The sequence below is a fragment of the Pempheris klunzingeri genome, chromosome 16 (assembly GCF_042242105.1).
Source record: "Pempheris klunzingeri isolate RE-2024b chromosome 16, fPemKlu1.hap1, whole genome shotgun sequence".
Lineage (NCBI taxonomy): Eukaryota > Metazoa > Chordata > Actinopteri > Acropomatiformes > Pempheridae > Pempheris > Pempheris klunzingeri.
This window is the reverse complement of record NC_092027.1, coordinates 1,942,397-2,077,005: the sequence shown is the minus strand read 5'-3', so window position 1 is coordinate 2,077,005 and position 134,609 is coordinate 1,942,397. Positions and strand designations below refer to the sequence as shown.

The 134,609-nt window shown below is 42.8% G+C and overlaps 1 protein-coding gene across 3 annotated transcripts; it reads right to left on the bottom strand.

Annotated features, from left to right (window-relative positions):
- Window positions 1-13,156: 13,156 nt before the first annotated feature.
- On the bottom strand, window positions 13,157-84,661 carry LOC139216040 (glutamate receptor ionotropic, kainate 5-like). 3 transcript variants are annotated; one of them, XM_070847091.1, is made up of 19 exons: window positions 84,553-84,661; window positions 71,502-71,666; window positions 68,440-68,537; window positions 65,471-65,636; window positions 63,236-63,414; window positions 60,721-60,774; window positions 53,994-54,155; window positions 49,957-50,109; window positions 46,404-46,508; window positions 44,371-44,478; window positions 44,079-44,282; window positions 34,315-34,428; window positions 27,489-27,598; window positions 26,640-26,813; window positions 22,398-22,563; window positions 21,703-21,928; window positions 17,401-17,529; window positions 16,054-16,286; window positions 13,157-13,930 (listed from the first exon to the last, which is right to left on the bottom strand). In XM_070847091.1, exons 1-19 carry the CDS (start codon window positions 84,659-84,661, stop codon window positions 13,157-13,159), a joined length of 3,429 nt encoding a protein of 1,142 aa, XP_070703192.1. The 3 variants fall into 3 exon arrangements, with proteins under 3 accessions (XP_070703192.1, XP_070703193.1, XP_070703194.1); XM_070847092.1 differs by having other exon boundaries at window positions 13,157-13,931; window positions 16,136-16,286; XM_070847093.1 differs by having other exon boundaries at window positions 16,165-16,286.
- Window positions 84,662-134,609: the final 49,948 nt, after the last annotated feature.

Sequence of the window (134,609 nt, the reverse complement as noted above, 5' to 3'; positions counted from 1 at the left end):
GTGATTTTTGGAGAAAAAAAAGAGCACAACATGTAATAATACATTTAATTCATGGAATTATTTTGTATTATGTGAGATTATTTTATATATGCAGCACATTAAACAGCAGGTTAACATATATACACACACACACACACACACATATATATATATATATGTGTGTGTGTGTGTGTGTGTGTGTGTGTGTGTTTGTCCAGGAGAAAGAACATTTTCAGTTCATCAATGTCACTGTTCTTTTAAAAACACATTTAAAGGGTCCTTACGATGTGTTTTACATGAAATGTTTTGATATCAGCTTCAGAGATCCAGGCTGTGATATCTGCACACTAGAAAACAAAATCACAATAGAAGAGATCTGAGCTGTGATGTTCCTCCAACATCCTCCCCAGTGTTTGTTTAGATCGTCCTCTCTGCCTGAGACTGGAAACAGGAGGGAGGTAAGTGAGCGTCAGCGTGCAGGGACAAGTCAGCGAGAGGAAGGCGAAGAAGAATGGAAACGATAGAAAGAGAGAAAAGAAAGAAAAAAAAAAAGAGGCGGGAAGTTCCTTGAGTTTTGGAGGGAAAGTCTGGAAGATGTGATGAGTTTTAACCATTTTTACCACAATGGTTCCAGACTAAATGATAGTCTTCACAGGTTGGCGCTGATCTGAAAAGGTAAAAGAAAACAGACCACGTTTTGTATCACACGTCTCTTCATCATCATCATCATCATCATCATCAAACCTCAGATGATTCATCCAACTTTTAGTTTAGTGTTTTCGTTTGAGTGGTTTGTGGTTGTGTGTGATCTCCGACTTCAACATGCACTGATCTCCAGTGAGAAAAGTATTTATTGTGTTTAGAGAATTAAAAAAAAAAGCCTTAATAACTGGAGCTGAAGATCATAGCTGGTCTGCAGATCACACACTCTAAATCTCATTAGCTGTTTGTGTGTGTGTGTGTTTTTGAGTTTGTACGACATCACTTAAACACAGCGTGTCATTTTCAGCATATTTATGTCTCCACTGTGGGATAACACACACGGCAGGATGTATTATTAACAACCCAGCGTGTACAGAAGACTTTTTGTGTTTGTGTTTTTATGCTGGAAAATGACACGAGCAGCCTGAAACTGCCCTCATTGTAAATAACAGAGATAGAAACACTGTAAACAAGTCGCTTTGTGTCATTTTATGGAAATCTGTGTGGGGCTTTTTGTTTCTTCTCATGATTTATTTGTTCAGAAATGTTTTGATATTGTTTTGTTCATGTTTACAGAAACTCAGTCTCACCTCCGCTAAATTTCTGTAAAGACCTAAAAGAGATAAAACACAGCCGTGTAAAGCCATAAACCTTGTGGGAATAGTTTTCTAATTTCGTCGTGTTGGTTTCTATTTGTGTGCCGCCGAGGCTTGTTGTTGTTTTAAAATGGTTTGAAGAAGAAGAAGAAGAAGAAGAAGAAGAAGAGCCAATCAGAGCCTGCGTGTGTCTTCAAACCATCCAATCACAGAAAGAGAGAGAGAAATGTGTGTGTGTGTGTGTGTGTGTGTGTGTGTGTGTGCATACCTGCATGTGTGTTTTCTCTGCAAGCTCAAGGAGACAAGGGCGTGGCAGCCAACACAGGACAGAAAACCCCTTCGGCTGTACATCACACACACACACACACACTCTCTCACACACACACACACACACACACTCTGAACTATACGCCTCAACAAGTCATTTCACTTAACTTTGAGCCTTTAGGACTTCGAAACACAAGCTGAGCGATGGATCAAATCACCACTAAATCTAGGACACTGTTGCTGTTTAGAAATGAGTTTCTTCACCATCATTTCAGAATCAGAATCACTTTAATGATCCTCAGGGGGAAAACTGCTTTTGTTACACACACACACAGCTCCAAAAGAATAAGAATAAACTTCAAACACAAAGTAAAATATAAATATATAAAAGTATGAATAAAAAAAAGATGTATTACAAATTATTACACAAAGATAAATTACTGCACCAGGTGAGTCCAGAGTCTTAGAATAATAATAATAATAATAATAATAATACCACTACTAATAATACTAATAAAACTATAAAACAACATGCACAATCATCGTACTATATAATACCAATAATACTACTACCACTACTACTACTACCAATATATATATATATATGGTATATATATATACCATGAGCATCTATAAACATCACAAGCCTCATAAGAGAGTTTTAAGACATAATTCCTCAGTGAAATGATGAGATGTGGTGTGTGTTGGACTTTAGGACACTGTCAGCAGCCCTGATCTTTAAATATTAACCTTCAAACATCTTAAACCTGCATCAACACATCATCCCCTCTCATGCTGATTGGATGTCTGTTTAATGATGTGTTTCTATACTACAGCTCTGAAGAAGTGATGTCAGGACAACATGTCCTCTCTCTGATGATACCACCTCAAGGTCCAACACTTCATTTGGTCCGAGACACAAAATAAGCTGCGTCTCTGTTCCTGTGGGTCAAGTTAACCTCCTGGTTATCCTCTTCCTTCACAACACACACACACACACATCCAGGAAAACATGACTTCATCTTTTCAAATGACTAAATACTAAATAACTCTCCCCTGGAAAAATAAAAAACATTGTGGTTTCTTTGACTTAACGCACGCAGGTCCAGCAGCTTCTTGTTTAAAGATGAAACCTTTAGAAAATAAGTGAGTCACAGACACCAGTGTGTGTCGTGTTGGTTCACACGACTAAAATATGTCAGAAATGTTACACTGAATAATTCACATTCAAACATTTTCTTCTTCTGGAACTAAATGTTCTAGAAAACCAGCCGTGTAGCTCAGTGCCCCACAGTGTCTGAACCCACTTTAATAACACACACTGTCGCCCATTAAGGTGGAATAATTGTTCAATACCTCCAATTTAGTTAAAGCCTGAATCCACAGTCTGCAAAGGTTAATTGTGGTTTAAGTTCCACTGTGATCTGAGTTTGATCAATAAAATTGAGATGATCTAAACTTTATTTATCAAGAATAAATCACATTGTCACAATTATTTTATGAGAAGAGGTAAAAAAAACATTTTAGTCCATTTTTAAGGGCAACAGTGTGTTAAAGGATTAAAAATCTGTCCAGCAGATTCAGTGGTTATAAACCAGTTTTTAACTGGTTATAAACTGGTGAAATAAAGGTTATAATCTCCAAAACGTAAGCGCAACAAAAAGACGTAGACTTTTTTGGGGACTTATCTGCTTCACAAGAAGCCAGAAATTAATGCATGAAATTAATTTCACATCCGTATAAATCTCCAATAAATAAATAAGCAGCTTCATGCTGCGTTTTCTGCCTGAAATTCCAGTTTTACAACAAAAATCTAATTATTGAACTCATATCTTCTGATTACGAGGCAATAAATCATAGAGTTTGATGAGTTGGATCATAAACCAACAGGTAACTCCTGCTGCTCCTCCGTGTGGCTCTTTGGCGTCGGCCAGAGGTGCTGAGTGTCACCGTGGATCCCTCTCATGTCCCTGCAGCGACCATGACAGTGAAACGTCCACTGCTTGTTCGCCCGAGAGGGAAAAAGGGAAAAGTAAAACGTACTTGTGCACGTGAGTGAGTGACTTCTGTGGTTTCTGTAAACACAGTGAAGCAGCTGCACTCGACACCAACACACAATCCAACACACACACAAAGGCGGCGGCTGTTTACACCAGCGGGGGGGTAAATACTGGTTAATAACTCACACACACGCACACAACACACACTTATATAACATTCAAATCATTCCATTATCAACCCTCTTTGAAATTCACCCGAACCAAATTCACTTTTCAAACATTTTATTCTATTAATTTGTGTGTTAAACATTTAATGTTTGTTCTCTAAAGGCCCAAGTTTAGTAGAAGTATAGTAGATGTACACACACACACACACACACACACACGTTACCTGTGGAAACATCCCACTGACCTTTGACCTGCTGCCAGGTGTCAATAAATTCAGTGTGATTCTTTCCACTTGATAACAGTAAATCCATGGATTAACTGAGTCTGTCTCCTCCGTTCTGCCGACACCTGTCACTCCTGTGAACACCTCGGAGCTGCAGACCTAATAACATACAGCACACACACACACACACCTGCACACACACACCTGCACACACAAGCCCTCATGTGTGATTCAACATTGGATCAATATCAGGTTGAATTCTGGCTTGTTAAGGCAGCTTTAGTTGCCGTAAGGAAAGAAGCTGTCACTGGCTCCAACATCAATAGAAATAAAACTCAGTGCAGAAGAAGAACATGTTTCAGTTTCTCTGCACCACAACAGCAGCTTTATGCTAAGCTAAGCTAAGCTAAGCTAAGCTAAGCTAGCCTTACGTAGAGCTAAGGTTTATTACTCGATAATTCTAATAATTATACTGATACTACTGATTCTAACACTAAGACTGAGCAGCCCTCTCTCTGTCCTTATTTATTTCACCTCCAGTTGTTCTTGTTCTTAGTTTATTCATCTGCTTTATTTATTCCTAAAATTCCCAAAGATTAAGTTTTTTTAAAAATCATATTTACTTTTAATTTTTGAAAGCTTCCTTGTGTGTTCCTTGGCGTCCAGGAGCTTCTGTCCATGTTTGATACTCGGATCTGTCGTAAGAGTCGAATATTAACGTTGAACATTTAGTGCACAAAGATGAAGGTGTCGAGTTTTTTCGTTAAACTTGTCCGAACAGCAACGGGGCGACGAGGCCTTAAGAGGAAAGTTCAATAAAGCCCTGAAGGCTTCACGCTCGACTGCAACAACTGTACACGGCCTCTACTACGTTCTTCAAGTTCAAAACTGTAAACGCGGGAACCAACGGGAGCACAGCGAGGCGTAATCATCCAATCAGATGGAGGAGGAGGGTTTCCTGCTGATGGAGGAGGAGCTGCTGCAACCTGCAGGAGTTTAAATGAGGTGAGTTTCTCAGACGGGCTTAATAAGTAAGTAAGTCTTAAGATTCAGATTCTGATGATTCAAAGAGATGAAGATACCTAAAATAAACCTTCAGTATAAGAAGGAGAAGCCTCCCTCCTCTGCTCTGTGTGTGTGTGTGTGTGTGCTCAGGTGTAGCTGACAGGCCTGAACACGCCTGCAGCTCTTATTCAGGAATGTGTGCTGCTTCTCTTCAGTCAACACTGGGAGGGAGGGAGGGAGGGAGGAGGCGGGGCTTACTGGGAAAAGGTAACCAGGAAACCCTCCCTCCTCCTCGACGCCACTCCTCCTTTTACTCCTGCTAGCTCCTCACCTGTGGGAAATATCTCAGCAGCTCCCAAATGTGGTTCAGACGTCCCCTCAGGAGGAACTGTGAGAACTGTGCCCATCCTCTGATCAGTTTTCATCCCACAACAGACTCCGATCAACATTCAAATCTGTCTAATTAATATTAATAAGCATGTTAGCACGTCAGTGTTAGCGTTTAGCTCAAAGCACCGCAGACAGAAAACATAAAACATCTTTGCATTAATGTGATAAACTTTGACTTCTTTAAGGAAAAATACTAAAAAAAAACAATAAACTGTGATACATACATTTAAAATACAATATAATGATCTAGAGAAACAACATTTAGATCTTAATGTAGGAAAATAACTTCTAAAAAAGGGAAGTTATGTTATTAAAACCTTTCTACACTGCCTCATTATTTCTAAAATATTACACCCATTCATTTAATTTAAGCAGCAGTGGGTTCATTGGTTCTTCTTTTAAATGTATTTCCACATACTTCTGAGTTTCAGAAGTATCTGATAAGAAATCCTGCCAGACTGATATTGATTATATCATCTGAGTACTCCTTTCTCCTCACCTTTCCTCCCTTTTTTCATTTTGAGCTGCACGTCTCAGCGTCTTTAGCGCCTCCTGGTGGCGACACAGGTGATAAAGTCAGGATGAAGCAGGTTGAGGTGTGTTTGCTCCTGTTGGCTGCACACTGTAAGTTACCAACGAGCTACATCATCTCAACATCATGTAAATTAACGAGTGAGATTGTTTGACTGTGCAGGAAGAGATGAGCGGACGACCTGCAGGCCTGTACCTGCAGGTTACACTCTACCTGTGTGTGTGTGTGTGTGTGTGTGTGTGTGTGTGATTACAGGGTAGGGTAATAACGGCCTTGTTGGGTGGGATGGCAGGATGATAAAACAGAGCGTCTTTTCTTTCTGTTTCTGGAAGTTTAGGACAAAAACCACAGAGTTGATCTCTTGAATCTATAAATACAAATCTGACAGCAAGATGAAACCAGAGTTTGGAGGGAACCTGAACCTCTCACATTCAGAAAACTGTTCAGAGGTGATTTATGTGACATTTTGAGAGTTGTAGAATATTTCACTCATGTCTGTATAGTAAATATGAAGCTACACTGGTTAGCTTAGCTTAGCATAATGAAACAGCTGCACCGGCACCTTTAAAGAAAAGGAAAAACAAACATATTAAACAAATAAAAAGCCAAAAATATTCCAGGAATGTTTTTAATCTCCGGGGTGTGAAAATCTCACCTGGCACAGTGAGACTGCACGGTGTGTCCTGACATGACATCCTGTAATTGACGGGAGTGAGACACCAGCAGGATCATTAGCGGAGGATCATCTGCATGTAGAAATGTATTCAGTCAGTGAAATGTTCAGAGGCAGGAGTCAAAGAGGAAGCAGCAGACCAGCGGGACGCCTCCTCCGTGGAGCTGACAGTGGACGCAAAGGCCTGCTGCTGCCAGAAATATTTGTGTGAGGGTTCATCCTCTGAGTCAGCCGTCAAAGGCATGCTGAAGGGATTACATGGTTTGATTCTTTTGTTTTTATAGCAGCACTGAAACCACATTCATTTAAATGTCATTTCTTTAATCTAGCAGCAGCGTTGCTTCAAGAAGTAAACTTGAGCCTGTCGATAAATCAGCACACTGCAGATAAACATGTCCTTATTAATAGTGTGTGTGTGTGTGTGTGTGTGTGTGTGTGTGTGTGTGTGTGCATAGAGATCCACATACTAGAGATACAAGTGCTGACATGTCCCCGGCGGGAAACAAAGTCAATCACAAACTAAGAGTCTTAAATTTTACAATCACACCTGTGATAAAATCTGAGAGAATGATTTGATCAAACGTCTCCATGTGCACAAGATTAAACCAACACTCACCTCAACTCAAGACGAGAGGGCTGTCCGTTATGGGTGTCGCTCCTGAAGGTGTTGGGCGAAGACTTGAAGCCATGAGCGGGATCATAAATGTCAGCGTGGCCCGGAGGCTCGTGGGCCGAGTGGAAACAGTTCAGATTAATAACACGGTGTCGGGATGCTAATCGTTTGAACACAACATGGTCGGAGCACGCAGGTGTCTTCGCTCACTTTCACTCCAGATATTTGGCAGCTGTTTGGCGGCGGCACGACACACACCTCCACCTTGTTCATAGGTGCGTGAGAGGTCCGGTTGTGGAGTGTAACCAAGAACATTTACTCAAGCACTATATTTAGGTGTAAATTCACTGCTTGTCATCAAACAACTTCACAGCTTAACAGCTTCAGTTAGTTTACAGATTACAGTTACAGGAATGAAGCTGAGTAAACTATTAAAAAACTACTAAAAAGCATCATCACAAAGAGTTTCTGGGTTTATAAAAGCTGACGTATGACGATCTTATAGAACATGAGGCTGTAGACTGAACTACCCAAACCTAAACATCTACAAAAGTAAAAGCCTTTGCTATCTTTTACTTTTCTGTAAGTAAGGTTTTGGATGCAGGACTTATTTTTGTGTTGTGGTATGACTACTTCTCTGTAAGTAAATGATCTGGGAACTTCCTCCACCACAGCAGGAATCTACCTACCTAAATAACCCAACCCTAACCCTAATCTAACCCTAACCTAACCCTAATCTAACCCTAATCCAATCCTAACCTATCCCTAATCTAACCCTAATCTAACCCTCTGCATGTATGCCAAGAATTCTCATTATTGTGTGTGATGAAATATTGTTATTCTACATTTCTCTTTTATTTTGGTGGTATTTTCTTTCTGACCAGTCTTTACCTGCAGGATCCCTCCCCAGGTGGGCGGGATCAAGCATAAACTCACATAAACTCCCCCACAAAGTATAAAGCTGCCAAACCCCCCCCCCCCAAAAAAAAAATAGAGAAAGTGTGTTTATTTGTGTGTTTTTCATTGTAAATCACTGGAGTATCAATGTTAAAGTCCTAAACTCCAGTAATAAGTTGTGTTACTCAACATGAAACTGTCATTTCACTCCTTTTCTCTCTAATCATGACATCATTGTGTGGCTCCTCTGGTCAGCATTTCCCAGCAACCCTTGAATCACCGCATGTTACCCAAGGAGGAAGCTGACACACACACACACACACACACACACACACACACACACACACACACAAGGAGGACATCACAAGTGTGTGTAAAGATACATGCACACACACGTTTACACAAACACTTTGTTATAAAACACACAGTGATCATTGTTTTTTCTTTCTCTCATCAATCTTATCAGCCAGTTTTATAATATTATCTAAACAAGTAAGAACTCTTCTTTGCGGTCTGATACTTTCAGCTTTCTCAAATCAGATGTTTAATGTGTTTAATATCCTAATCTTCCTGATGCAGTGGAGTCTTGAGACAGACTGTCCATAAACTTGTTATATACAGTTATATACCTTAATATTGCCCTAAAACTCACAGCAGCTTGCTAGTTATTGTTAACAACATTTGCACCGATTGAGTCCAAGAAAAATCTGATGGATCGAGGCTAACAGTTTCCCCCTGCTTCCAGTCTTTGTGCTAAGCTAGGCTAACTATGGCCTGTTCCAACTGTTCCATCTAAATATATAAATGTGACCCAGTTTTGTTCATATCTCTTGTCGCCTGTCTTTGTCAGGTCATGGGACATGGTTCGGCCTTCAGGCGCTGCTTTCTGCTCCAGTCAGGATGAGATAAATTAACCTGTGACTGCTTATGTCAAATTTATCACTGACACTTTTGAACAGTTTGTTCCCATGAAACACGCTACGTCACATGTAGATGAGCTCATCTGAGAAACTGACTCATATTGAAAGAGAAAAAAGATTAACTGTGTATATACCATTGCTCGGAAATGAATTCTGTCTTTAGTGGAAACGCTACTCTCTCATTTGTGTCTTACTGACGCTTAGAGACTGTTCCTGTTCTCTTTATTTCACATCCCATCTGCTTCTGTTTTATTCACTGTCACAAGTTTCCCGCTATAATGTAGAGTTGCCCTCGATGGGATGAATCTAAAATCTGTGGTTTTAATACACAACTTTTACAGTCACAGGTGTGAGCCTGAATACAACTCATGCAGGTGAAATGTTAACTTCTAATAAAGATTAAACAAGATGTAATAAAAATCATTTAAGGTAAACTGTGATGTACCGTCAAGGATCTCTGCCTGTTGGCAAACTGAACAACTTGTATATTTCATTTTTATTAGTTAGATAAACCTTTAAAAGGAAGATGCAGAGCTTCTGATGTGTGTGTGTGAGAGAACAACACTCTTTTTGTTCTTGTCCTGTTGTACTTTCCTGTCCTGCTGCCCTGCGGCGCCCTCTGCTGGCTGGACATTAGTGTTACACCGTACAAATATCTAACCACCTCATTTTATCTTGAATTATGCAAAAAAAACAACTTCAAGTTCACCTGATCGACACAACAAACTCGACTAAAAAGTGTGTGTGTATGAAACTGGGAGGTTTATCAACACATAATGGAACTGCAGCTATATAATGTATTTTAAACGATGTATTAGATCGTGAGATTCACTGAACAATCCATAACAGACAGTGGTTTCATTCATTAATTGCATAATATCTAAGCTTCAGTCAGACCACCTGCTGCTGTCTGATGTGCTCGTGGAGATTCACCTTACCTCTGCGTACCTGTTGCCTCCATGCCAGCCCCCACCTCCTCCGCCACGCTTCTCCTCAGCAAGTCGAACGGAGATGCTTCGCCGTGGATGAAGGTTTAGGTGAACCCCCATCATGCTGGAGCTGTTGATATGGAAAGCCAGTTGGGTCATTATTCATCTTTCCTGCTGTTTGATGTTTACAAGTGGGTTAATACTTTTTTATATCCCCTGCTGGCATTCATGAACGCTGCTTGTAGTCCGTCATGTGGGAAAAAAAACTTGATTTCCTTACATTTAAAAACAGACAAAGTGGTGTTGTAGTTGCAGTACAGAGCAGCAGATAAGCATCAAACAACGTGGAAAAGGAGACGAATAATGAACCTCGTCAGCTTTCCATACCTCCCCACCTCACTGTCTGCACACCTGCGCACCTTCAAAGGACTTCTTATCATACAAACCACCTGAATCCATCGTGGGGCTGAAAGAAAGTCAAAGGTCAGATAAATAAAAACGTCTCCAACAGCAGCGGTTTTGATACATTGACTTTTTTTTTTTGGTTTTTTTCTTCTTGTTTTTTTTTTATTCCAAACGTGTGTCTGTATATTGAACATCAGAGGGCTGGTCCCCTCCTACAGTCACCCCACACGTCAATATCAATAATAATGATAACAATAGAATCATCAGAATAATATCTGTCCATCGTCTCTGTCCTACTGATGAGCTGAGCACTGCTGGTACAAATCTGAGGGAGGAGCAGAACAAAAATAAACAGCAGACAATTTAATGAAACGCACGACAGGATTTACTCTTTATCATCATCATCTCTCTCTCACACACACACACACACACACACACACACATTTTAAGTCACATTTTACATCAACATTTCTGTGCGTTTTTCTCTTTCATAAACAAAGTCTTCGTCTCAGATGCTGCTGGCTCATTTTCTACACAGTTTCTTTGCAAAAAAAAAAAAAAAAAGAACCAACAAAACAAACTACAGGCACTGCTCTTCAACAAAAACTATGTTTCCAAAGTGGTTCAATTAAAAAAAAAATAAAAATGTGCAGGAGTTGATTTACATTTGGCTCCTTTTCGCTCGCACCCTGCAGAACGTAAAGCAATTACATGTGGAATTGAAAATCAATATCAGCACTTATGTCGAGTGATCGGTCGATGTGATTTGTCGGTGTATGGATCTGAGAGGTGACTTTTGAGCTCCGGCATCCTGGCGTGGTGTGATCGAGTCGCCGTGACATCAATTTTAAAAAGGACTCGAGGTTACCACGAAAAAGAGAAAAGCAATTACAAAAATAAAAGAAAGCAAACAATACTCAGATTGGACACGCTGACAAGAAAGAAATTACAATCACAAATTCTTTTTTTTTCTTTTGCAGTTTACCTGTGAAAGTGTGTGTATATGTGTGTGTGTGTGTGTGTGTGTGTGTTTACAGTATAAGTCTGAGCTCCTCTGAACTCCTGTTTGGAAAAAAAAAATAAAAAATGACAGCCTGCTCTTCGATCACAGGCAAAGAGCGGCTTTATTACACAACTGTTCTGAGGTGGCTCCTCCATTTATTTGTAAATGCTGTGAGAACATTTAATTGAATTGGGCTCAAATAATAAAGCTGTAAAGACCTGCTACAACTAGTTTGGCCACTAAAAACAAACAAAAGAATCCAAGAAAATTTCAAATCAGCCACCAATTTACACATTAAAAGAGAAATCAAAAGGCTTGACACAATAAAACATCTCACAAAGAAAGGCTGGATAAAATATAAATCTGCTCCGGCCCCTGATAATTAAATCAGTCTGCAGCCGATTCATCAAACTATTCTCAAGAGAAATTCCTACGGTGTCAGGACACTCTGCCTTTAACGCTACAAAGTCAAATCAAAACTTTTACACAGCCAAACTAAACTAGGCTGCAGAACCCGTAGAGAACCTCTAAAGAACCACCATTTCTTTGTGTGTGTGTCGGTGAGTAAGCTCACGACAGTCAGCCTAGCTCTGGGGCAGTGCAGACACCCACAGTGGGACAAAAATGTATCTGATTCAGCTGAATCATTCAACACAAGCCTGGCATGAGTGTGGAAACTCTTGATGCCAGATTTAACTCGCTCTCAGGCAAAGCTGCTCTGGCTACATGGGATCATCAGGACTCGGAGAAAGCAGCAGATGCTTCCGACTTCCTCTGTTGCAGTTCGACTAGTTCAAATGAATAGCTGAACATTTTGAGAAGAATGTGCTCATTTTCTTTCTTCCTGGGAGTGAGTTTTTTCAGATGGATATAAACCTCATGTCAGGACATTATCAGCTTGGCTGGATCAGGCCAGAGCTCGCTAACTGCTTTTAACTCTCACTCTGTGCTAAACACACAGACCTGAGATTGATCTGGACAGCTAATTATTTGAAAATAAAGCAAAATACTGAACAATTAATCTAAAAAAATAAATAAAACACAAGCTAAAATGGTTGAAAATGGCCGTAGTCACTGAAAGTGCTGGTTTCTGATTGGCTGACTGTTAAAACAAAGACCCTGCTGCGTGGAGAAGAAGAAGAAGAAGAAGAAGAGCCACCTCAGCACAGTTTTGCACCCGTCAGGTGAGCGTCGCTGCTTCGTGGATCACAGCACCGCTTGGTCAGTTTCCCAGACGTCAGGTCGGCAGGCATCTGCACAAAACGGCAACGGGGTTGTTAAGAGCTACATCCTCCAGAGACGTCCTGATGATTGACAGATGATCATGATAACTGTACAGCTGCTCTGCTACAGTGTGTGTGTGTGAGTGTGTGTGTGTGTGTGTGTGTATGAGTGGGCCTCCTTCTATACAAACACCTGGTTCAGTATTCAAACGGTAAAATGTCTGATAAACACAGCCTGTCTCTCTGAGTCCTCCTCACTTGGCACAGAGCGTGATGATTGGCTGAGGCAAGAGGTGGAGGGCTGAATGTGGGTGCAACAGACGAGCCCCCCAGGACGGTGTCCATTTGGCAGCCACTTCTTGTGTATCCCTCCTCTGCAGCCTTAAGATCCAAAGACTGTGAACACCTCAGCTGGTTTAATCCAAAATGTAACGTGTGGTTTAATCCATCCACCCCTGTGGAAGGGTTACTGGTATGATCCAAGGAGCCAAAGTGGCTTCGTCCCCCCCCCCATGCTGATAGAACAGTTTGGACTCCGGCTGTGTTGTTGGGGTCAAAAAGTAAAGTTGTCTGAGGGTCTAATCCATCACCTTTGACCCCTCTGGTGGCGGCCATCACAGCATCACTACAGTCAGTCGTGCCCCCCCAGTAAATCTGTCGGCGGCCTTGTTGGCGTCTTGGGTGGGGGCAGCGGCCGGGGCGGCGGCGGCGGCTTGGTATTGGCCTGTCGCGGGCTCCCCATCCCACCGCCCCCGTCGCTGTCGGCTCTGTCTGCTGGGATGGGAGGAGGCGGCGGCGGGAGGCGGGGCAGCGACATGGAGCCGTGGTGGTAGTGGAGATGGTGGTGGGGGTTGTGGCGGTGGTGGTGACCCGGCGTCATGGAGGGAGGGATCCGGGAGCAAGAGGAGGCGGAGGAGGATGAAGAGGGGGGAGGAGGCGGGGGAGGCGTGAGCGTGGCCGGCCTCAGGCTCTGGATCCGCCGGCACTCCTGGCAGATTCGCACGTGGCTGCAGCTCTGCAGGAAGCTGCGCGGCGGGGCGGGAGGAGCCACCTGAGCCAACGCTGGAGGAGGGGGAGGTAGCGTGCTGGTGGTGGCGTTGGCGCCCAGCGGGTCCTCCAGGAGCCTCTGCGGCCCGGGGCCCAAATCAGGGCAACCTCCCATACCTCCCCCCATCCCTGCCAGCCCGCCCGTCAGCGGGCCGCCGCCACTGTACAGTTTGCCGTTACTGAGGCGCATCTCGCGGACCAGGCGGATGGGGCGTGGGGCAGCCAGAGCCAGGCGGGACGGGTGGCGCAGGACTCCGCCCCCAGCGCTGCTCAGAGGGCGTCGGCGTCGAGAGCGAGAACTCTTCTTACAGGAGACGGCGTTTCGAAACTCTGTCAGCATCTCCTGACAAACAGAGACCTATGAGAGAGAGAGAGAGAGCACAGCCTGGCTATAGAGACAGACAGCCATGTTCTGCAAAATACACTTTTCAAAGTCTTTCCAAACATAAACATGTGACTCCGGTGTAACTACAGACCAATACAACTGCTCCATCTTTCAGTAAATGTGTGTGAAAACATGCTGTTGCCCTTTATGATGTCATAAGAAGATCTGTTGATCATGTGACCTCCTCCTGGTAACGCAAAGATGTCAGAGACAAAAGCAAAGCAGCAGATTGTTTCTGTTCCTCTAAATTGGGAGCGTTTGAACAGAGAACAGCTGCTTTAGGAGTCCGAGTACAAGTGTGAACTTTAAAACGAGCAGAATGTGGGACCTTTAAGAAAACATGGCTGCCTAAAGAGCATAGTTCAGAAACAGCTGGAGAAATGATTTACACATGATTGTTGGGGAAATCAAAGATAGTTGTCTCTTATTTCACCTCCTCACCTTCCTCTATCTTCAAAGTCCCCATAACTTTTATTGATAACAGACAAACTACCTGGCAGCATCATTAAAGTGATATCACAGAAGGTGGTGTGAAGTGGAACAGATCAGTACGTTAGCTGCCAGAGAGCCAGAGAGATGCCAAATCAGCTCTGACCGATGACAGCCGTGCCACAAAATGGACCAACATCGACCACGAGAGTTCCTCCTGATGGAGTCTGGGCTTTTCCTCGTTGTTGTCTGTTCCACCTCACATCTTCTTGATATCGGCTAAACGAGTGCAGTAAACTCCTCCAGAGCTGAAGCAGAGTCACATTCTGCCTGTCTCTTTTATCAGAAAACCTCTTTAATTAGGTGGTATTTAACCATTTTACTGCCACAGTTCCTCCTCCTGTGTGGAAATATTCAACCCAACTGTGTCCTGGGCTTAGCAAACAAGCCAGAGCGTCTTCTCTCCTACACCACAGTGACGAAGGGTTCAGCCAGAGTGGATGGAAGTCTACGTCTACGTGAAACTAGTCTCTGCCTACAACACACAGGCCTCAGATCCCCTTCAGTCTCCTCAGTATTCATGCAGTTATTTATGTTCCACACAAATACACATTCTTTTATATTTCTTTTATAGCATCTGAATAAGCCAATAAATCCATCTATTGGTTATACTGCTTATCCTTAAGGGTTGTGGGACCCTGGACTGGACTGGTTTTTACATTTTGTATTCCAAATTTGGGAAATCCAGAGCATAACGTGAACACATTATGCTCTGGATATTTTATATCTGTGTGTGTGTGTGTGTGTGTGTGTTAATGCTCTGCACGGCTCTCCACCTCAAACTAGTGTTATCTGTAAAGTGTGTGAATGTGTCCTATCGTCTGTCCTATAAAAAAATATATATATACAAATATAAACAGACAGATAAATGAAGAGCAAATGAAAGTCAGGAACTATCTGCAGAGGACGAATGGATGAGCACAGAAGACACTGCAGGAACACAGATTGGAGGAAAAAGCGGGAAAGACGGCTTCCTTTTTAGGCTGGGATACAAATTCTTGTCTTTCAGCTTCTTCCTTTTAAAGCCACACTAGTCAATACAATCAAATATAATGTTAAAAGAAGGAGATACTACCATTTCAGTGTGCTTGCAGACAGGGATGTTAACTTATCGCCTGCTGTTTGTATGTAATTCTTCACAGAACCCAGTTAGAGAATTACTATGAAGATAAGAGCTTTTTTTTCTCTTTCAAATAATAATATCAGATCAAACTGTTTCGATGGTGGTAACCTGCCAAGAGCGTCAGTGTGTCACTGTATGAGAAGGAAGAAGAGGACAGGTAGCAAGGTAGCGTGCACAAGAACAATGCAGGGTTCAATTTTCTGCTAAAATTGCCTGTAAATGTTTTATGAGAAAAAATGGATTCACCTCTCTGAAAAATGTTTTTTTCGCTCACACTGGAGACAATTTCCCCCAAACTCAGCCCGACGTATCTGGAAACTTTGGGACTAGAATTTAAAGGGAAGCTAAAGACAAACGGCAACAACATGAGTCACTGATCAAGCTGGAAGAGGTTGAAGGTTAAATCGTGAATTTTTTGAATGCAGTTCTGAATGAGGCACATTCACAGTGACGCCACGCGGCATCATCACGGCAGATGACCTACTGAGGTGTTTGAGCTGAGGTTCAGGCCGTCGGCGGGGCAGGAGGAGGAGCACGAGAGAGGAAGAGGAGGAGGAGGAGGAGGAGGAGGATGGTGGTGGTGATGAAGGTTTACCTCGTCCGTCTCGGCGGTGCGGCGCGTTGACCACACAAACTCCATGATGGCCACGAAGACGGCGATGATGAGGCCGCAGATCAGGACCACGAAAATACCCCCGATGTTCTCCATGCCGAGACCTGAAATACACAAAGACAGTAAATAATCTATCTATCTATCTATCTATCTATCTATCTATCTATCTGGGGAACATAAAAACACACACACACAGGAAACCGTACAATCAGCACCAAAGGGGCACTTGATTAGTCTTAATGGGTCTTAACAGCATCTTAATGGCTTCACACACACACACACACAGCTAATTTTGCTGTGTGACATTATTTTCCCGAGCTCTGGGAATGAAGACAGCTGTACGAACAGATGACAGAGAGCAGCTGATCAATACTCAGGCAGGATTCGGACTGTGGGATAATGATCGGCTCCTAAAAGCATGATCTGAGCGACAAAGTCGATGAACAGACGCCGTCTCATTTTGTGACTGGGGGACGACCCAAAAGAAAATAATGTGGGAAAGGAAAAATTCAGATCAATACAGACAAAAGACAGAGAGAAGAAAAACAAGACAGCTGATGAGAAAAGGATGGTGATTCTGTCTCATGTCTTATTTTAGGCCTTCTGAAACACAAAGAGACGAGAAAACTGAATAAAAACGACTCATTAAGACAAAACCTATTGATTGTTTTTTGAGCCAAGCTAGTAGTTGTAGCTAAAAGTATGTCGCTGCCATGACGGTGTTCGAACTATGTGGTATTGAGTGAAATATCAATATTAATTAACATGAAACACGCTCATGTTTCCCTCAGGATGAATCCTAAAGGGTTTGAGGATCCTCTCACTGTCCAGCACCTTCATCAGATCCCAGTTTGTCAAATACCTGCGGAGCTAATGACATTCCCATCGGCCTCAGCTGTGCGTCAGCATGATGACATTATAAACTAAGATGCTGAACATGATTAACGTAACATGAACGTACCTATTTAACATCAGCATGTTAGCTGTTAGCATGTTAGCTTTGTTGTAGAGCTCGGTGATGCAGCTCTTTGATTATATCCAATAGATCTGACTGTAAAACCAAAAATCCCTTGGTGCACACACAATCATCACAGCCAGGGTATCTGGAAGTGTTAAAGGAGTAGTCTGACATTTTACGACAACTTGCCAAGTGTTAGATGAGATGTTAACGTCCAGTATTAAGCCTGTGCCCTCCCAAAATGTAAAAAACACACAAACCTTTGGCTCGGTGGTCCTCCTCTTTAGGACACTGTCCTCCCTCCCACCAGCGTCTCTTCAGGATCTCCAGCCTGTTGCTCTCCTGCAGCTGTAAGATCCCCAGAGTGATCTCGTCTCTGTACGGAGAGCCTGAGGAGAAGGAGGAAGAGCCCATCATTCTTCATCTTACTCTTACATCAAGTCCACAGCCCTTTTTACAAGACAGGCCGCCTGTGTTAAAGCTACTTAGACCAAACGTACAGTCACTGTCTGATCTGGAGCAGCATCGTTGTCTGTGTTCAAATGTGAGGCGGCAGAACCGACAGACGCTGAAGCTGTAGCGACGTCTCTTTTCCCAGGATGCTCTAAAGCCACACACTGGCCACCGCCGTTTGGTTCGGTGTAATAAAGCTTCAGGTTAATACCACGCACATTCAAAACTAAAACAAACAGACTGAATCTCTTGTTGCCTTTTAATCAGAGCAGCCGTCAAAACGATTATTATTATGATTATTAGGAAAATGACTGTAGGTGTTAGAAAGTTAAACTGTAAGAGGAGCCTGGATTGTAGAAGTATTAATATTTAACCAAACAATCTTTCTAACATGACCAGTTCTGCAGATCACTAGGTTTTAAAAAGAAGCTCATCGTTCAGGACATTCAGCTCCTGTACTCAGTGTCTTCTTTAAAACCCACAGTTCACCTGCTCACCTCTTCTTTGTTAAACATGAGCTGCACTAACAGGCACAAATCAAACCTGCCTGGTGATGTTTGGAGCCTCACTTTGCACCTGAGGCCTGTCTCCTGCTGTATTTAAATCTAAATATAGACCTCTGTGAATGGGAGCATTAGTTTTGGTGGCCCGCTTGTAAATTTGAAGTGTACTCAGCAGCAGAATCATCTTCTTCACCAACCCTGGCTCCTGGAAATCAAGTTTACGATGAAGTAGTTCATAATTTCCATGTTTTATAGGGAATGGTGGTGTTTTTATCAGCATAAAAGTCTGGTCACAGCAGAAAGTAGCACACTGAAGTTCATCTAAGCATCTTTTGATCCACCGTCACTGTGGAGCTAACTGCTAACACATTAGCCAACTGGGAACTTTGGCACTAATAGACAGATAGATAGATAGAAAGACTTTATTGATCCCCAGGGTTAAATTCTGGTATTACAAAGTAAGTAAAAGTGACCACCACCATGAACACAAACAAATAAATAAGCAAAATAAAAATGTACAAAATGTTGTGTGTCAATAATCACAATAGCAGTGTGAGAATCTGTCCATTCATCAAGTCAGTCAAGGAAAAAAGAAAATACATGTGATACATGTCAGTACAGGGACTGTGAGGGTTAACATTTAACCGAAACCACAAAGTATTTTTTGGTGCCTCATCTGGACTAAACACAGGCCTCTGCTGTCCTGAGCTCTGCACACAAACATCTCATGTCCTGCACTGTAGCAAAACACTACCAGGGAACATAATCCATGCATTTATTTCCAAAAAACCCCAAATTTGCATCATATAAATACATTTATATGATACAGTTTAATTGTATTAATAAACTGTATCGAGACGCCAAAGTCAGGAGCCGCCTGTGAAAAGCCTGAGACCTAATTTAGGTCATGTTTTAATAAGCAGTGTAATAAAGCAGCGCTGAGTTATTGTGGATGCTGCTGCAGAAGGATGATTCAGCTCTATGGTAATGTTTGAACTATATTATAGTCTTTTATATTGGGACCAGTTATTAATATTTTGTCCATGACAGCTGTACATTTAAATGATCACCCCGTCCTCATTTCCTCCTCCTTCGCTCGTTCATCTTCTTTCTTATTCCATTAAAAAGCGACAGTGACTTTCAGGGAGAGACAGGCAGCAGAGGTGTTTTCTTTTTTTTTTAAGGTTAAAGATAATTAAAGTCTTTCACAAAATGATGACACCTTTTCTGGGTAGATGCTCCATATTTTAGAGATACAGAATGATACATTTCCCACCTCCTCTCCTTGCTTTCCCCCTCGTTCTTAAAGCAGAATAAGTAAAATATTACTAAAAAAACATTAATATATGAACTCACACAACAATGATCTGGAAATGTGAGGTGGTGTCTGTGCTTGCAGAGACTCTTCTGCCCTCTGCCCCGATTATTTTGGGACATTTGTGGGCGTCAGCCGTTAGTATATAAACACTTAGTGACCAGATATCGAGAGAAAACCACAAAAATGGCAGAAACAGCCAAAAAAAAAAGTGGAAGTGGACAAACATTGTGCCACAATGAGTGAGTCTGTAAGTGATGAAGAAGAGGAAAGAGATGAAGAGCGATGAGCGGTCAAGTGTTTTCATTCATCTTTAGGCTGAAAAACAACCCTAAAGATATATTTACATGTCCAGTAGTTGAAATCTAGCTACTGATGCATGATGGACACTTCAGTGGACATGTGATTTATCATAATTTCCTCCTAATATAAAATCAATACTTGGAAAATGTAACAATCACATGACTCCTTAGATGTTACCTGATGTCACCATATGTTTCTAACCTGCAAGGGTTTCTTTTTCTAGAAGGTTTGAACAGAAAGAAATGAGCACCTTGGTGTTTCTGGCTGTCTGTCGGCCATCTTGGCTTCACTCTGAGTGGATGAGATGATGCAGCAGCTTCACTGTAGCGGCTGATCATCAAAACTCATGCATATACAAGAAAACAGCTTTAGAAGAGCTGCACGCTGCAGTGACCTCTCTGCATGAAAGGGTTAATGTTGTGTTTACGAACAGCAGCTGATAAATGTCTTTTATCAAGAACATCCTCCAAGTTTCCAAAAGAACAAAAGAATGATCAACTTTTTTCCTAAAATTGATGGAAAACATTCTTCTACCAACGCCTCCAACTCTTCCTGCTTGTTTCCTCTTGAACTCTTTAAAATCCTTTTACTTGTTAGATATTATAAGTTCATTTTGCTGACAGCACTTACAGACTTCTACTTCTTTCACCATCACTGATCGATACACCTCCGCGGTACAGTGCTCTGCCCTCCAGCTCGTACCTGTTGGGCATCATAATCATGGCCGTGCGCCGCTTATCTCTTTTATTTATACTCATCCATTTCACACCTCGTCACGAAGCTTGCTAATTATGGAACGACATCAAAGGAGCCGAGTTCGTGCTTCTCCGCAGGCTTGGTGCAGTTTTGCAGCGGTACTCACTGTACGTTGCCTGGGAAGAGGCATTTCCTTAAAGTCTAAAGTCAGAGGAAAAAAAGCAGCTCATGCGCTAAACAGAAATACAAAGGTATATTGTTTGTAACTGCCCTTTAGAATGACACATTGATTTTGATCTGACCTCTCAGAAAACTCTGGTTTCCCTCAGGTTTAGGAAAAAACAAGCATTTTATTAAGGTTGTCGTGGTTACAATAATAACCAAAAGAAGAAACCAACAAACCCAAAGATCACAAACATCCAAATGACTTCAGCTTCAGAGCAGCTGCTCTGCGATTTTCTCATTTTCCCGCTGGTTGCTAATCGCTCGCTGTCAGTCAGCAGTTAGTTTGGGAGATTCTGCTGCTGCTATTTTCACCACTTAACAAGTAGATGGAGTAACAGGCCAGTCTCCTAAAAACTCCTCATCTTTTTTTTTTTTTTTTTACTGTCTCTGTCCTCCTGCTGTTCCCTCTCCTCTCTCCACATCTGTTCCTCCATCCTCTATTAACTATGCTAATCTATGCACTAACGCTTATTACCGGAAACAAGTCTGAGGCAGATGACGAGGCGAGGCCAGACACAGGCCAGAGCAGACCAAAGCCAAATTGGAATCAGGATGGATTAAATTTTCGAAGAACAGCAGCTGCACAAAGAATATGACCTGGTTAAGCGCTAGAACAGAATCAACACGCAGCCTATCACAGCCTCAGTATATAACCGCCGGCATTAGCCTGTGTGATGTGACAGCAGAGTCAACACACTCACACTTAAACACACATAAGCAAAGTAGAAACTAGACACAGAAAGGCAGGTTAGTGCTTTTTCTTTTTCCTGTCAGGGTGGAAACTTTTAGCTGATGGCAATATCAACAACCTCTTAACATCCCAGCCAACCCTGAAGCTTTTAACATGCATGTGTGAGGCCCCATTAACCCTTACTCTAACCCTAATCTGGCCAACTGGATTTCTAAGAGGCTAAATCTCCACAAATGTGCATAATCCAGAGTTTTCAGCAAGATCCAACATCCATGTTTTGGGAATTAGTAGCCTTGCTGAGAGTTAGATGAGCTCAAAACTTCCTAAATGTTGTTATATGCTGCAGAATAGCTGTTGTCGCTCCTTCTCCACTCACCCAGAGGCATGCCGATGCCGTATCCTTTGGTGTCCAGCAGTCCTCCAATCTGCGTCAGGTTGCAGTTGAGGCTGCGGTAGTACTCGTTCATGGTGCTCTCCATCAGGAAGGCGTACTTGGAGTTGAGGACGCGGGCGATGCCTTCCTCTGTGCTCTTCACGAACACGCTGGGCTGCTTCGAGTTCATGTAGTTCCACATCCGCTGGTACGTCTGGTACCGTGAGTTCTGGAGGAAGAGGAGGAGGAGGAGGAGGAAGAGAGGGGCGGTGGTGATGTTTGGGATGTTACATCTCTTTCACAGATCCACCCGACACTTTGAGTGTTGTGTCGACCTCCTCGCGATGAAGGAGATCATATTAGTATCACAGCTGAACTGAAAACATGCAGCTGCAGGAAGGCAGAGTCAGCACGAGTGTTAGCGACCCTTCACGTGGAAACAAAGTAATCTGCTTTGTCTTAGTTATGATGATGCACTAATTTACTGCCCACTTATTTAGAAACTAATTTCAAAGACAAGTTTGGAGTCGTTCTATATGTTTGTATGAACCCAAATGTCTGCAAATCTTTTGTCAAACCAAAAAGCCAAGAATTTTCTGTTCTTATGTATGTAAATCACTTTGTAAAGTAAAGTTTTGAGAAGAGCCACACAGGATGTAATAATAATAACTATAATATGTACTGCCAATCCGTCTCACCATGAAAAAGGTCATGGTGGACCCCCCGTGGATGGTCCCGTACTGGATGTTGGTTTGGTCGGCCAGATCGTCTGGAGACTCGATGGGAACCTCCATCCTCTGGACAGTCAGGAACGCCGCCAGGTTGGCCGTGTAGGACGAAATGATGATGAGGGTGAACGCCCACCTGCGAGAACCAGAGAAGAGGAACAGCTGTAACCTTTATTTACCCTGAGAAACTTTCAGGCCCTCGCTCTTTTCATTAGGATCTGCAAGAGGGAAGCGGGAGAGAGAGACAGATGGAGAGCTCTGCAGGAAACGTCAGGAGTTTTAGGTAAAAATCATCAACCTAAACATGAACTCGGGCTGCAGCAGAGAGGAGCAGGACGCCGCCACTGCAGAGGAAATGAGACGGAAGTGATGAGCAAGGGAATTAGCACGGGAGGAGAGGTCTGAAAGAGAGATGGAGGCAAACTGATAGAGAGGCAGGAGGAGGAGGAAATGATCCGGCAATACAAATTAACTAACACCACACTTATGCTCATAGAAGTGTGACTGGCCTGAAGCCACATGACCACAAACACACATAACTAATGTTACTACATTCACTCAAGGACAAAATTGAGGTACTTGTACTCTAATTCTACTCCAGAGGGAACTACTGTACTTTCTACATATGAAGAGTTTATAAAATCTAATGTTTTGTTGTGTTTAGAATATTTTTTCAGTGTGATGTTAGATAAATAATTAAATAAAGGTACTGTATGTGTGCGCACTGGCTGAATATTTTTGTCAGCCATCTTTAGTTTCCACACCAGGAGTGTGGTGTGGAGTCTGGACCAGCCTGCAGACAGACAGAAAACCAGACAGACAGGCGTAACTATGTTGCAGTTTGTGCCACGGCCATCATGAGGTTTTATGGGGCTAAGTGCTGAGAGCTGTCAGAGGAAAGATGCTGACGGCCCCTCCAGTCCCTCCAGTATCAGTCCACCATCTGTCTGACAGCAGCTACTGGGAATGAGGGAGAGGAGAGGAGAGGAAGAGGAGAGGAGAGGAGAGGAGAGGAGAGGAGAGGAGAGGAGAGGAGAGGAAGAGGAGAGGAGAGGAGAGGAAGAGGAAGAGGAAGAGGAAGAGGAGAGGAGAGGAGAGGAGAGGAAGAGGAAGAGGAAGAGGAGAGGAAGAGGAAGAGGAGAGGAAGGGGAAGAGGATAGGAGGAGGAAGAGGAGAGGAGAGGAGAGGAAGAGGAAGAGGAGAGGAGAGGAAGAGGAGAGGAGAGGAGAGGAGAGGAGAGGAAGAGGAAGAGGAGAGGAGAGGAGAGGAAGGGGAAGAGGATAGGAGGAGGAAGAGGAGAGGAGAGGAAGAGGAGAGGAGAAAGGAAGAGGAGAGGAGAGGAAGGGGAAGAGGATAGGAGGAGGAAGAGGAGAGGAGAGGAAGAGGAGAGGAAGAGGAGAGGAGAGGAGAGAGGAAGAGGAGAGGAAGAGGAGAGGAGAGGAGAGGAGAGGAGAGGAGAGGAGAGGAGAGGAGAGGAGAGGAGAGGAGAGGAGAGGAGAGGAGAGGAGAGGAGAGGAGGAGGAAGAGGAAGAGGAAGAGGAGAGGAGAGGAGAGGAGGAGGAAGAGGAGAGGAGAGGAGAGGAGAGGAGAGGAGAGGAGAGGAGAGGAGAGGAGAGAGGAAGAGGAAGAGGAGAGGAGAGGAGAGGAGAGGAGAGAGGAAGAGGAAGAGGAAGAGGAAGAGGAAGAGGAAGAGGAGAGGAGAGGAATGAGAAGAGATGTTTCTGATAAAGATCTCTGTAACATGGTACTAATTCACGTTTGCCAGTTTACCATCTGTTCACCTTCAGCTAATGTTCCTGACGGAGGAGAGATGGAGAGAGGAGAGAGGACAGAGGACAGAGGAGAGAGGGCAGAGGAGAGAGGAGTGAGGAGAGAGGACAGAGGAGTGAGGAGAGAGGACAGAGGAGAGAGGACAGAGGACAGAAGAGTGAGGAGAGAGGACAGAGGAGAGAGGAGTGAGGAGAGAGGACAGAGGAGAGAGGAGAGAGGACAGAAGAGTGAGGAGAGAGGACAGAGGAGAGAGGAGTGAGGAGAGAGGACAGAGGAGAGAGGACAGAGGACAGAAGAGTGAGGAGAGAGGACAGAGGAGAGAGGAGAGAGGAGAGAGGAGGGGAGAGGAGAGAGGAGAGAGGACAGAGGACAGAAGAGTGAGGAGAGAGGACAGAGGAGAGAGGAGAGAGGAGAGAGGAGGGGAGAGGAGAGAGGAGAGAGGACAGAGGAGAGAGGACAGAGGAGAGAGGAGTGAGGAGAGAGGACAGAGGAGAGAGGACAGAGGACAGAAGAGTGAGGAGAGAGGAGAGAGGAGAGGAGGGGAGAGGGGAGAGGAGAGAGGAGAGAGGACAGAGGACAGAAGAGTGAGGAGAGAGGACAGAGGAGAGAGGAGGGGAGAGGAGAGAGGAGTGAGGAGAGAGGACAGAGGAGAGAGGACAGAAGAGTGAGGAGAGAGGACAGAGGAGAGAGGAGGGGAGAGGAGAGAGGAGAGAGGACAGAGGAGAGAGGACAGAGGAGAGAGGAGTGAGGAGAGAGGAGAGAGGAGTGAGGAGAGAGAGAGGAGGGGAGAGGAGAGAGGAGAGGAGAGAGGAGAGAGGAGAGGACAGAGGACAGAGGAGAGAGGACAGAGGAGAGAGGAGAGAGGAGAGAGGAGAGAGGAGTGAGGAGAGAGGACAGAGGAGAGAGGACAGAAGAGTGAGGAGAGAGGACAGAGGAGAGAGGAGTGAGGAGAGAGGACAGAGGAGAGAGGACAGAGGACAGAAGAGTGAGGAGAGAGGACAGAGGAGAGAGGAGGGGAGAGGAGAGAGGAGAGAGGAGGGGAGAGGAGAGAGGAGAGAGGACAGAGGAGAGAGGACAGAGGAGAGAGGAGTGAGGAGAGAGGAGAGAGGAGTGAGGAGAGAGGACAGAGGAGAGAGGACAGAGGACAGAAGAGTGAGGAGAGAGGACAGAGGAGAGGAGGGGAGAGGGGAGAGGAGAGAGGAGAGAGGACAGAGGACAGAAGAGTGAGGAGAGAGGACAGAGGAGAGAGGAGGGGAGAGGACAGAGGAGAGAGGACAGAGGAGAGAGGAGGGGAGAGGAGAGAGGAGAGAGGAGTGAGGAGAGAGGACAGAGGAGAGAGGACAGAAGAGTGAGGAGAGAGGAGAGAGGACAGAGGAGAGAGGAGGGGAGAGGAGAGAGGAGAGAGGACAGAGGAGAGAGGAGTGAGGAGAGAGGAGAGAGGAGTGAGGAGAGAGAGAGGAGGGGAGAGGAGAGAGGAGAGGAGAGAGGAGAGGAGAGAGGAGAGAGGACAGAGGAGAGAGGACAGAGGAGAGAGGAGAGAGGAGAGAGGACAGAGGAGAGAGGAGAGAGGAGAGAGGAGAGAGGAGAGAGGAGAGAGGAGAGAGGAGAGAGGACAGAGGAGAGAGGACAGAGGAGAGAGGAGAGAGGACAGAGGACAGAGGACAGAGGAGAGAGGACAGAGGACAGAGGAGAGAGGACAGAGGACAGAGGACAGAGGACAGAGGACAGAGGAGAGAGGACAGAGGACAGAGGACAGAGGACAGAGGACAGAGGAGAGAGGAGAGAGGACAGAGGACAGAGGACAGAGGACAGAGGAGAGAGGACAGAGGAGAGAGGACAGAGGACAGAGGACAGAGGACAGAGGACAGAGGAGAGAGGAGAGAGGACAGAGGACAGAGGACAGAGGACAGAGGACAGAGGACAGAGGACAGAGGACAGAGGAGAGAGGACAGAGGACAGTGTACTTTGTGCACCACACCGTCGCCCTGGAGATCTTCAGAGTTTGTAAACTAAACTAAACTAAACTAAACTAAACCAAACATGGAGATTGCACAGATTAATACAGTGAGATCACATCACAAACATTTTAGCCCAATGGGTCCCAACCTTTTCTCTCTGGTGAAGTTTAATCAGACCTGCTAGTGTTGTAGTGATTAGTTCAGCTGCTGTTGACCTTTCTGGTCGCTGCGCTCATGTTTATCTGCTTAATTGAACCGTTTTGCCAGATGTCTCTCCATAAAGGACGCTCTACCTCCTGTACTGGAACGGACTGTTACTGTAAATCACCAGCGGCGTATTAGTAGAATAACACCAGGCTGGTGTAATTCCAGCTTTGTGAGTGATGCACAGAAGCGGTGCTCTTAACGGATGCAGTCCGGCGTGTGAAACACGAGTAAAGTGCACGTCGATGATGTAAACAACAAGGATCAATACGGTACGAACCAGACTCCGCTGACGCAGCGGGTGGACAGAGCCCGGGGCATGATCTCCGAGCCCTGCTGCATGAAGCCGCCCACCGGGAACCACAGACTGTTCCCCAGCGTGTACTGGTTCTCCAGGACGTCCCGCCGCTCCCGCAGGCACGGGTGAGGGTTGTACCACTCATAGGGGCTGAGCCTGGAGGGAGGGGTGGAAAGAACAACCAGATGATGAAGACGTCTGAAGAGACCTCTCAGATTAGCCTTAACTAGAGACACAGACATGAGCCCCTCGAGACAGAAACAGTTTGACTTGTTCTACTGTGAAATGAGATCAAAAACACTTTAAAACCAGAACCAATAATAATAAAAAGGCCGCAGCGAGCTCCTTCCATTGATCCATTACATGCTGCACAGACTCCAAAATAATTCACATTAAAATTCAAATCTTTCTACACTCCCAGTAACATTTATTGGTAAATCAGCTGCTCTATTAGAGCGCTTTGACAAAGCACCTTTACTTCACTGCTCAGTGTTCAAAGGGCACAGCGTGTTTTTAGAAGCACTTTGCACACGAACAGAACAGAAACACGGCTGAGATGTTGAATGTGTTTGTCCCACCTGTCTCAGACAGACGGAGGTGAAGTGTTTGGGTGCTCGACTGGAGTGTAAAACAATCTGAGTCATTTCAATGTTAGTGTGAAATCACAGGCAGAGAGAGAGAGTTGGCAGCGAGACCACAACAACAGCACGTTACATCCGTGTTATTTTGGACTAAAACTAAACTTTAAAACTGTGGTTTGCAGCCATTTATAGATGCGGGTGCCCAGAGTTTAGCTCTTTGCTGTGACACACACAGAGGCAGGTGTCTTACCTGGCGGCGAGGAAGAGGACGCAGCTGACGGCGAGGTACGCCAGCAGCATGAAGAGCCAGACAGCCGGTGAGAATGGATCCAGGAAGGAGAAGTAACCCGGTTTACGACCCTGAAACACACATAAACATCCCTCCGTTAATTGTGTTTCTCTGAGAATAACGTAGAATTAGAAATGAAACAACGGTTGGAGAGAACAACAGCATCCAGACGTTACTTTAAACTGTGACTTCTTCTTCAGAGGTTGAGCTGGAGGTCAGATCAGAAAACACTCAGGGATCCATCAGCAACTATTACTAAGACTTATTTTGCCCTTTAGATGTGAGGGTTTGATATTTTTGTCTCATTTCAACAAGTCAGAAATAGTTTTCCTGTCTGGAAAAATAGGAAAAACTTAATCTCTCTAGTCTAAACTTTACGCTATGAGGAATATTCCCACTGAGATTCAAAAAGATCAGCATAAAAGGACAAACAACTCCACATAGAGAGAACATATAACGATGAATTGCTTATAAAATGATCCAGTTTAAGATGGCTGAAGCTCAGACCAAGAAGAGAGTACAAAAAAAAAACTTTAGAAGCCACAAAGACTTTGAGTAATGAAGTGGAACAGAGACTGAGAGCCACAGCTGACGCTCTCCAGGCTGCAGGCAGTGACCCCAGAAGACAGCGACACATTACTGCCCCTGCTGTCACGGTCCGGTTACACTACCACACATGGGTGTAAAGGTCAGGTGTCCACACACTTTTGGTCACGTAATTAACATCTACAAGTCATTATCCAATGCATAAGATCCTGTAGTGACGAGCGATTAACTGTGTTGATCAGGAAAACAACCAGATCCTCTCTTAACATGCACACAAGTCTAATGTTCAGCAAATTAATCAATCTAAACAACAAAAATGTGTCAATTTGTGGTTCTTTTTAAAGGTAAAGCTTAAAAACGAGGATGATTTTACACACTAACGTCTCGTGAGGACTCACTGAACCAACTGAAGTTTGAATTAAAGTAAAAAAACATGAAGTTTAACACCAGTAGAAGTTCGAACGTCTCCAGCTGGCAGCAGTGAGTTGTGCTGATGACCATCTGTCGGTCACAGCGTACAGAAAGCTGCCGGCGTCTCAGACTTTTTCCGATTGACGGGCGAGCGTTTTGGGAAGTGACTCCTGGAACTGTATAGTTTTCCATTTTTCTCTTTCAGCTTGTCACATTTTCACAGCAAGTAAAAACCTGCAATTCAAATAAAACAGCAAAAACAAGATAATCCGGCAAGTTGCAGTTACGAGCTTTTCAAGTGTTAACGACCATCAGTTGATGCTCCGCGGCGAGATGCTTTCCATCGACCCATTTCATCACTTCCCCTCCCTGCTGTTTATGATGCCTCTGCCCCCCCCACCCCCCCACCCTCTGTCATCCATCTATTGGAAAAAGGATTTGGCAGCGTGGAGGGCTGAGGAACTCCCAGATTGGACCCAATTACAGCAGATGACTGGAGCTATAATGGAGGCAATCAACTCTGTTTTTGCTTTTTGTCCATTTTGGCTCATTTAAAAACCCCATGTGAAGCTGGGCCAGGGACTAAAATCTGATGAGAATCTGCTTTGTACCACACAGGCCGCCTGGATATCGCATGTTCAAACATGCACAGAGTTAAAAGAAGGTGACAGCAGATACTTCTGATCAATCCCCCAACACGCCCATGTTTTTGGTGTTTTTTAAGCCTTCTTCACATCTTCCAAGCAGAAAGTGACTTCAGGATTCAGGATGGAACGAGTTCAGGTCCAACAAGATCTTTAGGGAGTCGGTCAAAGATGCTTGAGAATATTTGCACGGTCACAGATCGATAGGCCTCATGCAAAAACCTTTTTGTACTTGCTAAAGCCACAAAAAGGAACGATGGGGCTCCACCACTGTGACCGGCAACACAACAGGAAGAAACCACATGTGATGAACTAAAAGGTTTGTTGATAAGTGAATAGAAACACGTCTACTGTCTCTTATCTGCACTTTAAGGTTGGACTATTGCTGTTGAGGAATTAGCGGTGTAATAACTTTTTAAATGACTGAAACATGAGTGAGTAATTATATTCTGCTCGACATGTTGACATGAAAAATCCTCCTGTTTCTCTCCAAATCATTTGCATAATTTGGAGTCATGAAGTTTCACACATCTGCAGCATTATGACAACAAAGCTTTCATTAACTTTAATGTTTTGAGGGTAAAAATAAACATTAAGACTTTATCACTGAGAAAACAACTGATCCTTTATGTTTCTTATGATTTTTGAATCCAGTTCATTTGTGCTTGTTTAGCGTCATTCCTCTGAACGACGACGACGTCGTGTCCTCCCCCTCGAACACAGCTGGTGTCTCCTCGGTGATGATGTCAGAGCTCCTTCTTGGTGCCATAATAAACTGTCGTGCCTCAGATGCAGTGAATAGCGCAGTGATAATATATTGAGCACTAATGAATTGGGAGCAACAGTAGACATAAATTTACACTGTTCAACACCAGGGGGCAAGAACACTGATAAACACGATGGCACTTCACTAATGTGTGTGCACAAGTCAACAGCTTGAGCAATTAAAAAGATTACCATCTTTTAGCGTGTTTGCAGGCTATTTAGATAAATGCTGTGTGTGTGTGTGTGTGTGTGTGTGTGTTTGTTTTATAATGTGCATAAAGTTTCTTTATACTTGCAGATATTATTGTGTTTATTTACTTACTTTGGGAGTTACAAAGATGCTGTGAGACTTAATGAGCGTTTTGCTTTGCGTGATGCATTCAAGAGCTTATCCACAGTCAGACGTGTGTGTACTGTTCACGCACATTAGATCAGATTAAATCCCTAATAGTCCACACTATTATATTTTATTATATATTTATGGTCCTTCCACTTAACCTTTGCATTTTTGGCATTTTGTATATTTTGATATTTGTGCATTTTGGAAAGATCTTTATAGATATTTTTATACTTTCATACTCTCTTTCCAACTTTGTGCTGCACAATAATTCCCTCAGAATAAACAACATGCTTATCTTATCTGCTACACACCAAGTGTCATGGTATTCTGTTTGTGCTTTTGTTAATAAAAAAAAAAGAAATCGCTGTTCTTTGTCATGTTATACCAAGTGGAAATGATGCATCAAACTTAATACAAATACAAAAACTCCCAATTAAAATAACTAACAACGCTTCAAATTCAAATTTAGTTGAATATTTGTTTGCAAATTTGCAAAACAGGGGTTCTGTGGTAGTGTGTGTGTGTGTGTGTGTGCCATCAGCAGCACGGCCTGTTAGCCAGTCTATCTACTGTGTATAATGGTCACCAGCGCTGCACTTGCTAACAGCAGCCTGGTGTTAAGTGGAGTGAATTTATGACGCCTCGGTCCAGATCCCCCAGTTCAGGCGGGAGCAGGAAGTTCTCGACAGACCTCAGACTGCTCGTCAGCTCTGCAGCGAGACGGCGTAAATCAGCACCGCAGGCTGCTGCCCTCAGTAAAAATGTGCTCACGCTCAACTTAATCCTTAAATAAACACTTAAGAGAATGAAGCTGGGACGCTGTTGTGTGAGCGCGCCTTGACTGTACACACATTAAACAGCTGACTGATCACTGAGTCAATACACCGAGGCACTAACGGAGAACTGGATCAAACATGGAGGACAGATGGTGGAGGTGAATACTGATGAGCTGCAGATGTACAGTAACTGCAGGCAGCGACACTGCAGCACACCGTCAGTCTGCCTTCAGATGAGGCGCATCATCACGACACATAAATAAATGTTTTATTAACATGTGCTGTTATTAGTGAAGACTCACTGACTCACTGCTGCGGAGATGACTTAACCCTGGGAGAATTAAATGGGATTATTGCGACAAAAAACCAACTCTGGACGTAACAAAACAAACGTGTATGTTACTTCCATGTTTTGCTCACAAAGTTTATCTTCACAAATGATTTTTGAAGCTTAGATGGAATCGTGAGAAGTAAAAACTAAAACTGTAAAATAGCATGCACTGATAAACCTTTGATGAGGTTTAAACACAACTAGAGGTTGTAAAGGCAGATTAGTGAGATTAGATGAGAGTCCACGCTCGACGTCCTCGTTTCTTCTGCAGTCTCACATGTTATCAGCCGCCTTTCTTTTATCATTCATCCCTCAAGAGTCGGGTATTAACTGATGTATTTTATATTTATTTATCTTGTATGACTTTATTTTAAGCATCTAACTGATTCAATAAACCCAGAAGTTTATTTAATATTGTGTGAATTTTCTATGTTTTACTGTTTTACTGTCTTCTTGTACGGCGACCTTGAGTGCCAGAAAGGCGCCTCTAAATAAAATTTATTATCATTATTATCATAAGTGGGAACCAGAAGTGCAAAAATGCTGATTCTTTTCCAGGTTTTGGACTCATTCCTGCATCACTCTGTTCGTACTTCTCAAACCAACTTCTTGCCACGTTTAAGGACTTGCTGCTCAGCGCTTCGGGCCCTAATGATGGATTATGAGAACTGGACAGGGAGTCTGCAGGAAGCTGCTGCTCCACTCCAAACACTTCTGCCACATCCAAAGCTAAATGTGACAACACACGTCCTAAAATGGAATCAAATCATGACTTAGATTGTCTCAAATATCTTGGGGGCAATAATCCCGCTTTGAACTGAAGCCCACTTGATTTGTATTTGTCTGTTTTTGTTGTGCTTCCATGTGATGGACTCAACATGAGCTCATAAAAACCCTTGAATTTAAAGCGGTGGGTGCTGTGGAGACTCACAGAGCTTTGGCAGCTTCACAAAGCTTCTTGCACAGTTATTGTTTTGAATTGCATCATATTGTCAGGTATTCATTCTTGTTATTTGTCCATCACCTGTACGTGTTCTTATACACAGGGGTTTTTTTTTTTTTTTTACACAGTTATAGTTATGTATCCAAGCAGCATCCACTGAAACTGAAAAAAAAAGAAAATGCATCAGTGAGAAATGAAAGAAAAAACATTTTTTCCTCTAAAAGCAGGAAGAATGATGATCCTTTTGGACTCCTCAGTATTCCTCAGGAAACAGGCTGTCCTCGCTCTGTCTGCCATGCAAATACATAAACAGCCCTGCTGGCCTGTTTGCAGTTTGTTCACCCAAATTTCCAACGTGAGCAGACCTCCTTAAGACTCGCAGGAAATGCAGAGGCATTAAGTCCATGTTTCAAATTCCAGTCATGGAGGCAGAATCACCGATCCTCCCTCAGAGGCTGAAAAACTCATATTTTTCAAGCAGCTCCTGTCACCCCCCCACTCCCCCTCCCCAAGTGAATCATATCCCCATCTCTCTTTAAAAAAAATGGAGGAACATGCCCTCTATCTGTGTCCTCAGCTCTGCTTTTATCTGCTCTCCAAGCATTTCTCCCCCTGCGTGATCTCTCTGGTCTCACGAATATTTGCTTGGTCCTGAACTCTTTAGTTTGACTGTGTGACCCGAGCAGTCAGGGGACTGTTGTTGCCTCCAGCAGCAGAGCTCCTGCTGAGGTGGCGGCTGCTGTTGTGACTGCAGCGTTTTCCTCTCAGAATTCATCAAATCATTGGCCAGACGGAGACAGAGAGAGAGTTGGGGGGGGAGGAAATGTCAACAGGTGCAAATACTCTGTTGTTCAATTGGTAAAAGTTTGTTGACTCTGCAGGTGGATCTCAGAGATAATTGGAGCTTTTATCAGCATCCTGAAACTCTTATTATGAAGAGCAGCCTGCTGGGCTTTTCAGAACAAACTCTGCTACAAACTGTTTCCTCTGCTTTAATATTCACTTGCTGTAGATCAGCATGTTCATGTGCCAGCAAGATTCATTCGTGTTCAGGGATAGTTCACCAAAATCACAACAAACATTTATATCAGCTTACTCCTGACGCCTCCACCGGGAGGGGAGATTAGGGACTTATTCACCTATCTGTGCACGTTTTCCCAGAATCATGAAGCTAACCTGTGCTGCAGTCATCATTTCTGCAAGATCCCGACAGGGACAGAAGTCCAGACGTTATGATAAAGTACTGGAGGGCAAAAGACCTTTTCATATCTCAGTAGAACTGTTCCAGACTTCCCATGTGTCACTCGGGGTTTAAAACAGAGCTTCTAACAACTGGTCAATAACAGCTGCATTTTAAATGTGTGGTAGCTCAGAGTAACATGAGTAACATTACAAATAAAAGCTATGACCTCTGTTGTCATTTATGAGAAACTAAATTCTGTTAATTCGCTGCCAGTAAATCATAAAAGCCACATCAGACAGTCAGCAGCTCATTGGTCTCCTCTCCTGCTTTTGGTAGCAGAAAGAGTTTGAAATGACTTTTAACTGTGTCACAAATTCATTATAGTTGAACTTGCTTCATTGTACAGATGCCTGTTGGTGTCCATCCATGCAGACAGTTTGAGTTTCATTATTTTCCGCACCTGATAACTGAGAACTTTGCTGAAGGATCAGTTTAGTAATACTAAAAATGTTTCCTCCTGTAAGTCAATAAGTCCCTCACGCAGAGCTAAAACAACACTGAATGCATCTACTAACAAATATTGCGTGTGTGTCACAGCCTGATATGAGTATTCAAGAAATTCAGCATTTCCATAAACTTGGGGAACTTGCAACAGATCCACACTTCCCACAATGCACCCTGTCTTTGTTACACAGGCTGTCTGTCGCTGACGGACGAAGCCCAACACAGGAAGTTATTCAGATGTTCTCACAGGTTAAATAGCACCAGTCGGGACAAGTAGGCTGCTGCTTAAAATCAGTCAAAAGGTAATAAGATAAATTAAGTGAGCGGTGCAGAGGTGGATTTACCAGATGAACTCGGTAGAGGATGCTGATCCCCAGAGTCATGAAGGGTTTGGAGAAATCGATCACCTTCTCTCTCTCCGAGGTGATGGTGAAGCCAGCGACTGCCAGGTCTGCTTTCTACAGACAGGGAGGGAGAGAGAGGGAGAGGGAGGGAGAGAGAGGGAGGGAGAGAGAGGAGTGCATTTTATGTTTAGCCACAAATGTCACTTTAAAGGGGGAGAGACGAGACAAAATGGCTGCTTGCTGAAAATGTTCTGTTAACATTTGAAACATGAGCGTTATTCTGACTGGAAAATGCTAAATAAACTTCACTGATGCACTTTCCTTTTCAATATGTGCTTAACCGTCCATAATGACTGTAAGTGCACTAGACTGGATGGAAGGTAATAAAGGGACATGAGTGTGACGGTGTTGAACAGGGATGACTAGCAGATGTTCATAAAGACAGCTTAACGTAACCTTTAATGTCCGTGGGCAGTGCATAAACTCATCATCATCATCATCCGTTTGAGTAAATTCACAAATCAGCGCTTACAAACGTCAGCATGGGAGCTACTAGTGTCTTCACAGAAAGCGAGGAGGAGTCTTCCTCAGAAGGTTTTAGTGATTTTCATGTTTTGCAAAATATTCATCTAGGTGTGACTAAGACATTCTTCACTGAATCCTCACAGACTGATACTGAAACACTAGCAGGCGCCATCATGACACCAAAAGATAGAAAATATGAATTAGAAGACAGGAAAACGATTTACAGAGCGGATATGTAGCTGCAATTAATTTTAGTCGGATTTAACCCTTCAGAGTCTGGAGTAAAACAGCGTTTTTTTACTACTTTTCATTTTACCTTTGTGTTTCCCATTAAGCTTCCCTTTTTCTTGCCTTTCTTTGTGCCTATGTGATTCTACAAGTATTTATTTATTTTGACATAATATATGGATACACTGTATGTAAAAGTGCAAAAGAAACACAAAATCCGAGCAGGAACTAGTTGGATCTTTGGAGGAGCGGGGGTCTGCGCGGACACCTCCTCTCGTTCCTCTTCACGCGCAGCATCCTCTTCATCCTCTGAAAGGAGTCTTCCTCAGAATCAGAACGTTCTTCCCCAGATTCAGCATCTTCTAACTCGTAGAAGAGCTGTAGTGCGCGACTTCGGCTCTTCATAACTTTAGTGTTAACAGGCCGATCGACAAAATTCAAACACTTGTAAAAAGTTTGAAGTTTACGTTTTCAAACGTGCGACATGTGACTTTGACGCCGTGTGGCGGTCCTAGACTCCGAAGGGTTAAAGTCAAACTGGATTGACGTGATTGCAGAAAACAGGATGAGGAAGGAAAGTGGAAGTGATGGAGAGATGGGAAGGACAGTTGGAGAGGAGGAGGAGGAGGAGGAGGAAGATGCGGAGAAGACACAGGATTAGGGGTAAACAAGAGGAAATGAAAGAGGGAATTAGATCATGGAGGAGACAGAGGGAGGAAGACAGACACTTTCAGGTTGACTGGTGAAGCGTGAGAAAAACAAGACAAGCCGGGAACGAGGGAGAGGTGGTAAAAAATAAAAATGAAAAAAAAAAAAAGAAAAGAAAAGGAGGAAAATCAACATCAAACGAAGAGACAACGGGAGGAGAGAGACGAAAATGCTGGAGGAGGTCAGCGGAGGTCTGGGAGGAAAGAGAAACAACACAGGCAGAAGAAGAATGGACGGGTCAAGTGGGGCGAGATGGCGAGAACATGAAAGAGGACGTGATGTAAAGGTGGAGAGAGGACAAAAGCAGGAAGAGCTATTGAAGAGGCAGAGAGGGGTGCAGTTCAAATGGACGGTCTAATATTCAGGTTAGACTGCAATTATTTTGTGTACATGAATGAAGAGGATAAAAACATAACTGAAAGTGAACAGGGAGAGACTTTCATTTGTTATTCTGCTCCTAACTGCTTAATGGCTCCTAATTTATTCCGTAATGAGCTGAACAACCTCCAGTGAATTACACTCATGTTCAGCTGTTTTGCATGAACAGAAAACAGTCTGGGAGAAATATAACGCCTCCAGGACTAATGTTTGCTCTCTGCTTCCTCTCAGCTCAGGGTTGAAGGTTTGAATCAGCGCTCGGTTTCAAAACATCGTCACTGAGCTCTTTTTAGAATTAAATTAGGGAGTCTGTGGTTTAAATACCACCCGTAAATGTCACGCTGGACAGAACACATCCATTAAACATTAATTGCCACTGATCTTCACTGTCGGTTTGCGATCAGAAAAGTTTGCAGCTCCTTTGCAGACGATGGCGAACGTAGTGAGCTTTATCTAAAAGCAGTTTGAATGGATGCCAATGGTGAATCAAAATGAAACTCATGATAGCTCTCTCACAGCAGACTCCAGCTGTCTACTGTCCGTCCGTATGTATGAGCGATGCACAGCTACTCAGCTGAGGTTAGTGGGAGCACTTGTGATAAGCATCCGTCGTCAATAGGTAAAGAGTAGCTTGTAAGTCCTTATAAGATGCTTATTAACATCATTATGAGTTAATGACCAGACCAGACTAGACTTATTTGTAGTTGGTGACTTCTTGTTTATCTCAGCAGAGCACCTGTGTGGGTGGGCACGGCCTTACGTCTGCAGTAATACATTAGATTTTCTAAGTTTTTCAGCCAGCAAGGATACTTAATGACTGCTTTAGGTGATACTGAGTGGAACATGATAACCGTCTAAGCCCTGAAAACAAGCGTAATACTGTAATGATTATTTTAATTGTGGTGAAAACTGGGACAATTTGGTTGCAAAGGTTGAAAAGTGGGACATTTTAGTGTATTACAGATATTTGTCAGGACTCGGGACAGTCGTGGACAAACTGGGACGTCTAGTCGCTGTAGTTCAAACCTATTATGGTAAAAAAAAAAAAAAACATGAGCGAGCCTGAAACTTTATCAACACAACAGTCGACACAGAGGTAGACTGGGCTGCAGGAGTGGTTAGAAAAGTTTCAGTGTTTTCAGACTTGTAAGTGGGTCACCGTGGAGGTGTTGGCGCTGTGTGAATCCATGATGACTGCAGCTGCCGTCCTCTGAAAAATGGACCAAACATTCAGAGCCAGATTTGAGTCTACAGCCTACTGGAGCGTTTGAGGTTAGTCACATAAATCCTCTTGGTTGAGGTAAAAGAAACATTGGTGCTCATGGCAATGAAAGTGTGGCCTCAGGTTTGTTTTGGGCTTGTTTCACAATATAAAGAAATATTGACCATTAACCAGAACTGTGATTAGGGTTTACTGAAAGTATTCACCAGCTCATGACGCTACTGAGCATTAAAACTGAACATCTCGTCAGTTCAGGCTTTGTTGAAGCTGGGACACTCCTTTTTGGTGTCACTGGGCTAAAATTCAATACCAAAGTTTCTGAATATTGTAATTAAAAAAAAAAAAACTAGACGTCTCCACCTCCTCTTGGTATAGAAGTAGTTGCATGTGCACATCCCTTCAGTTGCTGGTGAAAGCCTAAATCAGTGGCAAGAAAAATTCTGCAGGAAAAGTTGCATCAAACCGCAATATATCATCACACGGTTTCAGAGAGTTACTGCTGTACAGTATGACGGCATTGGGATCATAATCACAATCAGCTCAAGCTGCTAACTTCATTTTCCTGTGCGTATGAAGCGCTGCACATGGCCATGCTCGTCTGCTGGGACACGTTAGGACACTGAGGACACAGAGGAGAGACCTGCAGCAGGAGCACTGTAGTTTTCAGCTTTTTCAGGCCTTTTCCGAGGAGCTGCCTGCCCCAGCTTTAACTAAATCTGGTTGTAACCTTGATTTGAGGTCACACTAATCCTCCCTTTGTTTTTTCACTGATGTGTCTCACTATCAGGGTCGGTAGGCTTGTTGTCTCAATATGATAGAACAGATAGTTGTGATTGTGGGATGAAAAACACCGCTGACAATCAGACAAACGTGTTGATTTGAGAATTACTTACAATAACCTCATCAGCTGCAAACATCACCCATCGTTCTGTCATCATCTTATTGGTCTAACATGATAACATCCTCATTCTTAATCCCACCTACATCTATCTCTGATTGGTCGGCTGTCGGGTGATTCAGAGGCCAAAAAGTACGAGCAGCCACTGATGCACACTTCATCAGTGCATCATGATGTTTTCTTCATAAACACAATCTCTGTGTTAATGATGACGCGCTCTTCGCCACTCCTGCAGACTTTCCCTCCATAAAAAATTAACAGTTACCATTTTTACCGTGTGTTTTCAAGGTTAATAGCCTCTCTGCGGCGGCATAAGTGCAGATGATGATTACTGTCTGCTCTGACTGATATGTTGGCTCGTAGAACTGACCGGCAGACAGCTCAAGAGCCTCCAGTCAAACAGCATCTCTTATTACAAAGTTGAACTCCCTATTTTTCAGCCACAGGAGCCACAATTAAAGGCAGCACCTTTGTTCTTGAATGTTTTGAACCTTCTTTGCAGAGATTCTGAGGCTTTTAATGAAATATTGATTTTTATTGTGCAGAAGTCATTGTTGAGGGCGCAGTTGTTACTGAATGCATTTCAAGTTAACCATGACTTGTTATTGTGCAGCTCCCAGTGGACAATGTGGCACTAAAACTGCCAGATACGAGCTTTTGTTCTAAGTGGGGCTCAGTGGGTAAATCATACTGGTCCCATTTCAAGCTGGGACACACTGCTTCTACTGTCAGGGGTGTTTTATAATGGTTTCTCTCAAATGAATTGACCTTGGACGGACGGCGGGTTAGGAAAAGATTTACACATCCGGCGTTTCATGTACAGACGTGCGAGGACCTCGAAATCCTGTAAAAGGAGGTCACTGCACCCTGCTCTGACATTCAAGATTTTATCGAATCAGTACGTGAGTTTATAGAGACGTCACAGTCTGCAGCTCTGTGGGGAGTGAAGCAATCGTTTGATGTACGGATTCAATAAAATGTCACAAGAGCAGCGTGCAGGAATCTACCCTTTTTTCAACAAGGGATCGGGCTGATAGAGAAAAAGGTGATTAGTTTGTCACAACATCCCAAAATCCACAAATGTTTTCATTATTTTGTTTTTTAATAATAAACTGGAATCCAATTTGTAAATAAAAAACTGGAAAAAAATTCTTTTGAATGTCAAAATATGCCATTTTGACACCTGACCCCGGCGTTGTCTTCTCCACCACTTTGGTCCGACTTATTCTTTTGTCTTGTTATTTTGTTTTTGTTAGAACATATCTGAGGAAAAAGGTACATATAGGCATAATATATTTTTTAAAAATTCAGTGTTTATCTTATTTTTATCTTTTCTTATATCATAATGTTTGCAGTTTCTTAGCCGAGTGTGATAAATGAATAGAAACAAAAGGTAAATGTTCAGATTTTGTACAGACCTGAGGATTTCTCATTATAATCCAACACTGAGACTGCACTTTGTTGTGTGTTTTCATGAACAGTTTCATGCAAATCATAATGATATTCCATTTTTCCCATGTAGTGCTGCTGCTTTTTATTTCAGTGTCACTTGTTCTAATTTAATTCAAAATGGGAAAACAACACCAAAGTGCACTTTTTTTTTTTTGCGTGTTTCACATTTGAGTGTGGGTTTAACCTTGCTGAGTAAACAGGGCAGAGTGAAATTAAAGTTGAAAGATAATCTCATTAAGTTTAAGGCAACAGAGAGACGCACAGCGGGTCCATAGCAGAGCGTTTATCTGGACCCCAGACACCTTTCTGCTCCTTAATTAACACTTAATTGATTAACTAGTAGACACTTGTTAAACGAATTTCACCCACTTTCATCAGACTCCTGGGCCTCATAGAGAGGAAGGCCTGTGTGTGTGTGTGTGTGTATTTGAAAGCATATGGTTGTTTCAAGAGCTTCCACCTCTGAAATTTGCAACGAGAAAAAACAGCAAGGGGCGAGAGGAAGTTGCAGATAAATGGAAATAGAGAGCGTGAGTGTGTGTTTGTGTGTGTTTGCGTCTGTGTTTGTGTGTGTGTGTTTGTGAGAGAGAGAGAGAGAGAGGGAGAGAGAAAGAGAGAGAGAGAGAGAGAGAAAGAGAGAGAGAGAGAGAGAGATAGAGAGAGAGAGGGAGGGTAGATCAAGGTAAAGGAGTCATTTTTAAGACATTTACATAAAATGCATAAAGAGTCTCTGGATACAGATAAAAGTCAGTGAATACCTACTGGCTGACGTGTGTGTGTGTGTGTGTGTGTGTGTGTGTGTGTGTGTGTGTGTGTGTGTGTGTGTGTGTGAGTGTGTGTGTGTGAGTGTGTGTGCCCATGCTGAGGAATCCTGCAGTGTAATTGAAACAGCTCTGTATAATTAGTAAGAAAAAAGACAGTTGATTAGCCTCTTAATGGCCTGCTTGTGTTCCCAATTTCCTCTTTCAGACACACACACACACACACACACACACACACACACACACACACACACACACACACACACTCATCAGCCACCATCACCATTATCATCACCATTATGTGTAGCTAACACATAGTGAGTGTGCATTATTAGCAGTATTAGACAGGAGCCACCGATGTGACAAACAGCGGTGCAGCTTTTACATTATGTGAAGCAGCTTCACACACCACACACACCTATTAGTACTTCTACACTTGTGAGGACCTTTTTCTAGTCTCTAATCCCACTTTGACCTTAAAAGCAGGTCTGACTACTTGAAGAAGCAAGAAGCAGACAAAATGTCCACTGTTGAATGAACCCAGTGCACAATATTCACTGCTTTACAGTGTGGGACTTCTACAACAACAAAACATTCTCCCCAGCCTCTGCTCACGTCCTCTTCACCCTGGAGCTGCCCATCAGCTAACTGCCCCAACACACCTGTCCCTTCCTGCCCTCCCCACTCTGCGACCTGTTTCTACCGTCCTTCATCAGCCCCGCAGCACTCATCCGGCCCTTTTCCCTCCTAATCACATACTATTTCTTTCTACTTTACTACGTACTGCCGCTCCTCTCCACGCTCACACATCCGTCTGTGCGCTCAGTCAACGCCACGTATCTTCCACTGCGCTGAGGATTGTGGGTCAGAAGAGCCAGAAAAGCATGCTGGCTTACATACTGCAAAATGCGACCAGATGCAGTAGGACATCCTGGTATTTTTGGCACGCTGCCTTTGACCTACTCTGTATTGGGACACACTAAGTCTTTTTCTGGCATAATAAATAGTATGGTAGTAAGGTTATTGGAACACAGCCCCACAAACCTCATCTGTTTTTATCCTGCTTCCCTGTTTTTCTGTTCCTGAACCTGTTTCTGCCCGTCTGACCTCCTGATTATCGGACTTTGTCTTCCTGGCTTTGACCCTGACTCTAAGCGTATGTAGCCTAGCTTTAGTTTGATGAATAAACCACTGACGTGCAGCAGCTCAGCCTCAGACGTCGGCGCCTGCGTCCCCCTCCTGTATCCCCGCTTCCACCGGTCCTGACAGCAAAGGCAAAGAGACTAATTCATTAGAAAAAAGCTTTTGGGTTATTTGGGTTAAGTATCTTGTACTTGAGTTTCAAGTAGATCCTTTTTTTGTAAAAACAACCACCCTCAAGTTAATTTGAACTGAACCAAACAGGTCAGGAGCAAAAGCACTCGTCAGATTAGCTTTCAGTTCTTTCTCTGCTAATTTGTGTGATATAGTCATGGCTAACTGTGGAGATTAAAATAAAATCCTATCCTCTTTTTTTTCACGCCAATTGTCATTTGGAAAAAAAAAAAACTTGGAAAAATTGCTGTTTTGGAACCTGCAAACATTTAGTTTTCTATCATTAAGCTATTATTACTATTATCTGTTTGTAATGTCACTTATTGTCTCATCTTTATATTATTATTATTATTATACATCTTTATATTGTTGTCTTGTTTGGCCTTTTCTTGCTTTACTGATGCTGTTTTCATTGGTGTTGTTTCTGTGAGCATTCACCTTGTGGAAGCAGATGGGGATCAGCTATAAAGAACAGAGATGGATCATTGATTCTCACCATTGAGTGCACCCACACTCGGAGGCGTTTCCCTCAGGGAGACGCTGCGAGTCACCACAAAGGGGTTTGTTCCAAATGCACAGAGGGGATTGGACACATACATGTGATAGCAGATTTAATTTTGTCAGTACTTTTAGCTTTATGATGTAGTTGGGAGCATATTTTCATGCTGTTATTATTAGATATTTCAATTTCAACAAGTCAGACCAGGCTTGTGCCCCCCAGGTGAGTGTGTGACTGAAAGCCTGTAGATATTAATGTAAAGTCTACCTGAGAGAGCCAGTAACTACATTAATAGTAGTAGTATAGTAGCGTCCTTGTGCATTTTGTTGTAGAAGTCTTTTATCCTGCTCGAGGTCACACTGCTGGACCTGGAACTTGTCACTTAATTGTCATTGAGCTTGGCTACAGAAATCATTTGTCGGTATTGTAAACTTCCCTTGACTGAGATTTATTTTTTTACACTAAATGCTCGTATCACACAGCGCAGAGACAGTTTGTGACTCAACGGGGGTGTGTGGACAGTCAGAGAGGACAGACCCCCGTCAAGAGAAGACTTCCTCACAGTCTGTCTCTTCCTTCCACTATATTATGCACCTATCGAAGCCCCCGAGTCAATTACAACAAACTGTGGACAATAAAGTTACCGATCTAACCTGAGGTGAGATGAGCGGATCAATACAACCATTCTGTTGAAAGAAACTAATTAGGTTATTTAGGTTAAATTATATATATCTATATCTATATCTATATCTATATCTATATAAAGCAGAATTATTGGAATTATATTAAAACACTCTTGGATTAAAACTTCAACAGATGCAATTGATGAATTGGATTGTTCTTCTTTGTCCGCAGCATTCATCAAGTGTGACCACTCGGGAAATATTTCACACACCGAGGCGGCATATCGACTCTGGCCAACACAAACACACACACACACACACACACACACACACACACACACACACACTCTGTGATGATTGCACTTGCTCTAACATTGGTTCTGCGTTAGTTGTTAAGGCAACAGGTGGCAGTGGGTGGGCGTGAGCGGTGCGAGACGCGGGCCCCGAGCCCGCTGACAGTGATGGCACCCTTAACTGCAACACAAGAGTCAGCCAATTATACAAGTGGTGGAGCGTTAGAAAGCTGCTTGGCCTTGAGCAGCAGAGACACACAGAGATGCTGAGGAGGTATTAAGTGGCTCAGCTGAAGCCCAATTTCCCCCGTTAGTTGTTTTCTCAGGGAAAGTGGCTCATTTTAAGTCAAGTTGAGTCTAATTAAAGCTGTGCAGAGAATTGCCTGCGACAAAGCTGCGAGAGAAAGTAAAGACGATAAGGAGAAGTGTCAGCAACTGTGTGTGTGTGTGTGTTTGTACTCTTGTAGGCTATTTTTTTTTTGAGAGGACCAATTTGAGTTTTGAGGACATTTAGTCCAGTCCTCACTTCCTCAAAGGGTTGTTTAAGATTTCACACTTGCGCTTCTCGTACTTTTGGACTATTTTGGCTTTTGTACCTGGAAATAAAAGGACATCTTTGTAAAGTGAGAAACTTTTGAGGCTATTTTTGGAAAGTGAGGACAGTTTAAAAAAAAATAAAAAATACCAAGGCGGCTTTGAAAATTGAAGACACAAAATTTGGACAATAATCCAAGGGGTGTTTTTAAATCGTTTACTTTGGCCGAAAAGGTAGAAACCCAAAGGAACTCCTGACAAATTCCCACAATCATGGGTCTAAACTACCTGAACTTGTTCCTCGGTGTGTTCCCTCCTCCAACACTCACCCTGTTGATCAGCTCTCCCACCATGCCGGTCCAGCTGCCGTTTGGCTCCGGGGCTCCGTACAGCCCGTCGTCCACCAGCTTGATCTTGAAGGAGAACTTCAAGATGTCTGCCAGCTCCCGCAGCATGTCCACACAGAAGCCCTCATACTGGTCGTTACCATGGAAGTCCTGGTAGTTGGACTTGCGCATCACGTACGGGTTTTCCTGTCAGAAGGAAAAGTGACATGATGATAAAACACGACCGGTGATATTACATGTTACATTATTCACACATACGACGGATCATTTTTACCAGTATTGTGGTGACGATTAACGTCTTGTTAGCCAGCGTCTCTGACGCATTGAGGTCCAGGGAAGTGGAGTTCATGGCCAACGTGTTGTTGGAGTACCAGATACCAATCTGTCCATCCAGGAAGAAAAGGAGGACAAAGAGGATTCAGAAATGGAAGGTGAGGAAAAGCAGAGGAAGGGGAGGAGGTTAAGACATAAAGGTCTTGGACATTCAAGGGTACAAGTGAGATTGTTTTGTCAAACTTGTCAAGAGGATTGTTGACCTTTAAGGGCCTCCTTATAAAATGAAAGTAACTGACATTGAACACCCAAAGGCACTTCTGGGCTTTGCGAGACTTGAGGCAGGAAAAGTCGCTGACGGGTCCTTAACCTGAACCTAAATGTCTTTGGTTCTTCAGGGAGTGCATTTGGACACATCTCGTGTGTCTGCACTGAATGATTTAAAATATCCTAAATGGTTCTAAACCTCACTGCATGCAAAATTTCTCCTGAAACAAAGATGGAGATGGATAATGATGAGAACGAGAAAGAGAGGAATAATTAGTTGAAGACAAGACAGAGGAGAGAAAGTAAGAAATCAAGGACGAAGGTCAATGTAGACATAGATAAAAAGCATAAAAGTGTCCTCATGAGACGCAGAGAGACAGACGGGGAGAGGAGGCTGAATAGTTCTCGCTGCTAAATTGATGTTAAAATCAATGAGGGAGAATCTGGCTCCTCCCAGCTCATTCTGCAGGTTAAATAAGGTCATAAATACATATTGTAGCACATAAAACACCCATCTGCTGACCTGACACCAACCCCACCACATCCTCTGACCCGACCCGACCCGACCTCTTGTTTGTTTGGGTGTTTATTAGCTGTGGTACTGTGCCGTCTCCCAGTGGACAGGCTGATAAAGAGGACGCACCACGCCTTCCTGCGACTCCCATCGTAACGTGAAAACTCATCTATGTTGGGTGCATTTCCTCCTCCTTTAAATCATGTCCACCCTTTCCCCTTGTGTCTAATTACTTTTTTTGCTTCCTTGTTTATCCCCCAAAAACACCTTCTCTCCACCACAATGACTCCAATGCACAAGACCATTTCTTTTTCTTCTCCATCACTGTCCATCGCTCAGCTAAAGGACCCTGATCACCACTATTTTTTCCATTATTCTTTGGTTTATGAATGCTATTCCCAAACAGGTTTTTACTACAAGCTGCACAGGAGGGAGGGGGTCATGTGTCCTGTTTTCTTGGGTGGATACAGATTAAAACAACAGGATGCGTCGATCAAGAGTTTGACAGGCGTTGGTCCAAGTTTTTGTGCTAAGCAAAGCTAACTGGCTGCAGGCTGTGGCTTTATATTGAACAGACAGATTTTATATAAACTAATGAGTGTGAAAATCCCTCAGCTTCCTCTTTAAAATCTCCTCCTGAACCTCATTTCTATCTTATTCCAGCTAACTAGCATCAGCTCCTTGCTGGAGGCAGTAAAGAGATACTATATTGGACCATCATATGAGGTTAGCTGTGTTAAAGTCATCATATGCGTCAATCAGGTGGGAATCTCCACCACTACATTACATTTCACAGCGCACTTAACCCTGGCCTATGAGCCCGTTTGACCCTGAGCTGACCTCAGTTGATCTCTGGCCTTTTAATGTTCATCTGAGGTCATAAAGCAGCAGTCAGCCCCCATGGAAAGGCTGTTTGTATTGATTACATCGACGGGCAACTGAGAGAACTGCTTACTGTGAAGTCACAGCCAGAGGATAAAAATAAAAATGCTATGGCTGTAAATCTGAACATTAAGGAAAAGACTCCCACCTGAGTTTCCTGCACAGGTTCAGGTTTTCCCCACTGGGGAATCCAAAGAAAACATCTTTAACATCATGTTATGCTGCGGTGGGTTTTTCTGTCTGGTAAACTCATCAGAGTTTACAGGAAGTTGTTCCTGCCTCTTAGAAGTTAATTAACCTACTAGATGTTCAGACGCTGCAGCTGACTGCTAGCTTAACCTCTGGACAGTTGGCTCGATTTGACCTCTGACCTCTTTATGGCCGGCGGGGTGTTTCTCCAGAATCTTCAGGGTATAATTGGTCCTCTGGCCTTTGCTGTTAAACTCAATGTGACCCGTCAGACCATCGTACTCCACCTTATGAGACAAAGAGAGAGAGAGAGAGACCAAAATATGTTAGCTGAGAGGCCAGCGGGCAAGGTCACCCAAATAAAAAAAAACCCAAGGAAATTATTTCTGTCAATGTCAGACTAAACTGAAGTTTATTTAGGGGTGCTATGTTGTTTGTCTTGGCTGTGTGTCCCAAACCTCAACATCAGAGGTGGTCAGTGCCATGGCAGCATGTCCCAGAGTCACACCAGGATAAGATAGTGAATCTATCTATAAAAATATGTGAGTCTTAACACTAACAGGACAAGTTCACACAGTATTTGTGTGATCCTGTCACTTTAGCACTTTATCAGACAGAGGAAGACTGAGATACACTTAATAAGCTATAATAACTTTCTCTGTTTTGGACTCTCCGGTGCTACACACCCTCCAAGAACTTTTAAGAAGATTTGTTACTGATGAGTGGCACAGATTTCCAATTCCAAATTTTCCAAAGTTGAACAATGTGGAAAAATTCACGTGGATTTATTTTGCCCCTGTGAGTGATTTAGCTGCAAGATTTTGCCGTTTTATATCATTTCTTTCATGTTGCAGAGAAGTAGAATAAAGTAAATCCGTACTAATCTTTAATGCAGAGTTTAACTTTGGGGACAATGAGCTCCTCCAAGTTCTGAACTTCGTCTCTTGAATAAACGGAGCTCCTGTGCTAGCTAACTCAGAGAGCTCTTGCAGCTGACTAGCACTAGTTTTCAGCTGGCTGGTGTGTTAGCAGTTAGCTTGCCAAACACAGTAGCCCACAGGGAGTCACTGCATCACCAAGCATCTAGCTTCTTGGATTGGATAAAGTTTTCTCTGAAGGTTGCTGGTGTGACCGGGCCTCAGAAATCTAGCTGGGATATCAGAGCGCCTGGTCTGCTGGAGGAGACAGAAAATGTTTGTAGCAGCTGAATCTGGAGCTTTTGAACAGGCGGCAGTTTAATGTGACACAAAAAGCAAGACGGTTATTGATTCAGAATGGAAATGTTGAAGGAGGAAAAGATGAAACGTATTCATATTGGAAGAGGAAGCAGAGGAGACAGACAGTACATCAGCTGCTGGTATGTTTGTGTGTGTGTGTGTGTGTGTGTGTGTGTGTGTTTGCAGGAATGCGCAAATGAGTGAGAGACATGCGTGATACATGTGCAGTCAAGCGTGAGTTTTGTGCCAGAATTTATGTGAGTTATGGGCAACTGAGCGCACGTACAGTATGAATGTGTGTATGTGTGTGTGTGTGTGTGTGTGTGTGTGTGTGTGTGTGTGTGTGTGTGTGTGTGTGTGTGTGTGTGTGTGTGTGTGTGTGTGTGTGTGTGTGTGTGTGTGTGTGTATGCATGCATGACTAAAGATGAATTACATCCCAAAAACTGTGTGGTGAGAGAGAGAAAAGGGGAGAGGGATGTCTCTGGTTGCTGCCAAAAACAGTGTAGAGATGATGAAGTGATGCACTGAGAGCAACAAAAACAATATGGAGGGAGAGAGGGGGAGAGAGAGGGAGAGAGGGAGAGAGAGGGAGAGGGAAAGGGGAGGGAGAGCCATCCTCAGTGGATGAAAGAAACAAGAAGTGGCAGACAGACAGAAACAGGGAAAGAGGAGGATGAGAATAAATTAAATGTACATGGAAATGAAAGAGGAACGATGGAGGGAAAGATGCCAGAGAAAAGAAAGAGAGAGAGACAGTAAAATCCTCTCTCTCTCTCTCTCTTTGTCTTTTTCCAGCAGCACTGATGAATCCAACAATAAGACCAGCTCTGTTATGCAGCCAGCAGAGAGTTGCAGATGACTAACTCCCGACTAAACTACAAAACATATTGTGTTTGTTTTTTTTCTTCCGAATCGTCACACAAGCTTTTTCTGAACTGACGCCTCCATTAGCACAACAAGATTGTTTGTCTGATAAAACTCTCCCAAAAAACATATGTGCAAATGTTTTTTGACCTCGATGTTTTTGGTTTATTTAGGTGCAAAAGCACTTGGTTAAAGGGACAGTTTGTATTATTAGTAGTCAGTTTCTTCACCTACTCACAGTAGATAGCAGGCAGCATGACCCCGAGTTGAAGAGCACAGACACTAAGGTAAAATTAGTGTTTTTGTCAATGGAGTCTGGCTCCAGAGACAGACAGTGAACAAAATACAGCATATACATTAAACTGATGTTGACTTTTTAAGGTGGTTTAAATACATGTTGGATTGTTGTGATTCTCATAGGACGGCAACGCTACAAACATATGATATGATGATCTCATAGACCATGATGCATTGCTGCAAAGTAGTTGAAATTAACACAGCCGTGAACATCTGCAGTAGTAAAATACAACATACGCATGAATGCAGCAGTAATATTAGTCCAGAAACATCAGATATAACAGGAAAACATTAGCAGGCACAATCTTACTGTAATATGGGTCCTTACATACTGTTACTGATGGAAGGTTTTGATTGCAGCACTAATATTTTCACAGTGTGGTATTAAACATTTTGCTGAGGTAATGGACACGATTTGGTTCATTCTAACTATAATTGCACACTAGCACATGATTATTCATAGCACAACTACATTTGCAATTTCACATCAAAGCCACAGTTTAAGACTTTGCCTTGAATCCCAGTTTGAGGGTAACGCAGCTTTGGAGGCGTCGGAAAGTATATTTCATCTTTTTCTTTAAAGGAGCTAACAGTTGCTTGCTTCCAGTCTTTGTGCTAAGCTTGGCTAAGATGTCCTGGATCCCTGTGCTGGAAACACAGACATGGAACTGATATCCATTTAAGACATTCGACTGCTGCAATGGAGTCAGATGAAAAGACCGTGGATGCTGGACTCCAAGATGGTACAAATTCACTCCAATGACAACCAAATGCACGGATGCTTTATAAGAACTGAATACGGGAGCGAAGATGGCGCTAGTTCCTAGTTTCTGGGTTAAGCTCAGGGTTATGTGACCCATTGAATATACATAGTAGTGGTGATATCTTTCAGGAAAAAAAAGACTTTTGTGGGCTTTGGAAAAGTTTTACAAAGATGAACCCCCCCCGGCTTAAACACATACCGAGCATAATAATTGATAAAGTTTATAGCCGGAGGTGTCCTGCCAACAGTTTTACAGCCGTCCTTCCTACAACAGTGAAAGAAAATGCTCTCTTTGTCATTGCAATGCTGCGACTGGCCACAAGGAAAAACTGGAAGCAAGGCTGAGCTGAGGCCCAGCGTCCAGTTTTAATTGTACATGCATGAACCAATGCATGTGACGTACTCAGACACAAACCACTGAATGACCTTGTTTGTAGCTGCAGGAGTCGTATCAACAGTTTCACTGATGAAGGTCTGTGGGGAAAACTGCAACACCGGCAATAATAAGATCGACTTGTCACACTCTTTATTATATCCAGCCATGGGGAAGACGCTGGACGAGTGTGTGGGTGTGGGTGCATGTGTGTGTTTACCATGCGCAGGTAGTTCATGAGGCTGGTCCCGTGCTGCCAGATGAGCGGGGACGTGCAGCTCAGCGGCTTCACTCCGATCTCCTGACTGCGGTTCAGCTCCCGGACGGCGCTCACCACCACATGAACGGCATCGAACATCAGCGCCGACGACAGCTGGAAGACACGCAATAAAAAGAGCAAGTGAACACAACTGGAACATGCCTTTTGACTTGTCTTGTCTTTCTTTTAGAGTTAATGGAAAGCATGTTTCTTTGCTATTTGGAGATAGTTAACATTTCCCTGTGCTTCTACTGTTTCTGCAATGCTACAAAGCTCTTTTAGCAGAAGTTGAAGCCCAGCAATTGCCTATTTACACATCCAGAGTAACACAGTGTGTTTTGTGTTTGTCCACCTGGTGAATTTAAGTCCAATACTCTCTCTGTTTTAGCTCTGATTCTCCACCAGCTCCTGAGGGAAACATCTGGCTCTTTAAGCTGTAATAGCTCCATTGTATTCATCAGCCAGTCTCAGATTGTGTCTGTCTTGTTGCTGAGCAGGTAGTGAACAGTTTATCAGAGTTTGTTTGATGAAAGCAGCAGCCACTGGAAAGACTGAGACCGAAGCAGAGAGGAAACACGAAACACCAGGAGCTAAAAGAGGCTAAAAAGCTCCGTGGAGCTGCAGATTGAATATTGCTCATATAAACACTGATCCTACGAACACAATAGAAAACTGTGTTTGTGCATTTGTTAAGGCATCGGCGAATGATAGCAAAGAAGAAAATCTGAGGCGCTCCTGCTATCAGTGGCGTTCAGTGTGCAGCTCGTACGGCTCAGTGATCCTATCAGAGTCTGACGTTCTGGTCTGTTTGGTCAGTTGTCAGTCAAACTGACACTCTGAGGGAATCAGACAAATTGTATGGAGGCAGCGCTGCACAGTGTGTCGACAGCTGATAAAAAAGATGGATGTATGACTGAGTGTGATTGGAGTTCTCTCCGAGTCGATAGTTTCAGGGCTGAATGACGATAACTAATTACAGTTTGAAGACAGAAAGATAGAAGAGGGAAGATAGAGACGGAAAGAGTGAAATATAATTGGCAGCTCTCACCAGTCTGTCGGCTTGGTTTCGTCTAGTTCACACATGTACCAACTTTAAGTAACAGACCATTACTTTAGGAAACATCAGGCTGTTCCTGTGAGATCATTACCTGACTATGTGTCAAGATAAGACCTGGTACGTTTAGTGTTTGAGCTCATTACCCTCTGTAATGAGTAAGGTCTGTGTTACCCTGCTGTAACCCTAACCCTGTGTGAAATAACTTGTGGTGCAGGGTAACGGGCCTGCGTCAGCTGAAAGCATGATAAAGTCATTGCACTTGTATTTTACTAACTCAGATCACTTGGTTAAAGTTCAGGAAAGAAGCAAATTTTATCAAATATTTTAGCTAAATCATTATCTAACAGCTGCTGAAGGGTTTTTATTATTCTAAAACTGGTGAGATGAAGTCCTTCCACTCTGACCCTCTCCTCTCCTGAACAACTAAAGCCAGGCGGATACTAGACGGTTTTTCTGTAACTGTTCTTAAAAGTAGATTTTTTAATATTTTAACTGTAAGAGCGCACACACCGGATGATTTGGTGAGGACGCAGGGCCACACACTTCATATTAAACGATCTTAGAGGGACGACTGCAGTGACTTCACAGAAACTCGCTGGATCGAACGTGACTTCAGAACAAAACAAACATGGAGGCGGACTGTCCTCTAGCCTCACTGACGTCCCCATGTCCATGTTAGAGCATCCGGAGCCATCCAAGATAAGTGAGGCCTGAAATTATTCAGCGCATTCAGAATATGTGTTGGGGTTTCTACTGCCTTTTTACAGTCAGTGAATTGTGAACATATCAAATATGTTTGAGATGCATGCCCAAAAGAAACGCTCACATTTCTGGTCAGACAGAGAAGCACATCCACTCTTTAAATGTTTTGCAAGATTTGGATATGAGCAGGTTATTGGATCAAAAGGGCGAGCTTTTCAAGAGGGTAGTTGAAGGGATGAAAGAAGGACGTGCTCACGTGGACAAAACAAACCTGCAACTGGCAGAAAAGTTTGAAAAACTCATATTTGGACATGAAGAAGCAAAATGACACGAGCAGCTCCAGCTGTTCCACTCTGCTCCGAGCTGTAAAGAGTTTAGTAGGGATATTGTCTTTTTTGGAATGAGGGCAAAAAAACAATTATGTTTCCTCCACAACACATCCAACAGTTGGTGGGAGGCAGGGCTGTCGATGTGTGTTTAGATGTTTATGGATGGCAGCTGTAAAGCAGAGAACAGTGGCTCTCAAACTGGGGGCTGTTGCAGAGGGGGAAGTCTGGACAGGAAATAAGTTGAGTGAATACGATTTACGAAGGGATGATAATAACAAACAAGAGTTTGCAGATGCTGCCCTAAATAATTTCGGTATAAATTAAGCTGTAAAGAAAATGAGATGAGATGAGAGATGTATAATTAGTGAGTGATTGAAATTAGTTTACATGGACTGAGGGATCGACATGTTTCTGAACATGCTATAACAAAAACAATCAATCTTTAGGCTAAATGTATTGGTCCTTTTCATCGTTATTAAATAAAACGCCTTAAAATATTTTTTTTAAAAAAAGCCTAATTTAAGAGAAACTTCAGGACTAAAGGGGTTAAAATATTTTCTGTCATTTCAGACTGAAACTTTTCATCTGATCATCAAGTAATGGCCATAATCATCACAATAATATAGCTGCATTGTTGTGAAATAGGAACATTAAGTGAATAAATATGAGTAATAAGCCCCCTGGGGGGGGGGATGCTCTCTGCAGTGATGATGGCGTCTCCAGTGATTGAGACTAACTCTATTGTCATTACTGTTATCTTTATCAGCGCCGTCTGCTCAGGTGTTATTGCCTCTGCTGATATCAGAGCCGCAAATGAGACAAACAGCTCTGCAGAGATTGATTTCTCCTGATGTGTCCTTTCATTATGGAGGAGGAGAAAGAGAGAACAGGGAGAAAGATCGATGGAGGAGGAGGGAAGAAAATATGGCATCGCCACACCTGCACAACATGCAATCAAAGCTGAATCTGCAGAAGTGCCCTTAAGCAAGACTGCATCAGATTTGTTGACTATTTTTGGGGGTGTTATGTGTTTTACCCTCCTGATCGTGACTTCCTTCTTCTTACGACGCTGAAATCTTTAGACCATGACTCAATTCTTTTATCTCAACATAAAATACAATTCTCATATTTCATTAAATCCATTATGTGGAGATCACATCTTACTTATCTCATTATCTTGAGACTCATGATCACATTTTTAGAGAGAGAGAAAACTGTATTGATAGCAAAAGTTTAGCACTTAGATTTGGTGGGAAAGCCTCCGCTGTCTGAGAGATTCTGCCGAAAAACTAATCCTCCCTCAAGCAAACATTAGATCTTAGTTAATTACCAAAATAAAAGCATTGCTCACAATGCTCTATAAATAACATTTTCTCAAGGTAATGGCATTAGTTGCTAATGAGTTTTACACTTGAATACAAAGTCAACGGGTGCCAGGAGAATGTACAGAGGGGTGGATTAAAATCTATTGGGTCACCTTGTAAACATGCAACTAAACCTGGCAGTATCAAACACATAAACAAGCGGTAGCCCGCTATCTTGGGTGCACGGCACATATTCAATACATATAAACAACAACTGCCATGTGCAAGTTGAGGTCATGATGTCGGCCGAGCTTTTGTTTCCCAAAATACAGATAAAATAATACATTTTCCAAAACATCTGCACACGTCAGACCTCACATTTCTAACGTCGAGCCTGTGTTCCAAAATTGAGGAGGTGAGTTTGAAAGATGTGGCTGTTTACCACGCAGGGAGGCTCTAATGAAAAGATGGTGTTGAGTTGCATGATGGGAAATGTAGGATCCACTGTTTTGGGACCCATACTAGAGAGTATTTGTCAGGATTTTGATTTTGAGCGCCGACTTCCTCGGTCACGCTGGTTCGTCGTTGTGTGTCAGTGTTTCTCACCGCAGGTCCAGGGTACGGACTCACATCGCAGCCTTCCCTCCAGGACAGGTTGAGGCTCCTGATGAACTCCAGGTAGAAGGGATGACTGCTGTTCAGCATGGAGAAGCCCACGATGTTGGACTGATCGCCCACCACGTCGTGTAGTCGAAGCAGTGGGAAGTCCTGGAGAAAGAGAGGAGAAAAAGAGGGAGAGAGAGGAAAAAAGAAGTTACATCCTCTATCTGTCGTATGTGATGTATGTTTACAATCTGGGAAAAAGCGGGAGTGGTGAGATGCAGAGGGAACCATTTAAGATCACAGCGGAAAGCAACTCCCAGATGAGTGGAGGATGAAAGAAAAGCAGAAGGAAGAGGAAGACAGAAAGAAACGAAGGGCTTGATTGGGGTTTTCTTTTCAGGGATGTCAAGTTCAATTTTTAAATTCAGGGCAGGCTAACAGAGTGAAAAAAGGTTAAAAAAAAAAGATGCACATCAAACGCTGGGGAATTTCAAAGAACTTCAAATAGTCCTTGAAGGGGAGTCGGAGCCACGCTGAGCTCTGCTGCTGAAACAAACCACAATCAAACTGTTGCGTTGCCCTCGGAGGGTTTGTGTTCGCGCTGAAACAGATGCTGACAATGAAACATTAAGCTTCGGCCGTGCAGGTACAGAACACAAGCAGCGCCGGCTTAAACTAAACGCTGCACCCTTCAGACACCAAACATTTCACCTGCTGGTGTCAGCTTGTTCTGCCCTTTAGCTCAAGCTCTGCTTGTTCATTGTGCTTTCATTTTTTCTAAACATGAAATTGGAAATAGGCAACTTCCCACCTAACGCTTTCAGTATTTGATATCATTCCACCGCTGCTGCAAAGACCAAACGGATCAGCATCTTTAAATATTCAACAATCTGTCTGCTTGTCAACTCCTTGATCACAACAGAGTATAGGAACTTTCACCACAGCTCATTTCAGAAATGCCACTGCAAGAATGATCAAACCCCGCGTGCTAAGGTTAGCAGCGTGGCTAAAGTTACAGCGAGCAGCCTGTTCAAAGCAAAACACAGATCTTAGACATTCTGTCGTATCAATACTGATCAAGTACAAAGAATGTCAAAGATTCCTTTATGACATAAATCAAGCCTTCATTTTGCCAGGAGAGCGTACCTGGTGCAGACAGAATCACATATTATTCTATATCCATTCCACTGTGCAATCCACATTTACGTCAAAAAGACAAGTTAATGCTAAAAAGTTTCCTACTTCCACTTCAACTTTTTGATTATTGTGGTAGAAAAATGTTCATAAATGTGAAAAGTCCAACAGTCCAAAAGAAAAAGCTGTAATTCATCACACAAATAAGTCACACAACTCTTTACACTGTTGCACAAGAACAAACTCTTAAAAACAGGAGTCATGCTAGCGGCTCTGTGAAGTCGTACTTTGGCACAGTGGCACTGTGAGCTGGATGCTAACGTCGGCGTGCTAACATGCTCAGATCACTACCTCGGTTGTTGTGAATGTGAATGTTGTACAGCCGAGGCTGATGGGAGTCAGATTTATCAGGTTATTCTAGTCGTAAACCAAACTGTTGGGCACATTTTCACCTGATGACAGCATCAGATGAAAAATCAGAGCATCGTGAAAATCAACATCTGAATAATTTTCTGTCCCAGTTTTCCTGCTACAGGACGTCAGACACCCACATCCTTCATTTGTCTGTCTCATTTATTCATCTTCATCGGCTTATTTGTTTATCTCGTCCTTTTCCTTGCACTTTCGTTTTGTAATTGCTCTGTATTTGTTCTTGTATCTTTGGGCCATGGTTGTAGGACAGAAGGTCACCTTGTTCTTGTCCGTGTTGTTTTTATGTCTTCGCTGTTTCAGGAGAACATAAAGGAGAAATCCAGCTGTTACTTGTCGACATGTCTCACTTTGGACCGAAGAGCTGAACGGACTGATATCGTCATCGCTTTGCTGCATCTCTAGCAGGGTTTTAAAATATTCTGGCACGTAATCTATCTGGTCTGCAGAAACTGTGTCTGTAGAGGTCGTGAGGAGGTTATTTTTCTCCTCACCACTGTGGTCCAAAACACAGCGAGACGTCCGGGGAATATTCAGACCCTGCAACCTTTTCATTCCAGCTGTTTAGCACAACTGCTAACCTGCGTGCGTGAGGTTAATTTATTTTCAATGAATGTCTCCCTTTTTAAACACATCCCAGCCTGTCAGGGAAGCTCTTGTTGTTCTTGTTGCCGTTGCTGGTGTGGCTGCCTGTTGCCAAATCAATTTCAGCTACAGCCAAGTACGCTGTCAGACTGTAGGCCTGCCAGCCATGACAAAGAGCTGCTGGCTGGAGGAGTCGCAGCGAGGCCAGCACTGCTGAGGGAGGAAACACTGCGACAGTATCCCAGAAGGACGCCAGCGATGCTGTGACTGCAGCACGGTTTCCACAGGACGCTCGTTTAGAGAGAAGCAGGTTTTCGGCCGTGGACGAGGTCGGTTCAGTGCTCTCTGAAGAAACGACGTGGCAGCCGCTCTGCTGCAGATTTGTATAAGTTTCAAAGAGCAATAAGTAAGATTTAGATGCTTTGCTGCCCCATTCAGGAGAACATGACCATCATATATCAGCAGGGGTTTGATAAGGTTATTGATCAATACCTGTGACTCACTGATTACTTCACCCACACCGCAGACACTTCTGGCCTCTGAAACTCACCTCCTGCCCCCCCCCCCCCCTAAAAAACATTTGTTAGATTCATGACTCAGGCATCTCAGTATTGTTTTATAGACGAGAAAGTGCATTTACTCTATTTTGAGATACCTGTACTTCACCTGAGTGATCATTTATTTCTGCCTCAAAACTCCACTACTACTATTATACTTTTTACTCCACTACATTTATTTCACAGCTTTTAAGTTGTTTATTCAGGTTATTAGTACGAAATATAATCAAAAAGTAAAATATGATTTATGTTAGTAGTACAATAAGTAGTTAGAATTGGCTCCATCTTTACTAGCTGCAACATTAAAGTGATAAATACATTAATGCATCAATAATAATAACCAATAATAGGCTACATGTTATTCTGAAATAGTCCATTCTGCATGATAAGTAGTTTTACTCTTGGTACAAACACTTTTGATGCCAATGGACACTTTGGTACTTTTATTTAAGTAAGATTTTGAATGTGGGACTTTTACTTGTGACAAAGTTATTTCCTCCACCACTGTTCCTGCATTCCTCTCCTCTGCCTGTCGTCAACATGCCAAGATGCTCACAGTGGCAGGTTTAATGTTTAATTTAGTGTGTTAGCATGCTAACATTCGCTAATTAGCACTTAACACAAATGTTATTAGCTCTGCATGTCTCTGTATGTAAAACCAAAGTAGTGGGCACGTTAAAACTTTGAGCTGATGACGCCACTAGATTCAATCTGGACCAAAGCATCAAGAACCAGCATCAAGTTCTGTTGGATAAACATGAAAACATACTGTATGTACATCCATCAGCCCAGCCGAGTGTTAATTCAACCGCCTAATCAGGCATGTTAAAAAAAATACAGTTAATGAAGGCATTTGAACGCCTCTCACCGCTACCACAGAGCCTTTGGAGCACCACTTTATAAATCATAAATGAAATGATGCACTCACTTTTCCTCCAATCGAGTGGCTACCATAAAGACTTTGGAGCATCACTCAAAACAAAGCAGAAATCAATCAGTGCCCGTGGCTGCAGGAACACCAGATGTCTATTTGAAAATAAAAAAATCTAATGTTCACATTGGGAAAAGTTGTATAGTTTTAACAGCTGCTGTCACCTGAAATGAAACACTCATTTTTTCCACACACACACATCAAATTGAGTGTGTCGGACTGAGCTGTTTGCCTCTACCTGTCCTGAACTGTGAAAACTTGATGGGTATAACAAAACTAATCCACTCCTGTCTGGAGACAAACAAATAGTAATTCCAAAAGAACATCTTTGACACTTTTGCATTTCATCAACTGAGAATAAACACAAAGAAAGTGACTCCTCTGTTTCCCCACAAAAATGATCCGTGCCACAGCAGCTGCTGTCAGATGGTTCGTGAGCGTCATAACGTTAATTAATGTTCTTTTATTTAATGTTATGTGTTGTTATCCATACCATTAGAAAGGTGCAGGCAGAGTGGACTGCAGCTTCCAGTAAGCTAGAAGATTCACATCATCTCTTATTATTAAAGCGTCTGCAGAGACCGACATAACATAAACACATACACATAAAGTGGTTGCAGCTGGGTTAGGTTTAGGCACCGACACAGGTTTAGAAAGATGATTGTGGTTTCCGTTAGAATAACTACGATACTTAAGGTAGTGAAGTTGTGTAGTAATGTATGTGACATAGTATATATCAGTTTAAGATCATCCCCTCCTTCCTACACAGACTCTTTATACTATGTCACTTTAATTACTGTCATAATTACTACTGCCACGAGGTGTCCACACCTAAATATGGGTCATTCTGCCTCATCAATAGATAATAACAGCCTACTGAGCCAATTAGGAGGCAGAGCAGGGCTATACTACATAATATTTATGCTCCTGTCGACAACTGATAAAGGTCATTAAACAAGCTAATGAGACTTAACCCAAAAGAACCCACGGTGACACAGGTGTCACAGACCTTTTAAATATTCTGGGAATTTCCCTTTACAGCTTTAATTCAAGAACCCTGACAGTGACAGCTACTACACATCCTGGTGCCGTCATGTGACCCAGTGACCATTTCCAAAATGTCGGTCTGCCTGATTAACACCTGAGACACAACTAAGCTGATTTTAAAGAGCTTGTTTTTGTTATTAAAAGGTGAGTTTCAGACACTTTAACAGTTCTAATCCTGTCCTAGATTATATGAACCTGTCCTGAACGTATTTTATGAAAAGGTTGATATGAAACAGCTTCGAAAAAATAATGCTGTGATATAAATTTAACATTTCAGACCTTAGACAGCAGGTAACAAATACTTTCAGTAATGTGTTCCTTGTGCTCCATTTGGTCCGTTTTATATCCCCCATAGTTTTACTTAAAGGAGAAAAGGGTCCAGGTTCTTGTGGGTTAAGTAAAAATACTCTAAGAAAGTATTTTAAGCACTTTTGGTCTTTTAAATATACGTTAAAAGTACCAAAAGTAAAAGTAATGTGTTCCTTGTGGTCCAGAATTGTGCTTAAAAGGAGAAAAGAGTTCTTATGGGTTAAATTGGCTAAACGATGCTTTTCCTTTTTGAACAAAACATCTCAACATGACGAAGTTGATTCTACACGACTGAAACATGCTGAAGAATATAACATAAGTGAGTTGTGGAGTATACAATCACTGCATACTTGTACACTGAACCCACCTGAGAAAGCATCAAGCAAATAAATAAAGGAGGAGAAGTGTGATCCTGCAGTCAATTAGCTGAAATGTAATTAACTTAATCCACTGTTTGGTTTGACCCTCATTATTCATAGCTCACAGTCCTACATGGACGCCACATTTTCAGTTAATTTTCTGTCTGGTTCAGAGGCTGCAGGCAGCTGTTGATGAGAGCGCTGCTGAGACTGAACCTGACAGAAAGTGAGCTTTAAAACTAAAAATAGAAGATAAAAGAGGCTGAAAAGCTCCCTGGAACATCAGAGCTGGTGACATTAGACATAAGCATTTCTCACGTTGTTTATTTATCAGTGCAGTTTTAACAGTTAGTCTGACATCCTAGTATTCTTAAAGAAGATTTTATTAGGAGATACTGTCTTGTTCGTTCATCTTTTCAACACTCGGACGCCTCACAGCCAAACAGCGGTGGTGAATTCCACATATCTATCAGCTGAAACCTGCTCGTCTTGTCACAGTCAGCAGAGCGTGTTTAATGCAAAGTTAGAGGTAGGTCAAACACTGTGGAAGTGGGGGAATAATTTCACTTTTGGTTCCTATCCAGGGTTCTGCCGGTGGGGGGAGAACGGCGGTTTCGCCCTTGGTTTGCGAGCGCGGCGTGAAGTGCCCTTGTGAATGGCTCCGTTAAAGTCAGTGACACGACGGTGTTTAGAGACACGGCGGAGATCGAGACGAGTTATTATCCACGCAAAGTCTCTTTGCACAAGGGCACGACACCGGACAGCAAAATTATAATGATGACAAACGGCGGCAAGACCAGCATGCATCTCTGATGAAAAGAGAGAGAGAGGAGGAGAGGAATTATGGGTAAAGAGGAGATATATACGAGACGGGCCGGGGGAGAAAAAGGGTGAGATCCCAACAGTACTAACAAAGACAGTGATGGAAGGATGAAGACGGTGATGACAATAAATGCTAATTGTGAGGGAAAAAAAGAAAAGGAAAAGGAAGTAAAAGAGGAAATGAGAGAGGAGGAGATGATACAGGAAAGGAAATGAAGCAAAACTAAAGAGAGGGAGGACAACTGCGATGAAGGAAGAGGAGAAAACACAGGAAAGAAAAAGAAATAAAAGGGAAGATAGGGAAGGACAAGAAAGGATGGAATGAAAGAGGAAATTAAAGTATAACAACAGATGAGAAAGGAAGCGAAGATAAGGGGGCTGAAGGAGGGACGTCAGGAAGGAGGATGTTAAGGGGGCAAAGGGAGCGAGAGGAAGAAAATGAAAAAACCACAGACGCACAGAAGACAGGGAGACGAGAAGATGGAGAGAACTGAGAGAGATGACGACGAGGAGCTTAAAGGTTTGGAGGTGATGAAGGTAAAGGCAGCAGCTCTTACCATGGTGGTGAGGATGTACTTGTAGAAGGCTGACGTCATCCCCAGCTCGTTCGCCTGCAGGTCACCACAGAAGAAGAAGAACATTTTAATATGGACAGTTTATCAAAAAATAAAAAGGAACCACCTCCTGCAGTTTGTCCCAAATATGTTTCACTCTGTTACAGATCCTGCTTCTCTAAACTTGTCATGCACAATAATATATATTATATTAATGGATTATAATTATTGAGGCATTAAAGTGGAGCTCAGATTAATGTATTTATACATGTTTTATATATATATAATGTATTTATTAATCATAACTGTATTGTTAACACAAAATCAAGTAGAAGTAGTAGTAGTTTTTGATTTGATAGAAGTTAACCTCTCATGTCGGCTGCTGCTTGTGGCAGAGAAACTTCAATCTTTACATCAGCGCAAAACTAGGTTTTAAAAATGTAAACAACTTTGCATCAGCATGCAAGTGTCATGTAGGAATGTAATCAAATCATGTGCTATCATAGTGATTATGACAACTACATGATCTGTCAGTATTCTAGGGGGTTAGAAGAACATAATAAGGAAGGAGAATAACAGCTGAAAGACACTAGTACGCTCTAGACGTCTTTAATCTGGTACCACTGAAGGATTTATACACACCTACATTAGAGCTGGGTGGTTCAATAGTTATATTTAATCCAGACATCTAAAAACAGCATCAGCCTATGATGACTTAGTCAACTCTCTACCGGACCTTCACAGCGAGTCCAGGATGCTTCTGAACGTCTTGTTCACGAGGGAGTGGGTTCCCAAACAGCAGACTGTGCAGTAATAAGTGGAGGAGAGTCTGAGCCCTCAGTATCATGTTACTGTGGCTCTCACTAAATGAATTAGTGTTCTTCTCCAGATTTAAAGAGAATCTGTCGGTGCAGAAGTGTTTCTGATCCAACACAGCCTTCAGCAGAAAGAAAGAATCTGTCCGTGTCTTCTACAACTGTTAGAAATGAGTCTGTTCAATGATCTGACAGTGTTAAGGGCTGGTTGGGTTTAGAGAAACATCGCATGTTAAGGTTGAGGAAAGTGAGAGCTACTGGCTTTGGGTAGAATAGCATCAGGGTGACTGTTTAGAAGCCTCCTGGCCGACATGCAAAACATAAACCAGCTGATCAATACATACTTTTACTCCATGCAAATTTCTTCTAGTGAGCCTGCAGAGTAAATTCCTCCTCTGTGACTCATCGAGCTGTTTGTCTCCACCGTTCCCACCTTATAAAACTCAGGAGGCTCTCTGTCCCGACCTCGCTGCATGCTGCTCTGGTTAACTGCTGCAGAGTGATCGTTTGATTACGGTCGATCACTGACACACGTGTGACGTCGTTAGTGATGCAGTTCGTACGTGACAGCTCAGACACTCCTCTCACTCGTTCGATAAGAGGCTTTGGTTGTGTGCTGAAGCGCTTCTCGTTTTCTTCTGAGGCTTAATATGCCAAATATTACATTTTATAGAAAAAAGTAGTTATTTCTTTTGACGTCAGCAAAGGTGAGGCAGAGCATCTCCATTCAGCTCTAAAACACCTTGAGGTGCATCTTAACCGTCTCAGGATGTCGGATTTCACAGCAGCAACACCACAGAAGGTGTCCTCGCTCCCCAGATGGGATTCAGTACTCATGTCTGGATATTGTGAGTTTCCTTTTGTTAAAAACCTGCTGCAGTGGCTTACTCCACCAAACCCTCCTCTTTAAGCTGTGTGTTATTAAAAACCTGCTGCTTCAGATTTTCCACACGCAGAACCTGACGGAACAAGTCGACCTGTACACATGTTCAACGCCAGGCTGGGATTTGAACTGGCAGCCTCACAATGAAGTGCTCCACGCTGTCTGGTATTAATCCGTTAACCTCCCATGCACTTTATTATACACTGCTTTATTCTGCCTGCGGGGAGTTGAGCTTTACATGAGAGAAGACAATCATGACAGAGTAACTGAGCGGCTTTACTTTGTATTCAAAACTTCTTAGACCCCCAAGGTTCCCGGGCAGAGTGAAATTATAACCTGCCAAAAGCTGCTAGATTCAGTTTTGGGGCTGTAGTCTGCTGAGTGTACCGGCCAGTTTGGCAGGAAATCAGCCCGTGTGTGAAGGTCCTGTTCTGCTCTGTAAACACCACAGAGGAAGAAACAGACTAACAAAGCAGGAAATAAAGATGTGTCAAGCAGACACAGACTTTTTTATTTCACAGAAGTGTTTTTCATTTCTCCCTGACACTTGTGGAGGCAATCTCTATTTCAGGCTGGAGGTTGGGGAGAGCTGGGGCTGCTGAATATCTGTATACGGATGAATTCGGGGGGGTGTCAGTATAATATCAGCTGTTTAAAAATGTTAATGAGACTTTCTGAGCCTTAGAAATGTATACTATAATGGTCTAAAATGAAAATGATTTTGGGGGCTCCTATTGGTTTTTCTTTCCCCTGTGTACTGGCACTACAGTTCCCATAATGCTTTGGGTTATGTAAAGAGTACATGTGTTGACTTCCTGACCTTCCTGAGGATGTGGTAGGAGATGGAGGCGTTGGCGTCGATGATGATGGTGGCCACTTTGTCGTCACGGATCTCCTTCAGCAGCGGGGTGGGGTCCAGGCTGTCATCCAGCATTCGCACCGACAGCGTCTCTCTGGAGATGAGGAAGCGGTGGACCAGCTCCTCCAATCGCAGCAGGCCTGAGGGGAGGAGTCAGGAATCAGGAAGTGGTCACGTCAGACTATAAATAAGTCGGTTGGACGGTTGGATTAAAACTGTGTTAAACTCGTGAAGGACTGCAGCTTGTTTACTTGCAAAATGATTGCTTTGACTTGGAAATTGATGAGACACAGAGTCATTAGAGACAAATAACTGCTGCTGCTCTGCAAACCAGGTTTGGACAGCAGCAATAAACAGGAATGAGAAGGGAGGTGATTTTGTTCATTAATATTCCTGACAGAGAATCAATTTGGACATGTCCATAAACACAAGGAAGCCATAAAAGTAATACAGATGATGATATTCATTAGATTAAAAACAAGTTTTGGCCGGCATTTATTCTTCAATTCAGTTTTGACTCAACTTAATTCTCTGTATTGTTCTCTGTTGTTGTCACTGCAGACACAAGCTGCATGCACGAGAGCCAAAATGACGTCTGACAGCATCGGTGACCGCTTATTAACATTTTGAGATGATTCACTGGATCTAGTGTTGAAACAAGAAGTTGATTAATCTTTTTTTTTTTGTCTGACACAAAATGAGTGGATGGCATTTAAAAGACTGATTAAACCATTTGTGGCATTTTCAGTCTGATCTGTTGCTTGTGTCATAAAACACAAGTTGAAGATTTGTAATTGGCATTTTTCAGTATTTTTCACATTTTACAAACTAAATGATTAATCTATTAATTGACAACATTGATAAAAAGATTAACTGACAATTCAAAAAAACCATTTAATTTCAGCACTAATCTGATTTACAGTCCCCAACAGGAAGAAAACAAAACATCTGACAGTTTCATTTCTTGTTAGTCATTGACTGAAATACTCAACACACAACCACCACTTATTGTTTTTATTATTTGCTTGTGTGCTGTTTGAATTTACAACCACAGCTGATTTCAGATCCCTCCTGCTGCTCCTCTTCTTCCTCCTCCTCCTCCTCAAAGCAACAGGAATCTAATTACTTTGATTTATTTAGCTGATGGTACAAATATTAATATAATAATACATTTGGAGGTTTTAGATGATTAAATAGTTCAAAAACAGATGAGGAAGTTACATTATTAAAATATTTCCTCAGTAACTTCTAGAAAAGGCTGCTGCTGTTGCATCATCTCAGTTTTAGCATTCAGGGCCGGTCGTCCGTCCGTCCCTGACAGAAGACGCAGGCGTGTCTCGGCTAATAGCTGCCATAAAGCGTTCATCACTGCCGCTGAGCTTAACTGGCCAACAGATCCAGTCATGACAACAATACAGGCCTTTTAAACACTGCAGTTAACTGGACGAGGAAACGGCTTAAAGGCCGAGACAGAATCTGCAGCGAGACTGATGAGATGAAGGGGGAAAGGTGGAGGGGAAAAGAAAAGGAAAGGAAAGGAAAGGAAACACCAGCAACTGTGGCTACTAGTGAATGAGTTCAACTTTGGTGATCTTTGAGTTTTGCACGTCCAAAAAAAAGTTTTTCAGGCGCTGGATCAAAAAAGCTTTTGTCTTTATTTTACAGTAAGAGGACACAGTCCTGAATGATCCCAGCGTTACGTACAAACCATCATCCTGCAGCCCCTTTTAAGCATCTTGGAGCCGTTATTTAATGCATCCGACTCCATATAACAGTAAATCCTGCCCAAAGTCGGAGATAACACTACAGCATTTGAAAAAATAAAGCGCATGATGTGAGCAAACCCCAGCTGGTCCTGGTACATCCATTCAGCCACTCAGCACTTCTTGAAGTATCTAAAACCAGCAGGGCAACAGTGAGCGATTGAACATCCAGAGGCAGGCAGATAAACTTGAGTAATGATCTGGGAGCTTCAGTTCAGCTCATAAAGTTACCAGAGATAAAAAACAAACTTCTGAGAAAGATGGTTTACGCCACAGAAAAGACCAGCGAGAAGCAGCGGCTCTAAAATCAAACACTTTTTAGCACCAGGACCAGGCGGCACTGTAACCACCGAACAGTGGGGATAAAGAGACGTGAGGGAGAAAATGGAGATCACACACACATAAACACACACTTGAGTGTGTTGAGACTCACATTCCGCCTTGGCACAGACGAGGCTGGTCGTCGGGTAGCCGAAGGAGCGCAGGATGGACCCGATGGCCAGGCTCAGGTCCTCGTTGCTTGGGTAGAGCGTCACCGAGGCGAAGCGAAGGTACGGCAGCTTCGGGGTTTCCTCCGGACCGATCTTCACGTGAGGGATCTGAGGGAAGGAGGGAGGAAGGAGGATTATTAGGAAGGACAATAAAAGGAAAAGTGAATCTGCAGCTTCAGGGTTTCCTTTGGGCCAGTCTTCATGTTGGAGATCTGAGGGAAAATATGGGGAAGGAAGCAATATTACTGAGAAGAAAAGTAAAAAAAAAAAGTAATAAAGAGGAGTGACGGGAAGAGGAAATGGAAGGAAAAAGTCAAAGAAAGACAGAAATAAAAAAAGATGAGATGAAAATAAAAGAGAATGAAAGGAAGAAAAGTGTTTTCACTGTGTTTCGGATTCATGTTTTTGTGTTTTTATGCTGCAGAAAGAATTGAGAGCTGAGCAGAGGAAAGAAAAAGATAAACAGGAGATGAAGCGAAGGTGATGACATCAAAGGAACAAATATATTTCTTTAAATCATCAAACTGTACAGGCTTTACCCGCAGTTCAGATAAGAGAAATGAAAGCTTTAATCAGACCGACGCTCTGTGATAATTAAGCCTTTGTTGAGTTTCAAAAAGGAAATCTGACAACGGAGCAAATCCTTGATCAGCAGTGATATCAGGAACTTGTTTCATTCAGAAGTCGCAGAGTTTGTGTTCAACTCCACTCGGCTGAAACATTAATATCAAAGGATTTATTTATTTGTTTTGCTCTTTTTTGGGCAGAAAAAGAAAATGTAAATCAGGCACTTTTAACACTATGTTAACTCAGCAAGGAAGGACTGACAGAACAAAAGACTCAAATGTCTGTATTTGTTACGTTGCTCTCTGCCCGTGTTGGACTGAACCATCCTCACTTCAGCACTGCAGGCACTTTTGGACGGCTCGTCCCTTTTTGCAAAGTAACAAACAGAAATATTTAAAATCCAGAATCCTGAATCCCTCCTTTGTTCTCTTTTGTGTGCGAGTACTTCCTTCCTGCGCTGAAACTTTTACCCTGACTACCACACCAGAGAAGAAGACTTTTCCAGGTGTAGCTCTACCTCTGCAAACCAGACCATTATTTTAAAGCTCATGTGTCCTGTGGGGACCATGAACCATGACCTCACAGCCACTTTCTTTTAACCATCAACACAATCTTTTCCAGTTGCAAACCTGAACTCTGAGAATCTGTTTCTACAACAGGATCTTTGACAGGATCTGTTTGAGGATCTGCAGGAGCCTGGGTCTGCTTTGGTTATTTCATCTGTGTGCATTGATTAGGAAAAGTCTCTGCTTCTCTTCTCTTTCCCACTCACGCTCATCACAGACAGCTTTGAAATATAGCCACCTCTGATCGAGAATATGTCTGATAAGAAGTTGGAAATGGCACTAATGCTGTCTGCCTTTTGGCTTTTTGTTGCTGAGAGACCTTTTGTCCCTTGTATTTCTATTTTTGTGAAAATCAGAGTGATCTCTTTCACTGACGGGCTCTATTCTCCTATTCAGCAGGGTTATCAGCTCAATACATTCCAGCATGCTGCGTTTTATGAGGACCAGCATAAAAGAAAAAAAAGTATTAGAATAGAAAAACACTTTATTATGACTTATAACAAGTCTCCGGGCTACAGTAGTAGTAGTACTGTGGTAGTACTACACCGTCTGTACCTTTAAACTATTTGATTAAAAGGATCAAAACCAGTGACAAAAAGTATTACATAATAAAAACTGTGGGAAAGAGTGAAAAAAAACTGGACTTGGCCCGATGAAAATGTCTTTGTACCTTAAAGAGTCTGACAGTTTTCCCCATTAATGTCACTGATGCTGCTCTGTTTCAATTTAAACTCCACAGAGCAAAGATCCTCTGACTGACAGCGCCTCCATTTAAGCTGAAAAATTAATGACAAATTGAAAAATTAATCGTATCAGTGATGAATGGGGAATCAGGTCAGAGGCCAAATGTCCTGTGTGATCCGCCACTCAGTGATTTAACCTCGGTTCACACCTGCAGAGGTTTAAACCATAAACTGTAATTAGCTCAGCTGGGCTTTACTCTGATCTGCGGAGCTTATTTTAAATCCAAGCAGAGACTCCAATAATATGAGTCCTGTCAGGAAAATGGAGAGGATATCAGGACAGTTAGAGGCTTAGGGGGAGATTGAGTTGGATTCGCTCGGGCAGGAAAATGGTTAAACCACTAAAAACGCTGGTTTTAACACCTGAGACTTTATCTTTCACACCACAGTTTCAGTGTCACTGCAGACAAATCCACTTCAACACATGCATGTGGCACCTTTCCTCTGAGTAATGTTAGATATTTTTTATGACATCAAACACAATTTACCACAACACAGTGAGGTACACTGCAAAAATACCATCTGCTGCTTGTCAAGTTGTTTCTGTCTCTTAAGAAAATATTTCATCTTATTTCCAAAGCAAGTTCACTTTGTATTTTCTTGGTATTTTTCCTTTTTTCAAGCTACAGACGCTAATAAGCTGATAAAATATTAGCTTTGGACAGCTAATGTTGAAATGCTCTACATAAACCAAATCATCTCACCAATTAATGAATTTGTCAGCAACTCTTCTCTGTACTTTGTACTATTACTGTCAAAAAAATGTATGTATGTAAATGTTGTATTAAATCGTGTCAGTAATAAAATCAGTAATAAAAAATATGTGTTTTAATATTTTGTAATAGACATTATAGTATCAGTACTAGTAATATTACATCTTGGTTTTTAATGGGAATTATTGAAATAATAACAGAAATATTCTTAGTACAGATTACAGCGGTAGTAATGGCACAAGTATAAGAAATATAAGACTCACAGCTAAACTCAAAATACGTTTCTACAGTATAACAGGACTTTATATCAGGACTGGCTCACCTCTTTCTCCCCACAGATGTGACTGATGGTGGACCCGGAGGCGGGGCTGGAGGCGGGGCCGATCACGGAGACCACGCCCTTCGGCAGGATCTGACACACTGGGGCAGAAAACATCAGACGTGAAAGTCACACATGCAGCAGCAACATGATCATCTGTTTGTGTCACATGATGAATATTATTATTTTTGGTCTCCACCAACCAGCTCCTGAGGGAAATATCTGGCTCTTTAGTTTGGTTTTTTAGTAAAATACACAACAAACAACCCGGTGACGTAGAGCAGGACTAGAGCTGGACTCCTGTGCTGCCACTCAGCTTACATGACTGACTGCTAACAGCACCACAGCGAGCAGTTGGGTATTTTAAAACGCCGGCCTCGAGGGACTTCAACCTTTTTTCTCGCTCCTCTCCACTGTGTATCCACATGTCAGCGCCTGACAGAGACGGAGAAGGTGCAGGTACAGTTCGAAGGGACAGGGCCAAGAGTAATTTATGGGGGAGAGAGTCCGACAGATCCGCAGTGGGCCGGCAGCCCACTTGCCTTGGCCAGTCAGCCAAACAGTCAGCACTTGGTTATTTTTATTCAAGCAGCGGTTGGACTCATTTAAAAATATGTATGTTTTGCATTGCATCAGCCTGACTGAGAACACTGCCGGTGCTCCAGATGGTCAGTTCATCACTGCTCGAGCAGGGAGTGAAGAGCGGCTTGACGTGAACCAGAATAGTTGGACGGACAAACAATGAGCTGACGTTCACTGTAAAGCTCGTGCAGATTCAGCTGGTAACTCTCTGCAGGTTCATCCTAGTTAACAGCACCACTGTCACACTGTGCTTACATTGACATTTCACACGCTGCTATTTTGAAAATATGATAGCATTGGTTTTTGTGCTGCAGGCCAAGCTGGAGAGCTTTTTATAGTCTTTTCCTGCATTTCCTCCTGTCAGACTGCAAACTACCCAAAGAAACTCAATCAATCAGAGGTCAAAGTTTGTAGAAAACCTGAGGGCCAATCCCCCAAAACTCCTGTTGCTATACTGTCAGTAAAAGGAATATTTTACTCATTTAGACTAGATCATAACTAACTATCATCTATGTGTAATATTGTCTGTGTTACATTATTTATTGGTGGAAAAGTGCTGTGTTTTTCTGTCATTTCCTTTCATTTCATTGTGAGCTATATAGATATATTAAAATGAGCCGTTTACACTGATCAGGCTCATTACCAGTTCTTTCTGATCACTGAGCACTGGCCGTGTCAAATAGACTAATAAAATAAATAAACAGATAAAATACTGGGATCAGTTGAGCGTATCAGCCTTTTTCAACTCAGAGCTTCTCTCATCTTGATTTTGGCAGCGTCACACAGAGTCGGCGGACACTCTTTACGGCTGCCAAGTTTAGCTATTTTTTTGTTTTTTAAAGCGAGCATGAGATAATTATGTGCTTTTCATTTTTCCCCCATTCACTAGTGTTTGTGAAAGGAACAGAGAAAAACCCAAATGACACACTGACTCAACCAGGTAATGAAAAACAACATTTACAGTCAGTAACGTGAAGTGACACTCAGGACGGACAGGACGGAGCCGGAAACTAAAATAGAAACACAACCTTTATAATGAGGTTTCTGGACTATAAAGCAGATAGAGGATGTACACAATCCAGCTCTGTTTCTGTATGAACACATCAATATGAAGCCCACAGCTCTGACAGGCTGCTTCTGGTGATTGTTGTGGAAACGACAGTGAAAGAACTTGAACTTGAACTATGGATCTTTTCACTATTCTGTGGTTTGCGTGCTTGTCCATGCACATAATGCACCATTTGTACAGTACAGTGTGTGTGTCTGCTTCCACCAAATGTTTTTTGTGTTTATGTGTGTGTGCTCTGCTCTGACAGAAAACATTAACTGCCTCTCCATCGGGAAGTCTTCCTTCGCGCTGCTGGCGGTTCATAATCGATAAACATCTGCAGCAGCCGCTCGTGCAGAACGCTACGAGCTCTGCGGTCGTGATGACCTCACTCCACAGCAGCTCTACACACTCCCAGTGTGTAAAACATGGCCACCGTCCATCCGTCCTTCTGTCCGTGTGTCTGCCTCCATCGTGTTCAGGCAGCACCTAGAAACCTTAAAGCCTCACAGAGAGAGCGGCTTTGGGAAACTCACACTGGTTTCATTAAAACAAAATTGAATTAACTCGTCTAATTTCAGGGAGGAGGTTTGGAAAACATACCAGGATTGAATAAAATGAATCAGACCTGAAACAGAAAGAGATCTAATGTAGAAAACTGTCTGTGGCCCATCAGGCAGTACATTTAGCCACATGATGTGGCAGAAAATAGATTTACATTTGAATCTTAAATTAGTCTAAGGTGACCAATACATGGTTAAAACCCCACTTAATAAGTCCGGTGGGAGAAATGAATGAAATTAATTTATTTCAGGACGACAGCAAAGAGCAGCGTGACGTCTCTTTGGTAAAACATCCACAGCGGCTGCGTGTTTTCTTTTTCTACCCTCTTCCTTTCTTTTAAAGTTCAGCGGTCAGTGTGTTTTTATGGGGGGTGGAAGAGGAGGCGATCAGCTCAGAGAGCCAAACGCAAAAATTCAAAAAGCACTTGTTAAAAAAGTTATTATTTACAGTTCAAGTCATTACTAAGCTCAGCTGTGAATGGTGCTGTAACAAAAACAAAGTTTTTTGTCAGTGACTTAAGGTGTTCTGGATTTATAAGAGGTGCTGTTATCGATCACGGTGCCTTCAGGCATTTTTAAGCACCTTTAACTCTAAATTTTAAAGCCCGTTTGCTGCCTGCTGTGTTACTCTGTTGAACATGTGCGATATTTAAAGTGCAGGTTCACTATGTGTGGATGGAAGAACCATTTGCGTCTGCTGCACTATTGACCTGCCTTGTTAAATAAAGGTTGAGGCTTTATTGCTCTGCTCCACTTCCTCACACAGTTTACCTTCACCGAAAATGTCAGGGTAAAGAGCAGCTGCAGCCGTGAGGAAGATGCACTGCTGCACTTGCAGGCAGATGAAGATTAAGGAGAGGAAAGTGACGTACTGGTGTCAGTGGTGTCATACTGGGAGTCCTTCAGCAGCTCGTACACGTCCACCTCCACCCTCGCCTGGGAAGTGCCCCCCATCAGACTGTTGATGTTCTCCCTCGCCAGAGCCAGCGCCAGACGCTCACCACGGCCGCACGCTGACTGGTCATCCAAAATGGCCGCTGGAGGTAGAGAAAGGGAAAATGAAGATAAGAAATAAGCTTTCTTATCACAGATGTTGGACACAGACCTGGTATACATGGATTAGAGGAAATATGATGCAAAGCACATGTTTTTTTGTCTTTTCAACAAAAATGTGTGTCCCCGGTGTGTCTAGAGCAGGGGTCACCAACCTTTTTGAAACTGAGAGCTACTTCATGGGTACTGAGTCATACGAAGGGCTACCAGTTTGTCACACTCCTCTGAAATAACAAGTTTGCTCAGTGTGCCTTTAGTTATTTATTATTATTATTATTAATGATTAATGATTCTCATCTATGTGAAGACACTGATCACGGTAGTGATTTCTCACAATAATTATCAACAATGACTTAACAAGGTGGGAAACAGATAAAATCAATATTACACATTTAATTTCTATTAATCTCAGCAATTGTTTAAATTTTCAGATGATCACTTCAACAACATTTCATAGAAAATGTTCCATTTTCACTGCCCACTGACAAAGAGAAGAATCAACTTTCAGATTTTCAAATAAATCTTATCACATTTTAAACTAATGAACAAATCTGCGGCATTTTTAACAAAATTATATCTGTTTACATTTCATGAACACACTTTTTCAATGTTTTTATTTAACGTTGTCATGACAACATCTGGTATCTGTTTCTTTGATAACTTCCTTCTTCTTCTTCATCAGAAAATGCGTAGCTCTAAACGAGACTTCCGGCCTCCTGAGAACAGACTGCTGCTTACCCAAAGCTGCCTTCAGCTCACGGGCTATTTCCGCCCGTCGCGCGCTTCCCGGTGGGCGGTTAGCATGCTAGTTAGCATGGCAGTTAGCATGCTAGTTAGCTTTGTGACTAGTAGTGAAGTGTCTCTCCACATTGTGCCGTTTTGTCGTCGCCCCGCAAAAGAGACACACGCAGTTTTCTTTCACAGTAGTAAAAAAAAAGAACTCTTCCTCCCATTCACTGTGAAAATGATGAGCTTTCTTTCTTTTTTCTGCCATGTTTTTTGGGTTAGAAACCGCATCCAGCTCCTTCATCTCCGCTGCGCTAGCTAGCTTACTCTGCACGAGCGCCAACGTTTTGTCATGCGCACAACACTGACCTTTGAACTCGAAGAGGTCAGAGGTCACCTAAAAACTATCTAAACTAATTATTTTATTTTTAAGATATTGTCATTTTCAAATCTATATAAATTCAAGTGTGATTAAAAAAAATAATAGCAACAGAAAAAAATTTAATTTTAGACGCTGGTCTTTTTCTCCTGCTCCATCTTTCAGTGAAGGCGAGCTGTTGAACATCCTGAATCAATCGTGCCATTGTTGTTACCTCGCTATGTCTGGCTCTGGTAAAACTGAGATGTCAAAGGTTTGAGTAAAGCATGCAAATTGTTCTGCTGCAGTTGGCTGCATAAACAATCATCTCCATGCTCTCCCACCATCTGTGGAGTCAAGACAAGAGCATTTACTTTATTTTGGATGAACTTGTCGCGAAAATCTCCTCACAAGAACTTTTTAACACAAGTGCATGTAAGCATCTTCTGTCAGGACCCCAAACTACAGCTTTAAAGGACATGAAAGTCAGCGTAAAAGACTGAAATGAGACCATCAGATCATTTCTGGTGCTTTTTAGCTGCTGTTTACATGTTGTTGTATGATTATTAATAATGTTAACATGACTCACAATACTGTAAATACATTCTGCTACTTGTTGAACTTGTAATGGAGTATTTTAACATTGTTATATTGGCACAGAGCACGTCTTCTACCGCCGACGTGTCTGAACATCGATCACAACTCATCCTTGAAGCGGAGTCAGGCCCCAACAACACATTAGTCTTGTGCTGTCGTGTATTTCAAGGTGCGTCTTCTGAAAAAAACAGCAGAGCGCGAGAACACACCTGAGCTCAATGAGTACATTCAAAAAAGGTGTCATCAGGTTTGTGATGATCCAGGTGCAACCTGCCTTGGAACAATCATGATTAGATCTCAGCCGCAGAAAACATCAACAGCAGCAAAATGACGCACCGAAAATAGTTTTGGTGCTCGTCCTTGGGTTTAAACAGGAAGCAGAGCGTTCACAGCAGCTGCAGCAAATAAAAAGCACTCGTCATCGTTTCTATTTCCTCCCACTTTGGTAAAGGAAGAGTACCTGGTGGATGTGCACAGCAACACCTGCCACGGTTATTTTCGTCCACACCTCCCCGCTGACTTGCCTGCTTTGAATACTGAGTGTGTGTGTGCCATCAGAGAGCGGGCAGAGATAGCAGATGGAACAGGCAGTCATGTAGTGCATTATATGGAAAGTGCATCCAGAGAAAGATCACATTTTAATACCGGCCCGTAAATTACGTCTGCTGCTGCAACCTGACTTGAGTGCGAGATGAGAGCAACAGCTTTGTCTCTTGTTTTACCACAGAAGTAGAGGACGCAGAAGGAATTTCAAGTTCAGGACTTGATTATGAGCCTCAGGATGGATTTTTATATTTTTTATTTTTTTGTTGGTGTGATTCATCCTTCCTTATTTCCCGTTTCCAGTGGACATTGAGCTGCAACGCCGCAGAGCAAAGACGCCACACAACAAGACTGAAAATCAAAGTGAATATGCTGCTGAGACTTAGTAACAAGCAGAAAGTCTGCTGCTGCTGCTGCTGCTGCTGCTGGGGTTTGTTCTGGATTTGATTTGTGTTTCTTAAATAATTAACGCCTCTCGGGGGGAACTAGGAGGCGATTTATCGTGTCCTTCCTCAAAAAGACAGTTGTGGGTTTTTGCAGTTTAGGAAAATACAAAGAGAGCCAGATGGTTCATGTAGAGTTATCTGACGCTCTCTGAATCGCCGTGCTGTGGAGAAACTCCTCTGGTACATGTTCATCTGGTGCCAGCGCTGCCAGTGAGGTTTGTCTGGTTGGAAAAAGAAAATGGTGCTTGCTGAAACAGACAGACAGGTAGAGCTCAGTATCTTCCCAGAATCCCCGGTGCTCAGGGGGAGGGAAGGGAAGTGGAGGATGAAGATGAGAGGGGAGATAAAGAGCCGCAGCAGTGTTCAGACACTATCTCTGTTTACACAATATCTGGTTCTGTGGGTCACTGTGACCACACACACACACACACACACACACACACACACACACACAGATGCCTGACAAAGAGAAGGAGCAGAGGAGTAATCACTGAGGGTCACACACTTGAACTCCATCCTTAAAGCGTTTCTTAAAGCGCACCGACCCTCTCGTGTCTCTCAGTGTTTCTCTGTAATGTGAGAAGCTCTGAGCGGCCATCTTTGTTAGCAGCTCATTAACATTTAACTAGCAGGAGACAGAAGGAACCAAAACACACCAGGAAGGTCTGAGGAGGAGGTGAGCAGGCTCCGATCATTATCATCCATTAAAAATAAAGCACAGGGACCTGCTGAGAGATTCTCTGACCTGTTAGCAGAAGGTTTTTCTCACTGCTCACCTCTTCATTTAAGCACGAGTACATCCCTTCATCAAGACAAATTACTGACAAATTATTTCCCCAACTCCACCTGAATACTTCTACCTATAAGCCTGTACATGTTCTTAAATAAATGAATAGATGGATCATAAATTACTGACAGGCTGTGGTGGAAAGGCTCCAGTGGTTTTATACTTCTACTGTGTGTTTTTACTGCACTACCTTTAAATATTATTGTAAAAACACCTGAACTATATTATGATGTATTATTAAAGATTAAGATGAGACTTTATTGATCACAGGGGGGGACGTTCACAAGCTGCCCAGCCGTATGTGAAGTAAATAAAACCAGCTCCACCTGTGGCAGCTGCAACATAAAAGCACTGAACACTAATAATATAGTGATGTTATACTGAAATGGGCCATTCTGCATAATGACTACTTTCACTTGATGCTAGTGCTTTTATACACTGTGTGCACGCAGACGTCTGTCTTATTGTTCTGAACCAGTTTGTGATAAACGTGTCGACGCCGTTTTAATTCCCTTTGTGTTTCCTGTGAAACACCTCCCAACGGACCTGTTTACCGACTCTGAGCTGTAAAAACAAAGCTCCACAAGAATTTTAACAATCAAATTATGCTGTTTTAACTTCCTTTTTTTTTTTTTACCCTGGTGGTAAAACGCCTTCGCTCCCGTCTTCCTACCCGCCAGCGCAGAGACGTCATCTTGTATTTATGTAAAGAGGTTGTACAGCAAGTCAAAGCGCCGCCGCTGTGCGTTTTGTTCTGGATTCAACCTGAGACACAACAATAAAAAACGCCTTCTATCGAGGCAGAAGGAGCTCGGCAGGCTGATTTTATTTCACCCCTGGAGGCAGCGTAACTTCAGAACAAAAACTGACAAACAGGTTTTCTTGTCACTTCCCACCTTTGAGCTTCATGCATTTGACATTCTTTGATATGAGTGTGGAAGTCTGGACTCTGGGGGCCGCAGGTAGGTCGACAGATTCAATGAGACAAGACAAAATGGAGACTAAAAACAACAAATTGCTCCGCGGCCCGGGGGTGGAAACGCGGCTCTGCAAACCTCTGGTGGCTGGTGACACTCCTCTGCACACACATCGCTCTCTGAATATGAGCGTATTGACTTTTTCCAAGACGGCCACTGTGATGACATGAAGTCTGGTTTAAGTGGAGAGCTGTGATGATGTTGTAGGTAAACTGTCATGGTGGGCGGGAAAACAGGGATATGACCCAAACAGACTGATGCAAGTTATTGGAAAAAACTGGAGGTACATATTGTAAAGGAGGCAGAACCAGAGAGGAAGTCCAAGTCTTTCTTACTGAAGTTAATAAACACCTGCAGAACTAGTGACCTTCCCATTACTGCTATATGTAGATATGATAAACTAACAAGGTGAACAGAATTAGCATGTTAGCGTGCTGATTTTAGTATTTAGTGTCACATAACTGCTAGTGTTGTACACTGTATACAGCAGTATAGTATGCACAGGATCATCTTACCAAGCTACACTAAAGGACGTTATTAAATATTCAGTATGTGCCAAGTGATCTAATACAGTGTACATTCACAGATTCACTTACATGCAGCATTTTCTGGTTAGTTCTCTGCACTTGTTTGCTTTAAATCAAGCCTGCAGATGTAGTTTTAGAGTCGTTTAGCAGAGACACTTTGTTAAAGTCTAGCTGTAGGGCGTGTTTGTGAAACACTGGTTTTCTCAAATCCTTCAGATTAAATCTCCCAGCCAGCACACACCAGCAGATCTGTTCGCTCGGCGTTGCTCTGGTGTCTTTCGCCGCCTCAGAGGAAAAAGTTTTCTCCACTAAACGTGAAATTTCTACTCAATTTGCCTTTTTTGAATTAAAACTGACACCTTCACTTAGAAAATGACGTATGCCCCAAATTTGAAAAATGCACTTTGAGCTAATTTTTAAAGGATTAATGTTAAAACTGTCTTGCGGTGACAAACTACCTTTTACACACTGGCCCCTCTGTAGTACAGAGATATTTATTGATGAACTTAAGCTAATGATTCCTTCAGAATGACTGATAGCACAGATTGTAATAATTCATGGGGGTTTTTAGAAGTAGCTGAAGGACACTGATGCTGCTGAATTGTTAAAATCCTTCACTGCAATATTTATGCACTTGACTTAGTTTTTAATCCTGCTGGAGGAAAAAGTATCTGCACGCTGATGAAGATTTATTTCAGGCTCTCAAAGTCGTCGCTTTGCATCAGTGCAGAGAGAGCGGACTCACAAACATCAACAGCTGTGCAATGCCTCTGCAACCCCCTGACCACAGCCAGCGTCACCGATGGGTGTCGTCGGAGGGGTTAAACACGCACCAGGGATGTGAACGGGAACCACTGGAGGTCTAGAAGTTTGCTTTCTCTTCCTGGTTTGCTTCATAGTTCAAAACTTGGACTACAAAGATTTAAAAGTGACCTTTCCTGCAGCAGTTTAACTGATAAATGTTTTTTTTTTTTTCAGATTAGCAATACACCCGTGGATTCTTTGATTTCTTTTAGAGAGCTAGATGGAAACATAAATGTCAGACTCTTGTCTGTGCATATCAGTTATAGTTAGCCTAGCTTAGCATAAAGACTGGAAGCAGGGGGAAACAGCTAGCCTGGCTCTGCTATAAGTTCAAATATCCACTGACCAGCACCTCTAAAGTTCTCTGATGAGATGATGAACCTTATTTCATTAAACGTTAATAGTTCTTTGTGATTTTATTTTTGCTGTAGAGGTAATTAAACAGACATACATGTTTCCTGATGAACGTCAGTGTACTTCTGTGCAGCGTCTCCACTGGTGGTCAAGTGGCGTCACTGCTGTAAATAGCTGTACTGTACTCCAAAATGTAACCATGAAAGGGGTTTTACACCTCAGCGTGTCTTCCCAGGTGCAGTGGAGCGCTACTGCACATGTTTTAAAAGTTTTATAGAGCCTTTGTTGTCTCCAGAGAAAGTTATGTGAAGTCTGACAGGTTTGAAGATGAAGAAACGTGTTGTTGCCCAGACATCTGTAGTAACCTGCTCCTGCTCTTCTCTTAGCTGCCTCAAGCTGCATTATGGGTAATGTAGGTGCCAGGTTTTTGATAAGGAAGAAGAAGTTCTGGTCTCATATTATGCTCTTTCTCAAGGTGCTCGTGTTGAGAGATACAAGAAGAAAAAGGCTTACATGGTCTGAGTTTTCTCTCACGCCCGTCATGGCTGCCGCAGCTGTTTCCAGCCTCTCTCTGCACTCTTTGATTCAGAGGAACAGAACAATGTGTGAGCTTTGCAGCATGAGGGTGCCGAGGAAGTCTTCAGCGGGTCGGGACAGTCACATGTTCATCTGATCCCCTTATGACGTCATAAGACGAGCAAAGTCTGCACAGTGTGTTTTCACACATTTACTGAAAAATGAGGCAGGAGAAACCCTGAGAGGACGACCTTCACACATCGTCAGAAATACATAATATGGGACCTTTAACCTCTAAAGACCTGGAGTACACATGCGTGGACATCACATTTTGGGTTATATCACCATAGTAGTTAATTCTGCTTAGCTGGGGCCGTATGGACATGTATGTGGGCAAAACTGTTGATATTTCATATTGTTTTTTGCACCGTGATTTTCAAAACACGCAAAAGTAAATACATGCAAAAGCAGTCAGGAAAAAAAAACTGCTATGTTCAGGGTGGAAATAAAGAGTTTGACTTTATTGTGTTTTCTGGAAATAAAGACCGATTGTCCACATATGTGGACATAATGTTTCTCTAAAACTACACCATGTAAAAAGATGATGCTTAGCTTTTATACTTATCAGGGTCCAATAAGCCCAAATAGCAAGGAGAAATAAAAAATGCATATCAAACAAGAGCTCAGGTCTTAAGAGGTTAAAGCTCATCCTAAGCACGTTGGCATCGTTTTATGTGACAAAGACTTCATCCGTCTTAACTTTCTCTGCCATGCTAACTTATTCGTCATCTTTCTTTTGCACCGACTGACTCCTGTTTGTTCCTGTCGTGGTATCAGCGTCTCTGAGCACTAATTGGCGTTTGACTGGGGTTTATTGACCCGTGAGCTGGTGTGGCGGCTCGGCCGGAAGCCTGCACCATAAACACAAAGTTGCTCTAATTACAGTCACCGTCTCTGATCCCATCTGGGTCGTTTCTCAGCGTGACGGCGATGAATCTGCCCCGGAAACGTATGTGATTGATAATTAGAGCTGAGTCATTCTGTTTTTGTGATTTGATTGCTGCTCATGTGAAGTGCTGGTTATAATTACTGTCTGGGTTCCACGGATGAGACCGAGAAGGTACAGAAATAACTCACATTTTGTGGAGATGTTTCACTTGTAAACATGATTCATTAGCACACACTGGTCCGCTCCTGTACAAGAAGGTGGACATCTTTAATACTATGTTGGGTAGATAAGGAGATTGTTGATCAGGCAGTGTCGGCGTAATCTGAAGATTGTTGCCAACTGATTCAAGTAGGCAGATTTCAGCAGCTCTAGATATGTTGTGCATTACCTTGATAAAGAATAATGATTTGAGGACACTTAAAGCTCACGAGCAACAAGATCATTACGCTCCCATTTTCAGCCAGAACAATGTTTTACCTTGTACAGCAATCAAAGCCATTGACAGAAACTAAACTGTGACATTGTTTGTCTGCGTGATGTTTAACAGCCACGAAACCTTTTCAGGTCTCAGCTCGCTTTAAACAAAATGCTTTTCAAAGAACATCTGAAGCCCCACGATGTCACTTTTCACGTGAAAACCCATGAAAGTCTTTACGGAGAGAGCGTCCTAAGCGATCCCCATTATCTTGTCCCTCTGTATGACAGGTTTTTTACTTCTAGTGTGGCCATTCAGAACAAGTATGAGCACTCCTGCCTCCACTCGTGGCCAGACAACAAGTCAGTATCGAGTATAATCTGGCCTGTGGGGAGGCAGTCATGGTCGATGGTTATAAAGGGTTGTTTACTCTCAGACTTTAACAATGGATGCACCGGTTGCTATCTTAACAACAGTTTTTTTTAGCATCGACTGTTAGTAACAAAACATCCTGCAGATTTTTAATGTTTCCTGTCTTAGAATCTGAGCTTGACAGAGGTGACGTGGCTCAAACAGCGTCTACTGATGAAGATCATGTGATACAGTCGAGAACATCCAGGCTCAACTGTTTTTGGTGCTTAACCCTTCAGAGTCTGGAGTAAAACGGCGTCTTTTAATACTTTTCATTGTACCTTTGTGTTTCCCAGCTTACCTTTTTCTTGCCTTTCTTTGTGTCTTTCTTTTCAGCACAACCTCACCTATGTGATTCTACAAGTATTTATTTATTCTGACATAATATATGGACACACTGTATGTAAAAGTGCAAAAGAAACACAAAATCCGAGCAGGAACTAGTTGGATCTTTGGAGGAGCGGGGGTCTGCGCGGACACCTCCTCTCGTTTGTCTTCACGTGCAGCATCCACTTCATCCTCTGAAAGGAGTCTTCCTCAGAATCAGAACGTTCTTCCCCAGATTCACCATCTTCTAACTCGTAGAAGAGCTGTAGTGCGCGACTTCGGCTCTTCATAACTTTAGTCTTAACAGGCCGATCGACAAAATTCAAACACCTGTGAAAAGTTTGAAGTGTCTGCTTTCCAACAGTCTTTGAATTGAGCACCTGCGTGCTTGTGTCACAGCTTTACGTTTTCAAACGTGCGACATGTGACTTCGACGCCGTGTGGCGGTCCTAGACTCCGAAGGGTTAAACAACTCTTACTGACTTTCTTTCTGACTTTGCACTGACATGAAAGAGTGCCGACAATTTCTGCAAAGCATCTATGTGACATTTCTAAGTGAGGCAACAACTCTGCTCTGCTGTCATTCAGCTCACCAAGTCCACTTTCCACCTGCTGCAGGTGAGGGTTGGTTACCTCACGGACAGCTTCTTCAGCTCTCACTGACCTGAGGAGGACCATGTGTCCATGTAGAAAACAAACTGAGAGTGTGAGAATGTCTTTCATCATTACTTCAGATGACACCCTGCGTCTGCAAAGATATCCTAAATACCGGATGATTCTGCCATAGCAGCAGGTAAATCTGGCCAACGCTGTTCACCGCACGACAAACTGTACCCGCATCTAACTGCAGGCGCTTTTCCTTCATGATCTGAGTTCTTGAATGACAAAAACACTTTCACACAGTCCTTTTCATTTCCCAGCGACTGAATCATGAACCTTGAAATTCTGGTTATGGCTGAATGTGTTGGAGTGGAACTGAATTAGATTTTCCACCACCTGAAGAGAGAAATGCAGCTAAAAGGGAACCATTCATGCACCTGGACACAGTCAGAAAGACTTTTTGGCTGAGTTTAAACAAACACAGGAACTCTGCTGCAATTTCTTGAAGCAGCAATATATTTTTATCATTAGCGTAATTCAAACATTCAAAGACAATCTGATTTTTGAATCCATAAAATGAGTCAAACCAGCATTCTTCTTGTCAAATGCCTCCCTGAGTTAGTAAGTTAGTAAGTTTATTCAATCTATTTTAATGTTATTTGATTACATACAGAGCATCCTTGAGAAAAACGTAGATTTAAAAATATAGCTCCTTAGATGCAATATAGATAAACAACTTTGTTAGTCATGCTTCTATAATTAACTTTAAATTATCTTCTGTAACTATAACAACTTTCAGCTCTCATAGTTTAGTCTGATTTTACTACTATACACACAATATTAAATGCATAAGTCAAACAGTAAATGTTCCCAGCGACTGTTATTCTTCTTTTCTAAGGCAACATTTATCAAATCTGTCAAAATATAATATAATGTAAATATAATCCTTGTGAAAGAGTTCATAACAGTTATTATGCAGCTGAATAAAACTCACAGTCAATAAACTTTTAAAATAAATTCACTAGAAATATTTTCAACAATACGAGTATTTTTTCAGATTTGCTTTTACAATCCTTTATATAAAAATATCACATTTTATTTTGTGATCTTTTTCCCCATTTACACACAAAATGTGATTTACTTCTTATTTAAAAACCAACCAAACTTACAAAATGGTTTGGTCTCACCCAAAACGATGCAGACTAAATTGATTGTGTTGCCCCAAATACTCACTACAGAACCCCGTGTGGACTCCTGCCCCTCCTGAAAACTGTCCCCAACAAATGCACCATTTCTCCTGCTCGTTTGATAAAAAAAACAACGCTGACCAGCTCCTCTGGGAAATGTGTGAGCCTTTTTTTAAAGAAGCATGAAACTAGATATTCTGGATATTCTCTCTAGGAACCAGTGACAGAAGTCAGACAGTATTTAGTGTGTAGTATTTATGTGTTTGTTGGCAAAAACAAAAACATGGCCTGGAATGAAGGCAGTCACTGGAATGTGGGGGCGAACTGTTTTAAAATAAACTCTTCAAACATGAATTCTTATTTTTCTCTTATGGCGCTTTTCCATTACACAGTTTTAGCTCTACTCGCCTCGCCTCGGTTTGGTTGGTCGAAACTCCGGTGGCGTAATTTATATGCGACACAAACACAAACACAACTAAAGACATGGAGTGTTTGGTTTGTGTGGAGCCGTTTACCTCGTTTACCCAGTCAGGGTTTTAAAAACGCCAGGTCTGTTTCTAGCGTTTTAAAAACGGCAGGTTTGATTCTTGTGAGCAAGTCGCTCTCATGACTCATCCAGTGACGTCACTCCCTGGCCAATCGGTGGCCTGCAGTATGTTGACGTCACATTTTCGGCTCGACTCAGCTCGCTTGGAACCCCGGCCGAGTAGGTGCTAAAATAGTACCTAGTGGAAAACCAAAACGACAGAGTCGAGTCGAGTCGAGTCGAGTCGAGTCGGTACTAGTGGAAAGGAGTCTTGCTTCCCTGCAGCTGCACTGAGTTTTTCTTCTCCATAATGTTATCTATGAAATTGGAATGTGTGACTTCTGTTATTTTCACTGTAACTCCACTCGTCAGATATGAAAGAAATGTGTGTGTGTGTGTGTGTGTGTGCTTTACCGTGTCAGTGTACCCATGGACAAATACGTGTGTGGTGCAGTCAGTTGTTATTAAGAGAAGAGTGAAAGGTGAGCCATTACACATCGCCAGGCAAGACGGTTGCCATGGCAGCCCGCATGAAAGCGCCCGCTGATTCTGCCGAGGCCCTGTATGATAAAAGCAGCAGGGATTTGAACTCGGGGCCATCAGGGCTGAGAGATGAACAGGAAAAAGAAAAACCTTATCTGCTGCAACGAGAGAGCTGAACTTTTACTGCCAGTGTTAAGTTTCTGCTTTTATTAGAGTTAATCTTCCTCTGTGGGGCGTGATGTGGACGGTAAGTAAGAGGCGCTGATGGCGGAGCAGCACTCGAGCCTCAATGTGAGTCATGGAGGGAAGTCACGGAGACAATCCCCGATCCAGCTTCTTCTGCCGCGTTTATTTGTGCTTACAAATGATCCAACCTGGGACGGAAATATCACGAGGAGGAAGAAATGGAAACGCAGAGTGAATGAGCGAGCGAGCGAGCGAGCGGTGGAGACAAAGCGAAGCCACGAGGGGCTCGTAAAAAGACAAACAAAGCAAAGAGGGTGTGAGAGGAATCAAGATGGCAAACAGAGACAGCTGTAGGTGGTGAGAGAAGAAACAAAACGACGAGGAGGCACAAAATGGAGTGAGAAAGGAGCGTTTAAAAATAGGTGAGTGTGAGTTTTTATCTGTTAACACACTCAAACACAAGAGGGAGGGAAGGAGGGATGTTCATACTGAGAGTGTGTGTGTGTTTACTTATGGGAAAAGTAGGATTCTGGGTAAATAATGGTCAACAAGTGCCAATTCAGTTCCCAAACCTAGAGTCTAAAGTCTAAAGTCTCAATTCAAGTCCCAAGTCGGCACAGACGACCCATAATCAGGTCCCAAATGAAAGCAGGCAAGTCTCAACCAAGTCCTAAACCAAGACCAACAAGGCCCAAGTCAAGTTCTAAGTCAAGACCACCAAATCCCAATCAACTCCCAAGCTGAGACCAATAAGTCCTTATCAAGTCCAAAGTCAAGTCAACGGGAGATATTCATTTATAAAGCCCCAAATCACAAATCTCCATTTGCCTCACAGGGACTTTATGATCTTAGAAGAGGATAGAAGTGGGAGAAACTCCAGGCAGGACGACAGAGGAGGGAGATGTCACCTGTACAGAGCAGTATAAACAGATTAAGATGGCAGAATTACAGATATGTGTGGGTCGTGAAACATATTTGAAGTCTGCAGATCCAAAAGGACACCGAGCAACTTCAGGTGTCATAAAGTAAAGACCTGGAGACCTGGAGGAGGACAGGCCACACAAAAACAGGAGGGGGAGTCCAGACAATCAAGTCCCAAGTCAAGGCCAACAGCAGCAGCAGCAAACTCATGTCAGGGTGACGGTACTCACCCATCCGGACGGCGGAGAGGGCGTTGGCGTGGCTCAAGGAGAGCGGTGCCATGGTCAGCAGTGGGACGACGACGTAAATCGACAGCAGCAGTGCTGGCAGAGCCGGCATCTTCCACTGCTCCTCATGGAGAATGGTCTGCTGGCTGCCTGTACCGCCACCTGCAGGTTAGGAGGATGCATTACTACAACATCTGTACTACATCTGCATGTCTCCATAACGTATCACATCAAGTTTTGATTTTAATGATAGAATTTAACTGCCACATGTATTTCACAGGGTCGCCTGTAAAGAATCCCCCAAACGTACAGATCTAACTGCTGACAGTCAACGTGCAGCAGCTTCACAGCTGCTCTTTAAACCTGCAACTTGGAACAAGCATCTGTTACAACACAGTTACTGTCTTTATGAGCATCCACAACATGTCATCATATTCATTAGCTGCAGTAGAGGGCAGAAACAGAAACCACATCAGCTGTGAGGCATTAAAGTGGAAATCTGGCTTGTTATCCACATCCAGTGCATTAGGTTTGTTAGCACAGACACCAGTCATCCGTGATGTCAAAATAAGATAAGACATCCAGGAAAAATGTCGGAAACATGATAAAAATAAATGCATTTGAACATATTTTTGACTGAACAGATGATTTTGTTTGTATTTTCTTATTTTTGAGTTGTTAAAACAATGTGAGTGTAATTTTAAGCCACAAACATGCTAAAATTTAGTCACTTCAGGAGACAGTTCGTGTCTTCGTACCCGCTCTGAATCACTCATTGAGTGGCCTGCCTGCTGCCTGCACTGCCCCCTGGCTGACAGGAGGATTTATTACCACTAAGGAAGATCATTTTAAAAAATTCATCATGCGTTATCATCCATGCCTTGGTTTTTAATCTTTGAATATCAGCGATAAAACTACTATTAAACTGTACTGTGGGAAAAGTATTGTACAGAGACCTTTGGCATCTTTTGTTAAACAATAAAAAATGTTAAATGTTTTGTGACCTTTTAGTGGGAGAATTAAAATGGCTTGTTTTGAGCGGCTGCACCAGTAATAAACCCTTTTTTATGGCGGCAATTTTGACTTGTCAAAGCAGGAAAAGCACACGTTCAATTAATCACATCAATGATGGCTGCATTCCATTTAGGTGAGCCACTTCTGTTGCTCTCACCGGGACAGTTAAAGGGATAGAGCCACTGTTAGTGCTGATTATGTACACATGCTTGTCAAAATGGCTCCATCAGGTAATACACCAGCACTAGTATTGAATCATTTGAATCAATACTCAGCTCTCTGTGACACACCCACACAGGTGTGTTCACCTAATTACACTGAAGCAGGGTTTCTCTTGTTCACACGTGTCAGTGTGGACGAAGACGACCTGCAGAGGCCAGAGAGGGAACATGTTTATTCCGTGTAAACAGTATTTTCAATATTAGCCAGCTTAGTGCGGATGTAGTGTGAGAGGAAGCATGAGAGACACAGAGAGAGACCATAAGCCTGAGAGGATTTGAGAAAAAGCAAAGGGAGAAGACGAGAAACGCAAAATGTGAAAATGAGAAGAAGGAGAGAGAGAGAGAAATGTGAGAAGACAAGAGATGGGAAAAGAAGAAAGCAGAAGGAGAAAGCTTGAAAGAAAATATTACAAATATTACAATAGAACAAAAGTGTGCGAGAGAGATCAAGAGACTTTCACATGTTGCAGAGAGAGAGAGAGAGAGACAGAGAGATTTAAAATGGCTGAGCGAGGGAGCATGACGAAACGAGTCCAAATCTTCAAAGTAGATTAGCGCGACTGAAGCGAGATTTTTTTCATTAACAGAAGTGTGTGTGTGTGTGTGTGTGTGTGTGTGTATTCTGGATGTTTGTTAAGTTCCCAGAGAAACAACACAGCGACAGCAGAGCCCTGACAAACACTTCACAACGCTGCAATCCCATCATGCAACAGCTCCATCTTTTCATCTCTGCGCGGACAGTTGAGCTACGTCCACCCGGCCTCTCCTCCCCCCCAACGGCACGTTCTCGATTTGTCAAACCCGCCCCCCCCCCCTCGCTAAATGTTTATCGCCGCCCTGCCAATGAGGCGTCCCACGTGAATTTCAATGACATTCCCAAATGGAATTTAAATTGGCCCGAGTCGATCGGGACGAGCTCGATGGCAAAGAACAAGATGCAAACTGCCGAGAGATGAGGAGTGAAAGATAAGAGCCTCCAATGAAAGAGGAGGAGGAGGAGAAAGAAGGATGGGGGAGGGACAGATGATACAGATGAGGAGGATAATGACGATGTAACTGTTTTTTAATCGAGATGACTGATTATATTGACTGATTATCATCTGCCGCGTCGATGAATGTTTCCAAGCTGAATGTTTTCTCGGAGTCATTTCTTTACACGGAGCCAAAGAGTTTTAAATCATATATATATAATATTTAAATATGTATATGTACTTTATTAGGTACATCTGCACAGTCTAATGCAAGCCAGTCCAGCTGTTTTCCCTAAAAGTCGACTTTTATGACCTTAATGTTCAATTTTTGTTGGCATCTTATAGAAATGCTAATTAAATCATATGTTTTAACCCTCTTCATGTATATAAATGGGACAAATGATTAGAATCAGTTCTAATTTAGGCTACAACACTGCTTTTATCTGTGATCTCAGTAATAAACATGTCGTGAATTTATTGATCTGCTGTGGTCTTAGTTAGCTCCGGGCTAACAATGAATATCTGTCAGTGTTAAACAGCTTTGAACAGAGATATAGGACCTGCGCTAAAAAAGCTAATGGGGAACGTAACTCCAGGGCTACATGTAGCCTGAAAAGCCTGAATGAAAAAGACAAAAAGCCCGTTCCATGACTATTTCTTATTTTAGTTCTAGTTCAGCCCTTCATAGCCTGCCAAGTCTGCAGACTGTCGAACCTACACGTAGAAAAAATATTGACTTTTCTTGGCGTACCTCCGAAATGCAACTCGCAAAACAACCTGCTTTTCAGCAACGATGCCAACGAAGTGAACGAATTTAACTGAGCAACAGAGACAGCAAGATGGAAAACAAAGCATCGAGAGAGAAGAACAAACTGAGGGGGGGTGAGAGAGGGATTGGAAAATAGACGGGAGGAGTGGCAGAGGGAGAAAAGGCAGGAAACAGCAGGGGTGAAGGAAGGGAAGAATATGAAGGCAACAATCTGAGTGACAGAAAATTGGGCAGAAAGAGACGTGATGGTGAGCTGAGACAGGAAATGAGAAATGGCTGCAGGCAGAAATAAACAAATGATGATAACAATTAATTAGGGTCTTTCCTGCAGGAAGTGCTATCATGTCAGCTAGCAAACAGAGCCGACGGGACCCCGCTGATACCAACCGCCACCGCAGTTCACCGCAGCAGCTCTGAGGCTAATCACAGCCTCAACTCTATTAACTGCTTTCAATCCCATCTCATTTTACATTGGAGGCATTTAGCTGACACTCATTCGCCGCGACTTACAGTGAGTGCAGCGGGGCGGGATGGGGGGGGGGGCTTTAAAGTCCCGGTTCATCAGCTTTACAAGTGAGGACGGTGAGGGTGGGAGCGCCGACAACAACGGGCCCAACAAATATTCCCGAGGACATGTGAGATGATATTTGTGGATGATGGAGAGAGCAGGGAGACGACGTCTGGGGGGGGTTTGTTTGTGCGGAGGCACACCACGACAACACAACAGATGCTTTCGTCGGTCATATCATGGCCTGCAAAGATCGGGTTTCCAGACAGAGGATTTAATCAGGTCTGAAGGAACGATGAGTGACGAGTACGGCTTAAAAGTTTGGAGACTTTGAGATCTCTAAGACTTCTGCCATGGCGCCAATACAGTGGAAATGAATGGAGCTTGTTTTGTGAAAGGCAAACTCAAAGTCAGTGCTTAGTCCCAGTATAATATCCTCCATAAAACTGTCCAGCTTAATGACTACAGCTGCTACAGAGCTTTGTCACATGTGGGAAACCATATGTTGTTATTGTGCATTTGCTGCAACAGGAACGTCGTCTCATTTCTTGGGGAAAACAGTGTCCTAAGATCATTTGACCACAGATGCAGTGGTGCACTCTGTGTAAGTAGGAACACAGAAAAGGAACCTGTCTAAATAAAGCCTTTATGGATCCCCAGTGAGGGGACAGCACAAGAACCAGAGGTACAGATAAGTATGATATTAAATATAATACAGTCAATGTAACATTAGCATAATACAGTACATCATATTATAGCACGTATATATATATAATATTATAATAGAATGAGAAATGAGATACAGTATAAGGTGAAATAGAACACAGTATGTAGTATAATACAGCAACAGAGGAGCAAATGTAATATGGTGTATTGTAATAGCCTACAGATATGGTGAAGCATAATAATGAGTCCACCAGAGAGACAACAGACGGGGAAGTGGTGCGAAATACAACACGTATCCGTGTCCGTCTTGCAGAGGAACGTTTTCATGAAATCATTTGCGACATTTGAGACAATCTTTGACGCAAAGGTGCCTCACAGAGTTTTCTTTGAAGCAGAGATTTCTCTTCCCTCCTCCTGCTGCTGTAACAGTACAGCAGGGCATGAAATGGAGTCTAGTTAAAACACTGGTAGACAGCTAAGTGACCGTCGTGTAGCCTGAGAAAACCACGAGCGGGTACAGCAGAAGTGCCAAGCCTCATTTCAGTGATGAACACGGAGCTGGAGATACTCTGGTCTGAAGGAGTTTGGAGCACAGGAGCAGTGGTAAAGGTGTTCTTTTACTTTTTATATACCTTCTGCATGATCATCAGGAGGCAGACTGTTTACTGGAGCCCTTTCTGGAGCAAAGGTCTATATTTGTGAGGAGGTCGTGAGGTCTTATATCACCACATCCTCCACAGATATCAGATTTAAAAGACTTTCACAGAGTTAACGAGCAGCTCAGCAGCTTTTTTAAGTTAACGAGTCAACAAATAATCACTAAACCTGCTGATTTTCACTTTGTTGGTCTTAAACCTGACTTGTCAATATAAAGAATACATATATTAGGCTTGTTAAACGACAATAAGCACAGCGAGGAGTGTGTGTAGCATAGAAAGTGAGCAGTAAATAAGTGAGAAAGCTCCACTTAGAGTATTTTCTATTATTATTATACTCTTTTATATATTCTAACACAATCTGAGCAGTCACCATGACTACTGCAGTGTAACAGTAAGATGAGCAGCTGATCCCAGACCTGTGCAGGAGAATTGATCTAATAATCATAACATCATGCACAGTGAGAGGTTTCACCAGTCTGTCCCTTGTTTTAGCTTACTTTCACATTAAATACATCAAAGGTGTAAAGGACAGGACACTGCAGGGTCTTTAGGAAAAGGTGGTGAAATGATTAAATGAACCTGGAACATCAGTTTGCCTTCACTCTGCAGTACATAGAAACTTTGTGTTTTGGCTCTCACTGCTACCAGTCAACAGAAATCCCTGAAGAAGAACAGCTTTAGAGATTTAGCTCAGCGGGACAAAAGGATCTCCAGCATTTTAAACTGATCTGAAGCCGCTTTGGTCAACAATGAATACATTTTTCAACACAAAAGGTTAGAAAACACGCCTTTTAATCTTCAGAAAGCCAAACTCTGCCTCCCCCCCGTCTGCAGCTTCACCATCACAGCGGCGCTTTAAAGGTTACAGCGTAAATTTGACTTTTTCTGCTTCATGCCTGACCTGCTGTTAGCTCATTTCATTCAGCCAAAAAGTGGAAACATCAGAGCTTTTCTGATGTGACGGATGATACCTCCCACACCTTTTTTCAGTTGCAATAATAGAGGGGGGGAAAGAGGCTCCAACCCAACAAAAGTGGAGCGCTCCCAATAAAGCACTTTGTCTATCGGGTAATAGCCCTTAATGCTCACCTAAATATAGGATATTAGCTTTCTCTCCCTTCAGGGGATAAGGAGATTTTGTTTCGCAAGCGGCGGCATCATGAAGCGCAGAGTGCTGCTGACTCAAAACACTATAATGACATGGTAATCCCCTCATTTAGCCGCTGACACACGACACATTTCCGCCTCTGAAAACAGCAGGGAGGCACGGGAGGGAAGCAGGAGGGAGGTTCGATTCCTGCATAGAACATTGGTCTGCTTTAGAAATAATAAAATTAAACATCCCGGCACCCTGCAGCACAGGCGGAGACAGGAAACAGCAAGCGTGTGTGACAGAGTGAGGAAAATTGGATTTCTTCATTGTTTGATGGAATCCTACAAGAGCTCAAAGTCGACTTCAGAGTTCATCTGAATGAGTTTTTGTTTCATCCACCAAGATAACTGCTATTGTTTAGCAGGAAGACGGGTCAAAGTGTCAACTTCTATGTGAGAAGTACAGTTCGTAAGCTGTTTATACAAGAGAGAAGAAGAAGAAAAAGACTTTGAGAGTTCATATTTCTATCGAGGCAGCACCATCTCTTGAAGTTATTCCTTCAATAACAGGAAATGTTTTTTTCTTCTTTTAACTAAGGAAAAAAGGGCAGAAACATCTCAGTGCTTCTTCAGTCGGCGACCAAACCTTCCACCAACAAAGCAGCAACAAACTAAAGCCGACATGTAAATCGAACTTCGCCTTGAATAATATATACATATATTAAGGTTTGGCTTATATTGTATTTACTCAAAGTCTAAATCTCTCTCCTTTAGTGATCCTGCTGATCCTGTTCTGATCATAAACAGACTGACACCAACAGAGCAAGATTATTATATGCTGTGATGATGTGAGTGATCATATATCAGTGATGCGTTCGATGTCTGTGCTACAAGAATTACAAACCAGCACTGCATCCACTACATATTCAGATGACCATCACCATTGTTCCAGTATTGTGCAACAGTCTGAAAAAAGTCCCACTGAACCAACAGCGTATTTGTCACACAGCCTGTTATCTAACCCTGACCTGACCCCACACACACACAACCACCATCAACAACAACAACAAAACGGCAGTCTGGCCTTACAGCCTGCATCTAACGGCTCGGCTGACGGGAGCACGAACCAACTGACAGCGGAAATCTGTCGACGCCGGTCACCACACACACAATCCAGCACCACGGACAGTCCCCGAGCTAACAGCTGCAGGGCAACAGTGCATTTCAAAGCAAAGTGCCTTCAGAGAATTGGGTGTTTGACACTTTTTGGACTATTGGGGGTTCATTATAATGGACATGTCGTCCCCTGCGTCATCACATGAGCACACATGTGCTTCCTGTGCAAACATGAGCCACGCTAACCAGACAAACACCTCGGTCCGTCCTGCTCAGGTCCACTCAGACACACAACGGCTGCTTGGTTTTTTATTCTAATATCTTTAGATTATCATTCTGAAGTTCTGCGGTTTAGGTGTGAGTAGATTTCATGGAGGAACATGTTTTAGTGTAGACAGCATCCAGTCCGTACGTCTGTGTTTAAGAATTCTGGGATTTCTTGGCTGCATAAAACGTTCAGGTAATTAGATATTTGATCTGCTGCGTACGGTGAACAATCATGTCCAAATCTGTAAGTGTAACAGCAGCGTATTTATTCAACCTGCAGAGTGAATTAAATCAGATTCTGAACCGAGTCACACAACGACATATGCAATTAGGTGTTAGACAAACATCTGCAATGAATTTACCTCCACATGTTCACAGTTAATTCACACTTATGAATAAAACAAGCTGAAGTACAGAACTGACGCCTGATCTGACTCATCACGGGAGTTTTACAGACGTCTGAAGCTGCAGGGATGTGTGAGGGAATACTGAGAAGAAAGGTGGAACTTCAGCAGTAAAAGAAAAAAGTAAAAGGAACAGATGGGGGTTGATGGGAAGAAGAACACCGAAGGGTGCAGTTTCCTGCTGTGTGATGTTATTCATTCATTTTCAGTGAGAAAAAAAAACGTTATCTGAAGCTCATCGTTCAGCGGCAGAAGAAAAGCAGAGGAATCTGTCTTGGTGGCAGCAGCAGTGAAAAACGTATCGACAACCTTAAGAGTTTCACGGCACATTATTCATCAGATAATTTAAAAAACAGCAGTGGGAGGTATCGACGGAGGAGACAGCCAGAGACAGGAAAACAACAAGTGAAGAATTGGGAAAGATTTCGTGAGATGTTAAACTGAGCTCCACCACCGCCGCTTTGTTATTTTCTCTTTCTTCGAGTTGGGGAAAGAAACCTTTAGATGCTGCAGGAGGTGAAACACATGAAGCACACATATTAATGTTATTCAGCTTGACTTAAACTTCCAGAATATGATTTCCAACAAGAATAAATGTCCATACATCACAGGAATATGATCAGATATAATCAGGCCAGTTAGAAACAAAGACTATAACCTATATAATAACCTACTTGAAGCAAAGGTGGACCTGTAATAAACGCTCTGTCCACTATTGGAGGACTTCTATGTGTCTGTAAGATAATCTTTTATTTGTTCATCCCCAGAGAGCAAACTCAGGTTAAAAAAAAAAGGTCTTAAACGTCAAGGGCAATCGCTGCAACTCAGCAGCAGAAAACAGCTGACTTCACATTTGTTCTCAGTGTTTCGCAGCTTCATGTACATCCAAACAGCACAGTGCTTCATCTCATTAAACTGCACTAAACTCCTTCTCCCCTGTCCAACACCACATCCAATAATCTGCAGTCATCACCGCGAGACGAACACGCCGAGGAGACACCGAAAACACCCCGAATCACTTAAAATGTCAAGTGGAATAAACCTGATAAACCTGCTGACATTTTTATCACCGCAACTTGAGGAGGGATCTATAAATGCACAGCAAATTTAAACTCTCAGCACAAACACGACGGGACGCGGACTAAACAACCTTTGGCTGAGCTGCTGCCTCGCACCACCACCGTGACGGGGAGCCCAGGCGGCCAAAGAGGAGCACACGTGTTAATACAGAAATGGACTCCGGGTTATGTAAAGTGAGAGGGTTGTGTCGGTATAGAAGAGTGTCAGGTAATTTCAGTAGAAGCAGGAGCGGCGTGTGAGGGAGAAATATGTTCCTGGGTGGTGGGGGGGGGGAGGACAGTCAGGGTGGTGATGATGGATGGATGCTGAGAGAATGGAGAGATGAATGAAGGAGAGAGAGGGAGAATGTCAGGTGTTTAATTTAAGGTTTGGGCAGATAAGCTAGAGGTTAAGGTTTACATACACATGGATATTTCACTGTTACTCCAAATACTGGTCATATAAAGAACATATTCCTTCATTTATATATATATATATATATTCAGAGCTAGATAGGATATGTCCAAGAGTCAGAGGGTGAAACAAAGCTCCTCTGACACAGGTGACAGACCTGGATATCATGTTTATATGCACAAAATATTAAAGTTTTTGTCCTTATTTCACAGGATGCACGTCATGGGGGGGGTTATGTTAGAGTATGAGTGACTGTGTGTGAATGTCCAACAGCTTTTATAGGGATGTAGTTCAGAATAACAGTCACAGTGTGATTATCTGGAGCAGGATGACAGTTTACTGACTGAAAAGGTTTTGCAGTGTGATAACAACATCACGCTGCTTCCACCTTAAAAATGATCATTTGCATGCCCGCTAAAGGTCCAAACACTGGAGGAAAGAAAGGAGCACATCACGCTAAATATCTCCAGGAAAGATTTGAAGGTTTAGTGTCTCTAATAGCTGTAAACTCACAGTGAAGAGCTCTGTGCTCCTATATGAGATTAAAATACGTTCTCTACAACTTCTGGAAGGATGCTAGCGTGTCGCAAAAAGTTTAGCACTCAAGTTAAATCCAGAGATCAGATTAGAGACGACAAACTGTGGCACAAGAATTCAGAAATAAAGTCAAGATCTCAGTGTCCTTGAATATTTAAAGTATTTAACATTTCCTTTAGGAAGCCTGACCCACATTAGCTCACATACATCACAGCTCACTGTTTGATTTGGCTTCATTTCATAGATAGAAATGTGCTAAATGAAACATTTAGAAAACATTCAGCCAAACATCTTTGGAAACTTTGAGATCTTTTCAGGTATTTAACAGAATATGAGAGGGACAGTGTTATATAGCATGAATAAAAAGACAAGGACTGAAGGAGACCCTGTGAAACAAAGGCATGAGGACGGAGGGATGCAGGAAGAGATGGATGAACGGATGAGTGGAGGGCAGCTGCAGCAGTGTGAAGGTGACAGATTGACCCCTGGGTCTCCTCTGCACCCGGGAGAGTAGGACCGCCAGGGTGAAAGCTCCGGAGGCGAGCCAACAGGGAAAACAACAAACTCCACAGTCAGCAATTATAGAGGAGGAAGAGGAGGAGGAGGAGGAGGTGATACGGAGAGGGAGAGGGGTTGAATTTAGTGTCAATTAGAGAGTGAGAGGGGAGAGATGTGCGGAGGTGTGGATGGATTTATTGTAAGTGAGAAAGGAGGTGGAGGAGAGGATGAAACGAGAGGAGAGAGGATGAGAGGAGAGAGGAGGAGAGAGAGAGATGGGTGAATTTAACCTGAGAGAGGAAAAGAAGTGAAGTAAGGAAAGTGAATTAATCAATGAAATGAAAAATTCTGCAGCAGCTACAGAGCAGAAATTACACCGACGCTCAGCTGAGCATAAAATACAGCAACAAGAGACGAACGTCAAACCAACAAAACAAGCAAGCAAAAGCCAAAAGTCTTAAAGGATCATTCCGGTTTATTACATCAGGGGGTCTGACTGCTGACTTCTTCACCACTCTGAAGAAGGTAAAACCACTATAACACTATAAACCAGATCCATTTAGTATCACCACAGAACCAGAGTCCATCTGTGTTAATAATATGTGGAGACTTCATTCTTCACCTGCTCCATATGAGCTGCTGCTACAAAATAAAGCTGAATCTAATTAATTACAGCATTTCAGCTCTTATCTGAGTTTTATTTTTGCAGCAGGGAGCAGAGACTCATTCATGAATGGATTTCACTTTGGAATGAAATTCTTACATAATTCTATCTTGACCAACAACAAAAAAAAAGAAAAAATACTCAGACAAGCAAATCTCAGCTCTCTGGTTTCATTATGTGAAGAGCACATGCTCCAATGTCAAAGACTGACCTTCAGCAAACAATATAATGAGAGAGGCTGACAGAGTGATGCAAAGAGAGGGAGAGAGAGGGAGAGGGAGAGGGGGAGAGATGTTGGGGGAGGGCAGGGAAGACAATAGAGACAGTGAGAGAAAATAAAAAAAGAGAGACTTTACCCGGCACAGACACAGACACAGAGTCGTGTGGATGAAGCCAACGATCCAGTGAAGATATGACTTCATCTTCGCGATGCAAACAACAGAAAATGTGACAATGAAGCCCAGAGCGATTGAGCTCTGAACAAAGCCTGTATTATCCACCACAACAGCTGTGTTTATGGTTTAGTCTGTGAAAAAGCTCCGCATACGAGGAGAGAGACGGAGGGAAAGTGAGTGGTTTGAAGTGAGGCGTGCATTGTTTCACAAATCCTCAACAAAAAAAAAAAGAAAAGCTTTCCCCTTAATAACTGCAGATATGAGATACAAAGAAAAACAATAAAAAGGAAGACGTTTGCTTTACAATATCTGCTTTTAATCATCTGCTCGTGTGGAGCAAGAACACACACACACACACACAATGCTGTTGTGAAAAGCTCCACTAGTCTGAATATTGTTTTATTAATAATAAATCAAACTCCTCTCTAATGTTGACGGAGACGCTCACAATGAAAGACCCACTGAACATTACAGCTTCATGAGTTCAGCTTCTTTTAGCTCCTAGTTTGTCGGTCACAGACGAGTCGAAGGATCCAGCAGCTACAGAGCCGAATATTGTTCTGAGGAGTTGGCTGGTGGAGACCAAACCATGAGCTGGCATTTGTGGTTTTTGAATATAAGATCTGGTAAAGTAGCAGAAGTTTGTTTTCCACATTCATGTTCCCTTCAGGATAAATTGGATATATTTGGTGACCCCTTTAATGCTGAACTGTTTTTAGCCTGAACATCCAGAGTTACTGGCCACTCAGCGTTTTCAGTAGCCACAAACATTTGATTTTGTTTGATTAAAAGCGACAAGAAGACCCAGATTTACAACCCTTTGATGACGACTACTGTAAACACGTTTAACATCACACTCATCAAATATTCATCTCTGACAAGGTTTCGTGTCAAGTTCCTTTATTTTTTGTGTGAAAACGTGCAGCTGAGCGCCTCCTCTTCCTCGTCTATCTTCCTCTAAATGGGGCCAACATTTACTAAATGAACGTCTTGCTGTGCTGAAGAAGACTGTGAACTAGAGACTGAGAGGAAGAGGAAGGTGTTCACTGAGCTGATGAATCAGGGGAGAAGTATGGTCACTTTTCTCATTGACTTCCACACAAAGGAGCCCAAAAAAGCGTACTTGAAATCTGGTATTAAGATATTTCTTATTCTTTATGTTGTATACTAGTCTTATGTTATATTATTCTATTTTAGATTGGACATATTTTATATCTTTCAGGTATTTGTAGTTTAGTTTTTGTGCCTTAAGTGTTGGTTGTCTCGTCGGGTGTCTGTCGTAACGAAGCAAATGTAATAAAGGAACTATTCTCTTCTACTATTCTACCAGTACAGACGGACCACGTTGGACACACACACATGGATGTACTGTCCGACTACTGATGACGGCGAGTAAGACTGACAACAAATCACAAATCCTACCCACACTTGGCAGGTGGGAAGGTGCTTATGTTTTATTTAGTATTCACCCCAATTTACACCGTTAGATTCTTAGATCAACACTCCTGTTATACTAAACATTGTGTTACATATCTCAATCAATTCCTACTACATTATCTTTACATCATGTGATACCACACGTGTTTAAACTGAAACTGATCACTCGCTGTGGGCACTGTGGTATCGGTCAGGGCGGCAAACAGGAATCACGTGAATGTCAAAGTGAATAAGTGAAAGTGTGTTCGGCCCGACCATCAGGCCGGCACAACGCTCAGTGACTTCCTTCACTGCGGCAGAGAGAGAGGTTGGCCGAGGACAGAGAGGCTGAAAAAGAGAGATTAACAGAATACAGAAATAAAAAAAGCAGAGCGCAGACAGACGGAGAGTAGGGAGGAGGATGAGAGGAGGAAGAGCAGAGTGGCGAACAGAAGGTTTGTCTCCTGTGGGATCGCTCACACCTCCAACAGTGGGAGTTCAGTCTCCTCGGTGACATCAGCTCCTCTGCAGGCTAACACCAACAGAGAGGAGAAACAGACCTCTGGAGATAAAACACAGGAAACACCGACAGGTCCCACGCTGCTGCTGCTGAGGAGGAGGAGGAGGAGGAGGAGGAGGAGGAGGAGGAGGAGGAGGAGGAGGAGGAGGAAGAGGAGGAGGAGAAGTGTGCTGCCAGGATAAACTCACTTTTATATTTGTGAGGCTTTTAAAAAATGAGGATTTCCTGATTTCCACAGATTCATTATCAGATCTCACTACTTCTAAAGGCCATTTTAACATTTCACCTGGATTTATCGTATTGGAAAAAACAACTTAACACGTTATGAATCAACTTTACACTTTTATAGAATTCAATTAGTGTAATTGGTTAAGATTCAAGAAGGATTGTGATGATAACGTATGAAATGACACTGAATAAAGAAAGAGGTGATTCAAGCCTGCAGAGGATCACCAGCTGACTCTGTAGCTCCACTTGAATTTAAAGAGCTTCACCATGATTTTTAACAATGAGCTCGTGGTTTAACTGTCCAGGCCACAACTGAACCGCTTTGCTTCATTCTCACCGCTCACATGGCGTCGTTTTCAGAGAAACAGCAGACAGACGCAGCCTCAGCCCAAAAACAGAGTAAATATCAGACGTACGTTCATCAGGTGACAACGACAATGAGTAAATAATCAACTGTTTGCTGACAAGTTGAAGCAGAGAAACGATGTTGTGCTCAGACTTGTTTCTGATGCCTCCATGTGCCAAAAAATAATCAGTGATTGCACTGTGGAGGTGTGGGCTGGTTTCTAGCTCAGCTGCAACAGGGAGAGTTGCAGGAGTGGCCCAGGAGAAGGTAATCAACACAACACGCCTGGAAACACTCTTTGTAAACTGCCTCTCTCCCTACATAGAAGGGGAAGCACGCCGGGGCCGGGAGGGACACACAACAGGAGCTCCGACCGCAATAAACCCCGCCAGAGTAAAGGACTTGTTGGAGTTGGAAACAATAAAGAACTGAGTTGGAACTGCGATCTTGTGATCATTAGTTGCTGGGGAACCTACGGAGACAGAGGTCACATGGTACATGCACATTTAAGGTATCGTTAGGTTTGGGCAACGACAGAAGGATAGACCTTGGTTAGTGTTCAATGGAGGAACTAATTGATGAATGTTAATCCCAACAGTCCCAACAGCGCTGGGCTGAATTAATTCAGATAAATGTCGATGTATTTGGGACGCTCGACTGTGAACATATGTGAGGACAGACCGACCTTCTCTGTTGGATGTGATCAGAGGTTATCTTGAACTCTCTAAAAAATACGATTTCACAAACACACACAATACTACTAGTCTATATTGCATGAATTAAATGAAACTGTTACCAATTACTTGATGTGTTGCTTCTTAAATGAACCTCTCCAGCTGGTTGAAGCTCCCACATTCGAGCCGAAATGGAAGGCAGGGTTTAGATTTCAGCGTCTGTTTGTTGCTGTTTTAGTCCTGGAGCTGTGTGACGGAGTGTCCTCTGCACAGACAAGTTGTTCTTATCAAATGGAAAATTAGTTTTCTGATGCCGCTCAATCGGTTACTGTACGATATGAGACGCACTCAGACAGAACATATGCTTTGCTGCCATCACGGGAACCAATGAGGCTTTAACTCCAGCAGGCATCCAGATGATTTGACTGCCAAGACGCTCACTGGTGGCTGGATGTAACGCCAAGCTGCATGTGTTTGTTTCAGATGGTGTTTGGACTGAAGCTCAGTACAAAGCATATTGATGAGCAAAGAATCCTATGTTGAGAGCACTGCTTTGGCTTTTACATTATGTCTTTGGAAGCCTCTTGATTTGGAAATGTAATTTGGCTTACTGAGTTTAAAAACGGCAGAATAATTTGTCTCTTTTCGATTTAAAAAGGAAGTTGAACTCAATCATACAAATTGGACAAAGGTCAAAATAATTCTAGCTGAAGTGCTGGCGTTCACAGATTTGGCAGAGCACCCAACCCCTACGCCCGTCCTGCTGAGATACTACTCCAATAATATCAACAACAAGCTCGCCACAGTTTACAGATCTCTTGACAGCAGTCATGTAGAAAATCAGATCAGTGAACTGCTCAAACTGCAAGACAGCTGAGCAAAAATCTGACCTGCCAGGAATCCGTACAATCGTCCAATAGCCAGATGGACGATCACTCGGCCAGCTAATCAGACCTCATGACCCGACTCAAACTCACCGTGAAATGGCAGCTGATCTTGCAGAATTCAGTCCAATTGGAGAATTAGTCAGGGGAAACGACTTGAAGTTAAAAAAGGGCTCAATCCCCACAGCATCTTTAGTCCGGCCTCCTACCTACTGTAGGACCAGTTTAGCCCCGGGGTTAGTACTACAGCCATCGCCTCCAAGTCTGAAGTCATGGTACTCAAAAACAAAAGGCAGCAAGTTTGCCTTCCAAGTATACAAATAAAGTCCAACGTAGAAAAAGCAGCCCGTGTCTGTAGGGCTTCGGACTTTTATTAAAATGTCATCTCTGGTCGCCGGCTCCAGGGAATGTAAAGTGGTGATGCCAGGACAAGTCCGCACAATATCAGCCGGATGGGGTCCCAACCCGACACTCGTGGGGCGTCAGGCTCACCGACTGCTTGTGTGGTGAGTCATAGAGGAAGACAACCAATGCAGCATCAGCACAACTTTCAATGTTAGTACAACGAAATGAAACTAAGGGAGGGAGGCGTCACCTCGTTCTGCTATGTGGTAAAGCAGCACTCTGACTGTAACGATGGTGAAGTGACTATTTAACTACAGACCTGTGTGCTGAACGGTCACTACTTTCCATGCTTGAGCTCGAAGGTGAATCTCTTAATGTAGCAGTCGATCTGGTGTCCAGACATCATCTACAGCAGACATGTCAAAGTCAAGGCATGTTATATATACAATTATATCCGTCCCAAGAGATCATTTCATGTGACTATTAAGAACGGCCCGTCTGTAAACAGCACTCCCACCTCTAATACTACAAATCCCACAATGCACTGAACAGCTGCCGCGCAGGTATGACGACACACCGATCAGCTGATCAATGCATCGCTCAGGTGAACCTGTGTGTCTTGTTTGTGGAGCTGATGTGGCCGTGATTAAAGAATATAAATATAAGAAGACACTATGAGACAAAACATGAGGACACGTACACTATCGAAAAAAAGAAAATAGAATTAAAAGTTGTATTTATCTTATTGAGGAAAAGTTTGTCTGTTTACATTCATATTTCTGAATAAAATATATATTATTATATTATATACTCATATAAAAGAGTCACTTTTAGACTCTTCACTAAATGTTGAGCCCGTTGGACTCATGACTTAGATCGTGTTTTAAATTTTGGGCCCTAGTTTGACCCCCCTGATCTACGGTCATGAGGTCTTGGTCGTGTCCGAAATGATGAGACTGTAGATACAAGCAGCTGAACTGTGTTTCCCTCAGAGTGGATCTAAACTTACAGAAGCCCAAACACATTCAGGAGCAGATCGAAGCAGAGCTGCGGCTCCTTGAAGTGGTTCGGCCATCTGACTGAGACACCTCCTGGATGCCTCACTTTAAAGCATCAGGTCTAAACTGCCAAAAACAATCTGGAGGGATTACATCTCCCACGTGGCCTCCTTGTGAAGCAGGTCTGGGTTACCTGTCCTGGACCGCTGCCACCACGGCCCAGCCTCGGATCAGTGGCAGGAAGCGGACGGATGAATGGATCATTTCCTCCACGTCTTTGGGTGCAGGCTGTGTTTCAGACTCTCTGCACCACACTGTGGCAGATTTTATCCCAGACCCACCAGAGCATTTAAATGCTGATCGTGTCCTAGCAGATTCATTAGCTGTCTCATAAATATTGATTTACTGTCTATTAAGAATTTATAAATCCCTAAATAAATATTGAATTAATGTAAGGTTAAACAAGACACCGTATCAGCATGCATCATCCTCTCTCCCTCCGTCTCTCCCTCCCTTGCAGATGTGTCATCGCTCCTTCTTCCTTTTTAACCCAGAAATGACAAAGTGATTGACAGTTTGCCTTTGTTTGCCCTCCGGCCCGTCTGACCTCCACCGGCCTGTCACCAGGACGAGAGACTGGGAGTCGTAAAAAAGGCCAGCGAGCGGTGCTGAGCGTTAATCAGCCTGGTGCTAAAATTAAAACACGACCCCCTCCCTCCCTCCCTCCCTCCCTCGCCGCAGACAGGATCTTCTCCATCTCTCTGGGAGGTGTTAAACGCTTGCAGGAAGCCGAACGGGCGAAGCCTTTGCGTCCCGTCTGTCACTGTCGCTCCCCGTCACTGTCTGAGCTCCTGTTTATCTGCCTATGAGCTTGTTCTGTCTTCCTGCTCATGGTAAAAGGCTTCTCAGCGTTGAACCTGGAGGTAACTGCCTGGACTTTGATGACTTGAGCGTGCAGGGAAACATCGGCGTGATGGTGCATCTGAGCCTCCGCTCTGCTGTCAGGAAGCTGTGGTCCTCTGAGCCCCCCCCGCCCCCCTGCACTGCTTTGTTTCCGTGGCAACACATCCTCGACACTCGCTGTGTGGAGGTGACTGGCGGCCGACACCGAGGGACGTGCAGGGCTTTCTGGTTTGCTAACAAGCTGGAGTCATGGCTCGAATTTTCCGACGGGTTAGAGGTTAGCCAGACTTTCCAAGAACATATTTTCACAGACAGACTTTTAGACTTGAACTGATTTTACGTGATGTTTTCTACAGACAGAAAACAGATGAGACTGACAGATTTCACTGACCTGCACTAAAGGGTCAACCCACAGAATCAACTTCTCAATTCTGAAACTGTGGGACGAGCCCCCGTTGTGGGAATGTGCACTTGTGGGTAGTGTAACATTACACCATTATGTTTCTTGACCAGGTTGGGCCTGGATGATGCATCCTTGAGTTGGGATTGTAGGGACTTTCCAGCCACCTGCACTTAGTGCGGGCATGCTTTCTTTTTTTTTTAATATGCTATGTTGTATAAATTTTACACCAATATTTCTTTGACCTACCTTGTTCTTATTTTTTATTCTAAGCACCCTTATTTCTTAGCTTCCTTTTGTTGCCTTTGTTTAATGTAAGTGCACTTGTTTTAACATAGAGCAGATATGTGCTACAGTGAGGGTCAATGAGTGAAGGATACACACAGTTTTACTTCAGTCCAGTGATGAGTACATGTAAAATCATAGTGAGGAGTATATGTATTCAAACCATGGTGAAAAATATAAGTCACAGTCAGACTAATTACTAACACTTCAATCAACATAACATCCTTTAGCATATATGTAGCTGTTCCAGTGTTTAAATCAATATGGCAGCGTGCAAACTTCATTTCTTTTAGCACAACACTTTTTTTTTTTAACACTACACACTGCATAAGAGCGGGGGCGTGCATGGAGAAATTGTGTTGGTGGACTGAAGTTGAATGCTAGCGTTTCCTCGTGCAATAAAATGGCCGAGTTTCTCAACAAGTGCGGTAAGAAAACAGTGGATGAAGAGGATGTGTCCGAGAGCAAGCTGTTAAACTGAACACACCACACAGCTGCTTCTCAAGGTGAAGTCCTTTCTTGTTTAGAAACATTCGATGGCTGCAGCTTTGCTCAACGTGTTTTCATTTTTATCAAGGATAGAAGTTTGGACCTTCTTCAACGGCAGATTTGACCTCCGCAAAATAATAACCTCCTGTACATTTGTGGGTTTCATATCTATATTTTAAGGATTAACAAAAAAAAAACGTTTATCATAACTCATGTTTGCAAGTCAGGCATTAACATAAACCACCGACTGCAGCAGCAGTTAGCGGTAGACCAGCTCCTCCCGTGTTCTTTGGCTTTGAAGACATTGAAGTGAAGGAGAGAACAACTACAGTTCCCTGCCAAATGTAAAATGATGGAAATATTCTAAATAAATTATACACTTAAACCAACGCTGTGTTTAACTACAATATATTTTCTCATGTCCACAGCAGTTCATGCTCTCCGCTCCTGCTGCGTCTCCAAACTGAGGCTGTAAGGTGTTTAAACTGTGCTGTTGTTTCTTGAATGAGTGGCCTCCCTATTAGAATAATGATGAGAGTCATGTGAGGATTTTCAATCTGGCAGCACAGAGCTGAGCTGATTTTTTTATTTGGGTAAAACCAATAGAACCGTAACTTATTTATCATGCAGAGTTTTTCTGAGGACGGCTAAAGTTTTCCTGCATTTTGGAAATCCTGAAAAGACTACAAAGACGGTGGATACGCTCCAACTGCCTGAGCAAAATCAGTAGCTGCAGGGTGAAATGTCGGCAAAGGTCATTAGGGTTCAGTGTTAAATGTACAAGTTAAGTTTAGAATAATAAGACAGGAAATGTGACGCTAAAAATCCTGCTGCTGGATCACAACAACAAACACCGTCCTCCTCTCCCTCCTCTCTGTATTTCATCCTCTGTCTAGTCAGCTCAGCTGAAGGAAGAATATTAAGATGGATGGATGAGCCGGAGAGAAGGCAGTGGATACATGGAGCAGAGAAAGAAAAAAAAAAAACAGCAAATGAAGAGCGATGGAGGAGTGGACGTGGTGTCATTTCTGCACGCAGAGGCAGCAAAGTCAAATCCCAACCTGCCCTCTTACCCAGAAGCACTCGGGAAAAGAGAAGAAAGTCTCTCACGAATAAATAAAAGAATAACCCTCGGTAATTTGACCAAACTGACGTGTCGATTGACTAAATGACAAATAGCAGCAAAGTGAAAACAGATGAGGGTCGTTGTGGAAGTGCAGCAGGTAACTGGTGTCACCGGGAGATGAACTCCTCTAACGATGAAAGATGAATCGGCTGCTTTTGAGGTTCAAACGTGTTGACTGATGAACCTGAGGTGACTAATCTTTATCCCTTTTGATGACGATGAATAAGATGCAATTAAAGTGTTTCAGCCGAGAGGAGAAGAATCTCAGACGTCTGTTTTAGGATCCATCTTTTTACTGACACTTCCACAACACTGAGCTTTTCGCTGTTTGTCTCACAATCTAACTACTTTCTCTTCTCCCAAACAGTTTCCTGTCGTCAAACCTTGTTAAATCAGAAAAAAAATGTAGAAGCGTACGAAGGAAGCGGGTGTCACGAACGCCGCGGGGCGGAGCCGGGCGGAAACCGTCTGAGGTTGGGCTGGCAGAGTGAGACACGTGGAGCTGGGATCGCGCCGTGTTAGCAGGTTGTGTTAGCATCCTCTGCTGATCCGCTGTCTGACATTAAATATTTACAGGCAGCGCTAATTAGAGAAGGCACAGAGGGTGAACACACACACACACACACACACACACACACACACACACACACTCACACACACACACACACTCACACACTCACACAGTTAACCAAACCCCTTCATTCATACTAGTACATGCACTCAGATAAAAAGCACAGTACAAACCTCCACTTTTAGCACACTTGCATACAGTATACACACACACACACACACACACACACACACACAGTTCCCCCCTGACCTTTGGAGGAGCTGTGCATGAAAACACACACACACACACACACTCACACACACACACACACACGTCCACTGAGACTCTGAATTATTCCTGTTTGATGAGAACAGCAGACAGCTGCTTAACTTTAGCGCTGCTGGTGAAACAGTCGGTTAATGGTGGTAATATTGTGCATGTGAATAACAGCAAAGCAAATTACAGTTTATATTCACTTATTAGAGGCAGAAGCCCTCATCTCCTCGAGAAACACTTCTTTCAACAGCTTCTGCTCTGATTCCTTCTCACACTGCAACAAGCATCAAGTCAATTGTGCTTCAACGGCCAAATAAAGTGTTTCGAAATCAGCAGCTGCACCGAAATAAGTGAAATCACTTTGTTTCTGAGTATTGTGTGTTTTTTCGACACTCCATTCCCATAATGCAACACAGGACAGGAAATTGAAGAGCTGTTCATTTCCTAACATGATGATGTTTGTGTTCACTGAATATTCAAAGTGTTGCTGCACTTGTCAGGGGTGAACTCGTACACTGAATCCCCAAACGGTGCCGTTTTTGTTCAAACGCTTATTCGACATTTCGCTGCTAATGACGTTAGAAAGCGGTGAGACGTCTGCACATCACCTCTGCAGGAGGTCACAGAGGATTGTTGGCTGTAAAAGCAGCTGACTCTGACACTGGAGACCACAGTTAGCGTGCCGTCTCTACCAGAAGTCAACATGAAGTGTGTCTGCATGTGGTTCCATGAGTGGAGACGCAGCTTTCGTTTAACCGTCGGCACCATGGCTTTCTCCATCTTCTCACCTCACTGCACTCACTACACATTCGCTCTTGAGTGTTGGGCAGTACAGGTGATTGCTGCCGTGCTGTAGCTAGCGCCTGTGATAGCTCAGATTGTTGTGGGTGTATCGGGCACATCATGCTACTTCTGTTGTTTCCCTCCAACTCCTCTCCTTTGTTATCAAGGAGAGGAGGTTATCAAGTGTGAGTGCACATTTTCCTTCCTTGCATCCTACATTTTTCACTTGAGTGAATGTTAATTTGCCTCTTTGCCACTTTTCCAGCCACTTGTGCCTTCCCATTGACTTTGTACTGTATGTAATTTCCCTCTATAGGGTCTGAAATCACCTGGTTACTGTGGAGGGCTTTCAGTTGCTACTAAAGGTCCCATTCAGCATGTGGGTAGTGTCGATTTCCATCCTGAGTAAGGGAGGATTTCCTGACAATTATAGCAAAACAAAAAAGGTAAAAGAAATAGATCTACATTTCAGTGAGAGCTTTCTAATATCCTATGTACAGTGTATAGAAAAGGTTAGAGTCATTATGTGCACAGGAGTTATAATTCCAAGCTGTGAGCACATTTACAGTGTAAAAAGAGAAGCAGAGGGAGGGAGGACTTGTCAGCCAAAAGTGGCGGTGCTAATGCTAATGCTCGAAGACGGAAAAGAGGCAGAAAAAAAAACAGTTGTGACAATCGGGAGCCGTCCTCCGTTAATCACATGTGTCAGTGAGGAGAAGGGCTGCCATCTTCCCAGACTGCACTGCAACGGGTAAATTGTCTCCAGAAGCAGCAGCAGCAGCAGCAGCAGCAGCTCCGATGGGAACGAGATGATTACTGTTCTCCATTTGATTGCCACTCGCTCCCAGTCGGCTGGTAATAGAGAGTCCAACTCTTATCTGCCAACAGGCACGCAATAACCCTTTAATTAACCTGTAATGAATAAACCCTTAAGTCACAAATAATGGAAATTCTTAATCCAGATGTAACTGTCGAGAAGTCAGTTTTCTGTGGCTGAACTGTGTCTGAACTTTAAACTTTAAACCACCTGCAGTGTGTTGCTCTAAAGTCCCTGCTTCTGCTGCAGAGGAGCAGCTAATCTGAGCCTCAGCGACTTAAAGTCAAACTGAAATTCGAATTCTGTTCACTTGTTTTTTTTTTTTTGGTGACTGAATATAAACTATGATGATGCTGCAGCTGTTGCCGTTGTGCACATTCATCCATTCATCAAAAGAGGATGAGAAAGGATTAGTGGAAACCATCAAGCACAAACTGTTGGTTATCATTAGAGATTTACACTCAATGTTTTCATGTTAAAACATATCTAAGCTGTTTGTGTGTGTCATTATGAGGTAGGCAAAGCTCTGAGGTGTGTGTTGGCTCTCCTGGCGCTCCGCAGGGCAGCGTGTTGCCACCACTGCTGCCATTACTACACACTGACAGCTGCTGCAGCAGACACCAAGGACACCACCTGCTTAACTCTCCACATCCCACAGCCTTAGTCAGCCTGTTGGAAAAGGATGAGTGTGGTCCTGATGCAGTGAGGAAGGAGGTGTGGACCACCATCACATCTTCATTTTTAGATTTCAGATGTTAGACAAACACGGGTCATCAACGAATGTGCTTCCTTTTTCAATAGTGAAAACACCAGGTTCTTTATTGCTCATGATATTCTTTACTGGAATACAAACTGTAGAACAACCCACAGGAAAAAACAAGCTAAGAAATCTGCCGTGGAATCATCGGGGTCGCAGCAGACAGACTCGTACCACCTGTAACCAACTAGACGGTGAATTCGTGATAAGACCTGTCAGGATCCTTCCCATCCAAGAGCAGTTTCAGCTACTTGATATGAAGGTTTACGTATGAATGTATTCATGCTTTGAATTGATTTGACCGAGGATGAAGCAGCGTGCTGCAGCCTTTCTGAGAAGAATAAAGTTTTGTAATGTAAAATAAGATTGTTGTCTGACAGCGTTGCTTCCTGAGCTCAGGTGGGAAAGACGCAGGAAGTGAGAAGAGTGGAGGAGGAAAGAGAGGAGGGTTTAAGATGTACTTTTACATTTTAAACGGCGCTGAGATTTGGGATTCATATTATTCCCCTGCTGTGATTTTGCTGCTTCATGCTAATAGAATTAAAATATTCTAACAAGAGGGGGAGAATGTGCTGTGTAGCTTCAGATATGTTCATCAGATTCATGTATTTTGCTGTTTTCTGGGGGATTTTATTTGTTGTGGTGACATTATTTTTTATCTTAGTCAAATTTTTTCAATTATGTCTTCACCCTGTTTTACATCACATTGTCTCCATCACTGCATCTCTCCTCAGAATCGACTCAGCAAGTGTGTGTGATGATAATAAACCTTTAAACCCTCTGCTGTAAATCCTCCACTTCACCTCTCCACACTGCTGTTGCTAATCTTCCCTCACTGCAGCTCAGACATTAATAACTTTGGAGTAAAAAAAAAAAATTCCAGAGGTGAATTGGCAAACGTTTAAGTGGAGAAGCAAAAAAAAAAAAAAGAGGAAGGTAAAAAATAAAAAACCCAAATGCTCAGAGTCCCACGCATGCTGATAAAGTCCCGACTTCTGCTTTCTCTCCTGGTGTAATTATCCAAACCAGTCGGATATTGCTGCGCTAAATGCCAACTCTCTTATTAATCACCCATACACACACACCATTTAGCCTGCATTTGCACACACACACACACACACATCAAGATCCACACACACACACAGTTTTAGTTCATAATGAGACGGTTATAGAAGCCAAATTTGGTATTAAATATAAAAAAATGCTATCCTTCTCTTCCTCTCTCTTCCTCTCTACATCACTTCAGTGCAAACAGCTTCATGGTAACACTTTTATTCAGGTTGCCACAGTAACAGAAGAAAAAAAAAACCCCAACAAAATTAATATTGCCACCGAAGATGAAACACGGTATCTCCATAACTGTCTCCTGTCCTCTCTCTTTCCCCCGTTTATATAAACCTCACTCGCCCAACTCTATTTCCCTCCATTATGAAATGACCCATTAAGAGAAATCAATCTCTTTGATGTTGTTTGCCTCATCGTGCGGCTCCAACATCAGCTGAGCAGTAATACCTGAGAGGACGGTCATTAAAGGGATTATGGGTACAACACGGGGCCGTGCTGCAACACTCAAAAAGCCATAATGACGGCGCTGCCCGTCCCCGAGGGCGTCACGTCTTCAGCGCGGCGCTTCATGATGCAGTGTGATGGAGGAAGATTTCACACACAATTCCTTCTGCTTACTGCGTGAAGCAAAGACGCAGCTGCAGGAAACTGTTCCTAACAGATGATTATAGACACGCTGACACGTACTTGAGGCAGGTTTCCACATGCAGCACAAACCAAAAGATTCATTCATCACTCCAGTTTTTCCTTAATGAGATAAAGCTAAAGCCGAAACTGGGATGGCAGATAAACAGGCTGCCAGCACTGCGGTGGCATCTCACCTATAAATCCAGCCGCTTCTTCTAAGAAATATGTCCCGGAGTCCTGGTGTCTTAATACATCTATGGCTGCTACCACGGAGCTGAGGACCTTCATCATGGCTGCTGAAAGGTGCAGTTCATCACCTGAAAACCTCTCAGTGACCTCACCACTGTGCACTAGTTTTACTTTAACAAGCTACTGTACTTCTTCTCCTCTTTGTATATTCCTACACACCTCACTTCATGGCTTTGGCAGTGTTGTATAAGATGTTAGGTTGTAAAAACACCCTGCTCTTTTTCACTTGTTCTTTTGGTGACTCGACAAACAGACAGGAACTCCTTGAAAGAAGAATGCATAAATTACCTGCTTGCCTCTCCTCTGCCTTCCTCTCCTGACACTGTGTAATCTGGAGACTTATGTCCCAGCTCCTCAGTATGCTGTGTAGGAAGCAGCAGTCGGAAGGGCGGAGGCCTGACGGCAGGTAATGAAAGACAGATTCATCAGAATAAAGAGGCTGGGAGTTCAAGAGAGAGAGAGAGAGAGGTAGAAGAAGAGAGGAACCCACAGAGAGACTTATTGAGGACTTAAAGGAGTCATTAGACTGAGAGGAAGAAAGCCAGAGAGAGCTGACATGTGGAGGTGGGTTTCTGGATTTTAAGACAGTAAAGCCACATTGGTGTGTCGTCACTGTCCAAAACAAAACATCGACACAACCTGTAATTCAAGGTCCACTTAGCAGCTTTTTGAGAGCTTCAACCATACTGAGCGCTCTCAAAGGGTTTAAGCTTTGGAAATTCTTTGAGGATTTTTTTTTTCACAAACTAATATGTCCAAGGTCAAGAATAAATGTTCACCGTCTTTTAGACAACTATTGGTTAGATTGCCATGAAACTCACTTTGGATATTCGTGGTCCCACGAATCACCTTTGCTTCATGACTGACTTCACAGTTTTAGCTCGTAGAACAGCTACTGAAGATCATCAGTACAGCATCGACACTCCTGAAAACCAGACGTGAAGCTGTGACACAACGCCGTCGAGAGCCTCGTGTTTAGTAAGAAACGCTACCAGCTGTGGTAGAAAATAAATAATATCTGGTTCTTTAATAAGAGGTCATCACAAACGTAGGCGCATAAAAAGAGAAGAAGTTTCTCTGAGCTCAGCGGCAGAACAGATCTGACTTCACAAGCTAAGACTCAACAAGAACATTAAGATTAAAGAGTTCATTGTCCGAAATATTAGCTGTGGTGCAAAAATGCAAAAGAGAAACACAGGAGGACATTTTACATTTGGATTTGGAGACAAAGAGGTGTTGAGAATGGTGTTGCTTCCTTTTAACTTTTGAGTGAAGTGAGCGTTTCAGTGCTGAGGTTTCGCTGTGCTTAAAGTACAAGATAAGCAGAGTTAAAGTGAAATTACAGGAGTGGAGGAAGCAGATTACAGGTGCAGTGACAGTGTGGCAGACATAAAGCTGGATTACAGGAAGGTCTGAGACCTGAACACACAGAGACAGACACCGACACAGGAGGGGGAGCAGGGTCGACTGCTCTCCTGACATTCAGGATCAGAAATACTTTATTTATCCCGGCGGGGAAATTCTCCATTCTCTTCTTCCTCAATATGGTCAAATTATTTTTGCTATCTTTCTTGTCTCTCTATCTTTCTGCTTCTCCCTGCTCATATCCTCTTTTCCTCCATCCGTCTTCTTTTGTCTCTTTATCACTCACTGTCAAATCCATTTTTGTTGGTAATCATACAGATAAAAGTGTCATTTTCATTCTGCCTTTAACTGGTTATTCAAACAGGAGCTGTATATGTACAGTCTTCAAGTATTCAGTCATTCTCGAAGCATCTTACACATGTTTCCCTTCAGTGTAATGAGCTGAGATTTGATGCATCAAACTTTGTGATTCTTACTTAAGTGATGAAATGAAACTTCCCTCCTCCAATCTCCAACTTTCAGGGCTCCATCCCGTCTGTACAAGTGACCGTCTGTCAAAACCCCTAATTCCCCAAACAAACAGCAGTTGTTCAGTCATGGCACAGCAACAGAAAGAGCAATGGCCATTACTTTCTTAGCATAAGGGATGGACTAAAACTGTGAACCAGTTTTAGAGATGGGTGTTATCAGCAGTCCTGAATGCTTCTAGCAACCTAAGCTCTCCTAACCTCTGTAATAGATTTGCTAATGTTTTCCCTAAGATGCCATTAAACTCCTCCACAAAGACTAGTATCCATCCATCAACTAGTATTCACTACTGTCCATGAGAAAGAAATACCTATATTGTAATCTGTCCTTGTACTTTCCCTAAGACAAAAAGAATGCAGCTCCTTTATTTCCATCCTAATACATGCACCAGTATAATTACATGTGGCTGAATAAGCATGATATCATGTATGCAGCCATTAAATGCACATTTAAGAACCTTTAACGGGGTTCTTTATTTTTTTAAAGTTACATGGAGACATTAAAATTCTGCTTTTATTTACAAATTTGTGTTTCAGACATCCCTGTAAATGTCTATGGCGAATCTTTTCCCATTATTACTGTAACCTGCATATGTGTAGTGCTAGATTGGAAGGTGCAGCAACAGCAACAAAGGCAGTTAAAGCAAAGCAAAAGGTCAGTTCTACCCCTGAATTCAACCTAAAATATATATATATAAGCACTAAACTGTCTAATAAGTCTTTTAGTGTGAATCTAATGAAAATCCAACATCAGCAGATGTACATGTTTTACAGTGACTTTGAGAGGATGTGAGCTTTACAGTGAGCAGCATCAGCAGATGCAGAGAGAGAGAAAGACATAGGGAGGGTATGTGAATAAGATTTTGGGATATGACTTCCTGCCAAAGGAGCTGTTTGTGTCGCAGCCCTGCGAGACTTCTCCGTGGCTGGGAGGATCAGCGGATAGACGAGGGCTCAGCTGGTCTGACCGCTGGCACAGAGCGGAGGGAGGATGGAAATGCAAAGGACAGATGGAGGGATCACAGAGGATGAAGGAGAGAGAGAGAGGAAGACAGGGATAGAGATAGAGATAGAGAGGCTGGAGGAGAGACAAGAATGAGAAGAGGAAATGAGAAGAGGAATCAGTGGAAGAGGCACAGAGAAATGTGTAAAATGCAAAGGATAAAGTGAATCTCTTCCATGTTTTACATTCAGGTTTGTGACAATCTTTGTGTTACATGTAAACTGAAGTAATCTACACATTTTCAGTCACGTATTCCTCTGTGATTTGTTGGAAATAGTAGTACACACAGCACTGCCTGAGATTTGTTTGTGGTAGACTGAGGATTGGTTTTATTTGACTTTGATTTATAAAAGTGATGATGTGATGCAAATATAGTGTAGACTATCAACGTCTCAAATTGAGAAATAAACAACAGTGTCATCCGCATAGAGGCGTTGATTAATATTATGATGTTTCTGAATCCTTCACAAAAATTGCATTCATCAAACAAAACGTCATGGAAGCAGCATGATAACAGATCAGCAGCAGCTTCAGTCTTCTGTGTCTACACAGGATGCACTCAGGTACACTATTGAGTGCAGGTCACCCACATTTATCACCTCTGGGATCAGGGTTCGACAGCAATTTAATCCGATCCGAATCCAGTATCAAATCCAATTTTAGCATTACTTTGCAACAGTTGTTGCATGGAGAGATTAAAGATTGAAGAAGATCGCAATAATTAGCCAAGTGAAATAGAAGAACATACAGATGAAGTGGAAAAATGTATTATGGGCGTAAAAGACCAGAACAGGGTTTTTGTGTTCATGCATGTGACACTTAAATGAAAAACACTGATGAAACCCCTCTTGTGTTGACATGCTGTGTCTCTCTGCTTTTCTTCCCTTCAGCTGAATGTTTTTAACTGTGTAGTGTATCAAATGGCAGAGCAGATGTGTGTGTTTTAAGACGAGGGCTAACCTTTCAGCAGGTTGTAAAGCCTTGGAAGTCCCGTCTGCTTGGTCGAGACGTGTTGTATCAAAGCCCAGAGACGAAGGGTTTTGTCTTTCACAGTAAAGATGGCAGTGAGATGCTTCCCTACTTACCCTCTCTCTCTCTCTCTCTCTCTCTCTCTCTCTCTTAACCTTTTGCATGTGTTTACCTCGGCTGCCCTCGCTCGTCCACGTCGGACTGAGACCTACTCTGGCTTTTCCTTTCAGATCATTTCAGATTTCTGCCATTTCAAAACGGCCTCTGCTCAAAACCTCCTGCCTGCACACTGTCTCCTTCTCCCCAGTTTCTGCCTCACCCTTTCCCTCCCTCCTATCTCTCCTGCTCTGGTTGGGTGACCCTGGGTAACAGTGAGGATGACAAGGTGTGAAAGGTTTCCTGAGGGCTTTGAGTGACAGCACCAGTGACACAAGCACACACACAGTCAGCCAGATGGTGACTGCTCTTTGCCTCGCCCAAAGGCTGCAAACTGCTCAGCCTGACTAGAATAGAATAGAAAAGAGTAGAGCTGAACCGAATAGAACGTAATAGAATAGAGGAGAATAGCAAGCTGCTGAACGGACAGGTAATCTTCTCTCAGTGGTGTTTTTCAGAAGCTGAACATCAGTTTTCTCTTAATATTGAGAACCAGTGGGGGGCCGTTCATTTTACACCTGGGCCTTCAGTGGCGTCCTGCCTGAATCAAACCACCTCTTAATATGACGTCACGGCTATAGAAACCATCAATATTATACAGAAAGGCAGTCTAACAGGACGCTGCATCGCAGACAGGTGTCTCATGTTACGAGAATGAATGACATCACTAAAGCAAGAAACCCAATTAAAAGAATTCAACAAGTCACCAAACACTCTAAACACCGACTCGGCTCCAAACACAGAGTCGTTCAGTTGCCAACACCAGACGTTCTCAGCAACACAATCTGCTCCTCGGAGCCTGTAAGCTGAGGGTACCGCTCGTAGTTGCTGACCTGAAAGTGGCGGACGAACCCTTTTCCCGGCTGGGACAGGCTCGCTAGCTTCGGGGGGGGGCGGCATTTCCTCAAAATGTCCAGCTTTTCTTGGAAAGTCCACCTTGAAAATGGATTTCTAAGTAGATCTGCGACCAAATGAACATCTTCTCCTCCGTCAGCCATTGTGGGTTAAAAAAACTGCTATTAATACTTACGGTCATGATAAAGTTTTAGCTTGTGCAGGTCGCTACAGATAAGAATCGCTAGCTTTGGCTAAGCTCTCTGACCAGCCAATCAGAGGACGTGAAAATACTGACGTCATCGTACGCCTGCTAGAAGGCCCTGGGGTCACCAACTCGAAATCTGATTGGTTAAAGCAACAGTTTCATTGTGACGTATTTTAAGCTACGGGCGCCTGCACTTTAGATCCTGAAGGCCTCAGGGCAGATTTCTTTGACCCTGGCAACACATGATGGCTGAAATATGATTGGATAAAAGCTCTAACATAGACATACACTGCTGGAAGCCCCCCAGCCCAGAGACACAGATACACTATGAGATGAAGAGCATAGACTATTAGGAATAATCTAAAAAGATTAATGGGAAAATATTAAAACGTAAATCAGTGATTCTGAGTTTAGGCCAGCAGAGAAGAACTAACGTGGGCAACATTTATACAAGCATTCTTAGGAGCCAACGGTCACGAGATAAACTGTAAATAAGTGCATATAATCATTGTGTGGTAAGAGGCTTTCTTCTGACAGCTCAAGGAATACATACTTCTCTGCAGCCCAGAGAAAATGTGAACACTGTTCTCTTTTTCTAAGAAGTGGATGCTCTGAAGAAACAAGATGAAATGCGTCTGATGAACTAAATAATGTGAGTAAGTGTTTTCATGCAGGAACTTCACTGCATTCCTCAGCTCTGCTATCTATTATTTTTATATCTTCTAGTTGCTGCTAGATGTTGTAAAATCACCGGCTACATTTTTCAACAGAAATATCCATGTGCTGGATCAATCGCTCAGTGTTCCCAATCAATCGGCGTTTTAATGTGGTCCAAATCCCGCCGTGCAGTGCAGTGCAGTGACTCATCAATAGTATGAAGCTGGAGAGTCGACTGGATTAAGGATTTATTCCGGTTTTCACCTGCTGCTACAGTCTGGTAAAATGTCACCAACAACCGAGGAAGGTCGAGTGTTTCTGTTGTTCTTCATGATGGTACATTTTCAGCAAAGTAGCTAGAAAGCATTTTAAACTGCCAATAGAAACAAATCAAGCAGCTGATTTATGGTTTGTCCTCGTCAACAGACGACGGTAGCGTGTGAATGTGGAAGGACTAGTCTGATGCTGGTTATGGCACAACACCAGACCTGCATAGAGCTGTGTGCATCAGCTCAGGAAACCCACACAGAATTACTTGCAAGCTTCATTATTCCTCGTCTTCGTCTTCTAATCAGACGAAATGCATCATGTAATTGAAACTGTAACACGAGTTACTGTAAAAGTGGAATGTCTGCGAGAAAATGCAATACTAAAGCTAGCAAAAGAAATGTGGGGTAGAGGGCACGCAGAGTGCCTGACCTTCATCTGTTGTCAACAAACCTCTCAGAGTGTGAACGAAACAGGAGGGTTTAATAATAATAATGGAGATTTAGAAGAGCACAGGAAATATGTGTGGTGTCTATTCAAATCTCACATTTGACTAAATAAGATTATAACATGATGACTATATTTTCAAACATCTGACCAATTCTAGCAGATCTGCTGGATGGATTTCCTGGCAAAGGCACTTAAAGGCACAGACAGGTTTACAAGTGAGGAGCAGTGATGGCAGCCTATCTACTTCTGCACCGCTCTGTAGTAAGAGAGGTTTTAATCACAGCTTGGCTCACATTGAGGAAGAATCTCAAGAATTTAGGACTTTTTTCTTTTTTTTGTTGCTGTTGTTGAAGTTGTTTTTACTAAATGAGACATCAATCACTTGAAAAATGCGGCTCTGCCTCTTAGAAAACGGCCGCTGACACAGAAGTGATTCATGGAGGAGCGTTATTGAAGCTATTAGCCTCATCCTGCACACAGACACACACACACACGGATGCACAAATGAATGAATGTACACACACACAAACAAATACAAACACACTCTGGTGTGCAGATGCTGCTGCACACGGACACACACACACACACACACACACACACACACAGGAGAATGATAGCGTGCTAATGTTAAACTAAATTATATATAATTATGCAGCCAACTCTAATTCTCAGTTACAGATGGAGGAAAACACCACATGCCTCCAAATCTGAACAATTAGTGCTGAACTGCCACCATATTTCATCTCACACAGACCTTCAGTTTATTTGCATTTTAAACTTCTTCTCCCCAAAACTGGTTCCAGACTGAAGCCTGGAACTTCATTTCACACACAGCAGCTTGTGAATCTGTGTTTTTTATTGATGTGGTTTGTTTGTGCTATAAAAGCAAATGAACCAAACACAAGACCGTGTCAGCTGTGGGTTTTTAGCCTCAATTGAAAAGCTAAATTACTGCTGATACTGAACTCTCAAAAACAGCGGAGGATAATCCATCTACATTGTTCATGCCAGATCATTTGGTCTTTACCTAAGACATAATAAGGGGAACAAGGGGTGAAACAGAGCTGTGTTTTAGCAGATCCTCATTAGAGAGTGACCTTATTTCTGTATATAGTCGTAATCCTGGTCTCCTCCAATCTCAGACCCCATCATCTCACACTAATTTAGACCTTGGGGGCAGATGGGGCTAATGTTTCGGACTTCCTCTTGTGTGCACCGGTCCTGGTTTCACCCAGATACATTTTTAAAAAGCTAATAAAAAGCAAAATCATCATCAGACAATAGATTATGGATTCCCAGATTATAAAGAAAGAATTTTGCCAAATGCAACCAAATCAAACAGATTCTGCTTCAGGTATCAGTCCATAGAAATGAGGTCTCTTCTGATAAATGGCTCTTAGTTTACAATCAAGCATTCAGAATTAGTCTAAGTGACACTGAACTGAATTTACAGACAGCAGGTCGGCTTTTCTCTTCTGTTGGAGATTATTAATGTATTCTTTGGAGGGGAAACATCTGATTGTAGCTCCCTGGTGAGCTTAGAAACACAGCGGAGCCACAAGGCTGGAAACAGTTTGTCATTTAACATTCATTGACTCCAAAAGGACACCAGAGCTGTAAAATACCAGAAATTTAGGTTCAACAAAACTGGTTGTTGTATTTCCCAAATGCAAACCTGCCCCACCACTCTGCTGTAGTGTTGGTCTGTTAGTCATCAGGATTGAAGTCTGTGATTAGGTGGTCTATGCTGTATTCAGTCTATATCTACTCACACTGTAGGTGCAGCTTCACTGAGTGGCAAATGCATGAGGGCTTGTTTTTTTATGAGGTTTTTCTTGGGTATTTTTATCTGTACAGTGTTTTTATAAAAAATAAACAGCTGTTGTCACACTGGAATGATTCTGGGACACTACACATGAAGTCCAGTTACAGTTTGGACTCATAATGCGTCACCAGGCTCTTGGTGTGGCGCCAATGACCAGAACTAAAAGACAATAAATGAACCAATCATTGAAGTGAAAAACATCTATACAACATCTTTACAGGAACTCCAGATGAAAAATAGTCTTTCAGATCAGTCTGGCACATAAACCAATGAAAGGCCGACATAAAAAGTCATCACATTTGGATCCTCTGCTTCGCTGATGTTTGTGGTTCTTATAAATTATTTACAACCCAATGATGTTACACAAGAAATGTCTCTATGTGTAATTAACCAGTAATTTACAACTGGGTTATGAAAAGGTCTTTGAAAATGTTCAGAAACATTCAGCTTTAATTAAAATCCATCATTCTTCCATTAACGCTCAGCCTCATTTAACATTTCAATCCAAAAACATTTTCTAATGTGCGCATTTTGTTTAGTCTTCCTTGACATTTCCTGCTTCCCATTTCCATGACAACCAGCAGTGCAAGTTTGGTTTTTTTTTGTCCATTCAGGTGCAAAGAGAAATCATCACAGCAGGAGACAAAACAACAAGCACCGAGCCCGAGCCTGGAGGAAGGAGAATCAGCTTTGATGTGAGCTTTCAGAACACCAGAGGTTTCAATTCCCTCAGAGGGCTTTTAGAGCGTATACGCAGGTTCCACAGGTGCATCCACACGTCCGTCTCTACAGTCGACTCCAGTCGCCTTCACGCCTTCAGATTCCAGTCAAAACTGCCAGCAGAGCTTTGCAAGTCTGCTCGGCGTCTATGTGTGTGTGTGTGTGTGTTTTACATTTCATTAAGACATATTCTTCAGTGTGTCACGGGTTATTCTCTCACTTCGCTGCAGCATCTGTTTACAGGTTATTGTGCCTTTGTTTAATGTGCATTCGCGACTATAGTCAGGGAAACCATGACAACTCCAATGGCTCGGAGACAACTGGATCCTACACTTTCCATTAATATCATCGCACAGTCATATCATATCTTTAGTGAAGGCTTCTCTTGCCTGCATTACCAACCTCCCCTGATGGAGCCGCTTTAAAAATTTCCTTACTGCACTTTGTTGTGCTCTGGTGATTTCATTAAAGACAAAGATGGCCATAACGCACAGAGCTACAGTCGTGATTCATAACCACATCCGCATCTCGACATGGAGACACGGAGATACTGTCGAGGTCAACAGGTAGAAGTTCCTGTTATGGGCAATGAAACGTCATGTCCCTGTCGTATCCCTCTTCAATAATCTATTTCAGTGTTGTTAAGTCTTTACAAATTCATGTAACTCATAAATGTTTCATACAAAGGTCTTTTCATCATCTCTGCTTGCCAAAATTGCAACAGAGCGTGCAGGGCAGCATCAAGAGGATGAGCCTGTCACACACAATACCGTCCCGGCTCTATCACCAGTCTGTCCCGTCATCTACCTGTTCCTGCTGGTGGGGTCTATGTCCATCTGGTAGCTAACTTCTTACCAACACTACGTTCAAACTAAGCTACGTTTGAGTTTGCATGCAACTGGAGCAAAAGGGCCGCCGAGCACTTCATCTCACGCTTAACTTCACCTGCATCACTTGACACCACATGCCACATAGGCCGTGTAGGCTGCACCTCGTGCATGATGCAGGCAGGAGAAACAAGTGTGGGAAGAGCAGCCAGGACGCACTGATCTGAGGAGTGACTGTGATGCGCGTCAACACCAGGAGAAAGAACAGTGACGTATCCTAACAAGGTGACTCATGTCAAACGCCGCCAGAACAAAAACTAAAAATAAACTTTCTTTTTCTAAGTTGTACCAGACCACCTCCTCCAAACTTCACAGTTTTGAAACTGACTCTTGCTCTGATGGCAAAGATGAGACACTGGAAAATGTTGAACTGTGAGAAGGAGGAACAGACCCTGGAGAGAGCCACTGAGGGGATTCTTCTGTTTTTCTGAATAATACACTGAAAAGAGGAAGATGGTTCAGTTGAGGTGACGTGAAAAAACTTTTGCCTCTTTGTTTTTCTGCCTCCTGTGTGGGTGTGATGAAGAGGAGGGTAGTCACCTCTGAGCACAGAGTGGACGTGGGGCTTGTTTGGGTGCCCCTGGACGTCTTTTAGGGTGGGAGGAGGAACTGAAGGATGGAGGGACGACAGAAGAGTGGTGGAGGAAAATTGCTGAATCACTAGTAAAAGCTCATCTGGATTCTTTGTTGGTGTTCCTCCTTTTCTCTTGATCTCTGGACGCCTCCTTGTTCATCGTCACTTTCATAATTTACCTTGAATTCTTTACCAAATGTCTTGTATTCATCTAAAGCAGCTGTCACTTTTTCTACATCTCTTCCTCTGATCTCTCCATCCTCCTCCAACCCTCATTTTTCTCATTTTGTCCTCTCATCTCGCCGCCACCTACAGCTTCATTCTGGACACAAAGTAGACAATAACATCTATTTTCACACTCTCCAGCTGAAGATTCCCAGTGAGGTGGAAAATTCAGAAACACAAACACACACGGCCACTTGGCAGCAGCAGCATCAGCATCAGCAGACACACAGGAGAGTCGACTGCGGAGAGACGAGAGGTTGAATCTGCAAATCAAATCAAATCACAGATGGAGAGCCAGTCGTTTTATTTCAGCTCGAGTGGAAGAGAGTGGAGCTCTTCACAGATCTTAAGTGAAGTTCAGACATACGTCTCTATTTAAAGGAACAATACAGCATTATAGGAAATGCCAAAATTAGACAACATAGTGGGCCAAAAATAGTCTGCTTGGATGGGAATGGGCAATTTCAGTGTGTTTTGCCAGAGTGGAGGACACCACAAGTACAACCCCCTCATTCATTTCAAGTACACACCATGTCGACTCAGAATCAGCTTACAAGGTCTCATGATTGCTAATCAAATACATGCAAGCATGAGTTCCTGCTAAGTCATTTATAACAGGAGAGCCTGTTTACCAACTGTCAGGACAGAAAACCTAATATAACTAATATGATGAGAGTTATAAGCTCCTGTGTTGTATTATTACCACTTTGTAGTTTCATGGTGTTTTTTTCATGTCACTGCTTTTTGGACACAGCAAAGAAAAACTGTCCACAGCCGCCCAGCTCACACCTTCACCTTTCTCACCACCATCTCGGTGACATCGCACCATCTTAAGAGCGCCACACCCAAACACAACAACAACAACAAACCCAGCACCTTGAGGACAATTTGTTTCCAGCTTCTCTTTCACCTAAAACACCTGCACAGCAGCAGAGAGCAGCCAGCAGGAGCCCGAACCATGTCCACTCACGGGATTAGGAGCCTATTGTAACTCAGACTGACCCATGATTTGGTTCCTCAGGTCAGTTCTGAACTCGGTATGACTTCCTACAGGTTCACCACTCCTGCAACCATTTAAAAGTTATTTTAAAAAGTCTCCGGCATGGTTATCCCTGAGGCATTTTAGGAACAAGCTTAGGAAAAAGCTGTTCCCGGTGTCAAAGTCAAAGCATGCTGCCTTCCATTCACTTGACAGTTCCACTCGTGGTCGTTTGGAGGTGTATGTACAGTAGGTGCTCCGGTCTGAGAATGAGTCTCAGCGGGATGAAGGAAAGATCCTGTGCACACATAAAGAAGTAAATTCTGAAGAACCTGAGGACAAAGTACTGAGGAGGACTAGGAAGTGTGGACTTGAGACTAGGCACAGGTCTGTCTGTCTGTCTGTCTGTCTGTCTGTCTGTCTGTCTGTCTGAACGACTCAGAGTTACAGAAAAACACCTTCTTCATATGTGGCTGAAAGGGAGGATGTGTCGTATAGTGTGAGGGCCAGCTGGACACACGTTGTCTTGATGCACACAGAAATACTGATGATGTAAATGAATAAATATGCAACGCGTCAATACACACACACACACACACACACACACACACACACACACTGAGCTCATACTGTTATTATTCACCATTTAGTTTCTCAGTAAGTGAGTGGGATGAATAAGACAAGCATGAAATGCCTCATTGATCATTTAATATGATCTTATCAGGGTGATTTGTTATGTTGTTCTGTTACAAGATAATTTTGCTTTGAAGGAAACTGAAGACTTTTTGATGTTTTTATCTTTCGTTCCACACAAAACCTGCGAAGGCTCCGATTCTTTCAGTCACAATGTCACATAATAATTTCCTTTTACTGACTAATCCATCGATTAATAGTTATTTTGGGAGGTTTTTTGGTCTGATCCGCCCACTTCCTTATGGCATGACCTTCAGCCTAATTAGCTTATTGTGACTACATTTCCCAGAAGACACCACAGAATGTGTCTGAGCTCTCAGTGGAGACCACAAAATGAAGGAGCTGTGCTGCATTGTGAGCGTCCTGGTAGTCGCCTCCCTCTCTGTGAACTTGAACTTGTGTCTCTCAGCAGTGTGTGAAGGACAAAACATATATGTTAGCCCACATTGTGTCAGCACTAGGAGCTTTTACTTCCCGTCACACAGATGATGAACAAAGGCATCAAAACGTGGGCCTTACAGGTAAAACATGTTCATATCTGTAGGCAGAGTGCATTGACGACAATATGTCGGTAATAATGTCGAGCAGATAAAGTAAAACATAACGGAGTAGATGTGTCAGTTAGTAGTGCTGAATTTGACTTTACTCTGGAAATCCTGATTCAAGACCCACAAATTTTAATTCTGATCTGATACCTAAAAAACTAGTGACATTCCCATTAGCCTAATCTGTACTTTGTGTTAGCTGTTAATTAGCATACGCAAGCATGCTAACAAGCAAGCTAAGAAGGTGAAGATGGTCAATACATCACTGTGTTAGCATTGTTTTTGTGAGAACCTTAACATGCTCAAAGCAGCAGTTGGCTGTGGCCCCTTCGTGCTCACATTTAAATTTGGACATTGAAATGCTATTGAAACAATAGTTATAAATAAGATAGATGTCACTTTTAACCTTGACAACAGACTAACTGAGCACCAGAAATGGACAACGTCAGCTGTGTGTGAACAACAAGGGGGTTCAGGGGTCAAAGGACATATAGGTTATTAATCATATTACTTGTACTGTATCACATGTGAGACAACATAAGAAGGTTTGACCTGAATGTGAATGACTGAGGATGAGGATTTAACTTTCACCATTTGAATACTGAAAGCAGACAAACAATGTTTGAAATCATCTTGAATTTGAGATAGTTTTGTCATCAATGATATGATATATATGGTAACACACACACACACACACACACACACACACACACACAAGATTAATGTACAGTGAGACTGGTGGTTGTGTAATGATGATGTTACAGAGAGAAGAGGAACTATTTCATATAAGTGTGACTGTTGTCATAAAACTGGATTCATTTTTAGCTTCAACCAGTGACTGAAGTGGGATTATGCAACCGAACACACACACACACACACACACACACACACACACACACACACACACACACACACACACACAGTCAGGCCGCAGTCCTCTCTGTGTTTCACACTGCCTCTGGTCCCAGACTCCAATCTCATCTTCACCAATCTTCTCCTCTATCTCTATTTCTGTCTCTCTCTCCCTCTCTGTCTGTCTCTCTCCCTCTCTTTTTCTCTCTCTCTGTCACTGTCTCTTTCTTCCCCTCTCCTCCTCTCCCCTCCCCTCCCCTCCTCATTCCCCATCCTCTGTTGCCACGGCAGCAGTGTGAAGAGGAGTGATGGAGAGAGGAGCAAAAGAAGGAGGAGGGAGCGTCGCAGGAGGACCGGGAGGCGGTTGAGGGCAGAAAATGTCATCTCAGCGAAGTAAAAAAATCTGACGCTGATGTGATGTTTGTACATTTGGTGTCAATAAAGGCTGTTAAATTGAAACTGAATGTATTTATTTTAAAGAGAAAGAGAGACATTGAGATACAGAGAGAGAGAGAGAGAGAGAGAAAGGAGCTGCAACTAAATGCTTGTTTAATTTTGTTTCACTTTGCCTCACACACACTTTATGAAAACATCGATATTGTCTGTTGTGAGGTAGTCTCACACACACACACACACACAAGATGTTCAGCTGGCTCATTTCTTGCTCCATATTGAAACTGGGCCTGAAGCTTTTTCTCTTGTGTTTGGACGTCTACTGTCCAGGGAAAATGAAATGCAATATAAAATCGTATGCTTAATGAAGCAACATTTTTTTATCATCTGCTGTAAAAACTGTGTGCAACACACTACGCACCATGAACAAGAAATGCTAGATGAAAGCTTTTTGGATAAGGTTTTGGATGAACTAAAGGATTATGTGCTCGTTAAATGGCTGAGAAAACAGGATAAAATCCTCTGTGATATCTCAAAAATACATGATATTACATCAGAAAACCAAGCTGTTTTCTTAGATCATAATAAGTTTGGAGATACAGTACATGGCTTTCATAGGATAAAAGTGAAATATGTTTGGAATATGTTTCATAACTTGAAGCAAAGCTGTTAATACAGAAATAGTGAAATTTACTTTGCAGATGACAAACCGCTTTCTGTGGAGAAACGTGTTTAGATGTGTTCAGTATATAAAGGTGGGTGTTTTAATATTTGAGGTGTGTGTGTGTGTGTGTGTGTGTGTGTGTGTGTGTGTGTGTGTGAGTCATAAGTTTCCTGAAGGCTCCAGGTTTCTTCTCAGAGTTCTGTCTGCAGGCTACAAGCTGATTTTCGATAATAATGGAGTTCAGATGGAGGACAAAACTTGCCTGAAGAACTTACTTCTTTTGGAGCTTTGAAACACATCAAAAAGCATCACTACTGTCTGTCAAACTGCTGCTTCATATATATATATATATATATATATATATATATATATATATATATATTTAAGGATTATATATATTTTTAGCCTTCAGTTTACTCAGTAGCTGTGGGTTTTCTTTAGCTGCATTATTCATTCTAATTGTGCATTTCTGTTAATTTTATGAACACAAATGTTTTCACTGAGAAGAGTTGATGCCAGACTGGAGCTGCCTATAAAGTCACCAAATCTTGTATTATTCTATGTCTGGAGCTCTGTCTGGAACAACAGCTGTAATGAACCCACAGAGCCTACAGGCGTGCTAGTGGCTTTTTACGGCTGTGCTGGGACACAGCGGTAGTTTAAGTTTAAGTGCTAAGGACAGCATGCTAGCATTCTCAATGTTAACATGCTGATGTTTAGCAGGTAAAATGTTTACCGTGTACCACACCACTAAGATTACTATGTTGACTAAAGCCTGACCCATATTTAATGTCGTACTTCCAGACCTCCGCCTATATGGACCTGATCAGTCACCAAACACAGACGCATGTAACAGCTAAAGCACTCGGGGCTGTGGGACCCAGCATGCAGTGGGAGAGGCAGGTTATATCAGGCCACCAGTTCGCCAAATGGCTGAGAGACACACAGACAGCACGTTCACACTCACATTCACACTTACAAGTAATGTGAACTGCATGTGTTTGGACTGTGGGAGGAAATTAGAGGAAATATTGGTCACACACTTCTCCATTTCCAAATGACCATTAAATGAGCAGCAAACTGAATGTGCACTTTATTTTTTTGGTCTCATTTATGATCCTAATCATGGAAACATAGTTATTTGGCATTGTATCCTGCATCACATTATTTGTCCTTCACTAAAACTGACAAAAACTGTTTTTAATTTGGCATTGTCCTCACATTTCTTACACTAGAATTACTTTAAGAGCAGCAAGGATGTTTGTTTTGGAGGTGGAGGGGAGGCAGACCATTACTAATTCAGAAAGGCTGATATGAAACAAATGATTCAAACACAAAGCATTTGAGCTAAGAGCGGTGGAGTGATTCCAAATTGATAGTTTAATTCATTTAGTGACTGAAACAATTAAATTGGCTATCTTTTTTTTTTAAGTGGTGCCCCGAGGTGGCCTTTACATATCATATTAATCATTCTAATTATTAATCATTACAGATTTAACCAAAATGCTGCAGAAATGGTGCAATCCCAACGGCTCATTCATTTTTTGTGGACTTTTTTGAAAAGTTATTTCTACTTTCCTTCCCTCTAGGCAACGAATAATGTTCAGGTCTTTGAGAAAACACAAACTCTCATCAGAGGTTCAGTTCAGCCTTGAATTTTTGGAATTGGAAAACAATGGTACCCATACGTTTGCATTGAGGCGGACGGCAAGCACAGAACGAACACAACCATAAACCATAATCAGGTGAAACTGTTCACATTCACAATTTTTCTATTTCAATTTTTCTGTTATTTTTCCACAACCAATTGGAATTTCAATTGTTTTTTGGCCTGTTTATTCTGATTGAGGTCTTTGTATTTAACTGTTTTTACTCTGTCTGGGCTTTTAAACTGATTATGATCACAACATTAGGCTCCATGTATATTAAGCTTGTGTCCTTGTTGTGTTTCCTGTAAGAGTTTTTATTTGTAATCATTTTTTCTTTGTTTACTTGCTCTCCTCTATCTTGTCTGCAGTCATTTAGTCACCCAGCACAGTTGTGTCTTTGCTTGTCGGCTTGGCTCTTTGTTTAAACATCTTGTGGATTCTGGTTGGTTTATTTCTCTGCTTTGAAGAGAAGAGGTTGTTTGTTGCTTTGGGAATGAAGTCAGACTGGAACTACTGTGAATAGATTAACTTAAACTTGAACATAAAGATAAAACCTAAACTAAACTAAACTGTGTGAAAGAATCAGTGCTGCAACTGAGACTGATTGACAATCCTGCCTGTACATTTCCACAGATCTTGAAAAAACATTCTCCTTTTATTGCTCTTTACAGATGTCACAAGTTAGTTAACCAGTCTAACTTTTGTTTTGTCACTAGCCCCAGATGTTATTCTCACCTTTGGGGGGATGTTTCCTGTCCGGACAGTCCACATCTCATCATCCCCATGCCACCTGAATGCTCAGTGTGTTAGTCACCGGTGTGTGAAGTGCTGCTGTGCTCAGCTGATCCATTCTTTGGACCCGTTTCAATAAAGGCTAAAATAGAAATATCCTCCCTCCCAACACCCCCCAAAAATGACCCCGACATTGGCCGCCCTCCCGTCTCTCCTCCTCTCTGCTGTTTATCGTTGGCTGGACTCCTGCTGGACGTCGCATGCTGGCGTTCCAAGAAACACTTCATTCCAAGATTCACCTTGGTCCAAGGCTCACATTTAATTATGGCTCTGATTCATGGCCCCTTTGTTATTACTGTCAGCTCCACTTTCCACCTCTGGACCAAACAAATAGCTGTTTCCTCCACACTTCTTGCTCCTTAGCCTTCCCTTCTGCTAGGCTAACACTAGAGACTTGGATCTGACAGCAATATGGCTTTCTCTTTGTTTTCTTATTTAACAAAAAAAAAAAAGCCAGAGGACACTTTGGACAGTAGTCAGACAGGCTCTCTTCAACTCCTGAAGTTCAAATGTAGTTTTTACACCCACGGAAACACCTGAGAGTTCTGTCTCCCGTGCAACATGTCACTAAAAGAGATGCAAAATTAATTCAAAGACATGCAAAACCAGTACAAAGAGACTCAAAAGACCTCTCCGCTATCTGAGCAAAGACAAATGTTGTGCGGCGCGACCCAAGGCTTAATTCTCATACCTTTTTGTTCAACCTCTATGTGTTCCCTAAAACTCATTATCAAAAACAGCAAAACACCAGATGACACATAACAATACTACCAATGACTGTTGTGTCATGCTGTCACTGATTAAGTGCATTGAACAAATCAGTGATTGGATTGGAGAAGAACATGTTCTTCCAGTTATGGTGCAACATGGCAGAAGACAAACTCTATGTTGGCACCAAGGGGCTCATTCTAAGCTGATAAGAGCCAGTGATTTTTAGCATCAGGTGATCATACAACACTGAAAACATATAACCTCCTATACACTGCACCTTTAAGTTCTACACGTCTGTTGTCTCAGCAACGTTTAGAAAACTGTGTCCACATGTTTATCTTCAGTGGACTCAATACTGCCACTACAGATCGGTCAAAGAGCCCCACCTGATTCATCACCCTCACTCAGATCGTTGCACTGGCCAAAGAATTGATTTAAAAATACCACTACGGGTTTATAAAGCTCCGAATAGTTTAGGGTCAGGCTACATTTCTCTGGGCTGTATCTCTGCCAGCTCACCTGGGGCGGGTCTACCTGTCAGAACTAAACCTGGAGAAGCAGACTTTAGCTTCTATGCATCAGATATCTGGAAAAAAAAACACTTTATTTTAATTATTTTGTCTGTCGCTGCTGCAGATACAGTTTGGTCAGTAGTTTAACAGCACTGCGGTCTGATACCCAGAAGCCTCTCTGACAGCACATTTGTGTGTGTTGTTATTTGTTTCATAAAGACGCAGCCAGAGAGTCTGCCAAACCTCAGGGACACGAGCGTTTGGAGGGAGGGACTCCATATCTGTCATTGATTCCTTCTTTGATTTGCTTCTCTGCTTTATTACCTCCTCGCTCGCCCTCTCGCTCTCTCTTTCCCTGCTGTTTTCTTCTTTTCCAAACATGACTGAATGCTGATTAATTCATGAATTTATGTTGTTCTGTGCTCTGCACACAGCAGGGCCGTTTGTCAACTTCAGCAGCTATGCTGAATGTTCTGTGGGCACACTGTCATGTATGGATTACATCCACATGAATTAATGATTAACACTGTCAGTATCAGTATTGATTGTTAATGCAGGCATTATTAAGAGGTGTATATGGTGCAGGTGCAATTGTGCAGTGCAATTCAAACGATTCCTCTGATAGAACAAAGGAACATATAGTCCCCAAAGCATATTCCTACTGCAGCACAAGTGCATCCTGCATCTTAAAGCCCTAATAAATACTATTATTCGTGATATTGTTCATATTGCCATAAGAACATTTAATAGATGTGATGGCAGGAAGTCTATCTGCACGGACATTTGCTTCGGAAGCACACTGATGCAGACTTTTCAGGAGCAAACACTTTTTTATTTGGGCTTTTTAAATGTGACTTTATATGTTTCAAGGCCAAACAAGGTGCTCTTTGAGTTGTTTGGGCCGCTTCTTCTTTAAAACACAAGGGCACCAGAATCAAATATTTATCAAGCTTATACGTCTGCCTGTCAGAAAAAAATTTTAAGGAGGCAAACTGAACATCAAAAAACCCTTTCAGCTGCTGAAGGAAATGTCAGAGAAAAAAACGACAAGCTTGCACAGCTCAGTACAGGGTGTGTATTCTGTGTGTATTCATGCCTTTCATCAGATGAAAGCTTGGCTTAGATTTGTAGACATACGTAATAATGCTCTCAGGGTGCCAAGGTTTCCCTCTGCTTCCCTCACTCCCAAATGTTTCACCATGTTGCTTATTGCCAGCACGTTACATAGTTCACTGTGTTCACTGCTTTCTGTTAAACCAACCTGCAGAGACAGGAAGGTTCCTCAAAAAGGAATAACACTGTTGCGCTGGAGTCTTTTCAGAAGATGCTTTCCGTTAATCCCCAACAAATCTCTCTCCTGTCACCACATTATGCCTGAGCATCTGTAGCCTCGCTGGCTGTCAAACAACAAATGCAGGAGCACCTTATCTAAATCCTCCTCATCATCTAAAACTTCTCCAGGAATGGTGCTGATCCGTCATCGTGAACAAAGCAGGAATAATAAACCGAAGTGACTTGTGGGCTTCTGAACTGGACTAAGCCTGGGCATGTTTTCACGGTGTCCGATCACTCTCATCTTTATCTTCTTTACTTGTGTTTTCTGTCATCGTTTCTGCTGCGTACTTCCAGACCTCCGCCTATATGGACCTGATCACAGTCGCCAAGCGCCGACACATGTCACAGCTAAACCATCCGGGGCTGTGTGGTTTAGCCCGATGCAGTCAGGCAGTGACTTCTGTCCACAGCTTAGATGTCACTGCCACAGCTGTGCTGCACTGAGCGTGTGCAGGATATGCAAGTACATGGATGGACAAGTCACATCAGCAGCGATGGGAAGTGACCACATGGGAACTGGATTGTTTACAAGTGGCCTAAACATGTGGCTGCTGGGCTCCAGACCAGGTCCTCCACTGGCTCCCCCTTTAAATTCCATGTTCTTGTCATCACTTCCAGCTTTGCTTGGTCAGACGTCAGCCCACATCAGCAGCAGATCCTCTGATCAGTCAAAGCTTGAAACAAAAGGCGACTGTGCTCTCCACCTTTGGACTTCAGATCTCTGGACACTGTGGACTATTTTTTAAAAAAGCAACTAAAGACGTGTTTGTTTACACTGACCTTTCTGTATCTTTGTCCACTTAAGTAATTATCTCATTTTATAGTCTGCATGCACGTTTAACTTGTGAAGTAGTTTGTGCTCTTGAGAGGCGACACATAAACTAAGTTATTACTTACAACAATATCAATACAGTCAATACTTTGAATACAGTACCGTTGTTATCACACTGCTTTTCATTTTAACACATCACCTGCACCCAACAATTCATCCTATAATCAACATTAGCAATCGTCTCTTCAATGTGTGACAGTTGGTATAAAGGCCTGGGCCAGTGTTTGTATCTCAGACTTGAGACTGAAGTTTCAGTGACACTACAGTCCTGCAAAGTAAAGGGAGGAGCTTCTCACAGGTGGAAATAATTAAAGCAGAGAGGTCATAACATGAAAGCAAAACCTAGTGGTGAAGTAGTAAAGTATTATACCTTTGGAAAACTATTTTGCTCTCCCTGTTTTCACATCATCATGAGTCACTCTGGTGTTTCCTGTAACAACCTGAACACAATCTGGGCAGCAGGTTGAAAATACACTAAATAATCTAACACTAAATACTGCACTGCACCTTTTAATATGACTCATGTCTATTGAGATTTACTTTTAATATCTATTTGTTTACTCTTGATCTACCTTCAATTGGACATCATCGTTATTGTTAATATTACATGTTTCTCTGGTGGTCTCAGAGCTCCCACTCACACACAGTAGACGTCCCTGAAGCTGCCAGCTGACAGAAAAGACTCCTATTACTTCATTTGTTACCTAATTATAGAATCAATTCAAATGTCAAATCCACAGAATTGCTCCCAAGGCACTATACCCTCTGCTAGTAAGAGAAATGAAGCAAGTTGTCTTTTGCTTTACAAAATTGTGTTTTGATTTTGAAGCCTGAAGGTGCTCTGTCCTCAGCAGCGTTGTTCGCTAAATGCCTCAGTGACTCTAATGTGTTTTTCAGCAGTAAGGTATCAGGCTGAGACACAGACTGCAAATTTACAGAGTCCACAAAGGGTTCTATGTAAATGTCACAGTAATTATTAACATCTCAGATGAATCAAGATTTCATGAAGTGTGTCCTTAGGTTGGTGCTGGACATCAAATGACAACATGTTCTCCTTCTGGTCAGTAAGTCCGATTTCTACATTTTGGCACTCAGGACAAGAGTCCTTTGAATATCAACAACACATTTCATTGCAATCAACCATCAGTTGAACAAAGGGTCAACGTGCAACAAGTGAGAGAAGCATCACTTCTTTATCGCCCCTCATAGGAAAAGAGAAACCACAAATAGAAAACTCTCCTCAGAGGGATGATCACAGCACAGAAGTTCAGCAAAAAGGTTTGTCAGGAGAAATCTGAGCTGGTCTAAACCTTCTCCAGTGAGGATGATGAATGTCACGCTTGCAGGACAAGAGAGGATTATTCATCTTATCTTTGGCGATGAAATAAAAGTGTCCATGTTTACTATAAAAGCCTGTTTCATCGGTGTGATGCCAAAGTGAAAACATGTCAGTCTGGATCCGAACAAGACAACAAAGAATCTAACGTAAGTGAAGGACAGTCGTGCCTCTGGTGCCGTATCCTGTGCAGATGTGCAGTGCTTTCATATTGGAGACATTTCAGTGTGACGTGAAATGAGAGAACGTCTGAGTGTCCACAGTTTAACTCAAGGACGCTTTGACAGGACAGACATTGCAGTCTGCTGCAGCAACTGAACTCGTGACCTTTCAGTCGGGCGGCGGCCATTCTTTGGCTGCAGAGTTTCAGGGGACAGAGTGGACTTTAACGGCTCTGAGGGGACGAACTGCCAGGGAACTGATAACATTTAGATTTGTCAGGAAAAAAAGACATAAAAAAAGAGACAGACAGAGGACAGAATTCACTTCAACCTATTGTGTTTTGTGCGTTTCTAGTTTCTTTGTCCTTTTTCTCCTCTCTGCATCACCAATCACAGCACAACTCATAAAGCTTTGCTGGCATTAGAACAAGTTCCCCCAAAAACATTTAAGAATGAGAACGATGTGATCTTGGAATAACTGCAGAGGCAACTGATCTTTTTTATGACATTTCTTTTTTTAAATGGTTTTTCAGACAAACACGGCACAGCTATCCTTCATTTTTACCCCAAATCAGAGCTCACAGAGTTCCTCTCTGACGTCACTGTGACCTTTAAGTAACAATAACAGTGTTAAAGGTGGAAATCAGGTCACGTGATAACGTCACTAAACAGAAAACTGCTCCAGCTTTGACCGACCACAGAAACAGTGCTAACACACAGTACCAGCCTGGTTTACATCTGATCCATCTGATCTGCATGTGTCATTTGGACATTGTTGTTTCCACATCTCTACAACTTGTAATTACTTTGGTGAGTAGATCATAGTTAAAAAAAAAATAAATACATGAAAAATTATGAGCTTTCAACTGCAGCTAATTGTCGTAATGGGAGAACAGAATCGTAAAATTACCACAAAAACATGCAACATGTACTAAAATACATCTGGCAGACAGAAGTTCCCAAATGTAAATGGGAACGCAGTAATAAAACGCTATCAAAGCGAGTTTCCCGAGCTGTTATGGCCAATTCCATTAACCGACGGTGAGATACAGTTAAAACGTCTGGAAAAGGAAAGTAAGAAGATCTTGAAATCAGAAGATAAAGTTTTCTGGAAGGACTGAATCTAAGAGAGGGTTTATTTCAGCTCCTCTGCACATTTTCCAGGATTTTTGTGGTTTTGTTGCCTACTTCTCTTCTCGTTCTGTATTTGTGTCTCCTGCTCTGCTTCTGTTTCCTTCTTCCCCCTTTTTCTCTTTTTTTTTCTCCTCCATTAGTAATTAAGCGGGTAGATTTTATGCTTTTCGGTCTGACAATAACAGCTCCTGAGGCAGCCACATCAATGCCAGGGCTCACTGTCAAATAGCTGGCAGACACACACACACACACACACACACACACACTAATTAATGAGTTTAATGGGAGTAAGAATGCATGTGGATATAATAATATACATAATCACTGGCAAATAAAAATGCACAGACTCAAATACTGAGCTGTAGCTGCATATTAATGATCATATACATACTTAATAATGTAGACTCTACACACACACACACACACACACACACACACAGTTTGAGTATGTATCCTTGATCTCTGCTCCAAAGAATTTATGTTTTTGATGCAACTTCACAAAGCGTGAAGACGAAAGAGTGACTTCCTGCAATCGAGCTGCTCAGCTTGTCCATCAGTGTGTGTGTGTGTGTGTGTGTGTGTGTGTGTTGGACTAAACCAGTCACCCGTCAGATGCCGTCAAACACAAAAAATCTTCTCCTCTATTATTCCTTCTCTTCGTCCCTGTGAACATGTGTATCGTTGCTCCCCTCTCTCTCTCTCTCTGTCTATTCACAGTAACACTCGTCTTCCATTAACCTCTCCATATGTTACACTCCGGCAGTGGAAATCAAAAGAGCGCCATGTCGGCGGTCCTGATGTCCGGCTTCACCAGAACATTTATGCTGTTGCTAGGAGACGCAAAACCCATCGGACCAATCCGGTTGGCTGCGGCCTCAAAGCAATTTTAATAACAAAACACCTCACAAAGATGTTAAGTACCTCAGGGTTTCTGTGCCGTGTTCAAGGGCACTCCAGCATCTGCGAGACAAGAGTTGTCACAACAGCAGCCTTCACTTTGTCCTCTCTTCACAATGTCAGCGTTTCACTTTCTGTTTGACCCTGAGTGTAATTTCAGTGCGGGTCATCGGGGCTTTTCAGAGGGTGGCAATCAGCTTAAATAACGGCGCGGCCTTCAATAGATGGAGTTTGGGGAAAATGGTGCCTGCTGTGTGGTGGTACATGGAAAAAGAGGAGGTGACTAGTGGCTGTCTGGGAGAGTTACCAGGTTACAACTGATGCAGTGATTTGGAAAGTGATCGGTAATCAGTGGAGCCACTCAGCAAAAGCCAAAGCAGACACAGAAGCTTTAGTCTCATCATTACACTGTACACTGCTCACTAAAAGTTAGGGATATTCAGCTTTCAGGTGAAGTTTCAGGATGAACCTAAAATGCATTCTAACCTTTCCAGGTGAACTTAATGTGACCTTCTCTAAACCTTTGAATGCACATGTCCAACTGTTCAGTGTCTCAGTACTTTCTGCACCAGCTGCTGTTCTCTAACAAGAAGCTTAACAGCAACATTCACAACAGGTTTGATCCATGAATCCACCAATACATTTCCTGCTTCAGTCAGAATTGGTATTTAAACAGTCCTCCTCATCCTGCTGTTCACATTCTGACATCATGAGACCAAGACGACACCTAACAGTTGATCAGCAGCACCTCAACACTGGAGGCTTCAAACAGGAAGTCCTCAGACGGAGGTGTTCACTGAGCTTAGAGGGTCACAGAGTGTCATCAGGAGGTTGGAACAGTGATACAGAGACTGGAAGAGTCACAGAAAGGAGAGGAGTGGACGTCCTTTGGCCACGTCCCAATTTACTGAGACAC

Excerpts from the sequence above, each read along its gene's own strand:
- LOC139216040 (XM_070847091.1), bottom strand. The coding sequence starts at position 84,661 with ATGCCGGCTCTGCCAGCACTGCTGCTGTCGATTTACGTCGTCGTCCCA. Across the intron at positions 34,429-44,078 it reads TGGGAGAGCTGATCAACAGG|AAAGCAGACCTGGCAGTCGC; the intron begins GTGAGTGTTGGA and ends CCCTGTCTGTAG. Across the intron at positions 13,931-16,053 it reads ACCTCAGCTCAAACACCTCA|GTCTCTGTTTGTCAGGAGAT; the intron begins GTAGGTCATCTG and ends TCTCTCTCATAG.